We start from the raw sequence: 144,179 nt of genomic DNA on the forward strand, positions 1-144,179 counted from the left end.
TTTTCTATTCAGTTTAACACGCTCTATCTGCTCATTCGCGGTGGTTCGCGAATTATGGGACACCCTGTATATATATATATATATATATATATATATATATATATATATATATACATATATATATACAGGGTGTCCCATAATTCGCGAATCACCGCGAATGAGCAGATAGAGCGTGTTAAACTGAATAGAAAAGTCCTGTATCATTTTGCAATATTCGCAATAATTATTGAGTTATTAACTAAAATATATATATATATATATATATATATATATATATATATATATATATTACTGATATCTCGATTAATTTATAGTTTGCAAGGAAAATGCATTAAAAAAAAATGAATAATAAAAATCATTTAAATGTGAATATAAAATAGTTTCTGAAAACATATTTTAAATTCAAAATACAAAATAGGCATTTTGCATTTTATATTTCCATTTTAAGTGCATCTTCGTCCTGTTTTGCTGTAATCAATTTTATTAATAAATTTCTTTATATAATTTTGCATATAAATTCTGCAATAGTCGGAAATATTTCACGTGGAAGGAGTTACTTGTTCAATAAGTAATATTATTAGATCTTTAACATATAATGCTATTATTAAAATAAAACATATAATAGTTATTGTAATTATTTAATTTTTTCATTTTGTATAGAGGAGGAATTAGTATTTTCCTTAAAATTAATTAAAATTTTATTATTTGATTCTTTATATTAATTAATACGATTGAATATTATTAATTATATTTTGATAATCATTGATACTCGATTGTATAATTGATTATGAAAAATTTTTATATTTTTGCATTGATTAATTGAATTTTTTAACATTGCTTATCAACATATAAAAATAACTTGCACGTAATACTTTAAAAGTTATAAAGAGTATTAAATATTTTTAAATATTTTAAACAAAATATATTTATATGTATATGTGACATAAATGGTTTCTAAAATAAGTTTTCCTTTTTTGGCAGTGGAAAGACATTTCGTCGTCGAAGGATCTCTCACAAATAATCTATTTTTATGTGTGAGACCTTCGAGTTTCAAAGAAGTATTATTGTAAGAAAGACAAATGCATTCTTGTCTGTTTACTATACATCCGGTATCCCTAATAGAACAGCTTGATAGAATAGCAGAAAGAGAAGTAAAATGTAACCTTAAAATTTATCAATTTCTCTTATTTCTTACAATATATATAAATAATGATCTCTTCTTTTAGCTCTATCAAAATTTTGCTATTAAAACAAAAACAATTATGGCTTCCGGTTCCGGTGAGAGTGTGAGTGACAGGTGTGTGAAAGCGTGGCAGGTATTTGTGAGGAAAGAGTGAGAAAAGGGGTGAGGAGAATAGGAGATAGGAGGTGAGAGGGCGTAGGAAAAAGAGGAGGATAGATTGAAAGGATAGGAGAAGGAAAAGGGGTAAGGAGTTAGGAAATAGAAAGCAGGAAAAGGGGAGACACGTGGACACGTAGACACGTGGAAGAAAGAGAGGAGGTGTAGAGAGAAGGTGCAGATAGAAAGATAGGGAATTCAATAGGGAATTCACTAGGGAATTCACTAGCGAGTTGGAGCGAATTAGAACAGAGAGTAAGTGAATCAAAGAAAGAAAGCGATAAGAGAAAAATGAATAAGGAGGAAAAGAATGTTAGTGAAGAGAATAGTAGAGATAGGAGGATAGAGACTACTAGAGATAGGATGGTTGAAGAAGGGGGAAAGAGGGGAGATGAGGAGGAAGTAAAGAAGAAGGCAGGGAGGCCGAGAAGAGTAGATGAGTTAGCGAAAGAGAGGAGGAGCAGTATGGGATGTATAGAGGATTTCTTGAAAAGGAAAAGGGAAGAAGGGGGAGAGGAGGATAAGGATGAAGAGGAAAGAAGTCTGAGAAGGAGCAAAAAAACAGAAAGGCTGAACAGAGAAGTAGGGGGATAGAAAAGGAGGAGTTAAAGAGGATGATGGAGGAGATAGGAGAGAAGATTACAGAGAAGTTGGGTGAGGAAATAAGAAAATTGAAGATTGAAATATGGAAAAAGGAGGGGGAATGGAGAGAGGAAAGAAAAGAAATGGGAAAAAAGATAGAAAGACTGGAGGAAAGGGTGATAGAGTTGGAGGCAAGAATAGAGAAGAGAAGTAAAAAGGAAGAAAGAGAAAGAGAGGGGGGAGAAGGAGGGAGTAAGGGGTTAGGTGAGTCAATAATGGGGAAAATGAGAGACATAGGAAAGAAGTTAGAGTGGAAAGAGAGAGAAGAAAGAAGGAATAACATCGTGATAAGAAGAATAGAAGAAGGGAAGGAAGATGTAAAAGAAAGAGTGGAGAAAATAATGAAAGAAATAGGAGCGAAAACGGAAATAGAATGGATAAGAAGGTTGAAAGGAAAGGAGGGAAAGGAAGGAGAAATGGTGGTTGTAAGACTAGGCAGCAGAGAACAAAAGAGACAGGTAATGGAAAAAAAGAGTCTGTTAAGAGGAAAGAGGGTGAGGATAGAGGACGACCTAACATGGGAGGAAAGAAAGATGAAATGGAGAATAATGGAAATTGCGGAGGAAGAAAAGAGGAAAGGGAACAAGGTGTGGACAAACTACGGTAGGATAAAAATCAATGATGTTTGGTGGAAATGGGAAGAGGAAGAAGAGAGTGCTCAAGAACTGGAAAGGAGAAATTAGAGAAGGAATGGAGAAAATAGAGGTGGAAGAGGGGGGCATGAAGACAAGAATGGAGGAAAAAAAGGGATAGAAGAGGGGAGAAGAGAAGAAGGAAGGAAAGGAGAAGGGAAGAAGAGTAGTAAGAAGAGAAAGGAGGAGGGAGAAAGGGAGACGGAGATAGAAAGAAGAAAGGAGCAAGAGAGAAAGGAAAAAGGAGAAGTAAGAGAGGAATGGAAGATAGGTTTTTGGAATGTGGCAGGGTTGAAAAACAAGGAAGAAAAATTCTGGAAGGAATAGAGGATTGGGAGGTAGTAGGTGATGATGGAAACATGGATAGAGGAAAAGGGGTGGGAGGCGATTAAAAAGAGGTTACCGAAAGGATATAGATGGGAGAAGCAAGCAGCAAAAAAGAGAAAGAAGAAAGGAAGACCGATGGGGGGAATGATCATGGGGGTAAAGGAGGAGAGGGGAAGGATAAAAGTATCAGGAATGGGAGAAAAGGCGGAGGGAATAATGATGGCGGATTTAGAGGTAGGAAGAGAGAAGTGGAGGGTAATAGGTATATACATTAACGGGGACATGGAAAGGAAAATGGAGGAAATGAAGGAATGGATGGAAGAGAAAGAAGAAGACAAATGGACGATTTTAGGAGGAGATTTCAACGCAAGGACAGGTAGAAGGGGGGGAGTGATAGGAGGAGAGGAGGAAGAGGAAAGAAGATCGAAGGACAAGAAGGTAAATGAGGATGGGAGGAAGTTGATAAAAGAGCTAGAAGAAGTGGGATGGGGAATTTTTAACGGAGGGATTAGAGGGGATAGGGAGGGGGAGTACACATATATAGGAGGAAGAGGGGAATCGGTGATAGACTATGTGGTGGGAGAGGATAGAGTAAAGGAAAAGATAAAGAGAATGGAGGTGGGAGATAACATAGAGTCGGACCATCACCCTTTGATTGTAACGTTAGAAAGAAGAGGAGGTGCTGAAAATGGGAAAAGGAAGAAAGGAAAAGGAATAAGAAAAAAGGGGAGATGGACGAAGAGGGGAGGAGAAAGAATAAGAGAGGAAATAGAATGGGGAGAGGGGTGGAAAGAGGGAATAGAAGAGGAGCTAGAGGAAAAAATAGGAAGGATAGAAGAGGAATTGAGAGAAGGAGAAAAAGAGAGTGGAGAAGGAAAAAGAAAGGGTGGTGAAATGAGGAATGTGAGGAAAAGAGGAAAGAAGTGAGGAGAAAGCTAAGGGAATGGAGGAAGAAAGGAGGAGGAGGAGAAGGATACAGAAAGAAAGGGCAGAATATAAGCTAATGTGTAAAGAAAAAGGGAGGAGGAGAGGATAAGATGGTACAAGGAAGCGATAGAGGCAAGAACGGAAGGAGAGGTATGGAAAATTATAAACAGGGAAAGGAAGAAGAGAGAAGGAGTGAATGAGGAGATAAAAGCGGAAGAGTGGAAGGAATATTTCATGGACTTATTGGGAGGGGTAGAGGTTAAAGTTGTAAGAGGAGGAAAAGAGAAAAGGGAGAGGGATGAGGAGCAGGAGATAAGCAGGGGGGAAGTAAAGAGGATATTGGGAAAATTGAAGAAAGGAAAAGCAGCGGAAAAAGATGGGATACCGAGTGAGGTATGGAAATATGGAGGAGAGAGGGTAGAAGAGTGGGTATGGGAAATGTGCAACAGAGTCTGGAGAGGGGAAGGATGGCCGGAGAGGTGGAAAGAGGGGATAATAGTACCACTGTTAAAAAAGGGAACGGGGAATAGGGTGGAAAACTACAGAGGGGTGACTTGGATGCCAACGTTATATAAGGTGTATGTGGGGATTCTAACAGAAAGGTTAAAGGAGGAAATAGCGAGGGGGAATATGTTGCCGGAAAGTCAAACAGGCTTTAGGAAGGGAATGGGGGTGATTGACAGTATATATGTGCTAAACTACCTGATCAATAAAAAAGTGAAGAAGAAGGGAGGTAAGGTAGTAGCGGCCTTCATAGATCTGAAGGCGGCGTTTGACTCAGTGGATAGGGAGGTGTTAATGGAGGCGATAAGGAAGAGGGGGGTAAGAGAAGGGTTAAGTAGTAGGATAGAAGAGGTATACAAGGAAACGAGGAGTAAAGTAAGAGCGGGGAAGGAGGAAGGAGAAAACTTCTGGACGGCAAGGGGTGTGAGGCAAGGTTGTCCAATGAGCCCACACTTGTTCAATTTGTTGATAGCGGATATAGAGGAAGTGCTGAAAAAAGGAGGCTGGGGAGGAGTAAAGTTGGGAGGGGAAAAAGTGCACTGCTTGGCATATGCTGATGACATAATGTTGTTGGCGGAGGAGGAGGAGGGGATGATACATATGTTGGGGAAAATGGAAAATTACATGGATATAAAAAGGCTAAAGGTAAATGTGGACAAGACAAAAATAATGAGGTTTAGAAAGGGGGAAGGAAGAATGAGGAAAATGGAGTGGAGATGGAAAGGGAAAAAATTAGAGGAAGTGAAAGAGTTCAAGTATCTAGGATATAAGTTACAAAGGAATGGAGGACAGGAGGCGCAGGTGAGGGGCAGAGTGAGGAAAGCAGGAGCGGTGATGAGACAAGTATGGAGTATGGGAAAGAGAAGATTTGCAGGAGACTGGATGAAAAGAGTATGGTTAATGGAAAGGTTGGTGGGAACGGTGATGGAGTATGGGGCGGAAATATGGGGGTGGAAGGAGAGGAGAGAAGTAGAGGCAATGCAGGAAAGATGGATTAGGTGGACGCTAGGAGTAGATTGGTGTACGCCGGGGTATATGGTAAGAGAAGAGATAGGAAAGGATAAATTCAGGATAAGAGCAGGAAGAAGAGCGATAGGGTATGAGAAAAAATTAGAGGAAGGAATGGGAGGAAGTTTAGCGAGGAAATGCTATGAGGAGATGAAGGAGAGGGTAAAGGAAGGAAAGGAGAAAACGGTGTGGGAGGAGGAGAGGGCAAAATTTTTTGAAGGAAGGGGGATAGAAGAGAGGGAGATGGAGGAAAAAAGAGAAAGGGGGGAGGAAGTATATGAGGGATGGGAGCAGAAGGACAGAGAAAGGCAAAAGGAGGAAAGATGGGAGAAGATAAGAGAGTCGAGATACAATAGATGGTATGGAGAATGGAAGGAGGAGGGTTTACCGGAATACTTGAGAAAGGGTTGGGGGGAAAGCAGATGGAGAAGGATAGTGAGGTATAGAATGAACAATGAAATGAGGGGGGCGAGATACTGGGAAGAGGAGGGGAAAAGAAGATGCAGACTATGTGGGATGGAAGATGAAACTTGGGAACATGTAATAGGAGAATGTGGGGGAGAGGGGAATAAGGGAAACTGGTGGGAAAAAATGAGGGAAATACTGCAAGAAGGAGGAGAGGGAGAAGGATGGATGAGGGAATTAGAGAAAAAGAGGATGGAGGGGAGGGTGGAAGGGGAAGAGGAGGAAGGAGGTATGAGGAGAATGTGTGAAAGTATGAATGAGGTGTTGGGGAATGTATGGGGAACTGGAAGCCGAGGCGAAGCGAGAAATAGGTTAGGGACAGCTCTTTCTCTCTCTTAATTAGTAAATAGGTAGATTAAGTTAGAGATAAGATAATTGTAAGATAGATGTAAGAGTAGAATGTAAGAGTAGTCTATAAGTTAAGATTGTAAGAAATTTGTAAGGTTTGGGTACGCTCCTCAAAAGCGCCTTTAATCCCTGAGGGGGCAAATAAAGTATTGATTGATAAAACAAAAACAATTATTTATAATAATACATATTTATAATACATATTTATAATATATATTTATAATAAAACATTTTTGTATATAATTGTAATAATTTACGGCCCTGCACAGCACGTAATATTGCTGCAATATTGTAGTAATATTGCAATATTGCAGTAATATTATGTAGTAATATTGCAATAATGTTGCAGTGATATTGCTGCAATATATTATGTCCGCGAAAATCCATCACATTAATATTTCAGCAATATCATAGTAATATTTCAGTGATGTCACAGTAATATTTCATTGATATCGTAGTAATATTGTAGCGAGAGTGCAATAATAGTTATAAATGTCACTGCAATATTTCAGCAATATCACAGTGGTATTTCAGTGACACCGATTACAGCACTGTAATATTGCGGAAATATTTCTACAATATTACTTCCAAGGAGACCGTCGCAATTCGCCAATTACCAATAAAAGCTTATACATGTATTCTAGATTTGACGAGCCTAATAACGAATAAGGTATAAATCTTTAGAATCGGTGATTGGCAAGTTGCAACAGTCTCCTTGTTAGTGTATAGGTTTTTATAGCCTTATGTGTAATATAGACATAAAATAAATTTATTAAAAATCGACATCTTTTTATTTTATTTTTTTATTAGATAATTATAAGTTATTATATAAAAGTTATTATATTGTATAAGTAATTATATAAAAAGTAAAGTAGTTATTATGAAATTTTTTAATTTTTAATATATTATAAAATATATTATTATATTATTAATAAAATATATTATTATATTATTATATATTATTACTCTCCTCGGCGTTCTGCTTCTCCTGCTTACATCTAAAAGAAAAAATCAAATGTATAATATAAATAATATAAAGTAAAGTAGGGCGAACATTTTACGTCAAATATGATTTATTCTTTTTATAGTTTTAATATAGTATTTTTATAGTCTTTACTTAATTGGTTGAAAATAATGAAAAAATATGATAATAAAGAAATTATTTTTAAATGCTCTTTGGAGATGATAACGAACAAAACTAATAATGGTAAATTTAATTTGAAGTGGCTCTCTTATATACAACAAATTATACAAATTTAATTAAAAATTGTATGTAATTAAATTAATTATATTACTTTTTTCGTGCTAAGCGTACAGGTCCATTAGCTAGCCACTTTCCAATTTGTTTCTCCACTGCGTCTTGTTTTGCCTCATTTTCACAGGTAGTTACTGCTTCTGAAAAATGTAATGTTCAATACGAAATAATTTTTCGTTAATGTTAAAAACAGAATTACAGATAAACATTCAAATGATGAAATAAAAACAGAGGTTTACCAATTATACATGACGATATTTTTAAATCTAAAAAGGCCTTTTTTTTCTGTTTGCCTCGCAAACTAAATTCTTTTGCCAAATCATCCGTAAACATTTTAACCATTATATTATTTGTTAATTCATAAGCGTTTTTTCCACCACGCTTCATAAGTATTTTTACCTGCAAAAAATTGTTTTGTGAAAACAATATTTTACAATCATTTTTCTGGTAAGAATTTTTAGTATGAAGTATAAAAATTATTTTTGTAAGCTCAAATCACACACATTAGATCTTATAACATTTTAATATTCAAACATATTAAAATGCGCAACTTATTTATAGAAAAAAACATATATAAAAGCAGCTTCGCAACAATTGTAAGATTCTTTAATATAATTGGTTTATACATTTAGATCCGGCAGGAACGGGTAAGAACCAATTGTATTAAAGAATCTTACAACATCAGTAGCAAAGCTACTTTTTCTGCTAAACGCAGCCATTGATTGGATAAGATCTTAAGATGATTAAATATAAAATCAGACTAAATACCAGCTATAGTATACTATATTTATTTTAAAAAGAGCCCAGAAATGTTTTTAGAAAGTTTATAACACAAATTAGTACGGAGTTATTAGAATCATAAAACCACAAGCATAAAATTCCAAGAGAAATGTGTCATATGCAATATAATAATTCAACATGCTTTTGTACCATGTCCTCTTACGTTTTTTTACATATTTACTATACCTTTTTACAATTGGATAGTCTGGTAGTACGTGAAAATTTTTTCTTTTCCGCAAGCATGTAAAAAAAGATGTTTATTATTACGAGATGTTGAACTTTTGTTCACACATATGGAATGGAAAAAGTCATTTAAAAAATAAATATTAATGTACAATCAAAATCGAATTAAGAATGTTCTCCAGTCGATATGTGTGTGTGTGTGTGTGTGTGTGTGTGTGTGTGTGTGTGTGTGCGCGTGCGCACGCGCACGTAGTATAACATGTATAAATATATATATAAATATACATATACACATTATGCACTCAAAAATTATATTGAGGAATGATATTTAACGAGGAACATCTAATATTGGAGAATAAAAAATGGACTATTTCTTAGGGCCATTCCACAATGTGTTGCAAATAAATGTCCCGTCACCAGTCCCAACACACACACAGAGAGAGAGAGAGAGAGAGAGAGAGAGAGAGAGAGGGAGAGAGGGTATTTGCTCCAATTTAATTAGAGCTAATGCTTTGTTGCGACTGGCGGCAGGGCATTGGCAACGCATTGTGGAATAGTCCTTATGAAAATATAAGTTTTCTTATCTGTTACAAATAAAAAAACGAAATCCGGAGCATAACTTTACACAGAAAATTAAAACTGAATATTTTAATTTATTTAATTCCTTTTCATAAATGTTTTTGTTAGAAATCATATCTAGAATCTAATTTTCATATAGAGAAAATAATATTAGATCTAAATGCAAAATATTCCATTTTTTTTACATGTAACACATAAATTAATACATAAGACTTTGAAAATAAAATTTTATAAATAATGAAATACTTATACCGTTGCTTTCTTAAACTCGATAGAATTCGTCAATTTCTTTTCCAGTAATTGAAGATTGTTGGAATCTTTTAATGGTATCATTTTATTGATATCGTCAATGGCTTCAGAATTGCAATTTTCATTAGCAATGGCTTCATTTACTTTTTTTTCGTCTCTTATCCCAATAAACTTCCACATTTGTGCCAACTCATGTAATATAGCATTGTTTTTTTTTTACATTTTCTTCTTGTAATCCTAAATGTATACGTATATATATGAACGTATATATGAATTAATAAATATAAGTTTCGAAGTTTCTAATAATAATAATAATAGTAACAGAAAATAGTATAACACGCACCAATGATGTAATTGAGTTTTTCGTCCGTGGTGAGAAACTTATAATGTGTGTGTTGATTCTCCGCAGCTTCAGGTTGACCGATTGAAATGCTTTTTATGTTTGCACGCTGTGTATCTGTAATATCAACTGCAGAATTCAATTTTGTATTACAAACTAAAATAAAACAAATTTTAAATTCTTACTATTTGAAAATTCCTTTGATAAGCAATAGCAAATTTGTTTAATGAGTACTTGGATTCTCACAAAATATAATGAAATAGTAAACATGAAAAATTTATTGTATCTCTGTATTATATTTAGAAAAAAACAGTGAATTTACCGGGAATGTTTTCAATATCAGCTAGAATATACGATTCTTCTTGGATCGACATTTCTGTCGAATCGGAAAGTGTTTTATTACTGCCGCGGGATATTAGTGTAGTAGATTTCTTTACATTAGGAACTTTATCCACATTTTTCTCTTTCCTATTTGGAAGTTGAGGAAATTTTGTCATATTTTTCGGCAATTTTGCTGGCAATTTCAGGCTTTTAGGTATTGCTTTTACATCAGTCTTTTTAATGATATCTTGTTCATCTTGTTCATTTTCGCTATCTGATATTAATACCTTTCGTTTTCTTTCATGTCTGCTTTTTTTTAATTTTTCATCGTCGTCAATATCTGACACCATCTGTGCATATTTTACTCTTTCCTTTGCTGTTGCTAAGTCATCTGAAATTAAGAATATTACAGTACAATCTCACATTTATAAAATTGGTTAAACTTATTTGCATATATTTATTAGTTTGTTTATGAAAACTAAATTAATTTTTGCGTTTTTTATGTATGTCTAAATAAAACTTTTTTCTTATATTTATGATCGAGTAAATCTAAAGACAACACTTTACTCTGTTTCGTACTTTGTTTACTTGCGACGAGTTTGTAATGAAAGTTTAAAATATTTTATTGCATGAAATGTATAAAATGGACACAGGCATAAGAAGGTAATGCGATATAACATATTCAGTATTAGGAATCTGCTACATATATAATATATGCATATATTCTTTTTATCTCAGGGAGAAATAACAACATCGACAAAGTCTAATAGACGTCGATTTGATTTATTTCTCTCTGGGATAAAGTGATCGCGATGTTTTTTGATCAGCAATACAGCAATTTAATTAAATCAATATTTCACTGACATACAAGTAATAAGTATGTTTATACAAAATTTAATAATAAATGCCACTTACCGACGGCTTTTCCATATTCTGCTACTATAGGCAATTCTATCCAATTATTTCCAATATCCTCAGCATCTTGAATGGCTTCCTCAATTTCATCATTTAAATAAGGTGGCCATTTACATATCTGTTTCTGTTCATCGATCCATTTAACAGGGACTGCTAATATCCCATCCTCAAACTCAACGACTTTATACATGACGAATTATTATAGGGCTCACACTCCTGTATAATTGTTCGTAAAATGTTTCATAAACAAACATAGAAATGCACATATTGTAATAGAAAATGTGCAACTATCGAATCCACTGTGATATTTAACTTGTAAAACATACGCTTTTGCCGGCGCATCACAAATCAAACCTTTGATTTTAATATCGTACACGTTGTTATTATAAATAATACCATTATTTATTAACAAAATAGCTTCGTTTATAAACATTTCTAAAAATATATTTGAATCATTAGGTTTGCCTTCTCCATAGTATATGCCAATCACGTAAATTTCTTTAGAAACGGTATCGGAACACAATATTGGCCACATGCTTTTTTCCGAAGATTTAGCTATCGTTGCCCCGTCAATATTTATAAACAAATTGATGTTCTTGTCTTCTATAAAACCTATATGTACGCGCTTTTTTATAATAGTTAAGACCACTTTTTCTAAGCCATTATGCCAATATTGTCCTTCACCCATTGGGTATAATAGTGTAAACCTAGGGGTCTTAAGAAGACATCTACAATCTTTAGGAAATATTTTAGTTAAATATTTTCTGAGAATTCGCAAAAGTGCATTGACGGAATTAGCTGATGGTTTAAATTCTTTGACCCATTCAGTGAAAGCTGATACAAATGTATCAGTAGTAACTGACTCTTCAGTTTCATTTAATTGAAAATCCAATTCGACTTCATCTTCAGATTCGTCTAACGCGTCTTCTAGTGATTCGTCATCGCTTGAAAAAGATGGATATTCGTCACTGATGATAATACTATCAATTTCATTATTAACAGAGTTTTCTACTGCCGCTAAACATTGTGTGAAATCTCTATCAGAATACATATCATCATAAAGAACAAGCTCTTGTGCATTTGGACAATTTGTGTCACTATCTTTATTTTTAGATTGCGTAAATAGTTCATCATTGGAACACAATGTTTCTTTCATAATTCTATGCAAATCGAATGCAGTTTTTTGTTGTATTAAGCGGCGATTGTGTCTATCTGAATATAAACGATCGAGTTTCCCTATTCGGTCCATATTCTATATGAAAGATAATATCTTTGTAAATAATTTATCTGAAAACGATTTTCCATTGTTATTTAAGAAGTTTCAGTACTCGCGATTCATTCGAATGTGGATAAAGACAAACAAAATTTTAATAAGCAATCTTACACAATACCTTTGATTAAATTGTATTTTATAAAAAGCAACGTTTCTTTTTCAAAAAAGTAACGGTAAATTTCGACTAAAAATACGATAATTGTTATTAACAATTCCCCAAAAACAGATTTTGCGAAATAAAAATAGTGCAAATAAAAATTGATGATTTGATTTTAATATACATACGATAGTTTATTTAATTTGCGATATTTTGCAAGTTCAGAAAAAATGAATGATCGATAATATTTATAAGTTAAGAAATGTAAAATTATTTAAATTATATAAATTTTTCAATATTCATGCATGCTTTTGTAATTAATATGGTTATCGTACATTAAAATCATTGATGACATTTTCTTAATAAAATTGGTACTATTTTTAATTCAGAAAATTGTTTTTATAAAATTGTTAATAACAATCGTATTTTTAGTTGCAATTTTCTGTTATTATTTTTTTCTGTCAGAAAGGAACATTGCTTTTTAAAATATAGAAATTAATCTATTGCATTATTTTAAGATTATTTTAAAATTTTGTTTATCTCTACATTCTATAATGAGTTGCGAATACTGAAACTCTTTGAATTATAGACATCGACGTATTTTACAGATTTATTAGGAGTGTTATTAATGATAACTTACAATTAACAACAACTAAGAATAATGAAGGAAATAGGAAGAATAAAATAGGTATTTCTCTTGCTAATAGATATAGAATCGAAGTATATTCGATATTATTGTGAAACATTTCAAAAACATCTTTCTAGTTGATTAATATTTCTCAAGTTCTAAGTATATAATTGATATAAATTTTATAAAACAAATAATATTTTATTTATTTTAAAGAATTATAATATAAAAATATTTTAAAGAATATAAAGATAATAAAGATCGACTTTTTGATTTTTATTTTATAAGCACAATTTCAACTACAATGTCAATAATTCTTCAAAAAATTATAAAAATTATTACCGTTTTAAAATACCAAAAAAATTTGACTAATCTTTTAGAAATTATTCAAAAATTGATATTACATTTTTATTTTACATGTGTATAACATATTGTCACTAATATATTTTTTACTTTTCCAGATTTTCTATACCATTACCTTGAGAGAACACAAAGGTTTCTATAATATTACATTTGCAGATACGTTATGAGACTGCAAAATTTATAATCTTGATAATTTATTTTGTTTTATTTATCTTATTACACTCTTGAAAATTATAAGTTTACAATTTTTATAACAGCTGTCTGACTCAAAAGAACTCATCATTTCAGAAAACGCGATAGGAATTCTTAACAGTTGTCAAATTTTCTATAGGTTTTACATAGGTAATTCAAAACTTAATCCTATAGTTTGAAATTTTTCTGGACGATAGTTGAAGTTGATAACATGAGAACCTACTGAAACATCAACAAAACACCGATGACGAATTATGATAATTTTTTATACAATAAAAAGTAAAATGATGCTCATGACTTTAATCATTTATAAATAACTTGTGTATCTAGTTTCTCCAATTAAAAAAATTTTTAATAGAATATATTAAAATATTTATGCATATATATTTTATTCTTTACTGCTTCAATCGATTGATGAATATTTGTTAATGTTTTTTGGATGTTTCATGCAATCGACATTAACTATATAATGTACAGAAAAGTCTGAAACAAAATAGAATTAGGTTCTGCATTATTTACTTAAAGCCTATATAAAGATTGACAATTGTAAAAAATTTTTATCCAGTTTTGTGAAATGACGAGTTCTCTTGGATGCACATCAGACATATCACAAAAATTGTAAACTTACATAATACATAATATCTTTAGTAGTGTAAAATGTGCAGTAAAAGATGAATAAAAAGAATTAATTACCAAGGTTAAAAATTTTTCAATCTTATTTTAACGTGTCTGCAATGTTGCAAATGTAACATTATAGAAAGAACCTTTCTGTAATCAGGGTGGTAATGGTGTGGAAAATCTGGAAAAGTGGAAAACATATTAATGACAATATGTTAATTATATACATGTAAAGTAAAAATGTTCCAGGCTGTCACCAAAATTTTAAACTATTACACAAGATTAAAAATTTTTCACACTTTTTTCCCGTAAGCATTAAATAAATCATTTAGAAGCTAATTCTAGTTATTAAATAAATTTTTAAGTAATACAATTATTCATAAATGATTAAAGGATGTCTTGCGCATTGTGTTCGTTAATTGTGAAATATAAATTGGCTGCAGAAAAATGTCACACATAAAAAAGACTGAGAGTTTCAATAAATGTACCTTAAAGGTACATATATTAAATAATATACGTATATAGATAATAGATCTCATAATAATTTACCAAAAACATATATAAAATAGATCATTTTTATATATTATATATAATAATCCTCACATAATTTTTGAGACTGGAAATCCATGTGTGGTATTTCTATGATATATGAGAAACCTATTCCACATTAAATTTTATTTCGTCACTCTATTATAACATTTACATATACAATATATTGTATATATCAACGCAATCTGATATGCTAATACCTGGAAAATGAGTTCATTAATTATTTCAGAAACTGCATATTCAGAATGTAAAAAAAAACGAAGAATATAAACACGACAAAACATAACAAAAATTTCGAATCTTTCCATTATTCTCATTCCTTTCATATATAATATACATCGTGACAATAAAGAGAAACATAAATATATTATAATACGTACAGGAGAGACAAAAAGATATTAGATATACATACCCAGCAAACACCGATATATAATTGTTACATTGCTATAATAAAACGGAATATAACACGCAATATAACGCAAATGTACTACGTTATATACACGTTAGGAGTAATTTCCTACTCATATAAATTACAGATATATAACGTTAATGTAACACATAAATAACATGTTATATAACTTTAAAAAGAATTATAAAATAATTCTATAACTGCAATATAAATTACAGAATTGTTATAAAGCTATTATGTATGTGTTATAAAGCTGTTATATTTATGTAATAAGACTTTTATGTTTACTTGTTACTAAATTGTTACATATTTAATTGAGAATAAAAATTTTAATTATTACATATTTATTACAAACGCGAATACTACAAATATTAAATTCTTTAATTAATTTCAAGCAAAATTAAATAAAATTTTATTTAATTTTGCTTGAAATTAATTAAAGAATTTGATATTTGTAGTATTCGCGTTTGTAATAAATATGTAATAATTAAAATTTTTATTCTCAATTAAATATTTAATTGTTGTAACAAATATGCAATTATTACAATTTTTATTTTTATTATAAGGTGTTAATATACATAAGTAATATACATAAGTTTCTATATAAAGAACTCTTTTTTATTTATAAAATTTATATTTTTCATGACATATGACGTTTTATATTTATAAAACGAAATTTATATTTTTCATTACATTCAATTCAATTCAATACTTTATTTGCCCCCTCAGGGATTAAAGGCGCTTTTGAGGAGCGTACCCAAACCTTACAATTTTCTTACAATCTTAACTTATAGACTACTCTTACATTCTACTCTTACATCTATCTTACAATTATCTTATCTCTAACTTAATCTACCTATTTACTAATTAAGAGAGAGAAAGAGCTGTCCCTAACCTATTCCTCGCTTCGCCTCGGCTTCCAGTTCCCCATACATTCCCCAACACCTCATTCATACTTTCACACATTCTCCTCATACCTCCTTCCTCCTCTTCCCCTTCCACCCTCCCCTCCATCCTCTTTTTCTCTAATTCCCTCATCCACCCTTCTCCCTCTCCTCCTTCTTGCAGTATTTCCCTCATTTTTTCCCACCAGTTTCCCTTATTCCCCTCTCCCCCACATTCTCCCATTACATGTTCCCAAGTTTCATCTTCCATCCCACATAATCTGCATCTTCTTTTCCCCTCCTCTTCCCAGTATCTCGCCCCCCTCATTTCATTGTTCATTCTATACCTCACTATCCTTCTCCATCTGCTTTCCCCCCATCCCTTTCTCAAGTATTCCGGTAAACCCTCCTCCTTCCATTCTCCATACCATCTATTGTATCTCGACTCTCTTATCTTCTCCCATCTTTCCTCCTTTTGCCTTTCTCTGTCCTTCTGCTCCCATCCCTTATATACTTCCTCCCCCCTTTCTCTTTTTTCCTCCATCTCCCTCTCTTCTATCCCCCTTCCTTCAAAAAATTTTGCCCTCTCTTCCTCCCACACCGTTTTCTCCTTTCCTTCCTTTACCCTCTCCTTCATCTCCTCATAGCATTTCCTCGCTAAACTTCCTCCCATTCCCTCCTCTAATTTTCTCTCATACCCTATCGCTCTTCTTCCTGCTCTTATCCTGAATTTATCCTTTCCTATCTCTTCTCTTACCATATACCCCGGCGTACACCAATCTACTCCTAACGTCCACCTAATCCATCTTTCCTGCATTGCCTCTACTTCTCTCCTCTCCTTCCACCCCCATATTTCCGCCCCATACTCCATCACCGTTCCCACCAACCTTTCCATTAACCATACTCTTTTCATCCAGTCTCCTGCAAATCTTCTCTTTCCCATACCCCATACTTGTCTCATCACCGCTCCTGCTTTCCTCACTCTGTCCCTCACCTGCGCCTCCTGTCCTCCATTCCTTTGTAACTTATATCCTAGATACTTGAACTCTTTCACTTCCTCTATTTTTTTCCCTTTCCATCTCCACTCCATTTTCCTCATTCTTCCTCCCCCCCTTTCTAAACCTCATTATTTTTGTCTTATCCACATTTACCTCTAGCCTTTTTTTATCCATGTAATTTTCCATTTTCCCCAACATATGTATCATCCCCTCCTCCTCCTCCGCCAACAACACCATGTCATCCGCATATGCCAAGCAGTGCACTTTTTCCCCTCCCAACTTTACTCCTCCCCAGCCTCCTTTTTTCAGCACTTCCTCTATATCCGCTATCAACAAATTGAACAAGTGTGGGCTCATTGGACAACCTTGCCTCACACCCCTTGCCGTCCAGAAGTTTTCTCCTTCCTCCTTCCCCGCTCTTACTTTACTCCTCGTTTCCTTGTATACCTCTTCTATCCTACTACTTAACCCTTCTCTTACCCCCCTCTTCCTCATCGCCTCCATTAACACCTCCCTATCCACTGAGTCAAACGCCGCCTTCAGATCTATGAAGGCCGCTACTACCTTACCTCCCTTCTTCTTCACTTTTTTATTGATCAGGTAGTTTAGCACATATATACTGTCAATCACCCCCATTCCCTTCCTAAAGCCTGTTTGACTCTCCGGCAACATATTCCCCCTCTCTATTTCCTCCTTTAACCTTTCTGTTAGAATCCCCACATACACCTTATATAACGTTGGCATCAAAGTCACCCCTCTGTAGTTTTCCACCCTATTCCCCGTTCCCTTTTTTAACAGTGGTACTATTATCCCCTCTTTCCATCTCTCCGGCCATCCTTCCCCTCTCCAGACTCTGTTGCACATTTCCCATACCCACTCTTCTACCCTCTCTCCTCCATATTTCCATACCTCACTCGGTATCCCATCCTCCCCCGCTGCTTTTCCTTTCTTCAATTTTCCCAATATCCTCTTTACTTCCCCCCTGCTTATCTCCTGCTCCTCATCCCTCTCCCTTTTCTCTTTTCCTCCTCTTACAACTTTAACCTCTACCCCTCCCAATAAGTCCATGAAATATTCCTTCCACTCCTCCGCTTTTATCTCCTCATTCACTCCTTCTCTCTTCTTCCTTTCCCTGTTTATAATTTTCCATACCTCTCCTTCCGTTCTTGCCTCTATCGCTTCCTTGTACCATCTTATCCTCTCCTCCTCCCTTTTTCCTTTACACATTAGCTTATATTCTGCCCTTTCTTTTCTGTATCCTTCTCCTCCTCCTCCTTTCTTCCTCCATTCCCTTAGCTTTCTCCTCACTTCTTTCCTCTTCTCCTCACATTCCTCATCCCACCACCCTTTCTTTTTTCCTTCTCCACTCTCTTTTTCTCCTTCTCTCAATTCCTCTTCTATCCTTCCTATTTTTTCCTCTAGCTCCTCTTCTATTCCCTCTTTCCACCCCTCTCCCCATTCTATTTCCTCTCTTATTTTTTCTCCTCCCCTCTTCGTCCATCTCCCCTTTTTTCTTATTCCTTTTCCTTCCTTCCTTTTCCCCTTTTCAGCACCTCCTCTTCTTTCTAACGTTACAATCAAAGGGTGATGGTCCGACTCTATGTTATCTCCCACCTCCATTCTCTTTATCTTTTCCTTTACTCTATCCTCTCCCACCACATAGTCTATCACCGATTCCCCTCTTCCTCCTGTATATGTGTACTCCCCCTCCCTATCCCCTCTAATCCCTCCGTTAAAAATTCCCCATCCCACTTCTTCTAGCTCTTTTATCAACTTCCTCCCATCCTCATTTACCTTCTTGTCTTTCGATCTTCTTTCCTCTTCCTCCTCTCCTCCTATCACTCCCCCCCTTCTACCTGTCCTTGCGTTGAAATCTCCTCCTAAAATCGTCCATTTGTCTTCTTCTTTCTCTTCCATCCATTCCTTCATTTCCTCCATTTTCCTTTCCATGTCCCCGTTAATGTATATACCTATTACCCTCCACTTCTCTCTTCCTACCTCTAAATCCGCCATCATTATTCCCTCCGCCTTTTCTCCCATTCCTGATACTTTTATCCTTCCCCTCTCCTCCTTTACCCCCATGATCATTCCCCCCATCGGTCTTCCTTTCTTCTTTCTCTTCTTTGCTGCTTGCTTCTCCCATCTATATCCTTTCGGTAACCTCTTTTTAATCGCCTCCCACCCCTTTTCCTCTATCCATGTTTCCATCATCACCACTACCTCCCAATCCTCTATTTCCTTCCAGAATTTTTCTTCCTTGTTTTTCAACCCTGCCACATTCCAAAAACCTATCTTCCATTCCTCTCTTACTTCTCCTTTTTCCTTTCTCTCTTGCTCCTTTCTTCTTTCTATCTCCGTCTCCCTTTCTCCCTCCTCCTTTCTCTTCTTACTACTCTTCTTCCTTTCTCCTTTCCTTTCTTCTTCTCTTCTCCCCTCTTCTATCCCTTTTTTTCCTCCATTCTTGTCTTCATGCCCCCCTCTTCCACCTCTATTTTCTCCATTCCTTCTCTAATTTCTCCTTTCCAGTTCTTGAGCACTCTTTCTTCCTCTTCCCATTTCCACCAAACATCATTAATTTTTATCCTACCGTAACTTGTCCACACCTTGTTCCCTTTCCTCTTTTCTTCCTCCGCAATTTCCATTATTCTCCATTTCATCTTTCTTTCCTCCCATGTTAGGTCGTCCTCTATCCTCACCCTCTTTCCTCTTAACAGACTCTTTTTTTCCATTACCTGTCTCTTTTGTTCTCTGCTGCCTAGTCTTACAACCACCATTTCTCCTTCCTTTCCCTCCTTTCCTTTCAACCTTCTTATCCATTCTATTTCCGTTTCCGCTCCTATTTCTTTCATTATTTTCTCCACTCTTTCTTTTATATCTTCCTTCCCTTCTTCTATTCTTCTTATCACGATGTTATTCCTTCTTTCTTCTCTCTCTTTCCACTCTAACTTCTTTCCTATGTCTCTCATTTTCCCCATTATTGACTCACCTAACCCCTTACTCCCTCCTTCTCCCCCCTCTCTTTCTCTTTCTTCCTTTTTACTTCTCTTCTCTATTCTTGCCTCCAACTCTATCACCCTTTCCTCCAGTCTTTCTATCTTTTTTCCCATTTCTTTTCTTTCCTCTCTCCATTCCCCCTCCTTTTTCCATATTTCAATCTTCAATTTTCTTATTTCCTCACCCAACTTCTCTGTAATCTTCTCTCCTATCTCCTCCATCATCCTCTTTAACTCCTCCTTTTCTATCCCCCCTACTTCTCTGTTCAGCCTTTCTGTTTTTTTGCTCCTTCTCAGACTTCTTTCCTCTTCATCCTTATCCTCCTCTCCCCCTTCTTCCCTTTTCCTTTTCAAGAAATCCTCTATACATCCCATACTGCTCCTCCTCTCTTTCGCTAACTCATCTACTCTTCTCGGCCTCCCTGCCTTCTTTTTTACTTCCTCCTCATCTCCCCTCTTTCCCCCTTCTTCAACCATCCTATCTCTAGTAGTCTCTATCCTCCTATCTCTACTATTCTCTTCACTAACATTCTTTTCCTCCTTATTCATTTTTCTCTTATCGCTTTCTTTCTTTGATTCACTTACTCTATGTTCTAATTCGCTCCAACTCGCTAGTGAATTCCCTAGTGAATTCCCTATTGAATTCCCTATCTTTCTATCTGCACCTGCTCTCTACACCTACTCTCTTTCTTCCACGTGTCTACGTGTCCACGTGTCTCACCTTTTCCTGCTTTCTATTTACTAACTCCTTACCCCTTTTCCTTCTCCTATCCTTTCAATCTATCCTCCTCTTTTTCCTACGCCCTCTCACCTCCTATCTCCTATTCTCCTCACCCCTTTTCTCACTCTTTCCTCACAAATACCTGCCACGCTTTCACACACCTGTCACTCACACTCTCACCGGAACCGGAAGCCCTATTTTTCATTACATAAGACGTATATATATATGTATACATATATTTATACAAGGATGTATAAATTATAATTAAACATAAACTCTTCCAGAGAATAAAAAAAAATTAAAAAACTTAGCACTTTTTTATATGTATACATATATACATTAAACATAGTTATATATACGTGTTGTTGCTCAGGTACGTACAGGTACACATGTGTAAGCTTATGAAATATAGCAACATATATAAATATATTAACATTTTTGGTATTCATTATCTATCACATATATATTTTTAAAAACTTAAAGCAAAAGATAATACTTAAAAAAAAAAAAATTTCCTTTAATTAAAGAACTGAAAATCTAATTATTTTCCTTATCTTGTTCCTGTGCTCCTCCTTTTTCTTCCCTCTGCTTCCTCTGCTTAGCGAAACGTAGCCATTCCGCCACAATATTATCAAATTCAGCTTCTGTTAAAGAAGAATACTGTAGAGTAATGTCTCCTAAAAAGAATAATATATAGTTAAACAAGAAATTTAGGATAATAGATACATTTTTAATAATATAGAAAACACACTTCTCATAATTTTGATAAAATATAAATCGCATATTTTAAAATTATTACGAACACCCTTCCATGAGCAATCCATCGCACATTGGTTCGTAAATATTTTGCAAAGGGCGCGATGAATGTTGTCTCTGGGATTATTTCCCCCAACTTTTAAGATAAATTCTTTCTGTAAAAAAAATAAATTTAAAAATTTTTATACAATTAATTAAATTATACAATTAATTAAATAAATTAATGTAAAACTTACAAATTGCGTAACTGCTTTCTCCGTGTCACGCAATAAAGTCTCAAAATCTTTTATAGTTTGAACCGAGCGTAACGGTAAAATTTCAGCAATCAAGCTGTCATTACCCTTTGTTGGAAGAAGAGCGCGGCTCTTCATAACATCTTCCAATCGGTTTACCAATTGTTTGATGTCTCTTAAGATTAAATTGGACGTAGTTTGGGTACGTGTTATTTGTCCTTGATTACGTATTATATCTTGCTGTGTACGTATCACTTGATTAAAGTACTCTGCAATGTGTACAATGTATTTCTTATTATACATAATTTTATATTACTATTTAACTAAAAGCCATTATATGCATATATATTAATACATACTTTTTATATTAGGGTCTGATACTTCATTAACTATTTCTTGCAATTCTTCATGGTTTTCATGTTCTTCAGATAATGGATCACAATCTACAAAAAAGAAATATTAGATATATATATATATATACATGAATATAATTTTTGTTGACTTTATATACTTATGATCATCGAAATATAAAATGAACTGAACATCAATAAATAACCCAGGTAACAGACTGACGTGATTAAACGTCAAAATAACGTTATTTTGACGTCGTGTGACGTTATTTTGACGTTTAATGACGTCAGTTTGTTACTTCTTATTCGATGCTCAGTCCATTCTGTATATCGATGCTCATGACAATATACATACTTTGAAATATTATGGGAATATCACAAATCTGACGTATATCCACTTCTTGTGTACAAGAAGTTTTCTTTTTCTCTGGAAATGTATACAATATGTAATAAAAATCAAAATATCAAAGATTATAATATCACATACTATACGTACCACAAGGTTGTGATAATGGAATCTTTTTTACTGAATCAATCACAGTTTTGATGCTTTCAATTTCCTTGTTGGTGAAATTATTCAAGGTTAAATTGTCCGGACACAGTGGGAAAGCAGATGTAATTTTATTCATACTGCTTGCTTTTTCTTTCTCTGTAAATATTTAAAAAAAAATTTTCTTATATAGCCCTTTAAAAATGAAGATTATCAAATATAATAAAACATGCTGTTTTAATACGTACTCTTAATTTTAGCAATTGGTCGATGTACATAATCGTCGTTTTCTTCTTCTTCACTGCTATATCGATTGTACAAAGTATGCTGTCTTTTGCCACGTCCCAATTTGTCTTCGTCGGTTGTTTGGTAGTTGGAGTCAGCTGCACTTTTTCTTGCAGATTCCAAAGATCCTATAATAAAAAAATAGATATATTAAATTGCGCATTAATGATAATAATAATAATATAATACTAATAATAATCACAATAAAAACATTACAATAAATATGTTCTGCGCAAACTTAAATGACTCTTAATAGTGTAATATAATATAATCATAACACACAAAAGATAAAAATGCATAAGTACTTACTACAATGTTTTATGAGTTCAATATTATATTGATCCCAAGTTTCAAAATTCGGACTTGCATAGTTTGCGATTAGAGGTGCAGCATTTGCTGTCCGTGGCCACCAGCACTTCTGTTGTTGATTGTCATCTAGTATAAGCCACGCTGTTGGTATTTCTGAGTATGAATTATCTATAACAAACTTGACAACGGAATATCTTTTTCCTATAGTACCACCAGAATCCATTTTTCTCTAAACAAAAAAACAGTATATAAATTAATTTCTTCACAAATAAAAATATGTATATACATCCAATCACATTAGTAATATCTTATTGACAAAATTATTGATCAAAATAATTGATTGCTTTAATGCAAAATTTTAAAAATCACATTTGATATCATATGTAATATAAAAGTTTTTTTGCTTTAATGCAAAAGTTTTTTTGCATTAATAAATACAAAAATAAGACAAATTTTTGTTATAAAATAATTCTTTTATAAGTTAAAATTTTATACAATATTAATATATGTATACATATATTATTTCATCAATGTAATAAATAGATTTTACAAGAATATTTTTTACTCGAACTATGCAATAATATAAATATTTTGTAAGAAAAATATACGTTTATATTTAATTTTAATAAAATTATATTGCTTATGTATACGTTTTTATGCCATATTACTGATATAATTATATTATTGAAATACAATCCTCAAATGCATTTATATTAATTTTGTTAATAATAAATAATTAATAATACATAAAGAATACTTGTTACATCTACATATATTTAAGATAAAATTAAAGATATAAAAATTATTACTAGCCTAGTAAAAATTAAAATCAAATTAATTTTAATTCACATCGTCTCTTGCAATTATATATATATGATATAAATTATATTTTTTAATAGTTCATAGTTTTAATCAATCAAAATTATAATTTTATGCATAAGATTTATGTACATAAAATATTGCAAAATTAAAAAATTAAATATTAATACAATTTGTAAATACTCAATCTTACAAATGTTTATTCAATTTGCGCCTTTCCAAATATGCAAATTAAAAGTATTTTCACAAAGACAAAGGAATACATTAAAATGACATTTATATTACGTTATTCAAAATAAATTTTTGATTCTTTACAAAAGTACGGAAAATTAAATAAAAATATTAAATTATTAACGATGAATAACATCTAATTATTAGTATGTAAAAGCGGTATTGTTATATAACAATCAGTCTCATTCATATATTTTAATATTAAACATTTTTGTTTTATTGCATTGAGTGGAACCGTTATAATTTCTGAATTAGTTGCACTTGATATTAGAAATATACCAAGTTTTTCAGAAGCACATGGCACAGTAAAAAAAGATTTCGGATTTAGAAAACGTTTTGCGCGAAAAAATAATATATCTTCCTCTTCAATAATATCCAAAATAAAAACTACAGAATTATCATTAAGCAAAGCACATTTATCATTCTCAGTTATTGCAATCTTAAAGTTTTTATATTGAAAATGAGAAATTTTTGCTTTATTTGTATATACAACAACCGGATAATTTACGATAGGGTATTGTATAATTGGTTGCTGTAATTCTTCAAATATGCGATTTGAAAGTTCTTCTAAGGGTTTCCCACATTGATGCAATTTCTTTTTAATTTTATGCATATTATTTTCGTATTTAAAGCAACTAAAATTATCAAGACAACCAAAGTTTTTTACATCATCAGCAATATGTAGAAGGTTATGAACATTATGTGATAGATATTGTTTACCATAAATAGTACTGTAATTGGATACAAAATGTAATAGTAAAGAATGTGCATAAGCAAGACCTGTCTCATTTGTACGTATTTGTGGATTAGCCATTATTCTTATTGCAACACTAAGAGAAAGAAAGTGATTATACAAAATTGGAGGAATGGTTGACTGCAAAATTACTATTCCAGTATACAACAAAAATTGACGCAATTCCGTGGCTTTCCATTTATCAATATCAACTAAAGTTCTAGGCTTTCTAGCAAATTCAGATGGAACGCTTTGTTTAAAATTTATTAAATATTGTGAAATTGAATCAATACTTTCTGCATTTAATCTATTTTCTTTATTTCCTTTAATCCATAATTGCAACAACTGTTTCATAACACCTAAGCAAACAAGGTGCATATAGTCAAGCGGAATTTGCGAAACCATTCCGATGGAAAGCTTTTCCAATACAGAATCGCCTGTGTGATGTTCTATTTGAATTCGATTCTTAAACGAGTCATCTGTACGTAAAATGTTATTAATTTCAGGAAAAATTACTTTATTATTTACGAAATCGCCTTCTTGCATACATTTGGAACACGAAAAATATCCTGTGTGGCCTTTTGTGTACGTTATAAATGATTTGGCTGGAGCATCGCAAAGTATTGCATTAATATTCACTTTATATTTCTTGTTATTAACAATTATGCCATTTTCAAAAAGAAACAAAAATTCATTAACAAAACTACCAAGAAAATCATTCGCATCGCTCGGTTTACACATACCATGATATATACCAATTACGAATGGCAATGTATGAATACCGATATCTTCAATAGATGCCATGATAGGCCATAATTGACTATTAGAACTTTTCGAAATAGGTAAGCCGTCTATATTTATATTTATTTTAATTTTATTTGTGTTAATAAACTGGGAGTAATTTTTTATAGATCGTTCTAGAGCAGAAGTAAGGCCAAAATGTGCATAACGACCATTACCCATATGTTTTATGTTTACGGATGCGTTACGTGGTGTATTAACTAAAACTCTAACATCACTAGGCAATTCAGTATGGCCATGCTTTCTTAATATTCTCAATAATTCATTAGCAGTATTGTGAGGAACGTTACGTTCTATAATTAATTTCTGTAAATCTTCTCGTAAGCTTAGCTCATGGTTGCACTTATTATTATCTATCAATGTGGGTATATTATTTGTCTCATCAAAAGTACATATATTATTGTTCTCAAGTTGAAAATCTATTAATAATTCATCAAATTGGTTTGTTTCGTCGAATAATGTACTATTCGTGCAAAAATTTTCTGAATTTGTGTTAATATTAACCGCTTCTTCTACTACATTAGGTTCTAAATTTGATAAAGTTAAATATGAAGTCGAATTTTGATTATGTAATAAATTCGAATCTTCATTACGTAAATCTCGATTAATAATCTGATTCCTTCGTCTTTGTGATAAATATCTAATATCTTTAGGCATGATAAATAAAGTTATACCTTAACAAATATTGTTAAAATATACGCGCGTTACACACCTCAATATTAAATCTGAAAAGAATCTTAAAATAAAAATATATTTTAATTAAATAAAAATATATATATATATAAAATTGAATAAAATAATAAAATAAATACTTCATAAATGTTAAAGAAATATTAATGACATTAATGTTAAATAAAACGTTTTTTAATAAAAAAAACAATCAATTATTTTATAATTTTTAAGATATTTGAAAATGAGTTTCTTCTTAAATATTTTGTTGATACTGGAGGAGTATTTTCACAAACAGTAACAATCGTATTCAAAAATATTATTTCATTGCAAAAACTATTGATGCAAACCCAAACTATGTACGAGAAGTACTTTACATTTATTAAAATTAAAAAGTAATAAGTTTGATAAAAAATCATGTGTTCTATCCAATAAGTATATGTACATAGCATGCAGAATGCATAGGTGATAAAAATAATATATACTATTAAATTATATATTATTAAATTATACTATTAAATTATATAATGTAAACATTCAAAATAATGTAAAATAGCAAAGTATTGTAATTGTAAATAAATAGCAATTAATGTATATAATATTAATATTTGAATGAAAGAAATATATAATTAAATAACTCGATTTAAAATAAAATAATATATAATAAAATAACTTATATTGATTAATATTGATAAACATTTATATCAATAAAAAAGATGCAATTGAATAAAAACTAATAACTTTTTAGGTTTATTTAACTACATATTTTCGTTACTAGATGCAAATGTTCATCGTTAGACATAACCACTTCATAAGTATAATTATTACAGATATTTGTATCAATTACTTACTATTGGAATTATGGGATTGACGTAGTGTATCAAAGATATCTTGATGAGCTTATTAGTGAAAAACAATCTTTATTTGTTTGGAACTCTGATCGCTAACTTTATAAAAGGAAAGTAACACGTGGCGATGATGATATAAAGAGCAGAGAGTATATAGTACATAGAACTGAAAAAAGACTGAAAATATAGAATATTACTAGAGTCGACACTAAACCTTTGCCCTAGTAACTTTATCACAAATAAAATAACTAATATGAATGCAAAATGCTAATACTCCTCCTCATTCAGATTTCCATTAAATCGCAATGCTTTCGTAATTTTATGATTCGACTAGCTGGTAATGGTTTTGTTAATAAATCGGCAATCATATCTTCTGTTGGACAGTAGATACATTTAACCGTCCCCTTATCCACGTGGTCCTTGACGAAATAAGCATGCACATCAATGTGTTTAGAACGATTTGACAACTTCTCTTCTTTGATCAATTTCAAGCAGCTCTGGTTGTCCTCGTAGATGACAGTTGGGTCCTTTACCGGTTGTTTGAAGTCCCTTAGTAGACGACGAATCCATAGTGCTTCGCTGCTTTCTTCAGATAGTGCTATGTACTCAGCTTCCATAGATGATTTAGCTACACAAGTTTGTCTCTTGCTACACCAGCTGATTACACTATCGAAATACTTAAAAATGTAGCCGGTAGTTGACTTGCGTTGATGTAATGCGACGTCTTCTGCCCAATTTGCATCAGCGTAACCGATGAGATCAGTTTTACCGTTGATGCCACTTAGTATTAGTGACAGGTCTGCTGTACCCTTAAGATATCGAATGACACGTTTTAGTTCATTCCAGTCTTCTTGTGTTGGTTTTGTTACCTTCTGTGCCAGGATTGTTACACTTGCTGAGATGTCTGGTCTCGTATTCACAGCGATGTAAAGTAAACAACCAACTAATTTACGATAGTTTTCATTATCCATTAACAACTCGGAATTTTCTTTGCCGTATGACACATTGATTGGAACATTCGAGGTTTTTGCTTCCATCATACCAAAATCCTTGATAATCTTCATGATGTACTGTTTCTGGTTAAGTGCAAAATTTCCGTTGAGATCGCGTTTGATTTGTAAACCGAGGTAGTTTTGAATATCTCCAAGATTCTTGATTTTAAATTCTGCACACAAGACTTGCTCGCATTCCTTCAACATATTGTCGTCTTCGCTGGCCATTATTACATCGTCGACATAGATTAATATGTAACATAGTTTGCCATCCTTTTCCAATATGTATAGGCATGGGTCATTCTTGCTTTGAACGTAACCTGCATCCGTGAGAACTTGATGAATTGTCTTGTTCCACACTCTGGCCGATTGCTTTAAGCCATATATACTCCTCCTCAAGAGACAAACTTGATGTGCATTTCCTTCTTCAGTGAAGCCGGGAGGTTGTTTCATATAAATCGTTTCGTCCAATTTTCCATTTAGAAATGCTGTTTTCGCATCGAGATGAATAACTCTCATTTGTTTTCTAGCCGCAATAGTAAGTAAGATCCTGTACGTTGCGTGTTTTACTACAGGAGCAAATACTTCATCATACTCAATTCCATATTTTTGGGAGAAGCCTTGTGCGACCAATCGTGCCTTGAATACTTTGTTCTCTCCATGGGTTTTTATTTTATATACCCACTTACAACCAATTGCACGTCGATCCTTGGGCAATTCCATGAGCTCCCACGTTTTGTTTTCTTGAAGTGACTTAATTTCGTTCTTCATTGCCTGAATCCATTCATTTTTGTATTCGGAATGAATTGCTTGATTGTATGTCTTTGGCTCGATTAATTCTTCCTTAATGATGTTGATTTTTTCAGTGTAACGAAGTGGTGGTACACCAAAATTCGATCTTGTGGATCGACGAATGTTATTCGCATCGTTAACTGGGGTATCTTCATTTATTTCACGATTGAGCTATTGGTAATTGCTGATTATTCCTTAATGCTTCATCCAATGCAGGATCTTCTTCTTCTATCCAATTTTCTTCATCATCAGCACTGTAGAATTCATCTTCAGGTGGATGCGTAATTGTGACTTCGTTCTCCTCCTTAACTTCCTCTTGATGAATCTTCCAATTGCTGTCCTTGTAGACAAATTTAACATCTCGACTTATGATTACCTTTCCATTTGATGGAACATAGCACCTATACGCTTTTGAGACTGCATCGTAGCCAACAAAAGTTGCCTCAGTTGCTTTCGAATCAAGTTTCTTCCGCTTCTCGTCAGGTATATGTACGTAACACTTCGATCCAAATCGTTTGAAAAAATCTAAGTTAGGTTTGGTGCCATACCAATTTTCAAACGGTGTTCGTACAATATCTTTAGCTGGCAAACGGTTTTGTATATAGTTCGCCATTACGACCGCTTCGCCCCAAAACTTGTTCTCAAGCTTAGCTTCCAATATCATGCATCTTGCCATCTCAATGAGCGTCCGATTTTTACGCTCGGCAACGCCATTTTGTTGTGGGCTATATGGCGCCGTCCGTTGATATCGAATGCCTTCTCGATCCAAGAACTTGATGGATTCGACACTCGTGTATTCTCCTCCTCTATCTGTGCGGATCATCTTTGGTTTGCGATTGAACATCGTCTTGCACATCTCCACGAATTCTCTAAATTTACCAAAAACTTCCGATTTCTCTTTAATTAGGTAGATGGCTGTAAACTTAGAATAGTCATCTATAAAGGTGAGAACGTACCTTTTTCCAGATGGTGTCGCTGTTTGCATCGGACCGCAGACATCCGAATGGATCAAGTCCAGTTTTTCTTTCGCTCTATTATTCGAATCCGGAAACTTCATCCTGCTCATCTTACCTTGAAGACATACTTCACAGTTTAAGATGTTGTTGCAATCCTTGCTGCATTCGTCAAAATGAACGCCATCGACGAGATCGCTTGATGGTAACGTCTTCACTACTTGGATGTCTCTATGGCCGAGAATACTATGCCATTTATGAATGCAATTCTTCATTGGTTCCGGATCTTGATTTCTTATCGCACATATCGTATTTGGTGTCTTCAGTTTGTACAGATTTCCATAGAGTTCGCCCAATGCAATTTGCATTCCATCATGTGCCCGAATGATATTGCATTCTTCATTGTCGAAAGTTACAGTATATCCCATTTTAGTCAAACGTCGTACAGAAATAAAATTTCCTTGTATTTGTGGCACGTACAGAACATTTGCAATCGAAACTGCTGTTATATCACCTAATTTATTTATGAATTTCGCATTGACTGTTCCTTTGCCTGTTGCAGTTACTTTGTGACCGTTTGCTACGTAGATACTTTCAACATGTTTCTCCATGTTGGTGAAAAACTCACGTTTACTCACCATGTGATTAGTTGCTCCACTATCGACTAACCAACCGTCGTTATGTGGTATCATTGTTGCGAATAGGTGTTGAACAGCACCGCTGGTTTCAGCCGAATTTACCTGCTGCTGAGTTTTACCTTGTTGCTCTTGACTCTTTTTCTGTTTATGCGCAAGTAACTTACGGCAATCCTTTTTCCAATGCCCTTTACGCTTACAGAAAAGACATTTCGATTTATCTACGCTGATTGCTTCTTCTTTTGCATTTAATGACCCGCTTTTGGCTGACGAGCTAGCTCTTAATACGGCTTCAGTATTATCGCGATTTCGTTCAAGACGTTTTCGATATTCCGCAATCACAGCCGAGCAAACAATACTTGATGTTAATTCATCTTTGCGATTTTCCAACGTTGTAACCAATACGTCATAGCTTTCCGGTAATGAACTGAGAATTGTGACACATAAGATAAATTCCGGCTTTAAATCATCTCCATAGGCTAAAAAACGTTGAAATAATTCTGTCATTTTGGTTACGTGTGCTTCGACGTTACCGCGTTCTTCTAATCGTGTTGTCATAAGCTGTCGCAAGATGCTTACTTTGTTGTTTGGCGTGTCCTTTTCATGGAAATCTTTCAAATTATTCCATGCACTTTTCGCTGTTTCGCAATGCCTAATGTGTTGGATTTGGTCGTCCTCTATATTTAATGCAATTGCAGTGTGTGCCTTTTCATCCTTTTGTGTCCAGCTGTCTGTAATCGGATTTGGCGGATCTGTCGTAATTGCTGTCCAAACGCCTTTCTCAATTAATAACATTTTTATCTTATATCGCCAATTGAAATAATTTCCATTGTTCAATTTCGTTATGGTATACTTCGATTCCGAACTCATTATCTTTATGCGATCGCGGGCAAATTTTTTTTTTTTTTTTTTGAGGTTAGTTTACGTTACTCACTTAAACTCCTTTAGTCTTCGAAACAATATTGTCGATGGGCCTGGGCCCATAACCTATTGGAATTATGGGATTGACGTAGTGTATCAAAGATATCTTGATGAGCTTATTAGTGAAAAACAATCTTTATTTGTTTGGAACTCTGATCGCTAACTTTATAAAAGGAAAGTAACACGTGGCGATGATGATATAAAGAGCAGAGAGTATATAGTACATAGAACTGAAAAAAGACTGAAAATATAGAATATTACTAGAGTCGACACTAAACCTTTGCCCTAGTAACTTTATCACAAATAAAATAACTAATATGAATGCAAAATGCTAATACTTACCACTTTTGATGAAACAGCAGTTTTTAATGAATTGTAACACAGGGAACAGCTTCGAAGCCAAATTAAATCAAACTCGCTAACCAACCAATTTAGGCAAGCGTTGATTTCTTTCTATCAATGTTCTGCAAAGAGCCTGGAGTATGCTGTAAAACAAGATATTTAAAATACATTAATATCGACACATATAATATCATTTCAATACATTAAATATCATGTTCATTATAAATAGCAATAAACATTACACTAATTAAATAATATGCAATTAAACAGAGTTATAAGAACCGATAACTAGCTTTTATGAATCTGTTTCACTGCATATTTTCTTTATTAAAAATTATCGAAATTTGCACATAATTATAGTTTATAATTTAAATGAATAAAAAGCTAATTCATCCACCTTAAAATGTAACAAAATAGGATATATATGAATAATTTATATTGGCACGTGGAGCATAACCTATTTTTTGGACAACAGTTTTGTAAAATTTAGTACAAATATTAATAAAAAAGAATATTATAAATCAATTTACTTTCATTGTGTAAAAAATCCATATTTAGTATATATTAGATGATTATTTATAAAGACAGAAACGATTACCTTTGATATAAATTAGCCGCCAAAATTCCGTTGATGAACAGCAAACCGGAAAGAGCTTTCTTCTCAGCAACACATACGTACACACACAGGACACGGAAATACTTGTTGCGCGGCAAAATTTAAAAGTGATGCTTATTACAAAATATGTTATATAACATTTAAATAATGCTAACGCAACGCTTGTTATATAACATGTTATATTTTTATTTTATTATTGTTATACTGTTATAACTAGAAAATACCAAAAAAATATAACAGTTTTAAAATACAGTTAAATTGTTGTTACAAAAGAAAATTATGTAACATCAACATTAATAATTTATAACTTCTGTTATATTACGTGTTACTTGTAGATTATATAATAATTATAATCTGTGTTTGCTGGGTATCTTATAGATTAGATAATAACCTCTTCTAGTTTTAATTTGTATCCATGCACCAGACCAGTTAATAAAAGGTACGCTGCTTTCTAATATAAATTCCACAATGCGGCAGCGAGCAACAACGAGAGTACCACACAAAACCACAGTATAATAAAATGGCCAGACACGTGAGAGCAACACGATGCGGTATATTAGCGCATGCGCTCCGCAGCACGATGAACTATAAAATCCGTTGAGTTCGTTTACTGTGCAGCGCATGCGTGAAAAAAACTAACTGTGAAATAACAATACTGACTGTAAATATTGCGACAATATTAAATTACAGTAATATTAAATATATCGCCTTGCAATATATTCAAAATATTCCCATAATATTTTAATGAGATATATCATGTCACAATATTTCTGAAATACCGCAATAATATTACAATAAGATATATCACCTTGCAATAGATTTAAAATATTAGCATAATATTTTAGTGAGAAAAATCATCTTGTAATATTTCCGAAATATCGCAGTAATATTATATTGAGATAAATCACTTTGCAATATTTCCGAAATATCGCAGTAAAATTACATTGAGTAATATCATGCTGCAATATTTACAAAATATCACAGTAATATTAGTGAGATATATCGTCTTTTGCAATATATCCAAAATATCGTTGTAATATTATATGGAGATATATCATGTCACAATATTTCTGAAATGTCGCAGTAATATTATATTGAGATAAATCACCTTGCAATATTTCCGAAATATCGCAGTAAAATTACATTGAGTAATATCATGCTGCAATATTTACAAAATATCACAGTAATATTAGTGAGATATATCGTCTTTTGCAATATATCCAAAATATCGTTGTAATATTATATGGAGATATATCATGTCACAATATTTCTGAAATGTCGCAGTAATATTACATTGCGATATATCAACATGTAATACTGTAGAAATATTGCAGTAATATTTTATTATGATATATTACATTGTAATATTGATGCAATATTGCTTCAATACTGCTCTGCAATATGTCGCCTTGTAATATTACTGCAATAATGTTGCAATATCACACTATCATGGTAATATTGCTGCAATATTGCGACATTACTGCAATATTGCTACAATATTACGTGCTGTGCGGGATTATACACTTTCTTCTTTTTTAATTTAATAATTACATAATACATTAAATTATAAAAAAACAGTAGATAAAAATAAAAAAATTAAAAATATATAAAATTTTAATATTTATAAAAAATTTTCATAATAATATAATTAAAGCATATAAAATACCAGAAATAGTTTTACTATAATAATTAAAGCATGAATTTAAACATTACTCATCTTTGAATCTGTATTAGCGCAAATAAAATAACATAGAAACGGTATTACGATATATGAACATCTGAACACATAGCCAAATTACGGTATGGTACAAGTAGAAAAATTGCAATTTTCTTTTTCCTAGACACGATGAATCCTTCTTAGGTGTTTTGATCACAGAGTAACAAGAGACGATGGCTCATCAACGCTATGTTTTAAAGCAACTAAAAATTTGGATAAAAACGTGCATGATATAAAGCGTAGTAACATAATACAAAGTATATAAAAAATATCAATGTCCACGAATAAAATCTGTAAACACAAAATTATAAATAAATAGAGAAACAGAAAATAAGAAAAATGGATGTTACATTTGCATTACCCGGGCAATACCAACTAAATAAATTATATATATTTTGCTAAATTTAGTTTATAATTTTAGTTTATAAATGTAAATAAGGCTCGTAAAATAACTGTTCGTTAACAAGACAATGTGGGAATTTCCTATATATTATTATGAAATATCGTACATTTTTATTTATGACACTGAAAGCAATAGAAAAGTTATTGTATATATTTGCGTATGATAAGAAAAGTAAAAAAAAAATACTGAACGGTTCAGATAATTTTTTTTGTTTTGCTCTGCGGATACATTTGGCGAAATAGTAAAATAATAAGTTGAACATTTTTATCACATAATTATCTTGATTTGTTGTATCATTCAGGATTCGATTTTTCATCTTTCTTGATAAACGGCAGCAATATCAATATTTTGTCCGTCCTCAATCGACCCAATATTTCGACGAGAAACCTGTAATAATAATAGAGGATGAAAGATATAGCTGCAAATATCTTTTGATATAACAAAATAATTTTTATCGTTCGTGTAATTTCGAAAAAGCGTGATGGCAAAAAGACCTGTTTTTTGCCCATTTATCCGAAAGGATAAGATTTGCGAAAAAAATTTATTTCACCCCGTAGAGTTCGTCAAATTTTGCAATTTTTTGAAAAAAAACACACCTTATCTTTTCAAAGGGTAAAAAAAAGGGAAGAGAATGAAATTAAAATTGAACGAAAGTTTCTTAAAGTAGAGACTTCACTCTTCAAACAAACAAAATTTTAAGAATATTTTTAAGTCGGCTCTCCAATTTTTAAATCATCATATTTATCTCGACTAAAGAGCCAAACGCGATGTTATTGCGACAGATTAAGATAAGAAAATTTGGAAACTAAGGAATTTGAATCCTATGGTTGGGATCTCAGAAATTCCTCTTGTTCCTTCTCCTAACATCCCCTGTAAAGAAATAGACGAGAAAAATATTGGTCCGAAAGTCGGCTGAATCGGTATTCCCGTCTACATCACTCTAGGGAGGTAAAGAAAACCGAGGATTTCAGTTCCCAAATTCGAGATTGTTCCTCAACAAGTCTTAGTAACGATTAAGCAAATTTCGTACTTCGTGCACATATACATGTATAAGACGGCGAAAAATTAGATTTTCGTCGTCTTCATGTGTCACATGTGATGATGTTCGTCATATGTGTGGGTCTCATATACACTAGAAACGTTTTCTATACCCTATGTCTATTCCTTTTTGCCTTTTCTTCTTTTGTCTAAATCTTTACCTGAAAATGTGAAGATCTGTTTTTTCCGTAAATGGTTATAACGTTGGAATGTTTTATATGAGCACAAAAGAAAAATAAAATATATATATTTTATAAATTAAACTTCGGCTCGTATACAATTAAAATATGTGATATAATAAAAGGCCAACTTAACGAGCTTATATGCTAATAATTGAAAAATTTTTATTTATTAATTTACGTCATATTATACAAAAGTTACGATAAACGTTTCGACTGTACGACAGTCTTTCTCAATATCCTAATAATATGTTAAAAAATTAATTTAGTCATTTTGACATCATAAATAAATACAACAATTATAAGATTATATGACGAACGCAGTACAAAATTCATGATTGTTGGCATGATATGCCAATATCATGTTATAATTGTTGTATTTATTTATGATGTCAAAATGACTAAATTAATTTTTTAACATATTATTAGGATATTGAGAAAGACTGTCGTACAGTCGAAACGTTTATCGTAACTTTTGTATAATATGACGTAAATTAATAAATAAAAATTTTTCAATTATTAGCATATAAGCTCGTTAAGTTGGCCTTTTATTATATCACATAGAAAAATAAAATTTTGAAAATGACAAAAATTTACATTTGTGTAGCTTTAAGATAAGAAAAGATAATGGATTATATAGAAGAAAAAACATTAATATCTCTCGATGTGTTAAAAAAATTTAACGACACAATCTTTTTGGCAATTATTAGATTTGTAAACTGAAAACGCAATAATACTGAAATACAAGTGTTAGCTATTGCAAAGCTAGTTTTATACTATAACAGTAGATTGAGACATTTCATTCTAAATGAATATTAAATCGGAAGTGAAATGATTGATGTTAAATATTATAACATTAGTCATTTATTAATATTTGTTTATATCAAATCTGAAATTTGATGAAGATAATAGAAATATTTACTACAATTATGTTTTTCTATATGAAAAGATAACGTAAAAATTGCATATATCTACATTTTTATCATAAAAAATTATATATATGCATATATCTATATTTCTATCGTTCATATAAAATCTGAAATTTGATGAAGATATTATAGAAAATGTTTATTATAATGTTTATTATAATTATGTCTTAAAAAATTACGTACGCACATATGTATATCTAAACATTTTTAATCATATTTTCTATTTATTTTCTATTCTCTCTCTCTCTCTCTCTCAAACTATAAGATATTATCTATTATTATTTAAATGAATGAAATCGTCTTGTTCTTCGTTACTGTCTTAGAAAAATTCATCATCAATTTATCTTTAACCCTCTTTTTCTTATAAATGTATTTATGTTACGTCCTACTGACAATAAGAGTCAGACAAAAAGACTTCAGGAGTCTTTTCTTTCGTAGAACAAAACCGAAACCTAAAGCGAAATCTAAAACAAAAATTAAAACTCTTTTAAGCAGAAACTGAAATTCTACAGACTACATAAAGGTAACTTGAGAGAGGCAAAAATGACCAGAAACAATATATGCTCAATATGACTTGAAAGAATAGAACTCATCAATTTTAAGAAAAATTGGGTTTAAGAATTAAAACTATAGACGACATTGTTTTCTCTACAATGAAACTCTGTACAAAAAAAAACTAAAGAAATCAAAGAAAAAAAGGGCGGTTGACGAAACTTAATTCCAAACACCTTTTTGACTTATTCTCATCTACATATCTCGGGAGAAAAGAGAATAATAAAAATGAGATAAAAATAAACCTCACTCAATTGTCACAAGTCATTCATCAAATCATATCAATCAATATTGGTCGAAATAGAGAGGTTTAGAGAAAAATTTAAAATAATAGTATTAATTTTTAAAGTCAAGAAAAATGCTTCTCGGATTAAAAAAGCTCATGAAAAATTTGCTAAAAATTTTAATATAATAAATCAGTGGAGAGGAGTTGCTAAGGATCTTTGCAGACGAATTTCTGTAAAAACGTAAGACGTAATCCAGTAAACACAATATGTAACTATTATGTAAATATTACGTTTTCGAAACGTTACAGGTAACGTTTATGTTAGTTGTTATTTCTCACTCGTGGATGTAACATGTAATGTTATGTTGCAATAGATATGTAATATAACTATTCCATTAATGTAATATAACTGTGAATTTTATATAAAATATTACAAATGCAATGTTACATTGTTACATAATATATCGTATCTTTTAAGTTAAACTTAATAGGTCGAATATCTCGATAACTATACATGGAATTATATTAAAAATTGTCTTATTCTGAGACGTACATAATAATGAATAGTATAAAAAAGCAAATCAGACGTATGCTCTTGACAGGAAAATGAAAATGAATAATTGCTAATAACTTTATCAATAGTCAAGTCAAATACATCAGTCAAGACATGCTTCCAAAAACAAGATTCGATATAGCAACAAAGTTAAAAATGTGCAAATTCGAATAAATGAGTTCTCCGCGAGACTTAAGATTAATCAAAGCTGACAAGGAGGATGCAGCATTACCGTTCACACTTGAGAAAAAATTTTTGCAAGTTTCACATGCATTGTAGTGCCGTAAGAGCTATACTTGCAGATATCTTGACAAATTTATATATTTCTACTGAATAAAAATTAAAAAAGAGTAATAATATCCAGTTTATTTGCTTTGCTAAACAAAATAAACAATATTTGTACAATAAATATAATGACGCGGATTTGATTTATTTATTCCAGGAATTGCATCTTTTGATTTTTTATGAACTATCTCATCATTTGGCACTTTAAATATTGATAATTTAACTTTGCAACTCTTGTAATTTGTTTTACACTGTGGAACAATGCAAGAATTCGGCATTATAATCTAATCGAGAAACTCAACATTTAAATTCAAAAATCAAACAAGACTGGCTACTTGAAAAGTTAGATTGACAGATAGTGTTTTTAAACATAAAAAATTGCTATTTGTCTTCATTTTTTCATACACTTTCCGATTGCAATAAGCCCTATCGACTGATAGAACAAAAAAAAATATAAAACTAAAAACGGTCATAATAGCTGGAACTACTCCCACCATGCAAGTTTCCAAACCTGTGTATGTAAGACTGTGTGTGTAAAGCTATTCGCACACACTTTCCGTAAAACGTAACAGTAAGGTTTTGACCATGGAAATTTCAACATGTTGAAATTCTACTAATGTTATATTTTGCGGAACGCGATTGGTTGAAACCTGACTGTTATATTTTACAAAAAGTGGATGTGAGCTTAAAGCGGGGAGAATACACTTTTGCGTAAGCGCATAAGCATATGCATAAGAAATTCGATTGATCGAATACGGAACGGCAAGTGGGGGTCGTTGCTCTGGCCTAAGGGGTATATATATAGCAGTTCGATTCTTGAGAGAACAGTTTTTTGCAATTTTTTGAACAGTTTTGTGGTTTTTTGCACACATCCTTCCTTTAAAACAGGTATGTTAAGTTGATTCTCGAATATATCGGTTTATCTTTCAAACCTCTATCATCGCAGAAAAGCGGCAACAATATTTGCGAGAATGCTATTTTTAAAAAAAGACATAATTTTAATTTCCGAGTTTCTATTATATATTACATAAATTTAGTTTGTCGAATTATTATTATGTACATAATTTTAATTCGCCAAATTAATATTATAAACATAATTTAAAAAAAGGTAAATATTGTAGGCCAACTAAACGAGGAATTAAATAAGATCTAAAGATTTATTAATAATTAAATAATTAAATTCTCATTCCGTTAGAGAAACAATATACAGCGTAAACGTTTCGACTGCACTACAGTCTTTTTCAATACGTAAAAATCAAATATTAAAATACAAAGTTAAATATTAAAATACAAAGTTGGTTAAACATTAAATTACAAAGTTAAACGATTATTCGCTGATGACCAATAGATGAGTAAGCCGATTGGTCTGAGATTTCAAGTTTTGCGACATTTAATCATGCTGTGGATATTTTGCGCGAATTAAATTAATGGCAGATAAAATTAAAATTAAAAAATCTTTCAACTTACATTATCGTTTTAACAAGTTCTTCTTCTCGACATTTCAAGTGTGTGTTGCAAAGTCTAAATAACAAATGTCGAGGTAGAGAGTGTGATGTATTTATTTATTACCAATGTTTTTTCTAAACTATGATTCAGCTAATTTTTTAAGTATGTCAAAATAGCTACTGTCTAGCAATTCGGTGTTTCTGTTTAAATTAATTTCATTTTTCTGTTCTTTAATGTAGATCATTTCAGATATTAGCCTTTTATGGTAATTCTTTTCATAATCCATAATCTTAGTGTTATCCCAGTCAAATGTATGCTGTTCATTTAAAATGTGTTCCGTGACAACCGAATGTTTAGCAGAGTCTAATTTAATATTATTTTTATGTTCTTTAAGTCTCGTTCCTAACTGTCTTTTTGTCTGTCCGACATGTGGCGTCACAATCATTGCAATTTAATCTATAAATAACATTAGAGTTCGTGGGACAATCATTTCTGTCCTTTTGAACCCTTATGAAGTCATTCAATTTTTTAATTTTGCACTAATTGAATTATCGTTATCCACATTACGATCGTCATTATTTCGTGTCTTAAGGAATTTTAACCTGTTATTCACAAACTTATTAATAATATTCGACAAAAAACAATTATTCGTCAATATCGATTTTACTTTAGAGATGTTCTTTTGATGAAACCGATCGTCCGATAATAAAATTGCATGATCAACAATTAAGATTAAAAATGGTATTCTTTTTGTATTTAAAAGGATGATTAGAATAAAAATTAATATATCTACCCGAGCAAGTGGGTTTCATTAACCAGTCAGTTAACAATATACCATTATATCTGATCACAGTAGTGTTCAAAAAATTAATCGCGTTATCATTTTCAATATTTCATGCGTAAATTTTAATCTCGGATGATAATCATTAAAAGACGACACAATTTTAATTATTATTTTAATTATTATTTTATAAGAAAGAGAGACGATTATGAAACAATTTTAATTCTGTATGATTGATTCTTTCTTTTTATACTTTGAATAAATACAATTATACAGTACAATAATATTCCTTGAAACTTTGCGACTTTTAGTTTTTTAGATTTTTTAAAAATTTCTTAACCATTAATTATTAATTTCCTCGAATTGTTTTTCTAAATCAAACAAAAAATTATCTAAAATTTGCGCTTAATCATTGAGCACTGGAATGGAATTTCCTACACATCTTTTTCCTATATAATCGAAAATAACGACGATTTAAAGTTCAAGGAAGATTCAAAAAAATATAAAATACGTTGTTGTATTGCTTGAAAAATGGATAAAAAATAGTTAACTGAATTAAAAACACCCACGACTCGTGTGGAATAGCCTATATACGATTTTTTACTATCTTTTACGAAAAATTGAATAATTTTGTTCATTACTTTTGCAGCTGACTTCATCTAAAACTGAAGTAAATTAGTATTTTATATATATTGTGGCGTGATCTTTTTGAGCCCGTCACAAAGGCGGATGCGCCCGGCCGGGAAGCGTCTGAGAGCGCTTTTGAATTATGTGTTTCGTACAGGTAAGCCGCGATCTTTTCGCTGGGTCGCCCTTACTCGGTATCGAGGGTCGAGGTGGTGGGCCAGGAGAGCCTGACTAGAGGGACGACCTCGGAGAGGAAGGAACGGAGACTGAGCGGCCGGCCCGGTGAGTAGTAAGGAGCAATAAAATGTACACAGTACCGAGTACGTAAGAGAAAGATACTGCAAGTGAACTCGTTACAGCCTCGAGTGAACGAACAGCAGCGGTCCGTAACGGGGAAGGAAAGGCGCCTGCATTCCTCCACAAGGATGACCACTCCTGAGAGGCCCGTCACCACTCGTCGAAGGAAACGCGGAGATCGTCACCCCAGCGGAAGGCTGTCACGAACACCCTCATGCAGCCGTACGAGGTGTGGATGGGACCGCCCAGAATGGACCTGCAACATCGTCACTCTCCGAGAGCGGACGTTCGAATTTGGCGACCAGACGAAGTCTGCGACCAGCCGCGATAGACGGAGATCGATATGAGGATCGATTCCGGGCCTGGTGCGGGGCGCAACGTTGCCGCAACACCTGGAAACCGGACCGGGGTGGCGCGCAGCGTCTCCTCCTCCCCTCCAGCGTACCTCCCGAGGTTCTGCCATCCCGAAGCGAAATCATTTTTCGGCGAGCCAATGACCTGAGAAGACACGAGAGGACCACAATCCTCATCCACCACCGACCGCGACGCAGTATTGTAAGGCCACCTCCTCGATCTTCCGGTAAGCGCGGATTCGTGGGATACTAGAATAATATCGCGATACCGAGCAATTATGCCAGTAATAATTTAATACCGAGAATTTGTGGAAGACTCACGGGACTCGCGTCGATATCCGTAATTACGTCTTTTCGCATCTCTTTGCCTTCTTCGCCTCTCCGAGGGGCACCGAAACGAGTCGACAGTCACTTTGTATGGTATTGTAATTGTAGCATTATATAGAGTTACTTATTACCGAGCCTTAAGAATAGATTTCGCTGGATTATTTATGGCAGTGCTCGGAATTAGTTGCTCTTTTCGAGCCGATTTCGCGAGCGACGGGGTGGATCTCTCCACTACCGTCGAGGCTCGACGGCGGAGTCGTCGTTACTCCGGGCAACGCTATATCTCAGGAGCGTCGCTAAACATGTTAAGTTGTACCTTCCGCCAAATCGTCATTATTATTACATAATTTATATTTTTGTTAAATAATAACTAAATATTAAGTTAATATTAAGTTAATATTCAGTTATTATTTAACAAAAATATAAATTATGTAATAATAATGACGATTTGGCGGAAGGTACAACTTAACATGTTTAGCGACGCTCCTGAGATATAGCGTTGCCCGGAGTAACGACGACTCCGCCGTCGAGCCTCGACGGTAGTGGGGAGATCTACCCCGTCGCTCGCGAAATCGGCTCGAAAAGAGCAACTAATTCCGAGCACTGATTTATGGCATACTCGAGCGGACTACGAAAGGAGGAGGGTAGTGATAATTAGACATTTCGAAAAAACCCAGCGACCTCCTCCATGCTCGATGATTATATTATACCAACGCCTTGTCTCTAACTACGATTAATTGAAAATATATCCACTTGATTTCTCTCGACCAATAGAGCCAAACGCGATGTTATTGCGACAATTATGAAAGAAAGAACATTTGGAAAAATAAGGAATTTGAATCCTATAGTTGGGATCTCAAAAATTCTCCTTGTTCCCTTTTTTAACATCCCCTGTAAAGAAATAGGCGAGAAAAATATTGGTCTGAAAGTCGGCTGAATCGGGAATCAAACCCGAGACCTTCCGCTTGCCGGGCGACTGCTCTTCCAACAGAAGAGTTGGAAGAGCAGTCGCCCGGCAAGCGGAAGGTCTCGGGTTTGATTCCCGATTCAGCCGACTTTCAGACCAATATTTTTCTCGCCTATTTCTTTACAGGGGATGTTAAGAAAGGGAACAAGGAGAATTTTTGAGATCCCAACCATAGGATTCAAATTCCTTATTTTTCCAAATGTTCTTTCTTTCATAATTGTCGCAATAACATCGCGTTTGGCTCTATTGGTCGAGAGGAATCAAGTGGAGATTGTGGTTTTAAAAATTAAAAGAGCTGACTTAATAAGTATTCTCATTATTGAAAATATATCATTATTATTTTATCTTATCTCTGATTGTATTTAATGTCGATATTTCCTCTTTCTCTTCGAGACTGCGATTCCGACTCTCCTTACAGAAAGAACCACGACACTCTACCCCCTGATACCGAGCTTCCGAGGCTGAGCCGTCGTGTCCGCTAATTAGTTGTCGCGATATTAATGAGTGGTGCGGCCTGACCGTACCTGGCGATCTGTGAGAAAGTTAATAAGTGTTTCCATCTTAAAAATCAGGTAAAAAAGTAAAAATTATTATGTATGAAATAATACATGTTCTTAAAATATCGTATTCCTGACTCGATTCTAAGACGATTTTACAAAAATTTGCTAAAATTTATATAAATTGTATGCAATATACAAGATGTGTTTACAGTTTTACAGTATTAAAACCTCTCAAAATGGACCACAATAATAATTTGTTGAATGCAAATCGATCCATGTCACAACAACGGGATCCAGAAGGCCAGCGAGGGATGCAAAGCTGTTGGACTCAAAATAAGACCAATCAAAACCAGCAATCAAAACTGTAAGTCAATTAAACATTTCTACATTCTATTTATTTTAGTATTACAATGCGAATTGTTTTTATTAATTTGATTAATTTGATTTTTTTTATTAATTTGATTATTTTTGATTTATTTATTATTTTGATTAATTTATTTACCCTAGAACAACTGAAAAAGCAAGAGCGAGGGAAGTCAGACTAGAATTTACAAACCAAGCAAAATCTAAATATAAATAATAATTTAATAAGTATATTTATTATATATATATATATATATATATACTTATAATATAATATAATATTATATATATTAAAATAATGTAATTAAATAAATTAATAAATAATATAGGAACAATAATAAGAATATTTTTAAGTCAGCTCCTTAATTTTTAACACCACAATCTACACTTTATTCCTCTCGACCAATAGAGCCAAACGTGATGTTATTGCGACAATTAATTTCCCGATTCAGCCGACTTTCGGACCAATATTTTTCTCGCCTATTTCTTTACAGGGGATGTTAAGAGAAGGAACAAGGGGAATTTCTGAGATCCCAACCATAGGATTCAAATTCCTTACTTTCCAAATTTTCTTTCTTTCTTAATTGTCGCAATAACATCGCGTTGGCTCTATTGGTCGAGAGGAATGAAGTGTAGATTGAGGTTTTAAATAATATATGAGTTTTTATATATATGCCGTTATGATTGGAATGAGACGTAATAACTATTGTATTTATTTATTTTCATTTTGCTTACGCATACAACAGTTGCTTCAATAAACTACTCTATTTATTCTAAATTACAAAATTTATAAATTTTACTGTCACGTAGGTGTTCTAAGTGTTAAAGAAATATTAAAGAATTATTTTAATATTAACTTTATTATAGTAGATATTTCACGAGGACGAATAAAAGAGTGCTTAATAAATATTGATATCCTGTCAAAGTAATAAACATTTTTCAGTTGAAATTGACTCTAATAAATTATTATAATACATATCTCTATTCTGAATGATTTATGACAAACTTTCAATGAGTTATGATAAGCTTTCAATAAATATTATATGTACAATACTTTTATACGTGTCTAATATTTCAGTAATAATATTTCAGTAATAATATTTCAGTAATAATAGTAGTAGAAGAATAGAGAATAAAAAAAATTATATTTTCAGTCACTTTTATCGCTTTATCATTGGTAAAAAATCTGTATTTTGATAAAGATAGTAGAAATAAATGAAGAATAAAGAAATAAAAATTGAGGGCAAGATATGATGAATATGGCAAATATGGAAAACATTCAAACGATGGGAGGCAAGTCTTAGGTCCGAAGAAGAGGAGAAACTGGTGCATCAAATAAAAGACTTCCTTTCTAGAGGTATTCGTGCACTTCCGAAGCGTTGGAATACTTAAATTGCACTCCATGGAAACTACATAAAAAATGATGTAAGTATGTGAATTTTATATCTTCAATAAATAATAAATAAAATAAATTATAAATTAAAGATAAAAGTATTTAAAATTTTCAATTAATTATTCACTCTGATATATCAATATCCATAAAAAAACTTGCCTTTCAAAAAAAAGGGCACCAAGCTTACGTGTCATGTGTAAAAATGTTATAAAAAAAATATACAACTTATGTTGTAAAATTAAAATATAATATTTCTAAAAAAAAGATATCAAAAAAGTTCCGCCAAATTAATAAAAATTTGTAAAAAAAATTGAAAATTAAAAACTTATGCAAAAATTAATACTAAATAAAAAAAAGAGAAAAAATTTTTAAAAAATTAAAAAACTTGGCGCTGCTTTTTTTTAGGAATATATTAATTTTACAACATAAGTTTTACATTTTTTTTTATAATACTTTTACACATGACACGTAAACATGGCGCCCTTTTTTTACCTTTTTTTTAAAGATAAGTTTTTTTATGGATATCATTTTTTCTAGTATATATTTATTATCATTTAAAATTAAACGATTAAGTTTTTATTATTATAAGTTTATAATTTCAATAATGTATTTTTAATGAAAAGATTCAATATAAAATTGCTTATTTGTTTTACAAATTTTATAGTTTTATATATGTTATATATATTATTTATTAGCCATTTTTTGTATTACATAATATTTTTAGCACCTCTAGACCACTGTTTTTTTTAACTAGCACATCATCAACTTTGCAATCCAAATGTTAGATACTCCTTCTCTACACATTCTTATATAAGGACCTTTATCAATAGACAAACCTTGATGGAATATAGCATTCATCGTTTTATATAACTGCCCAGCTATTAATACTTTAGTTGTTGGACCAGCACATAGATTTAATTTTTGTGTTGCTTTTATTAATTTATCATTTTATGAAAATACTCTAAAATGAATTACAACTACCTCTTTGCCAATGTTATTTCATTTTTAAATATTATATCATTTCCAGTACAATGATTCATTGTATGATTTATTCCAGTGTGAAAACGTAACATTTAATAAATCACGATTTACACTTCATTCCTCTCAGCCATAGAGTCACACGCGATGTTATTGCGATAATTTAGAAAGAAAATTTGGAAACTAAGGAATTTGTATCCTATCCCAGCAAACACCGATATATAATTGTTACATTGCTATAATAAAACGGAATATAACAGGTAATATAACGTGTACGTTACATGTAACATTCATGTTAGTTGTAATTTCCCACTCATAGATGTAACATTTTAATATAACATATATTACATTGTAGTTATATTGTAATTATATACCAAATAGCACATTGATGTATTGATAAGTCAGTGCTATCTTGGGATATAATGACAATATAACTACAATATGTAATATATGTAATATTAAAAATGTTACATCTATGAGTAGGAAATTACAACTAACATATACGTTACATGTAACATGCTTAAGTATATAACATTTACATACTGTGTTTGATGGGATGGTTGGGATCTCAGAAATTTCCCTTGTTCCTCTCTTAATTTCCCCTGTAAAGAAATAGGCGAGAAAATTAATTCGTGTTTTTAAAAATTAAAGAGCCGACTTAGTATTCGTATTATTATTTAATAAATCATTAAGATTATAACTTTTGTTTTTCAAATTATTAATTGGAATTAAAACAGTAATATTTTTATCAACAATAGTTTTAGTATTGCCACAAATTTTGCATCGTTTAGTAGAAGTAACTTGATGTTCTATCAAATTTCTAACAAAATCAATTTTTCGCAAAGAGTCGTTAAAGAATGGGATACATTTTGTTTCACGGTGTTCGAAAAATGTTCTCCTAACTATTGCCGTATTGCATATGTATTTAAATGAGATAATCCATATTCATATTGATGCATTAATATACGTAAAAGATCTGATTTATCACAATTAAATAATTGTTGCCTAATGACATTTAAATGTAATAAACATTGTAATACTGCATTTGCATAGCATAAAACTTTATCTGTATTGTGGCAACCACGTATGATCCAAGCAGTACTTCGTCGAACTGTTTTATCTGAACTTGATTTTTGAACAGTATTTATTTTTAGCAACGCTCATCTTTCACTTTACGATAGCGTTCTTTTGTCATAGTAATCATTTCTACATTTCGATTGTGTATCTGTTTTAGACGATTATATTCAATAATAGCTTTTTCGCTAGTTATTACTGCTAAAGGACCACAATTAATTAAATGTAATTCTTCTAGAGATGTTACTCGCATTACTATAATGCAACATAAATTTGACCACAACTAAATACAGAGTTACCGATGTCCATAATTGCACTTCGCAAACTCAATCCTTGGCTTTTATGAATAGTGATACCATAACTCAAAGATAATGGAAATTGTTTTCCAATAACATACACTCTATCTACCACTTCAAATTTAACACTTACTCTTTCAATTTCATATGACCTAAACTAGCATCGAAATTATGTATAATTTTAATTTGTTTCGAAAGTCCAGCTGTTTTTAAGTTATCATCATCGTTATTTTTTAAATATGAAACACAGTTAATCGTGTCTTTAGCAATTAATAATATATTTTTGGAAACAATACGACTTAACATTGCATTATTAAGAACATCACACATATTACAAGTAGGTAATAAACAAACAGTGTCTAATGATAAATTATTAATAAAATCACATAACTTATTTAATCTAAAACAAATCTAAACACGGCTTATAGAGCCAAGCGCAAGGTGTAGGAGCGCAAAAATAACACAATAACTTATACTATACACAAGTTTATTCAGTATAAACGTTTCAGTTCTTTCTTTGGACCATCACTTCAGTATAATAGAAACGTACAAGTACAAACCATAACAAAGAAACTGTCTCACCACTTACAAACTCTCAAACACATTACGTGTATCAAGTCAATTTGACCGGCCCGCTTAAACTATCCAGGCCTGGCTTGACGAACCTGCACAGCTTATCCAGGCGCAGCCTGATCGACCAGTTCAGTGAGCTCAATAAGTCGAGCCTAATCGACATAAGTTTCTTACATCATAATATATTTAGATACGTCATTTTACAAATACATCCAAATGCAATGTATGTAAAAAAATATTTATAATATATAGCAAAAAGAATGCATAAATATTTTATATATAAGCAATTTTCTTATATGCTGCTTTCTTTCATTTATTTGTAATCGAAACATTAAATTAGAATAAATCACAAAATACTATTATACTATATGTAGTTAATTAATTGTAATATATAATCTTTGATACTTTCAGAATAGAGACCAAGAAGAAGAAGAGCAGAGATCCGGGTACAAGAGAATCATTTTATGTTGTTTTTATATAAATTATCTGCAGTTAATTATCATTGGAGACCGAGAAGAAGAGGCAGGGGAAGAAATCTCTTTGTAATAAATTATTAAATTATTATTATTATATTAACCCAGCAAACACAATATATAAATGTTATATACTCAAGCATGTTACATGTAACGTATATGTTAGTTGTAATTTCCCACTCATAGATGTAACATTTTTAATATTAGATATACAGGTTTGTCCGGAAAGTAATGCGTCGCATTTTTTTAAAAAAGAATTTATTGATCGCATAGGTAAAACAACTTAAAATTGTTCGAAGTATGACCCTTCTGCGTCAATACATTTTTGCCAACGCGATTTCCATGCGTCATAAGATTTCTGGAACTCCTTGACTGGGATGCTGTTCAGGGAGGCCGTCGAAGTAGCTTGTACGTTGTCAACCGACTCGAGCTGTTGTCCTTTGAGCTCCCTTTTCAGCCGAGGAAATAAAAAAAAGTCCGCCGGGGCCAAGTCGGGACTGTAGGGCGGCTGCGGCACCGTTGCCACACCGATCCGGGTCAGGTAGGCCGTAATAACAAAGGCGGTGTGAGCCGGCGCGTTGTCGTGATGGAGTTTCCATTTTGCGCAAATCTTCCGCATGGCCAAGTCTTCCGATACAATCTCGTGAACAATCGTTTTCGGCAAGTTCAATAATTCCGACATTAAGCGAACATTCATTCGACGGTCTGAATTCAATAATTGGCGCACACGAGTCACATTGTCGTCCGTTCGCGATGTTGACGGGCGTCCTGCGCGGGCCTCGTCGGCGACCTCCTTCCGACCTTCTCTAAACATCTTGTGCCATCTGTTTGACTGCGATTTGGAAAGGCAATCGTCCCCGAAAACTTTCTTGAGCATTTCAAAAGTTTCCAGCGGCGTCTTGTCCAGCTTCACGCAAAACTTTTATTACATTGTAGTTATATTGTCATTATATTCCAAGATAGCACTGACTTATCAATACATCAATGTGCTATTTGGTATATAATTACAATATAACTACAATGTAATATATGTTATATTAAAATGTTACATCTATGAGTGGGAAATTACAACTAACATGGATGTTACATGTAACATACACGTTATATTACCTGTTATATTCCGTTTTATTATAGCAATGTAACAATTATATATCGGTGTTTGCTGGGAAAATACATTGAATGAAATTATTATAAATCAAATAATTTTTAACGACCCAACTGGCATAAAAAAATATCTCTTTGTTGTTGGTTAGATATCAAACAAAATTAAGGACGACGTTTCGACCCTTGTTTTGGGTCCTTATCAAGTCTAAAAATTACAAACGAAAAATATCACATTTACGAAATATTAAATCATAGAATGACAATTTATATAATAGTCATTTAAAATATTACATAAACCGCATAACACAAACGCTCATTAAACCGTGTATAAACATTAAAATACACCTGACATAAATTAAAATAAAATATCATTTAACCTTTTTTAGAATTTGAATCATATTAAAGCATATATAAATTAATTGTGTCAATACGACCTTGAGATGGTAAAACGTCAACCGGTTGACCTCTGAATTTCACACTCTGTCCACACATATATAATTCTGAGATCCTAATCTGAAATCCTAAGAGCAGTATTATCTAAATAGAGCGACGTTTAGAATAAAAAGATATTCTATTGTAAATCAGGTAACTTAATGTTAATCAAACGGATTCGTTCTGTTTGCTGAATGTACATATTTTTATAGCAATAGATAATTGGCTGTAATAAAATTGATAAACTCATCCAGTATGTTAAATGACTAAACAAAATTATTTATTTCTAATTATCCACTATTAATGAATTATTATATATACATTCATTGAAATATTATCGATTATAAAAGCTGAAGATAGAGAAAGATAATAATAAATGCAAAGTCGAAATATGAAAAATTTCTTTTAAGAAACGTCCCCGTCATCATTATTATTATCATCATCGACCACGCATACATAGTAGTATCGTGCTACACGTATTCACACGTATACAACACATGCGCACACATATATCACACGTACACAACACATGCAATAGATGCATAGTATTGGAAATGTCCAGTTCTCACGTTTTACAACAGACGGCGATAGTTGCCCTCCGCTATATTGACAGCGTGCGGAATTAGATATTTTCAATTTCAATTTCAATTTTCAATTTCAATTTCAATTTTCAATTTCAATTTCAATGTTATTATTTGCAAATTTATTGTCACAATACTTTATGTGCAAGTTTACAGTCTGTGATACAAAATCAGATTTTGCTATTATTTCAATAATATTTCAATTATATAAATCTTATATAAATGCCTATACGTATGAGTATGCATATATTTTTAATAATTTTCTTAATTAGCTTCTATATTTTTTTCAGTTGTACATCAAGCAGGTAGCATTATCAGCTCACTTGTGAGCATGGGTTGGGCAATGGCTAGTTATCATCGCAGTATTCGATTAGCTTAACAAGATAAATCTAATATCAGTGCTATAGGAACTATTTTACAATTTTTCTGGCATTTTCTTATTGCAGGTACATATATATCCAATAATTAATATACAAAATTAAATATTATTCATCACACACTTTGTATCAAAATAATATATTTTTTAAAATTTATTTTAAATTTATTTAATCATTTTTATCATTGTGATTGTAATGGCAAGGATCTTATCGCTCAGTGTCATTGCAAGCATCTGGCCTGTATATACCATAATATATTGCGTAATACATTGGCTAAGTATGACAATATGGATTTTGATAGATTCCCATGGAATATTGGAATTTTGTCGGACTTACAGTCATCCACCACATATGCAGCCTACAATTAAAGAACGCATTTATTCCATATTATTTGCTTCCGTTATTGGAATATTTAAAATAAAAATTTTATTAATAAATTTTGATGAAATAATTTATAAGAGGTTGAAGAAACTATGAAACGAATTCAGTCTCATAAAAGGGTAGTTGGAACAATAGTGGTGAATGCAGAAGGTATTACATGAGATCATTGACATGATTTACTCGTAGTTGTAAACAAAAATTTATAAAATTATATCTGTTTTAGGTATTCCTATAAAGTCAACATTAGATAATATGACAACAGTTCAATACGCAGATTTGATAAGCCAATTGTCAGATAAAGCTCGTTCTGTCGTACGTGACTTGAATCCAACAAATGATTTAACTTTCTTGCGCATACGTAGCAAAAAACATAAAATTATGGTGGCACCAGATAAAGAATTCATATTAATAGTAGTACAAAATCCAGTTGATTGATATTTAAAAGAAACAAAAATATATTTCAAAGTTAAGATTTATTTCTTTGGTTGTTAATTTATTCTGTATGCTACATTGGATGTTAATATCTATTCAATTAAATAAAGAAAAATAAAAAATAAAGCTTAAAAATTATACAAGATGCAGTATTTAATTACTAATTTAACAAATTATGAACTTTTAGAGTTTTTAAATAGTGTTTTCTTCTTTGGTAACAATATTATATTTTTAAGTTTGATAATTATGAAAATATGTATATATAGTAATTGTTAGCATGTTTATTTTTGTATTTAATACAATTATAAATGTACATTTCTCATCAATATAATATCACAGTATCTTTTTTATAATTTAATTTTAATATTGAGATTGTTTTTATTATTGCTAGTATATTTTGTATAAAAGTACATTAAGTACCTTACAGTAAGTATAAAAAATGAACAGAGTGAAAAAAAATTAATTAAAATCAAACATTGTGATCAGATTGTTTTCAAAATAAGTGAGAAAAAAGTATGTATTATTTTAATTATTTGATACCTGATATTGTAATAAACAATTATAGAATGCAATGTTTTAGAAGATTAGAATGTATTTTTTATTTAGTTCTATTTATTTTTATCTTAAAGGAAAAGTATTTTTATATTAATAATATATATCAAATATATATTTTTCTTTCAATTTTCCATTTATTTATATATTATTGAAAATATTATGGCAGTTTAAATTCTTGAGTATTAACATTATCAAATAATATCACATATGTCAATCTTACACATATATTCTATTAGACTATTATAGTACTCTAAATTCATACAATCTCTCTGTATAATCCTGAGAAATGTTATATCATTTTAAGTCAAAAGATTCTTATCAAAATTTCAGTGGAAAAAAAAATGTGTAGTTGGTCCCTATTAATTATACATACGTATAAGAGTGTCGCACAAATAATTCTATGCAGTCTTTTTAAGATAATATAAAAATACTTATAAGTATAATCAATTAAAATACATATAATCAAAATTGTATGTATTAAAATTCAATAGCATATAACAAAGATTTTTTAAAATTATATATATATAATAAAAATCCAACATTTTATATATATATATATATATAAATATAAATATATATTTATTTATTTATATTTACCTGTCTTTTTTTATATGTATGGTAGAAATACAATGTATGAGTTATTTTATTTTGCAAAATTTTTGAAAGTTAAACTATACAATGAAATTATTTCATATAATACCGAGATTCTTTTCATAATAAAGATTAAGAGAGAGTTAGATTTTATCATAAGATTTATAAAAGTCATAAGATAAGGTTAATTGCATATTGTATAGTTTATCTCTCATTTTTTAATGTAAATAAATATCAAAGTTACATTGCTTGAACTGGTGCGTTTGAAGTATGTTGTCTTTTTGAGGGATGAAAGACAATATAGTACAAAAGCATTGCTGTAATTCCCAAGAAAAAGGAAATGATACAAATAATAAAGATTATATTAAAGTACCAAGCCTCTTTAACTGCAGGAGGACAAGCATATTGCCATGATAAATTTGCTGCAATATTTTCAAAAAAGCAGATAACATAGAAAGATAGATGTTTCCAAAATGTTTTGCTATCTACAGCATTGAGATATATAAAAATGTGAACTATGCCAATAACGAAAGCAAATAATATAAAATAAATGCGTTCTTTAATTGTAGGCTGCATATGTGGTGGATGACTGTAAGTCCGACAAAATTCCAATATTCCATGGGAATCTATCAAAATCCATATTGTCATACTTAGCCAATGTATTACGCAATATATTATGGTATATACAGGCCAGATGCTTGCAATGACAATGAGCAATAAGATCCTTGCCACTACAATCACAATGATAAAAATGATTAAATAAATTTAAAAGAAATTTTAAAAAATATATTATTTTGATACAAATTGTGTGATAAATAATATTTAATTTTGTATATTAATTATTGGATATATATGTACCTGTAATAAGAAAATGCCAGAAAAATTGTAAAATAGTTCCTATAGCACTGATATTAGATTTATCTTGTTAAAGATAAATGTGTATAAATGCTAAAGATGTTTATATAATATTTTTACAAAAAATAGGTAATAAATAATACTAATTCGATATAAAATAAAGTAGTTATAAAATTCTTTCTAAATAGATTTTTATAATATCAAGTTTATGACTATTACTATTTAATTATTTAATATTGTAATTTGATCAGTCCTATATAAAAAAAGGTTTCGTAATATATTAGTAATTTCATGACAACGCTTTACATTCTGCATTATTTGTGAAGTGCAAAAAAATATTTTTTACTTAAAATACAAGATAGTTATTTTTATCTATAATAAGCAAAGAGGACCGTCATATTTTGAAATATGACGGGGGTGGTGGCGGGTTCTTTGCTTATTTATTTAAAGATGCTTATCATATACAAAAATGAATGATATAATCTCTAAAAACTTACCTTCAAAAAAAGGTAAAAAAAGGTGACCAGTTAGGGGCACGCCATTAACAAAAATTATCCATTGCAAACCCATGTACAATAGAATTGTATGAAAAATTATCGATTATAAACCCATGTACAATCGTAACAAAAGTAATAAAATAAAAAAAAATTGCGCCAAGTGAAAGTAGAAACTTGTACCAGTGGAAAATTAAAGTTGCAGACATATATAGAGTTGTATAATGAATCAATAAAAATTTAAATTTGCAAATGTAGAATCGTACCATAAAAAAACTTATCTTTAAAAAAAAAAGATAAACAAGATGCCAAGTCCATGCGCCATGTGAAAAAGTGTTAAACAAAAAAGTATTTTTAAATAAAAAAATCTATCAATTGACAAAAATTTATGTTCTAAAATTAATATCTCTACAAAAAGTAATGTCCAATTATTGCGCGAATAAATAAACATTTTTATAAAAAATTAAAATTTAAAAACTTATGCAAATTTAAAATTAATATAAAATAAAAAGAAATCAAAAAAATTTTAGTTAAAAAACTGGGCGCGCTGCAATGAGTTTAAAAGTAACAATTTAATTTTAATATCATTAGAATATTATTTAGCAGCGCGCCCAGTTTTTTTAACTAAAATTTTTTTATTTTTTTTTATTTTATATTAATTTTAAATTGTACATGGGTTTATAATCGATAATTTTTCATACAATTCTATTGTACATGGATTTGCAATGGATAATTTTTGTTAATGGCGTGCCCTTAACTGGTCGCCTTTTTTTACCTTTTTTTAATGGTGAGTTTTTAGATCTTATAAACTCGCATACATACATGGCAGATGTGTTGCTGATTCTTTGAATTTTGAATTAAAAGAACATAAAAATATCTTCCGATGTATCAAAAATTTATTAACTACACCATCTTTGACAATATATTAGATTTTCAAACTAAAAACATTAATAATAAGATATAGAAAAGAGAATTACTTTCAGAAGCATGTATTTAATTTCTAAACAGAATAAATTTTACTAAATTTATTTTTTTTTTAAATTAGTTGAAAAGAATAAATAAAACATCAGAAAAAAATATATTGAAAGTTACTGATGACACGTTACTTTTTGCGTTTCTTTCTAACTCTAAAGCGTTTTCTTACATGTTTTTATATTGATTATTAAAATAAAAATATAAAATGTGTTAATAAACCGATCACAATTGGCAATGTTATTCTTTAGTTATTTATTCAAAATTCAGACAACGTTTCGACCTTAGTTCAGGTCCTTATCAAGTCTGCTAAGAAATAAATTGACACACTTCTACATAATAAAATTCATACTAAAATTCGTCTTACGTTTATTGAACATTAACGTCGTGATATTAGAAAACGAACTAACATCAGTTACTAACTAAAGAATAACATTGCCAGTTGTGGTCGGTTTATTAACACATTTTATATTTTTATTTTTATTTCACTGGCGACTCATAAATTACTCGTAATTGATTATTAAAATTTTTCTTTTATTATATTATATTTTTAATATTTTTTATACTTATTTTATTTATATAAAATATATTATCTGCAAACGTGACATATATAATATACATATACATCCACTAGGGACAATAATAAACAAAAATTAATGGCAAATAAGAGTAATAATTTAAGAACAAATCTTTACAAATGCGTTGTTTTCGCTTATTTAAAATAAAATATCTTGACTCTGTATAGTTTTAGTATAATGACATTTATAAGTAATTTATTGTTAAATTTTATTAACCTCTATTTTTAATTGTATGCGCTGAAGAAAGTTGGAAAAGACAACCGAAACGTTCGAACAAATTTATTTCTGTCTGAATTTTAATATTTATGTTATACATCCTTTCACAAAATAAATTACTAATTGATAGAATTTAATTAGCTTTTATTGCCTTTTAGTTGTTGATGAACTCTAACTATTTTTCGTACGTTTCGGTCAACTTTATGACCCTCTTCAGCATAAACAAAATGATAAATACATATAAATATAATACACATCGAGTGTTTACAATAGATCGGTTAAAAAAGTATTAATATAACAACATCAAACAAATTAGTCTATAAAATGTCAAGTACATTTGATGTATCGGAAATTTAGACTTGCAAAATACATTATGTGTCAAATGGTTAAAATTCAAGTTAATACAATGAGAAACATAAAAAATAATATATAATTTAATACATGTGATAAAACCTTCCCTTGGTTGATTGGCCAGGAAAATTTGCAACATGTATTGACATGAAACGATCATCAGTCGTTTATCGAAGATGAAATAGAATTACCTTAAAAAACTTTTTTCTTCCAATTAAAAGTTGTATTAACTTGTTAAGTTGTTTTTATTAAATCTGACAGAAAGCTATGACGTTTTGGACGTCGAACGGCAATTGATTATTAAGTAAAAATTTTTTTTCTTGCAAGGAATTGATGAGTCATATTTAGATTAATTTTTAAATTCGACTTTCGCATTGATTTTTGCGACTCAAATACTTAGTGAGTATTAATGCGATTACTTCATTATTATATTGGATATGAATGCTATTGATAGTTGAAATTATTGAGAATATTATTGATTGTTGATGCTATTGATATTATTTAGAGGATATTATTAATTATTGATATTATAGATGTTCTGAATATTATTTGTGGCTGATCTTATATATGTGAGTTTATATATGTTCCACTAGGGAATTCAAACATCGATAAGGAGGGAAGGTTCTGTAAAATTATTTTATTAATATTTTTTGTTTTATGCTTAGCTGTTACACTAAGATAAACGACAAATATTTATAATTTGCGAGGGGAGTTTAATCCCCCCCCCCAGGATCCAGTGCATATGATATCTGTAAAATTTAACACAAATTCAACTGTATAACATAATAATACATAAATCTGGGCGTAAAATTTGGAAAAAATTAATTATCGCTTTAATTGCTAAAACTAGTTAAAAAATGTTGTAGAGCTATAGAATTCGGCGAAAAATATAAAATTCATTGGAATAAACTTCAAAAATGATATGCTAACTTAGCTGAAAGTTAACACATTTTTCTAAATTTAAACAATAAAATGTTATAGTTTTCGATGATTTCTATAATTCTATAGTATAGTTCTGACCATGGGCTGCCACTAAATAAATATTTAATCCAAAAAACTCGTATTTTCGAATATATGATAAGCTGGCTATATTTCGAGCATTTTATTTATTGTAAAATAATTCTCGTAGTTTTGGGCACATACATTGATTATCTAAAAAGGTCTGTCTATCAAAATATTTAGCAAATTTTTTTAGATAATTATTTAGTCTGAAAAATTCGAGGATAAAATTAATTATTGCTTTATATATAATGGATCTAATCAATACTGAATCTAATCAAAAAATGAAAGAGCGAACTTTAAAATATGTATGTGTAAAAGTCAATGAAATGATCTGCAGTTTGTAATAAGAAATTTTGAAAAAACACATGTCAATACTTCCACAATAGAAAAAATTGTTTCTTTTTTGTTAAAAATATAGTCTCTGTTAAAATATTTTTGTTAAAAAAAATATTTAACACATTTATATGATAATTTAACATATTGCATTGTTAATTAAACTTAAAGGTTAAATTATTAAAACAACTGAACATAGATGTAAAAATAACACAATGCACCCATATCTAATTTTACACAATAAATGTGTTCTGCTTTATTAGTGGCAAAGATTTAGGTGTTAAAATTTACAAAAAAAATGTTTATTTTCTATTTTATAATACAATATAAGTGGGGATGATAAAATCTAATATTAATATATTTTTACTTAATTTTTACATTAAAACAATTACATTAATAAATAATTACAATAACAAATAATTTGTACGCTGGCATGTTCTTGGTGCCAAATTAATCTGCAGACAATGAACTATCTAAATATTGAAATAAAGTATTTATGGCAGCATTAAAACTATTAAACATCGAGAATTAATCTTCTGGTATCATATATATATATATATATATATATATATATATATATTTAAATATTTATATTCTCATAAGATGCAATTATTTAAATGTTTATACAATGGTAAAAAATTACATAAATCCTGATTGCAGGGTTCTGTTAAGTAGAGTAACCGTGTAATAAGCCGACATTATTATCAAGCATGAAATCTGTTATTATAAAAAATGAAATAAACCTTCATTGTAGAGTTATGTTAAGTAGAGAAACCATATCATAAAGCCGACATTATCATCAAGCATAAAATTTTGTGTCGCATATATGTATGTATAAATATTTATATTCTCATAAAATGATTTAAAAATTTCTATATTTTCATAAAATAAACCCTCGACATTATCATCAAGCAAATAAAATCTTGTGTATATATATAAAAAAATTTATATTCTCTTAAAATGTATTTAAAATTTTTATAATATATTCAAAAATGAAATAAACCCTTATTACAGAGTCATGTTAAGTAGAGAAACCATATCATAAAGCCGACATTATCATTAAGAATAAAATCTTGTATCATATATGTAAGTATGTATAAATATATATATATATATATATATATATATATATATATGTATGTATTTATATGCTCATAAAATGTCTTTTAAATTTTTATATTATTTAAAAAAATGAAATAAATTCTCATTGCAGAGTCATGTTAAGTAGAGAAACCATATCATAAAGCCGACATTATCATCAAGCATAAAATCTTGTGTCGCATATATGTATGTATAAATATTTATATTCTCATAAAATGATTTAAAAATTTTTATAGTTTTAAAATGAAATAAACCTTCGATATTATCATCAAGCAAATAAAATCTTGTGTCGCATATATATATAAATATTTATATTCTCTTAAAATGTAATTAAAATTTTTATAATATTTTCAAAAATGAAATAAACCCTCATTACAGAGTCATGTTAAGTATAAAACCATATCATAAAGCCGCCATTATCATCAAGAATAAAATCTTGTATCATATATGTAAGTATGTATAAATATATATATATATATATATATATATGGCAATTAGCAGAAGCATTACATGTATCACAAGAAACAATCAGCAGACGTTTACGAGCAATGGGAAAGATCGAAAGACGACCGGAATGGGCCAGAAGACATGGCAAAGTGATTATGTTACACGGCAATGCGCCGTCTCACACAGAAAAACCAGTGAAAGACACCTTGAAATCGCTTGGATAGGACATCCTTCCGCACCCACCGTACTCCTCAGTCTTGGTGCCATCTGACTATCACCTTTTCACATCAATGGGACACGCGCTCGCAGAGCAGCACTTCAGCAATTTCGAGGAAGTTAAAAAATGGCTCGACAAATGGTTTGCCGCAAAAGACAAGCAGTTTTTCTGGCATGGTATTCATAAATTACCTGAAAGATGGGCAAAATGTGTAGAAGCCGATGGCCAATATTTTGAAAAAAAAAAAATTAATTTCCCTTGAAAATTACGTGTTTTTTTTACCAAAAAACCGGAAAAGACTTATGCATACACCTGGAATATATATATATATATATATATATATATATATATATATGATACCAGAAGATTAATTCTCGATGTTTAATGGGTTAAATGCTGCCATAAATACTTTATTTTAATATTTAGATAGTTTATTATTTGCAGATTAATTTGGCACCAAGAACATGCTAGCGTACAAATTACTTATTATTGTAATTATTTATTATTGTAATTGTTTTAATGTAAAAATTAAATAAAAATATATTAATATTAGATTTTATCATTTTTACTTATATTATAAAATAGAAAATCAACATTTTTTTCTGTAAATTTTAACACCTAAATCTTTGTCACTAATAAAGCAGAACATATTTATTGTGTAAAATTAATATGAGTGCACATTGTGTTATTTTTACATCTATGTTCAGTTGTTTTAATAATTTAACATTTAAATTTAATTAACACAATACAATATGTTAAATTATCATATAAATGTGTTAAATATTTTTTTTAACAAAAATATTCAAAACAATATACTAATTAAATGCTCTTTAATTCAAATAAAGTATTACACATATAAAAGGCTAATAAGAGCAGAAGTAATATTCCGGTTATAAAAACTAATTTATTACATTTAATCAATATGTACTGATATAAACAATAAAGTTTAAATTAATCTAAAATTATAAAAATACACTCGAAAGTTAAAACAAATGAAAAAGCGAACGTTTCGATCCAATTTTTCGGATCTTCTTCAGCGCAGTACAAAAAGCAAAATTAAAATCACCAAAGTCTAAATGTTTTTAACGTATAAACGTCTAATAAACATATTTAAACGCAGTTACATCAGTAAACGAAATAAAACGTCGTAAGATTAACATTAATATGACTCTCACTGAGCCATCACATTTACGTTACTGTGGGAAGCGATCCTCTCTAGTTTTCTGACTACGAGGTTGGCAGGTGTTAAAATATAAAATATTAATCGCATTCTATAAATTAAAATAATTTTCTCATTACACCTCACTAATTATAAGAACCAAAATCAAGTGCGTTATAAAACAATAATCTAACACATGGTATAAAAAAATGCTAATAAAAACTTACATATATTTATGATGTGACAATATTTTAATTGTAACAGTAACAAAAGTGACGCTAGTGTAATCCTCATGTCAGTAGAACGGCTCAGAGGAAACTGAAGCTCAGTTGGAAACGAAAAGTGACAAACAATTATAATCATTTTGTATTTGTTATTTAACCTTAGAGTTTAGGTAGTCTCTCTATATAAATATCAGATATAAATCGATATAAATATCAGATAGATTTTCAACATCAGTCTGTAGATTGAGACTATTATTTTGTCTTTTTATGTATATCATTTCTGATACTGATCTTTTTCCGTAATATATTTCTTTATCTAAAATATTAATGTTCTAAAATTAAAAAAAATTAATGTATAGTACAAAAAAGAGTGATATCCCTAAAAAAATTACCTTTTTAAAAAAAGGTAAAAAAAGGTGCTAAGTCCGCGTAATGCCCCTGTAAAAACCTATCCTACAAAATTTAATAATATAAAAAAATTATGCTAAGTAAAAATAAATACTTTAAAATATTTTAATTTTATTTAATTAACCAAAAAGATTATATAAAATAATTTTTTAATTTCCTACATCCTACAAAAAATAATATTAAAAATTTGCAATAATTAAAAAAATTAAAAATAAAAAAAATAAAAATTAAAGAATAAAAAAAATATATAGAAATTAAAAATTTTTTAAAAATTAAAAAATAATTTTTTTTAAATTAAAAAACTAAAAAATTTAGCACTGCTAAACTTTAATTGAAGGACATTCAAGCAAAGAAATACATTAATTTTAACATATTGCTTGTTTAATTACGCAGTGCTAAGTTTTTTAATTTTTTAATTAAAAAATAATTTTTATTTTTTAATTTTTTATTTTAATTTTAATTTCTATATATTTTTTTTTATTTTTTAATTTTTATTTTTTTTATTTTTTATTTTTTTTATTATTATAAATTTTTAATACAATATTATTTTTTGTAGGATATAAGAAATTAAAAAAATTATTTTATGTAACCTTTTTGGTTAATTAAATAAATATCTTTCCTCAATGGTAAAAGTCGATCAAACTGGCAATCATTTATTATAAATAATTAAATTACACGGGATTTTAAATAGATGGAAAATGAAGAATTACATTTCTTCAACAACATATAAATCCCTGAACTGCACGGACGGAGTTTTACCGAGAGCGTATGGTCTGCCGAAGGTGCATAAACCGAATTGCCCTTTACGTGTCATCGTGTCATCTAGGAATACACCTCTTTATTACTTGGCAAAATTTTTACATAAGATAATATATAAGGCAATTCCGAAACCTGATTCGGCTATTTCTGATAGTTTCCAATTAGTGAACAAATTAAATGGTTTATGTGTGGATAGGGATGTGAAGTTAGTTTCACTAGATGTTACATCATTGTTCACCAACGTACCATTGGATATGGCTATCGATAGTTTAATTAACAGATGGGGGTATATTGAAAAAGAGTGTATTATTCCACGGAATGAATTTTTATTGGCAATTCGTTTTATTATGAATTCGACTTATTTTATGTTTAATAATGTATGTTATCAACAGACCTTTGGCACGCCTATGGGTTCCCCCCTCTCACCGATCATTGCGGATATCACGTTGCAAGATTTGGAGTATAGAGCGATTGCTGCGATTCCAATGTCATTTCCATTTTATTTTAGATATGTTGACGATATCGCGTTGGCGGCCCCTCCCTCCATGCTTAAAATTGTTTTAAACACTTTCAATTCTTTCCATCCTAGATTGCAGTTCACCATGGAGGAGGGGGTTGACAACCGATTGAATTTTTTAGACGTCACTATTATTATAAATAATGGAAGCATTGAGTTTGATTTATTTCATAAGCCGACGTATTCAGGTAGATATTTAAATTTTGAGTCGCAGCATCCTCTCTGCCATAAAAAAGGCACCATTATCAGCCTCATAGATAGAGTTTTTTGGCTATCTCATCCGAAATTCCATAAAGATAATTTTGAGTCTATGATTGGAGTTCTTTTGTCTAATAATTATCCTCTCAAATTGATATTTCAAACATTACAAGCGCGGTTAAAAAAGTTGTTCTTCCGGTACAATAATAAGTTGCATAACAATAGAACAAATATATGCAATGACAAGATTCCAACGCAGAAAAAAGTTTCGTACTTTAATATTCCGTATATTAATAATGTATCAAAGAGAATCAAGGACATTACACGTGATTTGGATGTCATTCCATCCTATACAGCAATTAACAGTCTCCGTAAATTCATCAAAGTACACAAGGATAAGTTACCAAGGGAACTCCATAACAATGTAGTTTATAAAATTGATTGTATGGATTGTGATGCGTCGTATGTAGGGCAGACGGGTAGATTGTTGAAAACTAGGATGAAAGAACATCGCAGCAACATAAAAAGAAACGCGTCACAATTATCAGTCATATCGGAACATATATTGAACCATGAATTTAATTGGGAGGATGTAAAAATCTTGGATGAGGAGCCTTTTTTAGGTAAACGTTTGATATCCGAAATGATCCACATAAAGCGTCAGAAGAATAGTTTAAATTTACATAGCGACACCGACAAATTAAACGAGAATTTTGATCTGTTAATTGAAAAATTTACCAAAATCTAGCTTTGTGATTATACATAACCGGATTTTTTCGTTAGACCTTTGACATGAGTGCCGATAAGTATTGGTTGTTTTTATTTTTATTTTCATATTTTATTTTTATATTTGTTTTTTTTTGCGTATATATGTATCGACTGTGTCGAGGTAGAATACCGCACAGTCGTTAGAGTGATGTGTCACGTGTAGCATCGTCTTCTCTCTGTTTTTGCTGTCGGGGTGAGTGTTCTTCCCGGTTTTTAATTTATAATTCTTGGGGATCTTACACGTTTAATTTATACTATGTTGATTAGTGTTGGTAAGGGAGTCACTGCTCTGCTTCCTTCCTGACGATGGTCACCGTTAGGGAGACACTCCGACGGCCGGACGGTTCGAATAGGGAGGAGAATGATATTTAATTTATTTGCGGATTGTATGTATACGAGTTTTATAATTTTCTGATTGTACCGATTATCTTTTATTTTATTTTTTTGTTTCTTTGTATTTTGCAGCTACTGAAGAAGACCCGAAATGGGTCGAAACGTTTAGAATTTAATAAATGAGTTTGACTTGAGATCTCATTTTAATTTATTAATTTTGTGCATGTCATCCGCACAGGCTCCGATTGCCGTCGAGATTTTATTTTTATTGTAACACAATAATTTGAGCCGAGATTAACAGTTTGTTTTATATAAATAATTAGTTAAAATACAACGTTTCGGCTGTCATTGCAGCCCTTTTCAAGTAAATCTATAAAAAGTTACATATAAATAATTATAATTTTAATACATTTTATCGCAACAAATAATTATAAATTCATATACAAAATATGTTACATACCAAACGTAAATGCATAATAAATTAATACAGTAAATCAAATTCACTGCATACCACCGACAATATTCACCATTGTTTTAATGAACAATGTAGAATTGACAGAAGTAATCAAGAAATAAATAGATGTTAACAGTTAGCAAAAATCTTAGTCACTACGCGTTAAGAAAATCGAGACAAAACTAATGTGTCTTTCACAATCTAAAACCTCATAACAAAGTCAAATAAATAAATAAATAGGTAAAAATAAAAATAATTTAAATAGCGTCAAGAACGTTGTATTTTAACTAATTATTTATAATAAATGAATGCCAGTTTGGTCGACTTTTACCATTGAGAAAAGATTTTTATTAATTATTACTGGCGAACCTTAAGGATTATTATCTGTCTAATTAAATAAAATTAAAATATTTTAAAGTTTTTATTTTTACTTAGCATAATTTCTTTATATTATTAATGTATTTGTAGGATAAGTTTTTACAGGTATTGATTTACGTGATTTTTTTCTATACATATGATGATATTTAAATGTTCCCTGCATTTCCAGAAAAAACCATTATAATTTTTGTTATTCTAGATGTATGAGACCTAAAACAACTCGAATTTTATTTTACACTCGAAGTCAAAAAATCGCATTTTTTGGACATCTTCCTTTAATTTCTTGTCTTTCTCAAAGTGGTAGCATATCTTTTGAGAAGGAAATAAACAATGCGACATTTGAATGAGGCTACCTGCGATACAACAACGTTAACACTTTGAATATTTTAACTCTATTCATAAAATACAGTAGAAATACAATTTTAACGATTTTGCATACTTTCTCCTAGTCAATAAGAGTTAAAATAATATTATTGACATATAACTTTGTTACTTTATATTAATTTTCAAAAAAGAGATATAAAAAAGTCTCGTGTAAAACAAGCAATACCCATACGAAAACGATCGAAGCAAAGAATTCTTACGAAATCTACTTATACCGTGATATCACATTTACTTTGATATATGATATGTCAGAATATTATTTTAAAATTTATATTTTAAATATAAAACATTTACGTGAAATTTCCAATCAAAATTATATAATTGCATGGAAATTGCAGAAAAATCATATTACGAGAATGAAAGAGTTATTTGTAAGCAACACGTTTAATAATTTTTTTTAATAACCACAATTTAATGGAGAAGAATTTGAATAGCATAACGAAAAGATTCTGGAAAGAATATGATGAGACGTTAAAAAATTTGACAACAGATATTATAATTTAGTTTTTGCAACGCCGAAGTCAAATTCTAAAACAAGAATCTTTAAACGAAATTTCCAGAAAGAGCAAATCAAGGTTCAATAAGAAAGAGAAAAACAATGATACTCAAAGTCGTTCGAATCGAGATTTCAAAGCAAAACGACAATGATTCAAAAATTTTTGTAATTAATTTTTAATATCATTTGTTGAAGATAGAATCCAATCGGTCAAACGATTAAAATTGTGTATTAATTGTCTTTCTACAACAATTATTATTATTAATAAGAATATTTGTGAGTCAGCTCTCCTATTTTTTTTTAAAAAACTCCATCTTCATCTCGACTAAGAGCCAAACGCGATGTTATTGCGACAAATTAAGAATTATTATTATTATTTTTATTATTACTATTTTTATTATTATTTTGTTTTATAATATCTTATTACTATAAAATTATTCCTTTCAACACAACGCGCGCGGAGCGACTGACTGAATTTCTTCGTCGCTGCTTGCTTCTATTCCGTCGTTTCGGCCGTTTCCGTAAGCGCTCGGCCGCGCTCGACTGCGTTCGATCTATCGATATTATGACTTGCTTAAAGCCCCGGAAGGGAAGCCACGCGGGCGAGAGACAAACGATAAGGTTGGAAAGTAACTACTTAAATAGTTAAAAGTTAATAACTTATAAAAAATTAATAACTTCTAAGTAATGGTAATGATTTAATCGACCAACTCTGGCAAATAAGTATAATTTTATTGAATTTCACAACGTTTCGGCCGTGGGTTTCGGCCCTTATCAAGTGCTATGTTCTTAAAACAAAATAAATCACAACTTTTTTAAAAAATAAAAATTCGATCTTAGAATATGACATGATATGGAACATAGTTATTTCGTTTTCATACTATCATGTTATTATATCAGGGCCGAAACGTTGTGAAATTTAATAAAATTACTTATTTATCAGAGTTGATCGATTAAATATAAATTTAACGTATAAGACGGGCAACAAGAGCCAAATCGCGGATGACAATGCGTTATCCTAACGAAACTAAATAATTTTTCGTTAGAATTAAATACCGGTGCACAAGGCACCAAATTTTTACTTGGACACGGCCAAGATTTTAAATATGAAATAATCTCATATTTTGAGATTTAATTTCAATACCCCTTTAACCCCCCTACGGAAAATAAATAAATGAATGCAAGAGAAAAATATAGATCCGAAAATCGCTGAATCGGGAATCGAACCCGAGACCTTTCACTTGCCGGGCGACTGCTCTTCCAGCTGAGCTATTCAGATCCTTTCGATTCTATACTTTTCTCTGTTATATATATTAATGTTGGTAAACAAACGCATTTTTTAAGCCAGCGTGTATCAAATATAAGAGTTTTAACAAGGCTCTGTAATATAAATATAAATTTAACGTATAAGACGGGCAACAAGAGCCAAATCGCGGATGACAATGCGTTATCCTAACGAAACTAAATAATTTTTCGTTAGAATTAAATACCGGTGCACAAGGCACCAAATTTTTACTTGGACACGGCCAAGATTTTAAATATGAAATAATCTCATATTTTGAGATTTAATTTCAATACCCCTTTAACCCCCCTACGGAAAATAAATAAATGAATGCAAGAGAAAAATATAGATCCGAAAATCGCTGAATCGGGAATCGAACCCGAGACCTTTCACTTGCCGGGCGACTGCTCTTCCAGCTGAGCTATTCAGATCCTTTCGATTCTATACTTTTCTCTGTTATATATATTAATGTTGGTAAACAAACGCATTTTTTAAGCCAGCGTGTATCAAATATAAGAGTTTTAACAAGGCTCTGTAATATAAATATAAATTTAACGTATAAGACGGGCAACAAGAGCCAAATCGCGGATGACAATGCGTTATCCTAACGAAACTAAATAATTTTTCGTTAGAATTAAATACCGGTGCACAAGGCACCAAATTTTTACTTGGACACGGCCAAGATTTTAAATATGAAATAATCTCATATTTTGAGATTTAATTTCAATACCCCTTTAACCCCCCTACGGAAAATAAATAAATGAATGCAAGAGAAAAATATAGATCCGAAAATCGCTGAATCGGGAATCGAACCCGAGACCTTTCAGCTTGCCGGGCGACTGCTCTTCCAGCTGAGCTATTCAGATCCTTTCGATTCTATACTTTTCTCTGTTATATATATTAATGTTGGTAAACAAACGCATTTTTTAAGCCAGCGTGTATCAAATATAAGAGTTTTAACAAGGCTCTGTAATATAAATATAAATTTAACGTATAAGACGGGCAACAAGAGCCAAATCGCGGATGACAATGCGTTATCCTAACGAAACTAAATAATTTTTCGTTAGAATTAAATACCGGTGCACAAGGCACCAAATTTTTACTTGGACACGGCCAAGATTTTAAATATGAAATAATCTCATATTTTGAGATTTAATTTCAATACCCCTTTAACCCCCCTACGGAAAATAAATAAATGAATGCAAGAGAAAAATATAGATCCGAAAATCGCTGAATCGGGAATCGAACCCGAGACCTTTCGCTTGCCGGGCGACTGCTCTTCCAGCTGAGCTATTCAGATCCTTTCGATTCTATACTTTTCTCTGTTATATATATTAATGTTGGTAAACAAACGCATTTTTTAAGCCAGCGTGTATCAAATATAAGAGTTTTAACAAGGCTCTGTAATATAAATATAAATTTAACGTATAAGACGGGCAACAAGAGCCAAATCGCGGATGACAATGCGTTATCCTAACGAAACTAAATAATTTTTCGTTAGAATTAAATACCGGTGCACAAGGCACCAAATTTTTACTTGGACACGGCCAAGATTTTAAATATGAAATAATCTCATATTTTGAGATTTAATTTCAATACCCCTTTAACCCCCCTACGGAAAATAAATAAATGAATGCAAGAGAAAAATATAGATCCGAAAATCGCTGAATCGGGAATCGAACCCGAGACCTTTCACTTGCCGGGCGACTGCTCTTCCAGCTGAGCTATTCAGATCTGAATAGCTCAGCTGGAAGAGCAGTCGCCCGGCAAGTGAAAGGTCTCGGGTTCGATTCCCGATTCAGCGATTTTCGGATCTATATTTTTCTCTTGCATTCATTTATTTATTTTCCGTAGGGGGGTTAAAGGGGTATTGAAATTAAATCTCAAAATATGAGATTATTTCATATTTAAAATCTTGGCCGTGTCCAAGTAAAAATTTGGTGCCTTGTGCACCGGTATTTAATTCTAACGAAAAATTATTTAGTTTCGTTAGGATAACGCATTGTCATCCGCGATTTGGCTCTTGTTGCCCGTCTTATACGTTAAATTTATATTTATATTACAGAGCCTTGTTAAAACTCTTATATTTGATACACGCTGGCTTAAAAAATGCGTTTGTTTACCAACATTAATATATATAACAGAGAAAAGTATAGAATCGAAAGGATCTGAATAGCTCAGCTGGAAGAGCAGTCGCCCGGCAAGCTGAAAGGTCTCGGGTTCGATTCCCGATTCAGCGATTTTCGGATCTATATTTTTCTCTTGCATTCATTTATTTATTTTCCGTAGGGGGGTTAAAGGGGTATTGAAATTAAATCTCAAAATATGAGATTATTTCATATTTAAAATCTTGGCCGTGTCCAAGTAAAAATTTGGTGCCTTGTGCACCGGTATTTAATTCTAACGAAAAATTATTTAGTTTCGTTAGGATAACGCATTGTCATCCGCGATTTGGCTCTTGTTGCCCGTCTTATACGTTAAATTTATATTTATATTACAGAGCCTTGTTAAAACTCTTATATTTGATACACGCTGGCTTAAAAAATGCGTTTGTTTACCAACATTAATATATATAACAGAGAAAAGTATAGAATCGAAAGGATCTGAATAGCTCAGCTGGAAGAGCAGTCGCCCGGCAAGTGAAAGGTCTCGGGTTCGATTCCCGATTCAGCGATTTTCGGATCTATATTTTTCTCTTGCATTCATTTATTTATTTTCCGTAGGGGGGTTAAAGGGGTATTGAAATTAAATCTCAAAATATGAGATTATTTCATATTTAAAATCTTGGCCGTGTCCAAGTAAAAATTTGGTGCCTTGTGCACCGGTATTTAATTCTAACGAAAAATTATTTAGTTTCGTTAGGATAACGCATTGTCATCCGCGATTTGGCTCTTGTTGCCCGTCTTATACGTTAAATTTATATTTATATTACAGAGCCTTGTTAAAACTCTTATATTTGATACACGCTGGCTTAAAAAATGCGTTTGTTTACCAACATTAATATATATAACAGAGAAAAGTATAGAATCGAAAGGATCTGAATAGCTCAGCTGTAAGAGCAGTCACCCGGCAAGTGAAAGGTCTCGGGTTCGATTCCCGATTCAGCGATTTTCGGATCTATATTTTTCTCTTGCATTCATTTATTTATTTTCCGTAGGGGGGTTAAAGGGGTATTGAAATTAAATCTCAAAATATGAGATTATTTCATATTTAAAATCTTGGCCGTGTCCAAGTAAAAATTTGGTGCCTTGTGCACCGGTATTTAATTCTAACGAAAAATTATTTAGTTTCGTTAGGATAACGCATTGTCATCCGCGATTTGGCTCTTGTTGCCCGTCTTATACGTTAAATTTATATTTATATTACAGAGCCTTGTTAAAACTCTTATATTTGATACACGCTGGCTTAAAAAATGCGTTTGTTTACCAACATTAATATATATAACAGAGAAAAGTATAGAATCGAAAGGATCTGAATAGCTCAGCTGGAAGAGCAGTCGCCCGGCAAGTGAAAGGTCTCGGGTTCGATTCCCGATTCAGCGATTTTCGGATCTATATTTTTCTCTTGCATTCATTTATTTATTTTCCGTAGGGGGGTTAAAGGGGTATTGAAATTAAATCTCAAAATATGAGATTATTTCATATTTAAAATCTTGGCCGTGTCCAAGTAAAAATTTGGTGCCTTGTGCACCGGTATTTAATTCTAACGAAAAATTATTTAGTTTCGTTAGGATAACGCATTGTCATCCGCGATTTGGCTCTTGTTGCCCGTCTTATACGTTAAATTTATATTTATATTACAGAGCCTTGTTAAAACTCTTATATTTGATCGATTAAATATATAATTATCATTTTTTAATTATCGTCTGGTAACTTTATAGTTTTATATCGTTAATAACTTTTAACTTAGCTTAATTAATTCAACATTAATTAATTTTTAAAAACAGATTATTTTTAAACTTAAATTTATTAACACTTTTTACTAGGTTAAAAAAAGTTTTCATCTCTGAATGTCATTACTTTTTTTCTGTAAAATCTTAAAAATTGGACGATTACATTTTTAATAACGATTAAATTAAAAATAACTAAAATAGAGTCGACCACACTGGCAGTAATTTATTCTGATTTATACTAAACATTGGAATAAATTACTGCCAGTATGGGGTCGACTCTATTTTAGTTATTTTTTTTTGTTTTATTTTTATTGGCGACCTTTTATTTTATTATGTATTTATTAATTGTAAGCATTTTTATATATTTTAACTTTATTGCCGTAAAAGGAAAGGAAAGCGAGAGAGATGTTAATCTATTTTATTTATATTTTCGTTTACTTGCCCTTAGACGGTTTAGTTTTATTATGCGTTATATTTTTATTTATTTGTGTGACCGTCAACCTAATCTCTCTCGTTCGTAAGAATTATTGTTTTCGCGAGCACTGAACGATTTTGTGTAAAATTACTCCGATTGGTCCGGTACTTTGGGGTGGGAAAATTTTAGACAAGCGAGTATAAAGGTGAGGATATTTGAGCGCGCGACACAGTTTGACACAGTCTGACAATCTGAGAAAGTACTTATTCTGGCGGCGTTACCAGCGGCTCCGGCGTCTGTATCGACTCTACAGTATATATATATATATATATACACATCGGATCGCAAATAAATACATTTTACTGGAACATAATATACATATATATATCCTCAAACACATCCTGACTAAATTATAATAAATTGAACGAGATCCATCCATCTGGCATAAATCTGAGGACCGCGAATCCAGTCAGCGACGAGGTAAAAAGGTTAGTGCTAATGCTTATCGCGCGCTAACAGCGTCAGAAGTGGGATTCGGAGCTCGCCCTGACATTGCGAGAATCCGGAAATCTTGACGAGGCGCGTTTCGGGAAGCGTGACGCGAGTGTTAGGTTTTCGCGAGCGCGTCGACGGGCAATTAACTATTCGATTCCGGAAAGACAGTCGCGATGGAAATCGGGAGTGAGATGACGGTGACCGAATTGAAGACCGCTCTTCGTCAACGCGGACTGACCACGGGCGGGTTAAAGGTCGAACTGATAAAACGGTTGAACGAATACGATCCGAATGTGTGGGGAGAGTTGGCGGAGACGCTGGGGGCCGCGCAGGGTGAGGACGGGGATCCGGGTTGTTCGCGTCGGTCGGATGGGGACGACGAGACACCGGCGGAGGACGAGGAGACTCGGGCACCGACGGCGAGCGTGGAGGTTCGAGCGTCGGCGACGAGGATGGAGACTAGGGCGCCTGCGGCGAGCGTGAGGTCTCGGGCATCGGTGGCGAGCGAAGAGGCTCGTGCACCGAGAGACAGGAGCTTCGCGGAGCAGGGCCTGGAGGACCATAGCCTGATGAGACGAGAGCTGGAGATACTCCGCCGAGAGAGAGAGTGCTGGCGGAGAGAGCAACAGTTGCTGCAGCGAGAGCTGGAGATTGTGAGAGGCTCTCCTACGGCGAGAAGCGTGGCATCGGAGGGCAGCGCGGTATCGGCGACGAGCGGCGTGCGAGAAATTCGAGAGCTGCTTCCCGAGTTTGACGGGGACAATACTTTTTGGAGGTGGAAGCAACAACTGCTGTTATTAAAGACTACCTACAATCTGAACGAAAATGCTACTCGCATTTTAATTAGTTCGCGGTTGAAAGGACGCGCGCTGTCGTGGTTCTACTCGAGGGCAGAATACTTGGTGTTGAGCGTCGAAGGTCTGCTCAAGGAGATGGATCAGATGTTTAATCTGCGTCCGGGCAGGCTTACCATGAGAAGGGAGTTTGAGTCCCGGACTTGGAAGTCAGGCGAATCGTTTTGCGACTAATATCATGACAAAATGATCCTGGCGAATCGAGTGCCGATAGCTCAGGACGAAATCCTGGACTATGTGATCGAGGGAGTGTCGGACCAGAGGCTGCGGAACCAGGCACGGATGCTGAATCTGGAGAAGGGAGCCGATTTACTGAAGGCATTCGAAAAGGTTCGAATCGATGGGGAGAGGACGAACGACAAAACCAGGAGGGACGGACAGAGGACTACCAACAGCAAAAGGACAGAGGCGACGACGGCTGAGGGAGTGCGAAGGTGTCATCGTTGTCGCGAGACGGGGCACATTGCGGCGTATTGTAGGCGGACGTTACCGACTAGGAAAACGTGTTTCGTGTGCGGATCAGAGGGTCATTTCGCGCGGGAGTGTCCGAGACGTAATCAAGCCTCAACGTCGGGGGCATCGAGGGACGTGGCGCGGACCACCACGACAAGTATGTTGCATCCGGTCGATCTTCCTAAGCCGTACATGATCCGTGTAAAGATTTTGCCCGGTGACGCGAAAGAGAAATGTACATATGTGGTGGACGCAATGATAGACTCCGGTTCGCCTATTAGTCTGGTGCGCGACGACGTAGTTCCGTGCGAGGCGAGATGCGACACGGCAAACGAACAGCCGTTCTGCGGGATTAATGGGTCGCGGCTGGAGATCGAAGGTGCTTTCTTCGGTCAGTTGGAGGTCGGCGGAGTACGGGTCGGGATGAAGTTCTATGTGGTTCCTCGAAAGACAATGGCTTTCGATGTCTTGCTGGGGAGGGATTTTTTAAACTGTCCGCGACTTCACGTTACGATTGGCGATACGTTTGAGATCGCGGGGACCGAAGAGAAGAGCGCTATAAACTCTTTAATGCACGTCGATTGCGGCGGCGATTCCATTGATCCGTGCGACGAATTGAAAATAAATCCGGCGGTCGGCGGCGAGGTGGCCGCGCGGATTTGCGGGGCGTACAAGGCGCATTATATTAACAAGATGCGAATTGAGGGAAATGCGCCCGATTATAAAATGATAATTGCTCTAAAAAACGAACAACCAATAAGTTCGCGGCCGCGACGATTGTCCTTCGCGGATAAGGAACTTCTACGCGAAATTTTGGACGATTTATTAAAAAGATCTATTATACAACCGAGTAGTTCTCCGTATGCGAGTCCTATAGTCTTGGTGCGGAAAAAGGACGGAGGGTGCCGTTTGTGCGTGGATTATCGAGAATTGAATAAAATCACGATACGTGACAATTTTCCGACGGAACTGATAGACGATAACATCGATCGTCTACAGGGAAAGGTGTATTTTTCCATCTTGAACATGAAGGACGGATTCCATCATGTCAGGATGCATGAATCGTCCGTGAAATACACGTCATTCGTTACGCCTCTCGGGCAGTTCGAGTATCTGCGCATGCCATTCGGGTTGGCGAACGCTCCACGAGTTTTTCAGCGATTCGTGCATATGGTGTTCGAGGCATTGATCCGCGAAAATAAGATTCTAATTTATTTAGATGATTTGCTGATCGCTACGAAAGATCTAGACGAGCACATCGAAATCTTATCGAGAGTGTTCGAGGTAGCAGGTGAGAATCGATTAGGATTTCGACTCAATAAGTGTCACTTCGCCCGGACGGAAATAAAATACTTGGGTTACTGCGTGAGTAGACACGGTATCCGGCCGAGCGACGAGAATGTTGCGTCCGTCGTTGACTATCCGGTGCCGCGTAGCGCAAAGAACATGCAGCGTTTTCTGGGGCTGGCGAGTTATTTTCGCCGATTTATTCCTGGGTTTTTCCTATTGGCGAAACCACTATACGACTTGATAAGAAAGAACGCGACATTTAAATATGAGTCCTCTGAAAGTGCGGCTTTCGAGACACTGAAACGCCATTTGTCGAATGGACCGGTACTCGCGATTTATTTACCGCAGGCGGAGACTGAGCTGCATTGTGACGCGAGTGCTAGCGGGTTCGGCGGTATATTGCTTCAAAAGCAAAGCGATGGTTCGTGGCGTCCGATCTCGTTTTGGAGCCAACGGACTACGCCGACGGAATCTAAATATCACAGTTTCGAGCTCGAGTGTCTCGCCGCTGTTTACGCCTTAAAACGTTTTCATATATATTTCGCGGGGCGAAAGTTTCGAATAATCACGGATTGCGACAGTTTTCGGCTGACATTAAATAAAAAGGATATCAATCCGCGAATTTCACGATGGGCGCTATTTTTACAAAATTACGATTACGAAATCGTCCATCGCCCGGGAAAACGAATGGGACACGTCGATGCACTCAGTCGATGCCATAGCATTCTTGTACTTGAGGGTAGCACGTTCGAAAGAACTCTATCCGTGTGTCAGGATCGCGACGAAGAAATTCGCGAAATACAAAAGAGACTCGAGAAAGGCGACGTGAAATATTACGAATTAAGAGATGGACTGGTGTATCGTAAAAACCGTAACAAAAAATTGCTTTTTTATGTGCCGCGGAGTATGGAGTCTAATGTGATTAGGACGTGCCACGATGATCTCGGTCGTGTGGGGATCGACAAGGTCATTGGAAACATCGCGCAGATTTATTGGTTTCCGCGAATGCGCGAGAAGGTACGGGAATATATTGACAATTGTCTGCGTTGTATAGAATTTTCTCCGCCCGGCGGGAAAGCAGAGGGATTTTTACATAATTTGACAAAGGAGAAGATACCGTTCGATACCATACATGTTGATCATATGGGACCTTTAGAAAAAACCGGGAGGGGCTATCGTCATTTGTTCGTCGTGATAGACGCCTTTACGAAGTTTATTAAACTTTACCCCTGCCGAACCACCGGAACGGAGGAAGTATTAAAACATCTTAGCGAATATTTTCGCGTATACAGTCGACCGAAGCGAGTGATATCGGACCGTGGGACATGTTTTACGTCCGAGGTGTTTAAGGAATTTGTAGAGCGTGAATCAATTGAACACACGTTAACGGCCGTGAGTACGCCGAGAGCGAACGGTCAAGTCGAGCGATTCAATCGACTAATAACGCCAATGGTGGCAAAACTAAGCGAAACACCAGATAAATGGGATCGCGTACTCGATCAGGCGGAATTCGCTATTAATAATACGATCTGTCAAGCTACCGGCGAAACCCCTGCCCGCTTGTTATTCGGTTTGGGGCAGCGGGGTAAGTTAAACGATTGTCTCCGCGACATACTTGAAAAAGATGCCGAAATCGAACGAAATTTGGATTCCCTCCGAGATAAAGCGAGCGACAGGATAAATGAGACGCAGCAAAAAAGCGCTGAGCGATACAATTTGCGAAGAAGAGCGGCTCGTAAATATAACGTCGGCGATTATGTCGAAATTCGAAACATAGAAACTGTAGCTGGTATAAATAAAAAACTAATTCCAAAATATAAAGGCCCGTACGTTGTGAAGAAGGTGTTAGATCGCGACCGTTACGTCATCGCCGATGTAGACGGATTCCAATTGACGCAGCGACCGTATACGGGTATTTTTGCGCCAGATCATATGCGTCCATATATTTGTAATTAAGTGACGACATTATTTTATTTGTAATATTTATTTTGAATATGAGATTGTGATATAAATTGTCGTGAATCACGGGGATAACGATTGACCGGGTCGGTCAAGAGTCAGGAATGGCCGAGCTGTAAGCATTTTTATATATTTTAACTTTATTGCCGTATGTATAAGGGAAAGGAAAGCGAGAGAGATGTTAATCTATTTTATTTATATTTTCGTTTACTTGTCCTTAGACGGTTTAGTTTTATTATGCGTTATATTTTTATTTATTTGTGCGACCGTCAACCTAATCTCTCTCGTTCGTAAGAATTATTGTTTTCGCGAGCACCGAACAATTTTATGTAAAATTACTCCGATTGGTCCGGTACTTTGGGGTGGGAATATTTTAGACAAGCGAGTATAAAGGTGAGGATATTTGAGCGAGCGAGACAGTTTTGACACAGTTTTGACACAGTCATAAATCTGAGAAAGTACTTATTCTGGCGGCGTTACCAGCAGCTCCGGCGTCTGTATCGACTCTACAGTATATACATATATACACATCGGATCGCAAATAAATACATTTACTGGAACATAATATACATATATATATCCTCACACACATCCTGACTAAATTATAATAAATTGAACGAGATCCATCCATCTGACGAGGTAAAAAAGGTTAGTGCTAACACTTATAACGCGCTAACAAAACTTATAATAATAAAAACTTAATCATTTAATTTTAAATGATAATAAATGTATACTAGAAAAAAAAATGATATTTATAAGAAAACTTATCTTTAAAAAAAAGTAAAAAAAGAGCGCCATGTTTACGTGTCATGTGAAAAAGTGTTATAGAAAAAAATATAAAACTTATGTTGTAAAATTAATATATTCCTAAAAAGAAACAACGCCAAATTTTTCAACTTTTTTAAAATTTTTTCTCTTTTTTTTTATTTTGTATTAATTTTTAATTTTTGCATAAGTTTTTAATTTTTAATTTTTTTACAAATTTTTATTTATTTGGCACAACTTTTTTGATATCTTTTTTTTAGAAATATTATATTTTAATTTTACAACATATATTTTATATTTTTTCTATAACACTTTTACACATGACACGTAAACTTGGTGCCCTTTTTTTATCTTTTTTTAATAGGCATGTTTTTTTATAGATATTGATATACTAGAGTGAATAATTAATTGAAAATTTTAAATACTTTTATCTCTAATTTATAATTTATTTTATTTATTATTTATTGAAGATATAAAATTCACATACTTACATCATTTTTTATGTAGTTTCCATGGAGTGCAATTTAAGTATTCCAACGCTTCGGAAGTGCACGAATACCTCTAGAAAGGAAGTCTTTTATTTGATGCACCAGTTTCTCCTCTTCTTCGGACCTAAGACTTGTCTCCCATTGTTTGAATGTTTTCCATATTTGCCATATTCATCATATCTTGCCCTCAATTTTTATTTCTTTATTCTTTATTTATTTCTACTATCTTTATCAAAATACAGATTTTTTACCAATGATAAAGCGATAAAAGTGACTGAAGATATAATTTTTTTCATTCTCTATTCTTCTACTACTATTATTACTGAAACATTATTATTGAAACATTATTACTGAAATATTAGACACGTATAAAAGTATTGTACATATAATATTTATTGAAAGCTTATCATAACTCATTGAAAGTTTGTCATAAATCATTCAGAATAGAGATATATATTATCATAATTTATTAGAGTCAATTTCAACTGAAAAAAAGTTTATTACTTTGACAGGGTATCAATATTTATTAAGCACTCTTTTATTCGTCCTCGTGAAATAATTACTATAATAAAGTCAATATTAAAATAATTCTTTAATATTTCTTTAACACTTAGAACACCTACGTGACAGCAAATGTACAAATTTTGTAATTTAGAATAAATAGATTAGTTTATTGAAGCAATTGTTGTATGCGTAAGCAAAATGAAAATAAATAAATACAATAGTTATTACGTCTCATTTCAATCATAACGGCATATATGTAAAAACTCCTATATTATTTATTTATTTATTTACAATTTTTTTCATGAGCGGCATTTAACTTTCTTATCGATTGCAATAAAATATGTGTATAGTGCATAATAATAAATATATATAATATTATATTATAAGTATATATATATATATATATATATATATATATGTAATAAATATACTTATTAAATTTATATTTACATTCAGATTTTGCTTGATATGTAGACTCTAGTTTGATTTTCCTCGCTCTTGCCAGCTTTTTCAGTTGTTCTAGGGTAAATAAATGAATCAAAATAATAAATAAATCAAAAATAATCAAACCAATAAAAAAAAATCAAATTAATCAAACTAATAAAAACAATTCGCATTGTAATACTAAAATAAATAGAATGTAGAAATGTTTAATTGACTTACAGTTTTGATTGCTGGTTTTGATTGGTCTTATTTTGAGTCCAAGAGCTTTGCATCCCTCGCTGGCCTCCTGGATCCCGTTGTTGTGAAATGGATTGATTTGCATTCAACAAATTATTATTGCAGTCCATTTTGAGAGGTTTTAATACTGTAAAACTGTAAACACATCTTGTATATTGCATACAATTTATATAAATTTTAGCAAATTTTTGTAAAATTGTCTTAGAATCGAGTCAGGAATACGATATATTAAGGATATGTATTATTATATATACATAATAATTTTTACTTTTTTTACCTGATTTATAAGATGGAAACACTTATTAACTTTCTCACTGTTTCAATTCAGAAACAATCTTTATTATGATATTAAAGATGATACATGGGTTGAAAGATCCGACAGATTCACGAATGTTGACCTGTAATTAAGATAAATTAACCTGTATAATTATATATAACAGGACAATAAAACTGATAATAATATTTTTAATTTATTTATATTTTATAATATATTCTATATAATGTATGTATATAAATAATTATAACAATATATATAAATAAAAATAGTAATATATATATATATATATATATATATATATATATTATATATATATATTAAAGAAGTCATTATATAAGTAAATGTTTGTAGACAATAATAAACATTATTTTTGTAATTCCATATATATATATATATATATATATATATACAAAATACTTATGTAAATTCTTGTTTTTTGTATTAAAAAATGTTTTTAACATTATACAAATATATAAAGTTTATAAAAGTTTAAAGAGTTTATAAAAAAAAATTTATAAAGAAATCTTATAAAGAAGTTTACAAAAACTTAATAAAGAAATAAGAATTTGAAAAATAAGATATAATTATAAAACGTAAATAAAATAAAAATTTAAATATATATGTGGAACAACTATTTTTATTTCAAAAAATAATTTTTCAAATGTCTATTTTCTATTTCCTATTTTAAATGGATGTTTAAAAAGCATTTTGCATCCCGGTAAAAATTTTTTTATATATAACAATATAAAATTATATATAGAAATATATAAAATTATACATATAATCGCAAAATTATATATGTCCATACATAATTAAACAAAAATGCTTTTTATATATAATTATATAAATTTATATATATATATATATATATATATATATATAATAAATAAGTATTTCTTTATATATATATAAATATATATGTTTCATATATATAACATCATATATTAACATGATTATACGTATATGAATTCATAGTTACATCGTTATCGTATATATTATGCAACTGTTAGAATTAATTTTAACTATCACATTTTGTATATATGACTAAAATAGTTTTGTTTAATAAATTAATTTATAATAAAAATAAAATAATTAATAATATAAATTTTAAAAAAGACATTTAAAAAAATTATATTAATTAAATAAAAATTAAAATTTACTAATAATTTATAATATATTATTTTTTTTTATAACATAAAAATAGATAAAAAAAAACTAATCAATTCGAAGGTGTGGAATAAACTTTGATAATATGTCATGTTCAAATTTAAGACATATAAGACATTTTTATAAAGTTTTTTTGACTGCTTGAAAATGACTTATGATATGATATTTGAAAGGCACATTAGAAATATTTTAAAGAAATCTTATGTATGTCCCAATTTTAAACTTGTTTTGATTTTAGTGTTACCTAGAAAGAGTGCAAGCAGTTTGATTTATACAATTTTTAACAATAATCAACTTCTTTTATTTTAATTATTTAAAATAAAACATTTTATTCAATTTTGTTTTTTCAATTATTCAAAAAGAATTGAATAATTGACAAATTGAATAAATGAAAGAAATATTTTAAAGATACCCTTGCACTTTTCTGCGTCTTGTCTGTCATTATTTCGTTTTTGAATAATTTTTATCCATTATTATTAGTGATTATCATGATTTTAGATGTTATTTCTATTTGTTTAATTACGTTATATATTTTGTACTTTTTATTTATTTATTTTTAGTATAATATATCGTTTTTGCATAAATACTAGATTATGTGATTATTATAAAATATTTACGCACAAAATATTACCTGCGCAGAATTATTCTTTCCCAAGCTGGACTCGAAAGCTGGATAAAATTTCTTCCTCCATAATCGGACGCCACAAATATCGTAAATGCTGATATCAACGCGGTCGAGAATGTTCTCTATTACAAGGTCTGGTAAACAATTTAACCAATTATCCGATTTTGTATCCATTGCAAAAGAAAAACTAAAAAAACAAAGAAAATAATATAAATTAGAATAATTTAAACAATAAAATAATCTCAACTAACTATTTGCATAATTAATTTTCAGCTATAAAAGCATATCACTTAAATGCAATACGGTTCTTATATGCTGCGTGGATTGAAGACACACAAGCGCATGTATTTTATTAGTACAGAAAAAGTTACAGAATAACGGAATGTAAATATGTTGTTACAAATTTTAAAATAAAAACATTTTATTATAATCCAGCCAATAATAAACAAGTTTGTCCTTTTGGCTGTACACAATAATATAAATATAGTATATCAGTATATTAATTAACAAGTGCGGGGGATCGTAAATCTGCCGAGAGTGCGAAAGTTTGGCGCACGAGGCGAAGCCAAGTGTGACAATACGCACGATCGGCCGATTTATGACCCGCACATGTTGGCTACGATATTATGTGTGACCGATGCGTGGAAAGAGAATCCTTTCTAAAATCCCATCATGTGCGTAAAGAGCGACTTTTCGCGCGCCGTGTTGCACAAAATTCTATTAAATTTTACTTAAAATTAAGTAAAAGATGTAGTTTTGTTAATAATTTGTTATTACAAGATTTACAAAAAAGCTTTTATTTTCAATCGTTTATAACTCAAAAATTATTAGTGCCTGGACATTTTTGCTGAAAATATATCGTGTTCTAATCACCTCAAAAATCTCTCATTAACGTGTACAACGCGAGTCACCGGACACCCTGTATATCATTAATTGTAAGACACAATGTGTTTCATAATTTGGGTTCATAAATTATATAGCGTTATTATCTTAAAGAAAAATTTAAAAAAAATGAAAAGTAGTGAACTATTGTTTCTAAATGCTCAACAATGAAAAAATTATTAAATAGAAGTAATTCCGCCAGCTGAGTTTTTTTACATAAACAGATATCCTCAAGATATGCTTCGAATAATATATACAGGATGATTCAAAACACGAAACATATTAATTATAAAACTGTTCAGTTTCCAGCAGATAATTATGTAATACAGAAAATCTTGTCAACGTAGCAAGGCTAAAAATATAATATGTGCTAAAATAATATCACTGTTAACCAAAAATTAAAAAAAAACCTGTATTCATTGTAAGCTTGATCGATACTGGGACATTTGTCGTTAACGATATTAATAATACCATTAAGTTTATCATATATATCTTTTGTTATATTGTGTAATCTATTTATGAAATATATGAAATTGTAAAGTCCAGATTGCAAATTTGTCATTTCTTGCGCTCGTTCTTCCTTATCTTGATGAGTATTCGATGCAACTATTAAAACCTTTATTTCTGCGTTTTTTATTTGAGATTTATAACATTTCGAGAAAAAATTCTATAAGTTGGAATATTCTTATTCGGTTGAGTACGCAAATTTGGGCAAAATTAATGGGATTTTATCAAATTTGAGAAAGACTAGTAATAATATTAATAATATTATTACTAATATTATTATAGATTTTTCTCGTGTTAATTTAAAAGAAAGATATACGAAATGTTGAACACTATTTTTTTAATACAAATCTCTCTGAAATCCGATCAAATCCAATCCATTCTGCTCGACACGTGTTCCGTAACGCAAATTTTTCCATAATTTTCTTACAGAATTCAGTATAAATATATCGTTTTTTATATAAACACGAGGAAAATCTATAATCATAATATTAATAATATTATATTGAATATCTAAAACGTCGCTAGTGATATTTAAAATAGGAACGATATATTAAATTCGACTGAAACTAGCCAAGAAAAATTTTTTATTTTATTTTCACATTGTGGAAATAAAATAAAAAGATTTTTTTTGACTAGTTTTAGTCGAATTTAATCACAATGTGGAAATAAAATAAAAAGTTATTCTTGGATAGTTAGTCCACAATGTGGAAATAAAATAAAAAGTTTTTTTTTGGCTAGTTTGGGTCGAATTTAATATATCGTTTTAATTATTAATAATATTGTTATAAATTTTTCACGTGTTCATTTAACAAAACTATACTGACTCTAAATGCTGTAAAAATATTATGCAAAAAAGAGCGTTGCGTAACACGTATCGAAGAAAATGTTTGGATTTGATTGAATTTGAGATATATGTATTAAAAAAAAGGCTCTCAACACTTCATATATCTTTTTATAGAATAATACGATGAGGGATATTTATAATATTTTTAATATATTAGTAATAATATTATTAATTTCTCTCAAATTTGGTAAAATCCAATTTATTTTGTCCAAATTTGCGTAACTTATAAATTATAGAAATCAATTTGACGATCCGACGTCGATTCGACTATCATTTCTCGCTGGGAAATGCATAGATGTTTTTGGAGAAAATTATGTAATTTGTAACTAACAGCTATTAAATTTCTTTTTGTGATTCTTATAAGAATCACAAAATATTATAATATTTTGTCTGTTAGCTGAGAAGATTAAAAGGTATTATTCTATATAATATATATTACTATATTATATATATTTTGTAGCTTAAAATTCGCGCTCTCTTAATAATGATGTAGTATTATAAATTATAAAATCAAAGGTGAGAAATTATCGAACATTTTTCTTCTATAAAATATCAAAGAATATTAGTGTTTCTTAAATTCATAGCATCTTTTTAAACTTAAAAATATAAAAGATGTTACGTCGGAATTATACACTGTAATAAACTATATAGTATATAAAGAAGACTTTCTCGAACTATTAATTATCTGATGAATAGGAAACTTTGTAATTTATATTCTATTCTATTATATATATATATATATATATATATATATATATATTTAGTTTATATTTATATTATTTATCACAATTTGTGAGTGAAAAATCAAACAGTTTTGAATTATAATTTTTCCGCGAAGTTTAAGAAGAAAAATTATAAAATTAAATTTATTTAATCTACATTGTTCATCATTAAATGGACATGATATACTTATACTGAATCATGTTAGGAAATTGTGCAAAACTATGCGTTGCATAATACGTATCAAAGAAAATGAATTCGATTTGATTGAAATTGAGAAATATGTATTAAAAAAAGCTTTCAAAATTTCATGTATTTTTCTTTAGATAAATACGAGAAAAATTTAAAGTAAAATATTAGTAATAATAAAATATTGATATAATATTATTATTGATCTCTCTCAAATTTGATTAAATCTAATCAGTTTCTTTTGATATGTTATTTACTTTTGTCACATATATTCTGACACAGATATTTGGAAGAATTCGAGATTGATACGAATATTTAGACCGGCCACAATAACATTTTTTCCATACGTCGCCGATGCCATACGTCGTCCGTATTTCTCGGAAAAGACGATTCTGCACCGTGCAAAAATTTTAAATATAATCAACTGTTATTCATTCATGTGTATAAAAATATAGAAAGTTGATAATTAAATTTGAGTAGCTCTTACTGACCCCATTTATTAGGATTAATATATGAAAAATGTTTTCGTAACGCGAGGAAGGTTTTGTTGTCTTTATTCTGTATGTGTGAGAAGTGCGGAATGTATCGCAGTTATATGTGACAAAAATGTATGGTCGGTTAAATATTACAAAACACATGTGTACAAAGTAAGTACTTAAACCAACATACTTACTTTCTCGTGATATGCGCTTGTTTGATTTTTTATTAATTAATAGATAAACGCGTTGAACTTTTTCTGCAACATCGCACGTATGGCTGTACATATTATTAACTATCATAAATCTTTAAAATTTAGGCACGATAAATAAAGGCCACTGGAAATAAGAATTTGAAACGTTCGTTGTCGCGCACAAGACAATGTTTACATTTCTTATATGCTTGCGTGTCTCAATCGTGACTGATTTCGTTTTGAAACATGTAATGAAATATAAACCTAAAAGCATGATATATCCCGAGACCCGACGCATGTCGATCGTATCCGAATTAAAGATCGGGTCTCCTCGAGAAATTTCGGTATCTCGCGAAGCTTCGTGCACGACCAGAGAAATCGCGTCAAAATCCGAGCCTTAGACTCATGACTTCAAATGTTTCCTTATATTTATTTTAATTTTAACACAAAAATATTTGGAAGTACTTAGATTTAAAAAAAAAAAAAATGTGACAGTTAAAAATTGATTTTCGAATGGACATTATTGTGAAATCGAATTGTTCTTGGGCCGTTTGTACGGTCGTTTGAAAAGTTAATTTTTTAAACTCAATTATTGTTTAATTATTAATATCACTTTTAAGAAACGCGTATGCACAGCGCACGCTACTCGATGCAAACGACTACGACAAACGTTTTACTTTTTAATAATGTAAAATATATTTGATTCAATATAAAAATTTTAATAATTAATTGTCTTATAAAATATTAATGAAATAAATTTTTGTTAACATCTAATAATAATTCCATGAATTAAAATTATATCGCGACATAATAATAATTCCAATATTTTATTTATGACAACTTATTGCAGCTCATATTTAAATGTTGGCAATATAAAAATAAAAAAAACATTGCAGTATTAAGCATTATCAAAATGAGATGTGTTCGGATAACAAAATGACACAAAAGAATCAACAACCAAAAAATATATAAATTGGTTTACCGTATGTGAAGGAGCTTTTATCACACGTTGAAATGCGCTCAAATCAACTGTTTGTAAATTCGCTCCATACAAATGCATTAATAAATTAAACAGATTTATTAAACTTCATAAAGACATAATACATTCCACATTGAACAGAATTGTGAATTTTTATTTTGTAATCAAAAAATATGAAACTATATAGATTGATAAATTTTTGTCCTGTACAAATTAATGTATTAATATTAGCAAAGAGCGAAGCGTTCTAATTTCAGGTAAAATCAGTTTGTATAGTCATTAAATAGATTTATAATTTATCTAAACTCACATTTTATCGATACGAGACAACACAAGCGCGCGCTCCGCGCGACAATGATTTTATGTGCTTTGATTTGATATATATTATTTTTAGCAACTGTCAAACTATTAACCTTTGCAATAACAGCTGTTAGATATGAATATAACACACAATGAGAATCGAAACAACCAATCAGCAACGCGGAAAAGCGGCAACAATACATGCGAAAATCGACTTAACATGCATTTTTTACAAAAATGAAAAAAAAGAAAGAAACAAAAGACTTCTCAAGGCATCTGTCGGAGTTCGGTCAACTGTTTAAGATTCTCTTAAGTATCTTACAAGTAGTTTCGAATTTGTTTCGAAATTTCTATAATTATTTCGAAAAATGAACAGTATTTTCAAGTAAACTAGAATCCGTAAAGGATCATCTTCAGCGGATTGAACTATGAAATGTTTATGGTAATTAAAAATAAGGAATTTAAAAGAAATTAGCGCCTGACTATTATTAGTCCTTTTTATGAGTTGGTATTTGAAGCTTATTGATTAATTAAATGAATTATTAATACAGCATTAATAGCCAGATGCGAATAATACTACGTCAGATTTTAGGAAAAAGTATGTTTCCTTTAAACTAATTATTTGCGCACTAAACATAAATTTTTTTGATACAATACTAGAAAATGAAATAAAAACAAGATTTTTATTGAACTCTTTTCGTTACTCATAAATCGATGTTATATATAAATACTTTCTACGAAATTAATCCTATCTTGAAATTGACACACACTATCATCTACGTCAAATTCTTACTTGGCTATTAAAATTTATACATATGATTCACATTAAGAGTTTTATTAAAGACTCAGTTGTTAGTAATTTATAAAAAAAGTAAGTGGCAGTGATATGCCATTAATTACAATGTTAATAAATTGAGAATATTTTAATAAAATTAAATTTTTCTTATTAGATTGGTAAGTATATATAATGTATTATTTATCTTTAACTAATTACAAATAGAATATTACATACATTACAAATAGAATATTACACTCCTTTTACACATATATGCAACGCATGTTATTTCGTGTTTGTTTATTTCTGTATTAAAAATCTATTTTTTTTGATATTTTAATGAGTTATAACTCATTAAAATATCAAAAAACGATATTTAAATGCAGAGAATAGTTAAAGAATTTAAAGATTAATTAACTGAATGTTGCTTCAAAATGTTATAATCAATTATAGTATACTATATTGTGAAGATAATCAATATTTACACAATTAATATTTTGTACGCTTTAGGTAATTTTTTTTAACAAAATTAATTATAACATCTTGAAGCAACATTCAGTAAAAATTAATTTTATATTAACTCAATTATTGTTTAATTATTAATATCACTTTTAAGAAACGCGTATGCACAGCGCACGCTACTCGATGCAAACGACTACGACAAACGTTTTACTTTTTAATAATGTAAAATATATTTGATTTAATATAAAAATTTTAATAATTAATTGTCTTATGAAATAAATTTTTGTTAATACCTAATAATAATTCCATGAATTAAAATTATATCGCGACATAATAATAATTCCAATATTTTATTTATGACAACTCATTGCAGCTCATGTTCAAATGTTGGCAATATAAAAATAAAAAAAACATTGCAGTATTAAGCATTATCAAAATGAGATGTGTTCGGATAACGAAATGACACAAAAGAATCAGAGTTTAAAGAAAAAAAAGCAACATTCAGTTAAAATTAATTTTTACTGAATGTTGCTTCACGATGTTATAAATGCACCGGCGTTATACTCGCATGGCACCGATGTGAGGATGGACATCTAATCTCCAGAGGCTTTTATGATTATAATTGTGTATTGCGGTTAAATCATAATGTATTGCATAGTTTGAATAGAGGACACATAAATTACGTGATTCTTGGCGAACATAATGAAATGTGTTACGTGCATATATATAATATAATATACTATATTGTGAAGATATTTAATTAATATTTTGTACGCTTCATGTAATTCTTTTTAACAAAATTTATTATAACATCTTGAAGCAACATTCAGTAAATTAAACTTTAAATTCTTTAACTATCCTCTTCATTTAAATATCGTTTTCTTACAGCAGCATCATCCGGAAACAAATTAGCCAACATTTCATTTGGTTTGTAATGCGTGTTTTTAAATTTACAAAAATAGCGACCTATTTCATCATTAGCGATCCATCTCGGCTTGGTTAAAACTATGTAATCTGAAATAAAAATACATTTAAAAATAAATATGAGATAATTAACAATATAATAAAATAATATAAATGTCATAAAAATAAATATAATGATAACTAAAATAAATAAAAGCAATAAAAAATATAATATTATAAAATGTATAGAAAACAGATTATAAATTAAACAAAATTAAAAGAACTTACAATTTAAAAAAAAATAATATTGTGTAAAAACAAGACCTGCAAATTAATAAATACAATTTTAAATAAAGATCTATCTATTCATACCTTCTTGCACGTAACACATTTTATTATGTTCGCCAAGAACCACGTAAATTATAAGATTATCCATTGCAAACCCATGTAGAATCCTATCCTATTGCAAACCCATGTAGAATCCTATGAAAAATTAATCATTGCAAACCCATGTAGAATCCTAGGCAAAATTAACCATTGCAAACCCATGTAGAATCGTACCCATTGCAAACCTATGTAGAATCCTATGAAAAATTAACCATTGCAAACTCATGTAGAATCCTATGAAAAATTAACCATTGCAAACCCATGTAGAATTGTATTAAAAATTATCCATTGCAAACTTATGTAGAATCCTACATTGCAAACCCATGTACAATAGAATTGTATGAAAAATTATCGATTATAAACCCATGTACAATCGTAACAAAAGTAATGAAATAAAAAAAAAATTGCGCCAAGTGAAAGTAGAAACTTGTACCAGTGGAAAATTAAAGTTGCAGACATATATAGAGTCGTATAATGAATCAGTAAAAATTTAAATTTGCAAATGTAGAATCGTACCATAAAAAAACTTATCTTTTAAAAAAAAAGATAAACAAGATGCCAAGTCCATGCGCCATGTGAAAAAGAAATAAAAAAATTTTAGTTAAAAAAACTGGGCGCGCTGCTAAGTTTCAAAATTACAATGCACCTTAAAGTAACATTAATTAATTTAAACACAAAACATATTTTAACTGTAATGAGTTTAAAAGTAACAATTTAATTTTAATATTGTTAGAATATTATTTAGCAGCGCTCCCAGTTTTTTTAACTAAAATTTTTTTATTTCTTTTTCACATGGCGCATGGACTTGGCATCTTGTTTATCTTTTTTTTTAAAAGATAAGTTTTTTTATGGTACGATTCTACATTTGCAAATTTAAATTTTTACTGATTCATTATACGACTCTATATATGTCTGCAACTTTAATTTTCCACTGGTACAAGTTTCTACTTTCACTTGGCGCAATTTTTTTTTTATTTCATTACTTTTGTTACGATTGTACATGGGTTTATAATCGATAATTTTTCATACAATTCTATTGTACATGGGTTTGCAATGTAGGATTCTACATAAGTTTGCAATGGATAATTTTTAATACAATTCTACATAGGTTTGCAATGGTTAATTTTTCATAAGATTCTACATGAGTTTGCAATGGTTAATTTTTCATAGGATTCTACATAGGTTTGCAATGGGTACGATTTTACATGAGTTTGCAATGGTTAATTTTGTCTAGGATTCTACATGGGTTTGCAATGATTAATTTTTCATAGGATTCTACATGGGTTTGTAATAGGATAGGATTCTACATGGGTTTGCAATGGATAATTTTTGTTAATGGCGTGCCCTTAACTGGTCGCCTTTTTTTACCTTTTTTTAAAGGTGAGTTTTTAGAGATTATATCATTCATTTTTGTATATTTTTAAGACCGGAATAGAACAATTATTAACCATGTTTATCTAAACTTCTTTGCTTAAAATGATGTGTACAATCATATCCTAGAATCCTGATCATTCCTCCTAAAGCACCCTATTTATATAAATTTACCCATATGTGTGTGTGTGTGTGTGTGTGTGTGTGTACTAATGTCGAGCATTTTTTATACATTTTCTATTAAATTTAGATAAAAGTTGCAGGATTTCGAAAAAGAAAAAGTTGACACAGACTTTTTCCTAAACGGCGATTTTCAAGGTTATTTAAAGGTCACTTATATTTTCAAAATAGAATTACCTTAATTTTTCTCATATAAATCGATTCCTCGCAATATTTACTATAAAAAGTTGTAAAGGTATAATTTTTACATAATCTTACATAAACTTCGAAATATTACAAATATTTTATTTTATGAAATATTTCAGTTTATGTAAAATTATGTTAACTATCTTTTAAATTATTCACTTTTAGCCATCTTACCCTTACAACCTTTTATAGTGAATATTGCAACAAATTGGTTTATATATATAATATATATATAACATCAGTTATTATTAATTGATGTTTACATTTATTTTTAGACTTACTAGAGCTCAAATGCTCCACATTTTTTGCAAAAACTGTTTATTCTACAGATTTCAAATATGCTTTTAAATGATGATTGAATATTTCCTTTTTTTAATTATTTTTATTATTATTTTTCAATCTCAATCAACTTTTATAACTTTATGCCAGCACGATACAAATACATGTGTCTTTATTTTTTTTATTATTTTCATTATTATTTTTCAATCTCAATCAACTTCTATAACCTTATGCCAGCAGGATACAAATACATGTATGTCTTTATTATTGTATCAACTCTTGTCTTTTCCATGTAACCATGTCTTCATAGTTTGAATTATCCCTTCATCTTCTCAATCTTTCGCAGAGATTTAATTAATTAAATACACTTTACACGAAATAAAGTTTGCTGGAAGATATACAGCAAACGATAACTGTAAAAACATGATTACGTGGAAAGTACAAGAGTTGGTACAGTAAAGGCAAGTAAGTAAGTACATGTAATGTATCGTATTGGCATAACGCTATATCCGCGGAGCAGATAATGTGGCTGTAGAGGTAGTCTGCAGTGCAGCTAATGTGGACGTAGATGTTGATTGAGATAATTGTCTAATATAAAATAGAATTTAAAAATTTAGTTTAAAAAGCTGTTGCATATATAAATAAAGTTTATTTTTTCTAAATTTGGAATATGTTTAATTAATTAATTTTTTAAGTCTATGTTTAATAAATTTTTTAAGTCTGTATTCAATAATTTTATTCATTTGATAAATACATGTATGTCTTTATTTTGATATGTTTAATATAATTAGAAATTCATTATTAATTAGATATGTAAACTATAAATTCATATATAATATTTGAAAATATATGTGAATATTTAAATTTTTATCTTCTCCTTCCTCTCCTTCAATCTCTTTAATATCAATAGGTGTATGTGTGTACACGCGCGCACATTTGTACGTATTTATTTAATTATTGGATAGTTGAGAGTACTTAATTGATAAAAAATTATGACAATAATAATCCTTGTTTTTTTTTCTTATTATTTACTCAGATTTTTTTGTTTATCTTATAAGATAAACACTTTAGAGATTGAATATTTCAAGTAAACTAATTGTAAGTAAATTTCACATTAATGCATATAGATGTTTAATCATGAATGTACTAAATAAGTACACAAGACGAACAGTGAGTGAGTGAGTGAGAATGAGAGAGAGTGTGTGTGTGTGCGTGTGTGTGTGAGAAAGAGAGAGAGAGAGAGAGAGAGAGAGAGAGAGAGAGAGAGAGAGAGAGAGAGAGTTAGCCAACATAACCCCGCACGCTGCCGATCATGAATGTACTAAATAAGTACACAAGACGAACAGTGAGTGAGTGAGTGAGAATGAGAGAGTGTGTGTGTGTGTGCGTGTGTGTGTGAGAAAGAGAGAGAGAGAGAGAGAGAGAGAGAGAGAGAGAGAGAGAGAGAGAGAGAGAGAGTTAGCCAACATAACCCCGCACCCTGCCGATATGGCGGAGCGCCACTATCGCCATCTGTTGTAAAACGTGCGAGATGGACAAAATTACCACTACATGCATCTTGCATGTGTTGTGTACGTGTGATATATGTGTGCGCATGTGTTGTATACGTGTGAATACGTGTAGCACGATACTACTATGTATGCGTGGTCGATGATGATAATGATGATGATAATGATGATAATGATGACGGGGACGTTTCTTAATAGAAATTTTTCATATTTCGACTTTGCATTTATATATCTCTGCTTACAAATCACGTAGAGCAGAAATAAAGACACTTTTATTATATAATTCGAACTCAATCTATCGATTAAGTCTAGTATAAACTCGATTGCTTCAGCCATTATTGAGGATTCGAAATATTATAAAGACTCAAATGTCCGACTCGCGTTAAGATACACGGTGTCTCCGCTACGCCCTTAACTGGTCGCGAGACACTACCGTGTCTCTTGAAAGACCTCTATTCAAACTATGCGATTCATTATGATTTAACCGCAATACACAATTAAAATCATCATAGCCTTTAGAGATTAGATGTCCATCCTCACATCGGTGCCATGCAAGTATAACGCCGGTGCATTTATTCCCATATAATGCACGATGTTCTATGATCATTCCTACTGATATCATATTCTGCGTCTTTTAGTCCTGTATTTCTGCATATTGATTTAGCAAAATGCAGTTTAAACTGTAAAATATAAAATCAAGTTTTTATTGATTTGTTCTTGTTTTCCTTTCCAACATGACTCTAATAACAAGATATTTTACAGCTGTTTAAATTATAATTTGTATATAATTGGACATCGTAAGTATAATCGAAAAAAAGCTTCATAAAGATTATTTTTTATTATTATGTTACTTTATATAGAATATATATGGCATATATGTATTAAAATATCTTACGTCTTACCATGCGAATTTCATAAGCATTTGACTCCAACTTGAATATTGCATTAGCCAAACCAACATTTCTTTGAAATTTATTTTTTAAGTAGTTCCATACCTGATAAAAAGAATAAACATGAACAAAAACTAATTTGACTATACATATATATATATATATATATATATATATATATAAAGCGTATTTTATAAACTTATGTCGAATTACCAGTATATTCATTAGTGTTAAAATTAATAGAAATTAAATATTAGTAATTGACCAACCTTATTAACATACATCTTATAGAATTCATGAAAGTCTGACAATAATGGTGTGGGCCATGATAAATCATCCTGCCGTTCAACTAGCAAATATCGCACATTTTCTAATCCGTCATTAGTACTGTAAACAATATAAAATTATAATATAGTATACGTGTATGTATATAAGAGTAAGAATTCCGAATAATTCAAATAATTTTACGTATAATATTATACATACTATTTTGGTTTCCAAAATATATAATAAGGGCAATTATCTATTACATTGCAACGTAAACCAAGTCTTCTGGCCACGCTATGATATATTATTAATACGATTAAGCCATCGCCCGATTTTTTTCTTAAGACCTATACCAGAAATTACAACAAAAAAATTATTTACAGCAAAAGTATTTTGAATATATATAATGCGTCTATAACTCTCTTATTCGGGAATAGTCAAAATAAGATATCGAATAGTTTCTCTGAAAAACAAAGTTTGTAAATTTTTTTATTAATTCAAACTCAAAAGACTATTTACAACCCTCACCTGAAAAACAAAGAAACAACATTCAATGTTTCTTATTCACTGATTCTATTATAATAACACTTTGTCAAATTAAATTTTATTCACCGTATTTTCTCTCCACGTGGGTTTCTCTTTTCTAACCTCTATTAATTTTTCTTTGCACATCTAGATGCCCGTATTACCGACCGTTTTACCGGGAGATTTTAAATTAATCCGAGGAAATGTAATGGAATTTCCTTACATCTCCCCCCCTAAGAGAGAAAATATGTTTACAATTTTTTTTTTTTTTTTTTTTTTTTTTTTTTTATGACGTGTACATGTCTTCTTCTGTGTAAGCGGACTCTGAGACTGGAAACAGTTTAGTGATATGAAATAAATTTGACTCTGTTTTCTTATGACCTGTGTCTACTTTATATATTGAGTGTGATATTTTTTGTAAGATTTTGTATGGTCCTATTTTTAACTCGTCTAATTTCTTTCTGTTTAAGCGGTTCCCGTTCTCGACGTATACTGATTCTCCTACATTAAATTTGTAATCTCTTCGGTTTTTGTCAATTATCTTTTTATTATAAACGTGATATTTTATACTATTTTCTAAAGCAGTTTTCCTGTCTAGTTTTAGATCTTCGTTTGATCTTTCTTGTTTTAATTCGATTGGTAACATTGAGGTATCCGTGCCTTCTAATAGATATTTTGGGGTGAATTTAGTGACTGTGTGTTCTATTTCATTGTATTTTCTTATACATTCGTGTGCTATAGTTGTCCATGCTGCTTTCTTGTTCTTTTTCTCGTTTACTTTGCATCTAATTTTATTAACCAACGTTTGGTTCAATCTTTCATTCAGGCCATTGGAGAAAGGTGCGTTTACTGCCGTAAATATAATTGGGATATTTTTGTCGTCCAAAAATTTCTTAAAAACCTTGGAGTTTATTCCCGGATATTGATCCGTTAAGATCATACCGATGTCGTTGTTTTCCGTTACTTTTTTTATTAATTTTATAAAATCCGTGGAATTTTGGGTTTTGGATGTTAAAATATATCCAAATCTCGTGAAATGGTCTACCAAGAGATGTAAGTATTTTTTTGTGGATCGTGAGCCCCCGAAGCCGCTGATTGTGTCGATGGAAACTATTTCAAACGGTTCTTTTGCGGGACCTAATTGAGACATTAGGCCAAATTTCTTCTGTCCTCTTGATTTATTTTTTATGCAGATCTCACAGGCTCTACAAATTTCTTTTATATTCTTTGTTAAATTTTGTGCTGTGTAATAATTTCTGATTTTGTTTTGTGTTTGTTTTATACCTATATGGCAGAAATTCTGATGTGTTCTTCTTATTACTTCTTTACTGAATTTTTCTGATAGTATAATTTTTTCTTTTTCTTTGATCTTCTTATAGTATATTTTATTTTTCAGTTTTAGTCTATTTTTGTCAGTCTGTAAATCTTTGTTTTGTTTTTGATCTTTCAGAATTTCTTCTAGGTTTATTAAATTCACGATTTTTAAGTCTTCCTCTTGATTCTCATGTGCCTCCAGCACAGGATTTCTACTTAAACAGTCTGCCTCCAAGTTATTCTTACCCGGGTGGTATATTATTTCCATATCATATTGTGCTAAGTAATACGTTAGATCGCCTAATTCTTCGTCTGGTCTTGCTTTGATGTTAAGTTTTTCTAGTGGTTTATGATCTGAAAAGACTTTGAATGATCTGCCCATGAGCCAGTGTTGCCAGTATTTTACTGCTTCTTTTATTCCTAGGCATTCTAGGTATATAGCCTTCTTTTTTTTTGGGCTTCGTTTAGCTTCTTCGAGAAATACGCCACCGGTTTTTCTATTTCTTTTCCTATTTCTTCATCCAGTTGTGGTTGTTTTAGTATAGCTCCTACACCTTTCAAGCATGCATCCGTGTAAATATGTATTGGTAGATCTGGATCGAAGATAGTTAAAACCGGTTGAGTGCAAAGAATGTTTTTTATTTTTTTAAAGGCTTCTTGGCAATCTTCCGACCAGACGAATCTTTGTCCTTTTCTTAATAGTTTGTGCAGTGGGTCCAGTATTATGGAATTATGTGGCACGTATTCATTGTAAAAGTTAATTTTTCCTAAGAACTGGCGAATGTGTTTTTGTGATTGTGGCACAGGAAAATTTTGTATTGATATTAGATTATCTTTTATTGGGGAGACTGAGTTATTTTTTATCTTGTGACCTAAGTACTTGACTGAATTTGATGCGAAAGTGCATTTAGAAAATTTCAATCTAAAGCCCTCCTTCATTATTGCGTCTAGCAATTGTGTTAAATGGTCAATATGTTCATCGAATGATTTTGAGAAAATCAAGATATCGTCTATGTAGTTTACTGTAAAGTTTGAGAGATTGTGTTTTCTCATTATGTTGTTCAGGATTCTTTGAAAAATAGCTGGCGACGTCTTTAGGCCAAATGGCAAGCAGGTCCACTGAAAGTGTCCTTCTTGGGTTATAAATCCTGTTTTTCTTCTATCTTCCACCCGTAGTGGGATTGACCAGAATGCCGAGTTTATGTCGAGTTTGGAAAAATATTTGCAGTTTCTTGTTTTTGTCACTAGGTCCTCAATCAATGGGAATGGTTGTGATTGAGGGATAATTATTTTGTTCAGATCTCTAAAGTCGATGCATAATCTTGATCTTCTATCTTCGTCCTTTTTATATGCTAGCGTCACTGGGGCAGCAGAAGGACTGTATGATTCTTCTATCAAGTTTCTTTTTAACAGCTCCGCAATTTGTTGTTCTATTTCTTTTTTATCTTTGATTGTACATCTATATGGTCTCTTGCTGCAATACTTATCTATCATTAAATCTATTCTTGCTTCATAATCTTTTACTGTGCCAATGTCGTATTTGTCCTTGGCAAATAATGTTTTGTATTTTTCTATAAGATTTTCTATTTTTAATTTTTCGTAGTGATTTAGGTGGTTTATTGAGATTTGTAAATTATCTGTATCTACATGTTCATTAAAGTTTATTTGTTGTAGCTTGTCATCTTGAAATTTACAAGCTTCTTTATGGTTTCTATCCTCTTTCTTTGGATTTTTGTTTGTGGTATTAAGAGCATTTGTATTTCTTTTGTCTGTTATGTCAGGAATTTTTTGTTCTATTTTTAAATTCTCATTCTGTATTAATCCAAATTTTTTTATACAATCCAGTCCGATTAGAAATTCATAATTGAAATTTTTGTTATTTATTACAAAAACGTCTATTTCTTTTTCTATATTAAGAATTTTTGCTTTTATTGTTATCATGCCTTCGGTTTGGTTCACACCATTAATCGTTCTTAAGTTTACTTTTCTTATATTGTTATTTTTATCTTTTCTTAGATTCAGTATTCTAGAGTTTATTAATGAAACATTCGAGCCTGAATCATATATCCCAGTTGCTTCCAATGTCTCATTTAGTAATATCTTGAGTTCGATCAATGGTGGAATTATTAGTTTTTTTGCTCATTGCAATTTAGTTCCATTTCTAGGACGGCGTTATTGACATTTTTTATTTTGTTTTCTTTATCTTTGAACCAACATGCTGATTCCGGGTGATAACGTGTGCCTTTGTTATTGTCTTTACAAATTTTACATGGTGTTTTTTCTTTTATGTTATCAGTCTTGTTCTTCTTGATTTCAAATCTGTTTTTATTAACCAGGTGTTCCAGTTTGCCTAGTTCGTTGTAAAGGTCTTCAGTTTCGTTCAGAGTTTCTCTGTCAATCCTATCAGATATAAAGTTTGGTAGACCGGCTGCGATGAGATCTATCAAAGTTCCTGTGTCTATTGATTTTCTTACTTCTAATAATAATTTTTCTTTTTTTATGGCATAATCCAACAGAGGACCTGATTGGAATTTGAATGAGAGTGCATATCTTATTGGGATCCACCCTTTGTTTGCAAATGTTTCACAAAAGTTTTTTTTCCATTCTTTCCATTCTGATTGTACTGTAAATTTTATCAGCATGCAGCTGTACCAATCTACACACGCTTTTTCTAGAAAAAATTTTAAAGTTTCGATCTTCTTTCTATCTTCATTTATCTCAAAACGTTCGCACTCTCTTTCAAATTCATTTATCCATTGGTGGGCATTGGAGGTTTTTCCAGTGAATTTTTCAAGCATAAAATCCTGTGCTATTTTTCCTAGATTTTTTATTTCGGATTTTTGTTGTTTCTCTTCCATTAATTTCTCCAATATTTTTCTCATTATTTCCTCTGAAGAACTAGGTTCAGATGCCGTAGTAGTTTTTTTCTCTGTGATTTCTTCTAAATCATAATCGCCAAATTGTAAGTTTTCTTCTTCATCCAAATACACTTTAGTTAAGGTTTCTGATAAACCAATCCATACTTTTCTTGATTGGTGTCTTTTTTTAAATGAATTCTTCACTTTAGCAAATATTTGTGTTTTTGTCAGCTCTGTGTGTAAATGTGCTGGCTGATATTCCTCTGGGAAGCCGAAAGAACGATCATCGGGTGTTCCTATTGAGGTTAAGCACAATATGTTCGATTTTCCGTCTGTTGATCCTCTTACCATAAAGTCGAATCTTAACTTCTCCATTTTGTATAAATTTTCAACAAGAATGTTGTTTTATAATGCGTCTATAACTCTCTTATTCGGGAATAGTCAAAATAAGATATCGAATAGTTTCTCTGAAAAACAAAGTTTGTAAATTTTTTTATTAATTCAAACTCAAAAGACTATTTACAACCCTCACCTGAAAAACAAAGAAACAACATTCAATGTTTCTTATTCACTGATTCTATTATAATAACACTTTGTCAAATTAAATTTTATTCACCGTATTTTCTCTCCACGTGGGTTTCTCTTTTCTAACCTCTATTAATTTTTCTTTGCACATCTAGATGCCCGTATTACCGACCGTTTTACCGGGAGATTTTAAATTAATCCGAGGAAATGTAATGGAATTTCCTTACATATATATTAACAGTTATGATACAACACATATGATCATGTTCATAATATAAAGAGATCGTAATTATAATATATTATTATCTATAATAACTTCTTAAATTCATAGCATCTTTTTAAACTTAAAAATATAAAAGATGTTACGTCGGAATTATACACTGTAATAAACTATATAGTATATAAAGAAGACTTTCTCGAACTATTAATTATCTGATGAATAGGAAACTTTGTAATTTATATTCTATTCTATTATATATATTTATATAAGAGTTTTAACAAGGCTCTGTAATATAAATATAAATTTAACGTATAAGACGGGCAACAAGAGCCAAATCGCGGATGACAATGCGTTATCCTAACGAAACTAAATAATTTTTCGTTAGAATTAAATACCGGTGCACAAGGCACCAAATTTTTACTTGGACACGGCCAAGATTTTAAATATGAAATAATCTCATATTTTGAGATTTAATTTCAATACCCCTTTTAACCCCCCTACGGAAAATAAATAAATGAATGCAAGAGGAAAATATAGATCCGAAAATCGCTGAATCGGGAATCGAACCCGAGACCTTTCGCTTGCCGGGCGACTGCTCTTCCAGCTGAGCTATTCAGATCCTTTCGATTCTATACTTTTCTCTGTTATATATATATTAATGTTGGTAAACAAACGCATTTTTTAAGCCAGCGTGTATCAAATATAAGAGTTTTAACAAGGCTCTGTAATATAAATATAAATTTAACGTATAAGACGGGCAACAAGAGCCAAATCGCGGATGACAATGCGTTATCCTAACAAAACTAAATAATTTTTCGTTAGAATTAAATACCGGTGCACAAGGCACCAAATTTTTACTTGGACACGGAGTATTTAATTCTAACAAAAAATTATTTAGTTTCGTTAGGATAACGCATTGTCATCCGCGATTTGGCTCTTGTTGCCCGTCTTATACGTTAAATTTATATTTATATATATTTAGTTTATATTTATATTATTTATCACAATTTGTGAGTGAAAAATCAAACAGTTTTGAATTATAATTTTTCCGCGAAGTTTAAGAAGAAAAATTATAAAATTAAATTTATTTAATCTACATTGTTCAACATTAAATGGACATGATATACTTATACTGAATCATGTTAGGAAATTGTGCAAAACTATGCGTTGCATAATACGTATCGAAGAAAATGGATTCGATTTGATCGAAATTGAGAGATGTGTATTAAAAAAAGCTTTCAAAATTTCATGTATTTTTCTTTAGATAAATACGAGAAAAATTTAAAGTAAAATATTAGTAATAAAATATTGATAAATTATTATTGATCCCTCTTAAATTTTATTAAATCTAATTAGTTTCTTTCGATATGTTAATTACTTTTGTCACATATATTCTGACACAGATAGTTGGAAGAATTCGAGATTGGTACGAATATTTAGACCGGCCACAATAACATTTTTTCCATACGTCGCCGATGCCATACGTCGTCCGTATTTCTCGGACAAGACGATTCTGCACCGTGCAAAAATTTTAAATATAATCAACTATTATTCATTTATGTGTATAAAAATATTTTATCTTCTTAGAAATAATATAGCGCTGATTGGTAAAAAGTTGATAATTAAATTTGAGTAGCTCTTACTGACCCCATTTATTAGGATCAATATATGAAAAATGTTTTTGTAACGCGAGGAAGGTTTTGTCGTCTTTGTTTTGTATGTGTGAGAAGTGCGGAATGTATCGCAGTTATATGTGACAAAAATATATGGTCGGTTAAATATTACAAAACACATGTGTACAAAGTAAGTACTAAAACCAACGTACTTACTTTCTCGTGATATGCGCTTAAATTGTTTGATTTTCTATTAATTAATAGATAAACGCGTTGAACTTTTTCTGCAACATCGCACGTATGGCTTTACATATTTTTAACTATTATAAATCTTTAAAATGTAGACACGATAAATAAAGGCCACTGGAAATAAGAATTTGAAACATTCGTTGTCGCGCACAAGACAATGTTTACATTTCTTATATACTTGCGTGTCTCAATCGTGACTGATTTCGTTTTGAAACATAATAAAATATAAACCCAAAAGCATGATTTATCCCGAGACCCGACGCATGTCGATCGTATCCGAATTAACGATCGGGTCTCCTCGAGAAATTTCGGTATCTCGCGAAGCTTCGTGCGCGACCAGAGAAATCACTTAAAAATCCGAGCCTTAGACTCATGACTTTAAATGTTTCCTTAAATTTATTTTAATCTTAACACAAAAATATTTGGAAGTACTTAGATTTTAGAAAAAAATGTGACAGTTAAAAATTGATTTTCGAATGGACATTATCGTGAAATCGAATTGTTCTTGGGCCGTTTGTACGGTTGTTTAAAAAGTTAATTTTAAAAATAAAGCAACTCTAATTTTTTATGTAAATCTTTTTTATGTAAATTTCTTGTAATACTCGGTAAAAAATTCTAAGAATAGAATAGCTACAAAGTGAATTGTTCGCGAGATATTTCGTTTAATTTATTTATATATTTTAATTATACCGGGTGATTCAAAACAACCGTTTGTCCTTACAATGTCGTATGCCTAATTGATTTCTAAGACACTTTTTCTTTTGTCCGCATCAATAATTGTCCGCCAAAATTTTATCCAAAGCTTAATTTTCAAATTGTTGAAAGAAATAGCGAATTACGGCACGTGTACGGGCGGTAGACAGGAACGGCGCAACCACTATCCGACGCGGGTGATAACGTGAGGCGCCCACTGCGATCAGCTGTTTGCTTTGCGCAATGTGTGTGTGTGCGACACGCACGCACGCACGCACCCACGCACACACACATACTTTCTCACTTTTTCACACACACTCATTAACTTATTTTTACCTTGTAGAGATATTCGATGTCATCTATTGATGAATACCTGTTGCATAATCGTGGATAGCAATAAGACGTATTCCGACACTAAATAATAAACGAATTTTTTTCTCTTGTAAATTATATGGACACTTTAATTGACGCACTTGATTCAATGTAAACAATTTATGAGACAATTAACACGATTAATAACACTCAATTACTATTTATTTATTAATATCACTTTTAAGAAACGCGTATGCACAGCGAACGTTACTCGATGTGGACGACTATATGGCACGCCGTTTCACTTTTTAATAACAAAAAATATTCCATTTAATATAAAAGTTTCAATAATTAATTGTTTTATAAAATATTTATGAAATACATTTAAGTTAATACATAACAATAATTCCATGGGTATAATTTTTATTTTGTCAGGACGTAATAATAATTCAAGAATTAAAATTATGTCGTGTTATGATAAAAATTCAAGGAATTGAAATTATGTCGAGACATAATATTAATTGAAAATTATTTTAATACCCGACAAAATTCGATGAATAAAAATTTTATCTAGGTATAAAAATAATTCCAAATTTTTATTATGTGTTGACGTAATTTTAATTCATTGAATTTTTATTATGTGACATAATAATAATATTGTATAAAATATCCATATACTTTTATTAAATATATTATTATTATTATTATATATTATATATATTAAATAATAAAAGTTATAGTTAATTTAAAAATTACATTAAATTTTCAGTTTTTATAAATAACAAACAAGATTTTAATAAGAGTCGAAGAAGACAGATACTTCTTTTTATATTACCGTAAAAGAAGAAGAGAATTTGACAAATCTAAGGTCATATATTTATTTTTTCCGTTTCATAACTCTATACCAAAGACAAAATATATGATCAAACGGCTGAAATGCATTTTTGCTTTCTTACAATACATTTTTTAAAATTGCGGGAAATTTGGAGACATCCGATACAAAAGAAATTGCCTGAGAGACCTTTCAGCATCAAAGGAATGTTATTGTTTCGGAAGAAAAGTTCCTAAGGGAAATTTATTTTCAAATACATTTATGTTACATGTATGGTATATACAAAGTATTCTAAAATTTCAAACGAAACTTCTCATATTGTAATATATTTGAATAGGCATAAAAGGACATAAAGAAAGAAAAATGCTATTTTCTTTTTTTTAACAATTCTTGCTTCATTTTCACATAAATTTTTTTTAATAATATTGCCGATTGCTATAAAATATGTACAGGCAAAATTATAAAAACATTTATAAATGCTGCCTTGCATAGCAACAATAAAAAACTCTGCACTAAACCACGTAAAATTGGGCCCGGCGAAAATAGCTGAATTTGAAATATGTTGTATCTTTTAAATCACTAAACACATATTTCCTCAGATAAAATGTCAAAACGTGGACAGTTTCGTTGTTTCAACCCTTAAAAAGCCTGAGATCAGACCAGTAAAGATGTCACTTTCGGATCAATGCGGTTATTATTATAAGGGAACGATGTAAATTTTTAGTGAACAAAATAGTTAAAGAATAATTTGGTTATTACAGTATATTGTTTAAACAATTCAAAATGTCTTGGTTTACAAGAACTAATTATAGCTGATTTAAATTCCGTGGGAAAAATTATAATGCATAATGTTTTCCAATATAACGCATTATTTGTTTTAAAATAAGCAGTAAACAAATGGTTAATAGTGCAATCTATTCCATTAACTTTAGTTATGAAGAAATAAGTAATGTTAAACAGAAACAATGATATTGAGTATTTTTATTACACCTGCGATTAGCCTATGTTATAGTTACCGGAGTTAACAATATTTAATATTGTACTTTCATATTATTCTTCAACTATTTTATCCACTAAAAATTCATATTGTTCTCTTATAATGGTTCAGTGCGGAGTTCTTTATCGTTTGTCTAGCATTACTGTCCATGGATTATAATAGAATATCTTTTTATTTTAGAATATAAGATCGTATATTATACTTTGCTAGTTTGTAATCCTCTTTTTTTCTGTTTTAAAGGTGCAGATGTAGAGTAAATTTTTTAAATATAGATCAATAAGATAATATAAATTACCATTGTTTTTAAAAATTAACTGCTAACTAACAAAGTCAAACTAGTCACATATGATATTTAATAATAAATAGCGGTCATTTTATGATTTCGTTCGCATTCGATGTAAATTTTCGCTAAGTTTGCAAGCTTTTAATACAAAAAATTATTATTTAATTGTGTTGTTTAATAACGTTACATACTATAATTTAAGTACCTGTTAGTTCGTATTAAAAATTGTTCTAATTAAGATTATTGTCCGTCAATTGCACTCTTATCAGTATTAAACCAAGTGATCTATATTTTTTAATACGTATTTTCTTACATTTGAAAAATAGTATATTAACTAACAAGTACGGGGGATCGTAAATCGGCCGAGAGTGCGGCACGAGGCGAAGCCGAGGGTGACAATCTGCACGATATAATAAATTAATAAATTAAAATAAAAAACACGTTTAGTTGTGTGGTATTAAATGTTGCTTATTAAAAATAATTTAAAAAACAACTATTTTAATTCTGATTAAATTATAGTATAATAAGGTCTCAAAACTATAAATTTGAGAACATTCCGATTTTTTATTTTATATGTATTTCTTAATGCGTTTGCATTATTTTAAATGTGAATTTACTAAAATAAAGATTATTCTTATTTATCTCAGACACACTTTATATTAAAAATTAGAAATTTTACATATGTATTTTATTAATTTAAATATTTTATTTTATCATTTTATTAATTAATTTTTAAATTGTACTATTATATAGAATGTAAAAATTAATTATATAATTAAATATAATTTATATATATAAAAATTTATATATATAAATTATATAATTTATATATATAAAACTTACATGTAATTTATTTTATTTAACTAATATAAGGCTGTACCGTAAATATATAATTTTCTCTTATTCTTTTTCTTATTATTTTAGTGTAAAATTTAATTATTTTTAGTGTAAAATTTAATTACAATTTAAAATTTTAAATTATATATTTCATATTTTCTATTCTACAACAAAAAGATTTATATTTCAACTAATATTTGAAATATTATGCATTTTACATAATTTATTCTTCTGAAAATTTATTAGATATAATAACACTGTTATTAGTGTAATTTTTAAAAGAGTAATAAAATATATTTTGTTTGTCTAACAGATGGCCTTCTGCGAAGAGACTTTATGATAAACAACTTAATGAAAATAAATGTAAGGAAAAAAAACAAAAAGAATTTGCAAAACCTACACAGAAAAATGAAAAAAACTTATATAAAGAATTTATAAAAACAGGCATAAATGCTGCGAGACAATTATACAATTTTAAATCTGAAACACTTCGACAATATTATATCGACAAGAATTCAATCGATAATATATAATCAAATTTGATTGCATATTTAATTTCAATTTAAATCCCATTGATAATATAATTAATGAAAATTTTTTAACGTATTATTGTTAGAGATAGTTCTAAGAGTGCTTCATATAATTAAATATTCGCGCGCGATTAGATGTCGCGCGTGTGACTCTTCCACGTTTCGCTTGTGTAGCTATGAGCCTTCCTTCCTTCCCCCTCTTTTTCCCTTCTCTCTCTGTCTGTTCGCTTTTTATACGCACGCAGCACGAGCTCTCTATTATATTAAGTCTGATACCTGTGTATACCAAAGTGTTCTTATTAAATATTCATATATGTATGTTTAACTGAGTCTTCTAAACACCATACACGCCTAATCCCAGCCAAACAGGTTATGGGCCCAGTGATTACTTCGACATTGTGCATAAAAAAAAAAAGGGAAATAAAACGAACGAGTCCAGATCAAGATGGCCGGAGCACATGGAATCCAAAACATCGAAAAACTGACTGAGGAAAATTATGAATCATGGAAAATCCAAATGAGGAGCATATTGGTATGTAACGATTTATGGGGTTACGTAAACGATACCGTGATAAAGACTGAGGAAAATGCAGCGGCGTGGACAGAAAAGGATCAGAAAGCGCTGGCATTAATAGTATTGAGCGTATCGCGTGGACAATTAAACCATGTAAAGAGAGCCGAGACATCGAAGGCCGCGTGGGACGATCTAAAGCATGTTCACGAATCGACAGGGCCGGTTAGAAAAGCTACGCTTTATAAGCAATTATATCGAATGAAAAAGGAATCGGGAATTACTATGAACGCGTACATAAACGATTTTACCAGCAAAGCCGAACAATTGACCAAAGCAGGGATTAGAATACCGGACGATCTTCTGTCGATAATGTTGCTATCTTCGCTACCGAACGATTTCGAAAATTTCAGTGTAGCGATAGAGTCTCGCGACGAAATCCCGAGTATCAACAATCTAAAAGTCAAGCTGTTGGAAGAAGAAGCGCGTCAAAACGACCGAGCGGGAAGAAACGGTTCGGAAAATGGACAGAATAATGACGCGCTACTCTCACATGCATACGCTCGCGATAAACAAAAACGCGTGAATTCATCGGATAAATTTATGAAACAAAATCAAAGAAAATTTACTGGAAAATGTTTCAATTGCAGCAAAATCGGACATAAGAGCGCAGATTGCCGAATAAAAATAAAACGCGGTGAATCGAATAACAAAAATGACGCTATGACAGCTGTAGTATGTAATACCGAAGTGTCAAAATCGAATGAATGGTTCCTCGACAGTGGAGCGACGCGTCACATGTGTAATGACCATCGAAAATTCTCTATGTTGAAAGACACAGAACGATCGAAAGTATTTACAGCTGCGGAGCATTATCTAGATTCTTCAAGCACAGGCGAAATCAATTTAAAAGTAAAAAATCGCGGCTCAAGAAATAACATAAAACTAGAAAATACAATGTTTGTTCCAGCCTTACGAAATAATCTAATGTCAATATCTACGATCACAGACAAAGGATATAAGGTGATATTCGACAAGGAACGCGCAATAGTAAAACGCAAGGATGGATCCACAGCACTGACAGCGGAAAAGAAGAATCAGCTCTACGTAATAAATGAACCGAACGATCTCGTGATGGCTGCAAGCGAAATCAACGACGATAAAATGGCTCGTTGGCACCAAAGGTATGGACATTTAAATATCGCGGATTTAAAAAGTTTAAAAACTAAAGAAATAGTCAAAGGCGTCGAATTTACAATAAGAACGAACGAATTTCAATGCGAAATATGCGATAAAAACAAAATACATACTCTACCGTTTAAGCCGTCGAAAAGCAGAGAAACTGAAGTATTGAATTTAATACATTCTGACATATGTGGCCCAATGAATATTGAATCCATAGGAGGATCAAGATATTTCGTTACGTTTATAGATGACTGCTCAAGATACACCGAAATTACCATGCTTCGACAACGGTCTGACGTTTTGAAAGCTTTTAGAAATTATAAAAGAAGAGTGGAAAAACTCACTGGACGATACATCAAGAAGTTACGCACGGACAACGGAAAAGAATATTTATCCAATGACTTCAAGAAGTTATTCGAAGATGAAGGCATCTCTAGGCAACTATCGGTTGAATATACACCGCAACAGAACGGTGTTGCAGAACGTGCAAACAGGACAATCGTCGAGATGGCAAGATGTATGTTGCAACAATCGGGGTTACCGCAATCTCTATGGGCGGAGGCGGTTAACACTGCAGCATATATAAGAAACAGATGCCCCACAAAATGCCTAAACAATAAAACTCCACTTGAAGCCTGGACTAACAAGAAACCTTACGTAGGTTTCTTTCGCATTTTTGGAAGCAAGGTCATCGCGTTAAATAAAGGTCCTAAACCCGGAAAATTCCTCCAAAAGGGACAGGAATATGCATTGGTTGGATATTCGGACGAAGCTAAAGCGTATAGACTATGGAAGCCAGGAACGAGAACCGTAATAAAGTCACGCGATGTTAGATTTCATGAAAAAATTCACTCAACTATTAACGACTGGAATAGTCCGACCAAAGTCCCGAATGAATCAAATAACGATGTTAACGAAAGAGAAACACTTAAATATGAAATGATACCGTCGTTAACAAAGATTGAAGAATTGGAAACAAATAAGCAGATGGAAGATGGACATAACGAGCAACTTGAGGATAATGATTCAGAAAACGAAGACGACGAAGTCCCAGAAGAAAATGAAGAAAATAAAAACAACGAATTAAGGCGAGGTCGTGGACGACCCAAATTATTGAAGACCGGTCAGCGAGGAAGACCTAAAAAAATTTATCAACATCATACTTATTCAAACAACGATCCTGTGAATGCAATTGAAGCTACGAATGGAAGTAATCGATCAGCATGACTAGAAGCAATGAAGACTGAATTCAAAATTCTGCAAGAAAATAATACCTGGAGTTTGGTACCGAGACCTGAAGGAAAGAAAATACTCACATGTCGATGGGTTTTCAAAATGAAACGAAGTCAAGACGGAGAAATTGAAAAATATAAGGCGAGATTAGTTGCTCGCGGCCATACCCAACAAAAAGGAATAGATTACGAAGAAGTCTTCGCACCCGTCGCACGATATGAATCCATTAGAGCATTGTTGGCCGCATCCGTAAACGAGGAAATGTACATAGATCAAATGGATGTAGTTTCCGCTTACGTGCAAGGAGACCTCAACGACGAGATTTTCATGGAACAGCCTGAAATGTTCATTGAAGAAAGACCAGCCGATTTAGTATGCAAATTAAATAAACCTCTTTACGGTCTAAAACAATCAGGACGAGAATGGTACCAAAAACTCGACAATTTTCTACTAAGTATCGGAGGCAGAAGAACTGAAGCAGATCCATGTATCTACACATTTATAGGAAACGAATCTCGAGTAATTCTCATAATATATGTCGACGATTTAATTATAGCTTCCAGAAGATACGACGAACTTGCGAAGATTAAGAAGATTTTACAAAGTAACTTCAAGATGGTTGACCTCGGACCAATTAATCACATTCTTGGCATAGACATCAAAAGAGAAGGTTTAACTGGAAAACTTCACTTATCTCAAACGAAATATATAAAGGACTTAATAAATAAATTCAATTTAAATGACGCAAAAGGAGTATCGACACCACTGGAGACAGGCATAAAAATCTCAAAAGACTTGAGCCCACAAAATAATGAAGAACGTCTAGAAATGCAAAAGAAGCCTTATAGGGAACTTATCGGTGGGCTGATATACTTAGCGAATGCAACTCGGCCCGATATAGCGTTTGCCGCCAATGTATTAAGTCGTTTTTGCTCAGACCCAGGAGTACAACATTGGCTATTTGCAAAAAGAATATTAAGATATTTGAAAAACACTTCACATTACGGAATTACTTATGTCAAAAATAAAAACAAACTTCAAGCATACACTGACTCTGACTGGGCTGGTGACATCGACGACAGAAAATCATGCACTGGAAATGTAATAATGCTAGCAGGAGGTCCCATAAGCTGGCGATCTAAAAAAACAAACTTCTGTGGCTCTATCAACCATGGAAGCCGAATATGCAGCATTGGCCGAAGTTTCCAAGGAAGTTGTCTATTTAAAGAGACTGTTAAATTACATTGGTTTTGAAAAATACGTAGAATCCCCAATACAAATATTTTGTGATAACCAAAGTACAATAGAATTATCAAAGAACGCGGTTTTACATAAGAAAAGTAAACATATAGACATAAAGTTTCATTTTACGAGAGAATTAGTAGCAAAAAAGGAAATTGAAATAACGTACTTAAATACAGATCAAATGTTAGCAGACATCTTAACAAAATCCTTGCCAAAGATTAAACACCAAAGATGTGTAGTTATGTTAAATATAACCTAATACAGGTTTTAGAACATTTCCTTTACTATTTAAGTTGTACGCACTCATAGATAGGCGGAGTGTTAGAGATAGTTCTAAGAGTGCTTCATATAATTAAATATTCGCGCGCGATTAGATATCGCGCGTGTGACTCTTCCACGTTTCGCTTGTGTCGCTATGAGCCTTCCTTCCTTCCCCCTCTTTTTCCCTTCTCTCTCTGTCTGTTCGCTCTTTATACGCACGCAGCACGAGCTCTCTATTATATTAAGTCTGATACCTGTGTATACCAAAGTGTTCTTATTAAATATTCATATATGTATGTTTAACTGAGTCTTCTAAACACCATACACGCCTAATCCCAGCCAAACAATTATTTTATTATTAATGAGATTAAAAACTTGCTTATACAATCTCCACAGTAAGATATATATCATAACTCCATTAATTTTATAGATTATAATATAATTGTTGCACAGTTATTATATAATTGTTGCATAAACATTTGTTACAGAAATCTTGATTGGAATCTAAGCGAACGATATTGGATTATAAAAATGCTTCATTATATTAGGCATCTTTTGGTGAAGAAGAAGTACAGTAAATTTATAGAAAAATCTAACAATAAACAACTTTTAGAACAAATTGCTACTTTTTTGGCACAATGGTTACAACCTGAAAAGCATGTATCTTACTGTAAGATATTTTTATAATATTTGTCTGGATGTGATGCCCAGAGGCGCAACGTGGAAGACGGTGAAAAGGTGAAAACAGGATTGTTCCAATGTTCGATTAATCATGCAATAATAATAGGTTTATTATAGAATGTGTAAATTATTAGATATAAATCACAGTTTATCCGCGACGCGTGTATATATATATATATATATATATATATATATATATATGTGTGTATGTATATAGTATTCCTTTGTCGTGCGATCTTATCTAATGATGCTTTTATGTATGAGTAATGTAAGAAAAATAGGAAACAACGCCGAAAAGGATAAGACGTCGCGTACACAACGTGTCTCACCCTAAGGAGAAGGGAAGGGGAACAAGATTAAGCATGGGCGAGCACGAAATTCGGCAGTGAATAACAAGCGATACTGAGCGATTATCGAGTATCAATATATTATCGGAGCGCTCGAGACTTAGAATTATTTCGGAACTCAGAATTGTTCACTCTGATACAGCAAGGCATATATATATATATGTATGCGTGATAGGACGTCTTGTCCTTTTCCGAAGGTATATATATATATATATATGCCTTGCTGTATCAGAGTGAACAATTCTGAGTTCCGATATAATTCTAAGTCTCGAGCGCTCCGATAATATATTGATACTCGATAATCGCTCAGTATCGCTTGTTATTCACTGCCGAATTTCATGCTCGCCCATGCTTAATCTTGTTCCCCTTCCCTTCTCCTTAGGGTGAGACACGTTGTGTACGCGACGTCTTATCCTTTTCGGCGTTGTTTCCTATTTTTCTTACATTACTCATACATAAAAGCATCATTAGAGAAGATCGCATGACAAAAGAATACTAGGCGGGTTCTGGACCAGGTCCTCTGAGGGGGGGGGGGGGGCGGGGGGGTTTTCGAGGGCGAGGGGGTATGACGTCACGCGGACGAGGGATCTTATCAGCAGATAAGATAAGGTATATTTCTAAGAAATATAATTATAAATTCTAAGAAGGGCTGCCGCTAAATCCATGCTTGACATGCGCCGACAATCAAGAGGGTTGATACCATGATCTATACGTTATCTGTATATTTCTAAGAAATATCAGCAGGTAAAGTTTCGGAGCGAACAAGTTGCTGCCTGCAACCTCGCAGCTTGCGGCCTCGCTGCCAAGATTACAAGGTGAGTACAGTCCGTATGTTTGTTTTATATCTTATTCCAATTTATTTTTATTTATCACAGGTTTTAGAAAAGAAACGTGGCCACGAAATAATTATATTCATAATATATCACAGCGTAGCCAGGAGACATGGTCTATATTGCAATCTGATAAATGTATGAATGTGCGAGGTCTCTCATTACTGTTTATTTTGGAAACCTAACTAGTAAGTACACAGTTTGAAAATTTGTGTTCTTTTTTTGTTAAAAACGGCCCTTGTTAAAATTTTTTATATTTAACTTTATATACTTAATATTTATTTAATATTTATTGTGTAAATATTTACACATGTCATGTGTGTTAATTTAATATATTGCTGCTGTGATATTAAGTGTACTCACATATTAAATTATTAAAACAACGGAAAAGAAGTGTAAAAATAACATAATAAGCATCTATTTTTTGTTAAATTAACTCAATTAACTTAAAAATTTCTGCAGACTGTTTATGAGACACGTGATAATTGTTAAATTTAACACAAATTTTTCAATTATGTATATAATAATAATTGGAATTATCTGAACTTTTCGGCATTTTTATTCTTATACAAACACATATACATATATATAATTTTATATTGTTCACAGTTCCACGAAGAGTTTGGAAAATGCAAGATGTTTTAATATAATTTCAGAACAATTCCCAAATTGTCTCCTCGATCAACTGAAGATGCTTGAAACAATGTATTTTAAGAGAAATGTTAATATTCCAATAACAAAACAACCTAACAAAGTTGGTAATTATTTATATATGGTCTCATCTATATATTAATTTTAACTAATTAATATACTTCTACCTTAACAAAGATATAAATTAATGAAATATACTTTATATTTTACTAGCAGATTAAATTACATATTATCTCTTATTTTTTCATTTACTTTCAGAACTCTGTTCATTTAGTCCTTGCTCATGTTTAATTGTTTTTTTTCAGATTTTATTTGGAATAATGGAACTATTTGCGTTTTTGACTAATGTACGTTTCGGAGTTAATCCTCATGAACATGGCATGCACGTGGTAAATCTCGGAAGGTATGCTAGTACTGTTAATAATTAAATAATAAAAATAAAAATATAAAAATATCTTTATGAAATTTATCTCCGATATTATTTACAATTATAAATTTTATAATAATCTATAATAAATAAGCTGTTATCTCTTATTTTAATCAGCTGTAATTCAACGTGCTACAAAAGTTTAATATTTTAGGACTTGCTTTGCAAGATGAAATAACAATTCAAATATAATCTTGCACTTTCCAGCTCAGCCTTAATTTTAAAAGTACAAAGCAGTTAAATAGACCAGAGGAAATAAGATTTGCGGTTGGAATGATAGTTACACATACCAATAGTGATCAATTTACAGATAGTTGTACCGGCGTGATAATCGGATGGCATCGATATAAAGATAGACACGTTACATATTTGTCCGCAAGCGATGTAATAAATATGGATATATGTGTATTGCCGTTGAACCACTGTTGTAATTGTCATGCTATAAAACAAGAAACTAATTATTATATAATTCTTACCCAAAATAATAAAATGTGTTGCGTGGAGGAAGGTATGAATATCATTAGACGAGTCTTTTTATAATTATTATATAAAATATATTTTATTTTGATTTTGATTTTTTTTTTAATATAGTTATTTTATTTATTTTATTGATCAAGATGAAGGTGTATATTGTGTTTTTATTTTATTTATTTTATTTATTTTATTTATCTTATTTATTTTATTTAATTATTTAATTTTATTTATATAATTTATTTTTATATTTATTTTGTTTTTATTTTATTTTATTTATCTTAATTGATATATTTCTTATTTATATATTATATGATATATTTGATATATTTCTTATTTCATTTATTTATTTGGTTTAAATTCGTAATTATAATCTTTTTTTTTTGTATTTACATTTTTTATTTTAGATCATATAACTTTAACAACGCCGCAATGGATCAATAATAGCGAAATTGGTCGCTATTTTTCTAAATTCGAAGGCACGCATTACGTGGCAAATAAAATGCTAAAAAGACTTTATCCGTATGATGCCGCTATAATTGCTCGAAATATTAGAGAATAGATTAGAGAAAGAAATTTCAAAAAAGAATATGTGAAAATTAGTAGTATAAATTAATAGTTTAAGTAGTCATAAATTAATAAATCACATAAATTTATACAATATTTAGAATGTACAAATGTTTTTAAAAACTTTTATATATAATTATTATATTAATTATATTAGACAACACACACACACATACGCTATTTAAAATGAAAAGATAACAAGGGAAGCCGGAAATACTGATTTTAATGAACTATTTGTATATTATTATCTGAATCAAAATTAGAGTCATATATTTTTTTCATTTTATTAATGATTTCTGTTGAAAAGAAAAAATCTAAGATGTTTGAGATTAATCCAAAGGAATTATAATTTTAATTATAATTAGTGTACTAAACCATAAAGTATATGCCAGAGAACTATATGTATAGATTGTATATTAATAAATAACAATAATAAAGAAGAATCTCTAGAGGGTTTTCTTTCTGATAACACATACAATTCTATATAAATTATAATTACCAATAATAATTTAACCAGCTCTAATTAGTTTGATATAAAATTTCAAAAGTTAATAATGTATTTAAAAATAAATTAACAAGACATAGCAATTAAAATCTGGTATTATTCTTACACTTTCCAGTTCATTTTTCGTTGTATAAAAACAGAGCACTTAAATACAAGATCAGAGAATATAAAATATGCAGTAAGAAGAAGGGTTACATATAATGTCAAACTTACAGATAGTTTAGTATAAATACAACAATGATAATCAGATATTATCAACATGTATAGTATATTGCGTTCATTATATCAAACCCTTATGTTCTACATCTGTTAAACTTTGTAGTGAAATGTGAATTTAATTACTATATATTAATTATTAGTAATTTCTTAATTCAACGCATATATTACATAATTCTTGAAAATAATAAAATATGTTACTTGGAAGAAAGTAACAAATGATATATTGCTATTTTGTGCTTCTATTTGCCTTCGTATATTTTAAGAAAATGCACATCAGTATAGGTAAAAAGGTAAAATATTCGTTAATTTCGAACTTCTTTCCTGCGTACGCACGATGTGACGGTTAACAAAAGGATATATTTCCTTCTTTTTCTAGACAAGGAGAAAGTTTCATTTTTCAGTTCTTCAGAATAAAAATAGACGTGGTGTAGACAGTATAGTGTTCATGAAACACGTGTTTGTGTTCTCTGCAATCGCGGTAAAACAACAGATAGAGATATGTTATTGATGTGCTTCTAAAAACAGAGAGTTAATGAAGGATTTTTATCTTAGGGCGAGGTTGCGTGGAGGAAATCACGAAAAACTTTTGTTTCAGTGAACAAACAAATATATGTATTCAGCTAACAGTGTACAGCGTTTCTGCGCTCTCTTCTCGATTTGACCAACACTTCCGCTGAGACTATCTTTTCTTTAAGAAACGTTCGCCAGGACCATTGCCACGAGACTGATTCGCACGTACGATCGCCGCTTCCGCGTTGCTGGATAACGCGCGCGCTCTCAGTCCTCGAAAATCGCGAGCGCTTTCTCCTTCTGATCGGGCGTTTCGCGCCAAGTTCGAATCGGGATTATTTCGTTTCCAACAGTTAATTACGCGAATAATTTATTTTCTTTTACTTTAATAATTTTCTTGAATAATTTTTATAATGCGGCTACATTAACGCGCTTATCCAACGAGGTTATCGCCATCATTCTTGTGTTTTATTGAAATTTTTTCATAATGACTACGATAACGTGCTTATCTAACGAGGTGATACGGATTATTCTTACGTTCAAAGATATCACTATTGAAGATACTATTAATTTTAGATGTGCCTGTAAGCAATTTCGGTATGCAGCTCAAACTAAGAAGTTTCGAGAACAAAAGTTTTATCAGAGGTATTTTTTTTATCTGTAAATTTTTTGTCATTTTATTTCATTAACAGCAGGGAGTATTACTTGTAAAAAAAATATATTTTAGAAAAATAAAATTAATATATGTAGAATATTAAAAATAAAATGTAATAAAATAAACATATAAAACTTTCAATAATTAATATTAAAACACGTAGGAAAACAGGCTAATAATGAAAGACAAGATGTAGAAAGCAGTGCGAACAATGATCTTTAAATAATTTTCTTCATTATTTAATTTATTCCGTTTAAAACTAAAACTAGATTTTAATAAAATATATTTTTTAAGAGTTATTTTTTGTAATAACTATTTTTTCTACATCTTTGCTTTCAATTTATTTTCCTATTTATTTTGATAATATGTATAATAAAATAAAATATATTAAAAATTAGAAATTCTGCACTTTTATTTTATTAATTAAATTATATAATTTTATTATTTTTATTAGATTAATTTAGTTATTAAATAATATTATTAATTAATTAGATAAATTATATCTTATAAATATTTCATATAATAAAAAATTAAATAATTTTTTATATAGTTATATAATAAGAATGTAACGTAAGTATGAGTTTGCCTATTTGCATTTATTATATTGTATATTGTAATGTAAAATTTATTTAATTAATTTAATTATAATTTAAAATTAATTATATTATATATTTTTCGTATTAAAATAGAAATAATTGTTATTGTGATTTATGCTTTAAATATACATATATTTAAAAAAAATTATTGCTTTGAAAATTCATTATACTGGTGCAATAACATTGTTTAATATAATTTTCAAAAATTTATTAAAATAGGAGTTGTGGAAATAATCGACCAAACTAGCAAGTAATAATTGTTTATTAAATTTCACGAAGGTAAAGATGTGCTATCTAGTAATTGTGCGAAAACTAATGTCGTTTATAAAATTGACTGCAATGATTGTACCGCATCATATATAGAATAAACGAAGAGACATCTTCCCAGCAAACACCAAGTAACAATTATATAACTGTTAGTTATAATTTCCCACTCAACAATATAAATGCAATATAACACACGTGTTATATATATATATATATCCTACAAAAAAGACATCACAAATGTAAAAAAGCGCTGAATTATATCTTTCGTCAGCAAAAATTGTTCTTTACAAAAAGTCGTAATCAGAAATATTATCTTCTCAAAAATTATGGTTATAGCCAAAATAATTCTTTGCAAAAATTAATCACCATCAAAAATATTTTCTCAAAAATTATATTTATAATTTATAAATATATCAAAAAAAGAATACAATTTTTAAAAAATAAGAACACCAATAATAATAGCAGGAAAAACAGTAATATTAATAACTTAAATGATCGTACATATATTGTGTTACCATACATGGGAAATTTCAGCGACAACATCTCTAAATTGCTTAGAAAAAAAGGACTAAGAGTGGTATATAAATTACAGAAAAAACTAAGTAGCCTTATCAAAAGAGATAAGGATACCACTCTTAAATTAATTAAAACAAATGTCGTTTATAGATTGGAATGCATTGATTGCAATGTTTCTTATATATATATATAATACAAATTATGATAATTAACTTTTAACAATAATTGACTATATATTATACAGGGTGTTTCATTTTAATTAACGCATTGAAATAGTGGAGAAAGGCACGTGGAATTGAAAAAAGTCTCAGACAAAAGTTATAGGGCTCGGATGGAGGAAAGATAGCTATACCAGATTTTACATTCAAGGTGATTCGAAGGTCACAGGAATGCCATATAGAAAATTCTTCTAGATGAGATCATGGCATTTTCAAAACATTAATTATCAAACTTGATAAAATTAGAACATTCCAAGATATGGCATATCGAAACAGTGCTCACAAATCGTCAATTGCGCGGTATTGTGGATATTGACCCCAAGTTGTACTAACAATAATAGAATGTATGGCATGTTCGAGGCTTCTTAGCTTGCACGCGCGCGCTCGTGTGTGTACGATATGTATGTATATTATATATATATATATATATATATATATATATATGTATATATTTGTATATTATATATGTACATATTAATTATCATAATTCATTAGTATCATTTATTAACTTTTATGGAAATAACGTTTAGAACATACGCATAAATCATCGAAAAAACCATTCTTCGAACTGCTTAGCAAACATGTTTTTAATTATAGTAGAGAATATATATTTCACTAAATTAAATTGAGTTAATTAAAATGAATTAATTAAATAAAATAGAGTTAACTGAATAAATATTTTAGAAGTTATTGCTAGCACTCATATTTTGTCTACTTTTAATTTGTTTTTTATCTGTTTTTATTGTTTTTATATTGATTATAAGAGTATTTTGTGTTTTATTATATTACATTTTTAATATTTAAAAAAATTTATTTTTATTAAATAAAATTTTTGCAGAATTGATATTGTTTGATGGAATAATGTAATAAAAATACAAAAAAATTTACCAAAAAAAGAAAAATTATTTCTGAAGAAATTTTTTGTCTCGAAACTTTTTATAGTTAGCTGTAAATTGGAAATTCTTGCACGTACATTTAAAGTTAATGATATTTTTAATAGTGATATCTTTGTAGCTAAGAATGATGGCTATTATTTCGTCAGGTAAGCACGTGATTTTAGCCATTAAAAACAAAGAATTTAATAATACACAAGAAAATAATATAAATTAAAACTATCACAATAAACTATATAAATGTAATTAATTCTCTGTGTAATTAATTCGCTGCTTTTAAAACTAATCTACTGCTTGTAAGTATTCGCCGACTGAAGAGAGCATAAGTCCGAGTTTTATGGACACTATAAATGCTTGTCTGCACACTCTGTCCATTTTTGTATTGTGCTTGTAAAATGCTTACCTGAATATCTGAAGGTCTGGTGTGCTTCTTCCCACCACAAGATTGTCACGTGACGTGTTATATGCGTTCAAAAGAAAAATTGAGAAGAATCTATAGAAATTGAGAACAATAGTAAGTACTACGGTCTCAGATTCTAAAATAAAAAGATATTCTAACAAATATTTAACGAATATAATAGAATATGTAGGTATATATGCAAATCTATAAAAGGATTTATTTTTGCAATTACATCAAGAGACACGGTAATTTCTTGTGCTAAAATATTTTAAAATGATAAAATAGTTTTAAATAACCAGCTATAAATAACTAACCAGAAATAACAGTTTTAAATAACTAACCAGAAATAATTTTCAATTAATCGGCAATTTTTATTGAGTAAAAACTTGATACGTTTATTAGTAAAAGATATGCTCATGATATTAATAATACGGAGCTGAAGTCGAATTTCATCTCCCGCAGTGGCGTTGCTATAAAGTTGTTGATCAACAAATCTTTGTTTTACTGCAGAGTAAAATTTTTTTTCATTAACTCGTATTAACATCGTAGTAGAGTATCGTTTTCTAACTTTTCTTTGCAATTCTTTTGAAAGCAATCTAATAAATAATTATATTATATATTAAAGTTATAAAGTTATAAAATATGAAAAACTTTCTGATTATTGAATTCATCAATGATTCGATGAATGATGAAGTAAAATCAGTTGACTGCATTCCACATAAGTGGGTTATATTCGATGTGATTATATTCTATTGATTTTATATATTTGTATATATTTTCTTTTTCTTTCACGTGTTTTTATTAATCTTTGATCCATATTATAATAAAAATTTTGTCTCGTTAAGAAGTTGACGACAAACGGATATGAGACTTAAACTCTTTTTTATGTTAACATTTTAAATATTCATACCCAATAAGTAAAAAATGTTGTCAAGTATGTAGTTTTAAACATTTCTTAACAAGACAAAAATTTTTATTATAATATAAATTTTGATTCATTAATCTTTGATTTATTAATGAAAACACGTGAAAGAAAAAGAAAATACTATATAGTATATAAAATCAATAGTTAAAAAAGATCTAGAAATGCTGTATCAAACATGTAAGTTATTTATATTAAGTTATTTATTTTAGAATATCTGGCTAAATTTTTGAATTAAAAAAATTTTTTGTCAGTTATTGTCTAAAATTTAGCTAAAAATTAGTCAGTTATTGTCTAAAATTTAGCTAAAATTTTTATCTAGTAACTCTAAAAGTAAGCGTCGACCAAACTGATTAGAATTTAGTTAAATTTATTAACTAAATACTGGTTAATACCTAGAATTTATAATCATTAAGTGACCAAATTTTGGAATCTTTTTTACTCAGGTAATTTATTATACTTACTAGTTTGGTATCCAAAATAAAGAGTAATAAAAGACTTTCGACTTGCTCATTTTCAGATTTATCACATCACAACGTAGACCAAGTCTTTTTGCTACGCTGTGATATATTATTAATAAAATTATTTTTTGGCCATATTTCTTTTCCAAGACCTGTAATAGATAATATCAAGAAATTAATTATAGTGGCAGTATCTTCAATATTAATTAGGCCGTGTAATTATTCCATATTAAAAACAACGATAACAGATCAATACATTATCTATACATAAATATTCCAAATCTTCGTCTTCCGAATTACATGGTCGAAAGTTTAAATTGTAAAAAATATATTCCTCGAGTGTATCCATAATCTGAATTCTTTCTGCTTTGTCCCAATAATTTTCGTCAATATTGTTATCTCTCCAATAGAAGAAAGTTTTATAATCCATCGAAAATATTGAGTGTTTCGGATATTTATCTTTGAGACAAATCAGTACTCCTTGTTTGATCGTATCTAATGATGCTTTTATGTACGAGTAACATACATTTTTTTCGGATTGAAGTGATTGTGCCACAAAAATAGCAATCCGTTCCATAACTCGATTTTTGAGTGGTTCTTCAAGCATTCTATTAAACTGTAAATTTATTCAATTACAATTCACTTCTTTTAACGTTTTTGAATAGTAATATCTTTCGGTTAGATTGCCAGTTTTTCTGAAAAGTTTATACGTTATCTGTGTAATAAATACTTTAGTCTGTGAAGTTAATAACACTATAAAAGGTATATTGAGATTCTTACCGTGGAGAGCGTGTAAGAAAGTATCTAGCTTCATCAATAAGGAAAAAATAATTTATATGACTATCGACCTTATGATTTTCTATAGGGTAGTAAGATTCGAATGCTGAGTCATCTTTTGAATTAAACAAATTTATCAAATTATTTATTGACCCGTCGCCATTATTATTGCCATAATCAATTGAAGTAATTTGAGAATAATATTTATGAATTATTTGAGACACATATTTTCGTAATTTTTTCGCACAATTTATGCCTGTTTTAATAAAAATTTCGCTTTCTTTCTTCTCCGGTACGTTTTCCTTAGACTCTTTCTGTTTAGTTTTTATGGACTTATCATGAAATTTTTTCGCACAGAAGACTATTTAAAATTGAAACAAAAAATATTTTAATTCGAATTTTGTAAAATTACATTATACAATTCTATTGTACTAGTGATAAATTATAAAATTAATAATTTTTTAATGTATATATAATGCAAAATATTAGTTAAAATATCAATTTTGTTTGTTTTAATTCCTAATATATGAACTTATAATCTTTATTTTTTAAATATAATATAATTTATATGAATAAACAATAAAATAAATTTAATTAATGAAAGGCTCGTATAAATTAACAAAATTAAACAAATCAAATATAGTAGGCCAACTAAACGAGCAAATAAATAAGGTGTAAAAATTTTTTTATAAATAGTTAAATAATTAAAATAACATTCCGTTACAGAATCGATATAAATTGTAAACGTTTCGACTGCACTACAGTCTTTATCAATACATAAAAGTTAAATATTAAAATACAAAGTTAAATGTTAAAAATACAAAGTTAGTTAAATATTAAAATATAAAATTAAAACGATTCTTCGCTGTTGACCAATAGATATGCAAGGCGATTGGTCTGAGATGCCAAGTTATGCGATATTTAAACATGCTGCGGATATAATGCGCCAATTAAATCAATGTTAGAGAAAATTAAAAAATCTTTCAACTTACATTATCGTTTTAACAAGTCCTTTTTCCCGATATTTCAAGTGTGTGTTGCGAAGTCTGAATACCAAATGTCAAAATAGAGAGCGTGATGTATTTATTTATTACCAATGTTTTTTCTAAATTATGATTCAGCAAATTTTTTAAGTATGTCAAAATAACTACTGTCTAACAATTCGGTGTCTTTATTTAAATTAATTCCATTTTTCTGTTCTTTAATGTGGATCATTTCAGATATTAGTCTTTTTTGGTAATTCTTTTCATGATCCATAATTTTAATATTGTCCCAGTCAAATGTATGTTGTTCGTTTAAAATGTGTTCAGTGACAACCGAATGTCTAGCAGAGTCTAATTTAATATTATTTTTATGTTCTTTAAGTCTCGTTCCTAACTGTCTTTTTGTCTGTCCGACATATGTGGCATCACAATCGTTGCAATTCAATTTATAAATAACGTTAGAATTCGTGGGGCAATTATTTTTGTCCTTTTGAACTTTTATGAAGTCATTCAATTTTTTAATGCAACGATATCCTACCACTACGTCAGGTCTCTTATTGCTGAAGCAACTTTCTCAGATATTGATTCTATATATGGTATGACAAAATATTTAATGTTAGTATTAGTATTATTAGTATCTGTTATATTGTTATTATTAGGCTTGTTAATTTTCTTAGTTGAGAGATTTTTTAATCTGCGTTTTATTTCTGTGAAAATTAGATCAAGAGGATAACCATTGGAACCGCGAAATGACTTTTTATTTCCGTTATGTAGACGACATTATTTTATGCACTTCCGCACTTATTTAATGTTTACGTTTTCTATTTATAAAACATTAGTTTACCAATTTAATTATTAAGCAATAGAAAAAATAATTAAAAAAAAAATAAAAAGAATATAAAACAAGATATTTAAATTTAAGTTAATAAAACAAAATTTTTAATTCTGCTTCTTCCCAGAGAAAGCGTTTTCATAAAAAAAATTTTTTTCAGATTTCTATGCCGATGTGTTCAGAATGTTCCAAAATGTCAAAAAATCACTCACCAATTTGTCATACAAAGCAATACAAAAATTCTTTTTAAATTTTCAAATTTTGAATTATTATGAACACATTAGCATAAAAATATTAAAAATTATTTTTACGAAAAAATTGTGCAAATTGGAAATTTGCACATTGCTTCCTCGCATCATTTCATTTTGCTTATTAAGATGGTTTTTCAATTATAGCTTTCTCATAGAGGAAGCTTAACTTGTACAAAATAAAATGACGTGAAAGCAGTGTGCAAGTTAAACTTTTGTATTGATTTTGTATTTAATTTTATCCGAACATGAAAAAAATAAAAACGTGGCGCGATCGAGTACACGTTTCTACGTAAAAATAACGGTAAAAATTAATTCAATATATACTTTTTTGGCAACAAAGTATTGGAGTAAATAATTTTCTGCTTGTAAAAACGCGAAATTTATTGCGATACGACGTATATATCTACTGATATGCAGAAAGTACGTGTTTCTCTACAGACAGTTTCTATGGATACATTCTGTCCATTATTATTTTAACACTTTTACCTGACCTGGTCTGGTTCTTTTTTCCCCACTACAGATATTTGTCATACGTTGTCATTACAACAATTTCGGTAAAACACAAATAAAATAAAATAAATTAAAATAATCTTAACAAATTATTTACAAAATTCATTTTTTGCTTTCAAAAATACAGCAGTTTACTGTATTGCGCTTATGTGATATGTGGAGATTAAAAAGAATACGTGCGATATAAGTGCATGATTTTTGTTTTCTGCAGATTTTGTCCAGTCTTCTGAAATTGTTACCTGAAAGTGCGGTTTCCTTTTTTGGGGAAAAACTCCGCTCATGTAGTACCGGAAGATTGCAGAAATATTGCGTAGATCTAATAACATTGCGCAATATTGTAATATTGCGTTGGGAGTTGTGAAATGTTACTACAAATTTGTAGCAACGTCAAAATGTCAGTCTTTATAATATTGCGTTGATTTTAACGTGGATTGCCACGTGGTTTCGGGATATGTCATCATGTGCCATGCGCACAAAAGCATGGAGGTAAGAAATAACAGGGACTGCCAACTTTTGAAGAAACTGCTACCCTTGAAGCAGATAAAAAAAGAAAGGATCGGCAGATTCTAGCCTGTTCTCTAGAATAGGCAGGCAGGCTTTAGTTTGTTCTCTAGAACAAGGAATAAAATTTTGTTACGCAATGATGATGAAAAGGATTTGATTCATATATTACTGCCAGCAAGGATAAAAAGTGGATAGTAAAGAAACGTGTGCGATAATTTTAAGTAATTGTATTGTTATAGTGAATATGAAATGGAAAGTAAAGTCGAGTAAAGTAAAATTTTTATGAATGGTAATGAAGTATGTTTTCCAATCGATATTTCGAACGCAACCATGCAATTGTAAAAATGCAGTTTTTATATGATGTGCAAGATGTGGTGTAAATTATTATTACTTTGTTTGTTTTTATAAAAATATCCCGCAACATGTAATATTTCTTCCATCGGTGAATAAAACATATTTTACATTTATTTATATTGTGTGACAATTATTCTACAGTATAACTATTTTTTACAAGAATAGGTTGACGAGAGAGAGGGAGAAAGAAAGAGAGGGAGAGAACGTAAATGAAAAAATGGCATTTTCATAAATAAAATAACTAGATGTATTAATCTATAAAGCATATTGATTCATGTAATGTACATTTATTGTATGACATAATAACTATTTATTGTAAAAAAAATTACTTAAGGATTCAAGTCATTGAACCAGGATTCAATATTATTAATATTTTGATTAATTTTTTAATTTGCAAGAAACATGCATTTGAAATAAAATATTTAAATGTAAATATAAAATATAGTTTTTGAAAACTATTCAATATTTTCAATATTATTAATATTTCGATTAATTTTTTAATTTGCAAGAAACATACATTTGAAATAAAACATTTAAATGTAAATATAAAATATAGTTTTTGAAAACTATTCAATATTTTCAATATTATTAATATTTCGATTAATTTTTTAATTTGCAAGAAACATACATTTGAAATAAAACATTTAAATGTAAATATAAAATATAGTTTTTTAAATTCCAAATACAAAATAAGCATTTTATATTTCATATTTCCATTTTAAATGCATCTATCTTCGGGCGGTTTTAACCGCCCCCATCAAGGACGGCAGGGAGAGGATGGGGGCTCCAATCTCATTGCACGTCGTCCCTGGGATGAAGAGAAGTGAGCTACCCAGATAGAAATGCCTGATGATCAGATTTCATCATATCATGATCTTTTGATATGATTGAAATGTGTTGTACGTCTTGTAATCATATGTATATTATGATGATAGGTATCATGAGCACAAGTTACATACATAGCAAGACCTTTATGATTACAACACAGAAATTAATTGAAGCAAGAGATTTTTAAGATATAACAAATAATTGTAATATATTACAATTTATAACGTCTTACATTATCTATACAGAAGTATTTCAAATTTAGGTTTCTCGAATTACATGGTCGAAAGTTTAATTTGCCAAAAAAAGAGAATAAATGAAACATTAGAAGAAAATATATTGAAAGTTACTGATGACACGTTACTTTTTGCGTTTCTTTCTAACTGGCGTTTTCTTACATGTTTTTATATCGATTATTAAAATTCTTCTTTTATTATTTTATATTTTCAATATTCTTTATACTTATTTTATTTTGGCTAAATTTTATCCTCTAACTGAGCTGGCTATATATTTTTGACAACACGTCCGAGAGAATAAAATTTAGCGTTCCGACAGTTAGCTTTATTGAGAGACGGTGCGGCTGCCGCACCTGGCGTCAAACTCAGTAGATAATTTTGCGGATCAGACAGAGAGATCGTGCCGAAAGGAAATCGGCATTCAGAAAAAGAAAATTCCTCCTTACTGTAGGAATTTTTTCATTAGGACACGTTGTTACACAGATCAGAACGGCAGAGAGAGACTAACGATAAGTGCGTGCTTTTTGGCGCGTACGCATACTAAGCAAACTAAAAACATAGAAAATAACTAGTGACGCAGTGACGAGAGTGCACATTAGCGCGTAGTTCCGCGGAGACTTTTTTACACTAGAGGACAGAGCCAATTACCACTTCAAAATTAAATTTAAAATAAAATTAACGCAAGTCTTATAAATAAAATCCTACAACTCGGCCATTCTGAAATCTCATCTGACCCAGATGATTACAATGCGGAAGACCATGATTGATGATGATGCTTCATATATTCGATGCATGTACTTGTTTTCATGGGGCCTTTACCTAGTACTTCGCGTTTAACATCATAAGAATTATTCGATTTAACTTTTATAACTTTATAAGGGCCGAGAAATTTGGCACAAAGTTTTTTACCAGGTCCCATTTGTACTCTCTTAATCGCGACTAGATCATCAATTTTGTACTCAGTGGCTTTACGTCTCCTTAAATTATAAGTTTTTCGATTTTCAATTCGCACTTTTAGAATTTGATCCTTCGCATGTACTCGCAGTTGGTCACGATCCTGCTCGAAGAGTAATTGGAATTCTTCCTCGAGTGCATTTTTAATTATTATATCATATTTCCGTTTCATTTTAACGCCAATTAACAATTCAAACGGGGTCATGCCAATACTTCTCTGAAAAGTGCTATTTAATGCTTGTTGAACTTTAGGTACATATTTATACCACTTTGCTGTTATCGGATCAGTCATCGAAAGTTTTGTTAATATTGGAATAATCGTTCTATTAATTCTCTCGATCTGACCATTCGATCTTGGTAAACCGGTAGTAATCATAGAATGTTTAATTCCTTTGCTCTGACAATAATCTTGAAATTCTGAAGAAGAAAACGCAGTACCTTTATCAGTAATAATGCAAGAGGAATTTTCTTTTTCTGAATGCCGATTTCCTTTCGGCACGATCTCTCTGTCTGATGCACAAAATTATCTACTGAGTTTGACGCCAGGTGCGGCAGCCGCACCGTCTCTCAATAAAGCTAACTGTCGGAACGCTAAATTTTATCCTGTCGGACGTATTGTCAAAAATGCTATCGCAAACGTCGTTCACGGAAGAGAGAGATCGCGACGGTAAAATTTCCCCACTCGGCTTGGGAACTCCTCGAAAAGGTAAGGGTTCGGGTGCGTGGTGGCGAGATATCTTACCGTCGCGATCTCTCTCTCCCGTAAACGACGTTTGCGATAGCACTTTTGACGATACGTCCGAGAGGATAAAATTTAGCCAAAATAAAATAAGTATAAAGAATATTGAAAATATAATATAATAAAAGAAGAATTTTAATAATCAATATAAAAACATGTAAGAAAACGCCAGTTAGAAAGAAACGCAAAAAGTAACGTGTCATCAGTAACTTTTAATATATTTTCTTCTGATGTTTCATTTATTCTCTTCAAAATTTTAAAAAAATTAAAAAAAAAATAAAATTAAAAAATAATTAAATTTAGTAAAATTTATTCTGTTTAGAAATTAAATACATGCTTCTGAAAGTAATTCTCTTTTCTATATCTTATTATTAATGTTTTTAGTTTGAAAATCTAATATATTGTCAAAGATGGTGTAGTTAATAAATTTTTGATACATCGGAAGATATTTTTATGTTCTTTTAATTCAAAATTCAAAGAGTCAGCAACACATCTGCCATGTACGCGAGTATAATTTATAAGATATCTTTCGAAATGTGAAATTTTTTTATATAATTAAACGCTAGTATCAGTTGACATATCTTATTATTATCTTTATCTATCTTATCTATCTTCAGCTATTATAATCAATAATACAACTCCTATTTAAACACTAGTGACTGCTATTAATAATTCGGACAGAGAGATCGTGCCGAAGGGAAACCGGTATTCAGAAGGAGAAAATTCCTCCTTACGTTACGGTTAACATTTTCGCTGCGAATTTCACGCAGTCGGTTACAAATTGGACAGACAAAGAGACATTTAGAAACGCGCATCAAAGAACATCGAAACAATATCAAAAAAGACACTACATTGCATTCAGTTGTTAGTTTGCATCGGACTTGCAACGATCATGAGTTCCGTTGGGATTCTCCGGTGATCTTGCATCAAGAAAAACAAACAAGAAAAAGAGAAATTGCAGAAATGTTTTATATAAAAAAACAAAGTAAAAGCATTAATTTACAGAAAGATACGGAGAATTTTAGTGGGATTTATGATCGTGTTCTTGACGCTATTTAAATGATTTTTATTTTTACCTATTTATTTATTTATTTGACTTTGTTATGTTTTAGATTGCGAAAGACACATTAGTTTTGTCTCGATTTTTTAACGCGTAGTGACTATGATTCTTGCTAACTGTTAACATCTTTTTATTTCTTGCTTACTTCTGTCAATTTTACATTGTTCATTAAAACAATGGTGAATGTTGTCGGAGGTATGCAGTGAATTTGATTTACTGTATTAATTTATTTTGCATTTACTTTTGGTATGTAATATTTTTTTGTTTATGAATTTATAATTAATTGTTGCGATGAAATGTATTAAAATTATAAGTATTTTTATGTAATTTTTTATAGATTTACTTGAAAAGGGCTGCAATGACAGCCGAAACGTTGTATTTTAACTAATTATCTACAATAAATGATTGCCAGTTTGGTCGACTTTTACCATTGAGGAAAGATTTTTCTTATTTTATTTATATAAAATATATTATCTGCAGAAGTGATATATATAACATACATATACATCCACTAGGGAATTCAGACATCGATAATGGGGTGGAAGGAGGGGGAGGGGGTTCTGTAAAATTATTTATTAATATTTTTTGTTTTATACTTAGCTGTTACTCTAGGATGAACGACAAATATTTATAATTTGCAAGGGGGGTTTAATCCCCTTGCAAATTATAAATATTCCCCCCCAGAATCCAGTGCATATGATATCTGTAAAATTTAACACAAATTCAACTGTATAACATAATGATACATAAATCTGGGCGTAAAATTTTGAAAAAAATTAATTATCGCTTTAATTGCTGAAACTAATTAAAAAATGTTGTAGAGCTATAAAATTCGGTGAAAACTATAAAATTCATTGGAATTAACTTGAAAAATGATATGCTAACTTAGCTGAAAGTTAACACATCTTTCTAAATTTAAACAATAAAATGTTATCGAGTTTTCGACGATTTCTATTGTTATATAGCATAGTTCCGATCATGGATTGTTACTAAATAAATATTTAACCCAAAAAACTCGTATTTTCGAATATATGATAAGCTGACCATATTTCGAGCATCTTATTTATTGTAAAATAATTCTCGTATAGTCTTGGGCACGTACATTGATTATCTAAAGAGGTCTATTCATAAAAATATTTAGCACATTTTTTAGATAATTATTTAGTCTGAAAAATTCAAGGATAAAATTAATTATTGCTTTATATAATGGATCTAATCAATACTGAATCTAATCAAAAAATGAAAGAGCGAACTTTAAAATATGTATGTGCAAAAGTTAATAAAATGATTCGCAGTTTGTAATAAGAAATTTTGAAAAAACACATGTCAATACTTACACAGTAGAAAAACTTGTTTTTTTTTTGTTAAAAATATAATCTCTGTTAGAATATTTTTGTTAAAAGAAATATTTAACACATTTATATGCTGATTTAACATATTGCATTGTGTTAATTGAACTTAAATGTTAAATTATTAAAACAACTAAACATAGATGTAAAAATAACACAATGTGCATCCATATTTAATTTTACACAATAAATGTGTTCTGCTTTATTAATGACAAAGATTTAGGTGTTAAAATTTACAGAAAAATTGTTGATTTTTTATTTTATAATATAAGCGGGGATGATAAAATCTAATATTAATATATTTTTACTTAACTTTTACATTAAAACAATTACAATAATAAATAATTTGTACGCTGGCATGTTCTTGGTGCCAAATTAATCTGCAGATAATGAACTATCTAAATATTGAAATAAAGTATTTATGGCAGCATTTTTTAATCTATTAAACGTCGAGAATTAATCTTCTGGTATTTTATATATATATATATATATATATATATAGATATATATATTCAAATATTTATATTCTTATAAGATGCAATATAAATGTTTATACAATGTTAAAAAATTAGATAAATCCTGATTGCAGTGTCCTGTTAAATAGAGAAACCGTGTGATAAAGCCGATACGTTATCATCAAGCATGAAATCTGTTATTATATATGCTCAAATATATGTATTTATATTCTCATAAAATGTACAGTCTTTTAAATTTTTATATTATTTAAAAAAATGAAATAAACCCTGATTGCAGAGTCATGTTAAGTAGAGAAATCATATCATAAAGCCGACATTATCGTCAAACATAAAATCTTGTGTCGCATATATGTATGTATAAATATTTATATTTTATAAAAATGATTCATAAAAATTTTTATATTTTTAAAATGAAATAAACTCTCGACATTATCATCAAGCAAATAAAATCTTGTGTCGCATATATGTATAAATATTTATATTCTCATAAAATGTATTAAAAATTTTTATAATATTTTCAAAAATGAAATAAATCCTCATTGCAGTCATGTTAAGTAGAGAAACCATATCATAAAGCCGACATTATCATCAAGCATAAAATCTTGTGTCGCATATATGTATGTATAAATATTTATATTTTCATAAAATGATTCATAAAAATTTTTATATTTTTAAAATAAAATAAACCCTCGACATTATATCATCAAACAAATAAAATCTTGTGTCGCATATATGTATAAATATTTATATTCTCATAAAATGTATTTTAAATTTTTATATAATTTTAAAAATTGAGGTAAACTCTCATTGCAGAGTCCTGTTAAGTAGAAAACCATATTATATAAGGCCGCCATTATCACTAATCATGAAATTTGGTATCATATTATGTTTTTAAATATTTATAATATCTCTTATTTGCGATATAATTTATTATATTTCAATATTTATATTTAATTATAAATAAATATTTATATATACTAGCTTTTTCGGCCCGCACAAAGCGCGGGCCTCAAAGTCTGGTTTCCCAACACTGACCCCGCTATTATTAGTTTTCACACAATTTTTTATTTTACAAAATCTCTTTGTATACAACATTTGTCGTAAAAGATTTTGGATTTCTTTAATGTTGCAAATTTTTTGGGATGTGCGACGATGTGATTTTTAAGTGCTCCTTAAATTGTTTAAGTCTGTCTGTATGTCTGTCTGTCTGATCGCGAACTACTTACTGATTTTCGTGAAACAGGTACTAAAATTTTTTTTTATCTTTTATTATTAATTTTTTTTTATTTTTTAGTGATGTTCCCACCGCTGATCGTTGAATATTGCGCCGTTTGTTAACAACCCCCTTAACGATGATCTCTCTGAAACCGATTTTGAGAAATTTGATGAATAAATGTATGAAGGCGTAGAAAAATTCGCATAAATATGCGATTGCGTGGGTAGGTGCGTGGGTTTAAAAATTTTGAAAGTTTTAATACTAATTTTGAAAACATGCATCGATCAATAAATTTGTAAATACGTGGGTGGGTAGAAACTTAAAAAAACCACATCGTCACACTGCCCGAAAAATTTGCAACATTTTAGTACCAATTTTGAAAATATCAGTCCATAAATATGCAATTGCGTGGGTGGGGGTGTAAAACTTAAAAAAACCATATAACATCCATCCCCGAAAAATTTGCAACATTTTGATACTTGTGAAATGTGAAAGTAGTTCGCGGTCAGACAGACATACAGACAGACGATGCTTATATATATAGATTTTTCTCGTCTACATCACTCTAGGGGGGTAAAGGAAACCGAGGATTTCAGATTTCAAATTCGAGATTGTTCCTCAACAAGTCTTAGTAACGGCTAAGCATATTTCATACTTCGTGCACATATATAAGACGGCAAAAAATTAAATTTTCGTCGTCTTCATGTGTCACATGTGATGATGTTCGTCATATGTGTGGGTCTCATGTACACTAGAAACGTTTTCTATATCTTATGTCTATTCGTATCCTTTTTGCCTTTTCTTCTTTTGTCTAAATCTTTACCTGAAAATATGAAAATCTGTTTTTTCCGTAAATGGTTATAACGTTGGAATGTTTTATATGAACACAAAAGAAAAATAAAATTTTGAAAATGACAAAAATTTACATTTGTGTATCTTTAAGATAAGAAAAGATAATGGATTATATAGAAGAAAAAATATTAATATCTCTCGATGTGTTAAAAAAATTTTAACGACACAATCTTTTTCGCAATTATTAGATTTATAAACTAAAAACGCAATAATACTGAAATACAAGTGTTAGCTCTTGCAAAGCTATTTTTATACTATAATAGTGGATTGAGACATTTCATCCTAAATAAATATTAAATCGGAAGTGAAATGATTGATATTAAATATTATAACATTAGTCATTTATTGATATTTGTTTATATCCAATCTGAAATTTGATGAAGATAATAGAAATATTTACTACAATTATGTTTTTCTATATGAAAAGAGAAGAACGCAAAAATTACATATATGCATATATCTACATTTTTATCATAAAAAATTACGTATATGCATTTATCTATATTTTTATCGTTCATACAAAATCTGAAATTTGATAAAGGTATTATAGAAATGTTTATTATAATTATGTCTTTTTTTATGAAAAAAACCAATGTAAAAAATTACGTACGCATATATGTATATCTAAACATTTTTAATCATATTTTCTATTTATTTTCTATTCTCTCTCTCTCTCAAACTATAAGATATCTATTATTATTTAAATGAATGAAATCGTCTTGTTCTTTGTTACTGTCTTACAATTAGAAAAATTCATCATCAATTTATCTTCAACCCTCTTTTTCTTATAAATGTATTTATTTTACGTCCTACTGACAATAAGAGTCAGACAAAAAGACTTTAGGAGTCTTTTCTTTCACAGAACAAAACCGAAACGGACACAGGATTTCGAATGAATGTATCCTCCATGAGACTTAAGATTAATGAAAGTTGACAAGGAGGATGCAGCATTACCGTTCACACTTGAGAAACATTTTTTGCAAGTTTCACATGCATTGTAGTGCCATAAGAGCTATACTTGCAGATATTCTGAAAAATTTACATATTTCTACTGAATTAGAAAAATTAAAAAAAAGAGTAAGAATATCCAGTCTATTTGCTTTGCTAAACAAAATAAACAATAATTGTACAATAAATATAGTGACGCGGATTTAATTTATTTATTCCAGGAATTGCATCTTTTCATTTTTTATGAACTATCTCATCATTTGGCACTTTAAATATTGATAATTTAAGAACTAACTAAAAAATGTAAACACAAACTGACAACTAAACTTCTAAAAATTATAATCGCTTGTATCAAAATAAAAATTCAAACATGTATAACACTAAGCCAACTAACGAGCATTAAAATTAAAATAATCTAATTTTTATTAATTTAAAAGATCACTTAAAAAGAAAGAAATAATTAACTATTAGGAGTACAGATAAGTTTCCGCCGTTTTAAGGAAGGTGTCGCGGCGCGCGGTTTTCGTTAGAATTTGCAGATGATAACCGGCTTAAAAATTAGTCTGTTCGTTCTAAAATAACATAACCTAACTATATTAGTGACTCCGTGTTAGTAAAATATAATTTTCTTGAGCTGAAAATGTCTAAATTTGAGCCAAATAAACGTCATTTGCGGGAACTTTTAATTTATTTCTTTAATTTAAAAAAATCTGCAGCTGAGGCGCATCGATTGCTCGTAGAAGCATATAATGAAGCTGCTTTGAGTGAGAGAACGTGTCGTGAGTGGTTTCAAAAGTTTAAAAACGGTGATTTTGATGTAGAAGACAAAGACCGCAGTGGAAGGCCTAAAATTTACGAAGAATTGGAAGAATTATTGGAGGAAGATTCGTCTCAAACACAAAAGGAACTTGCTCTCACATTAGAAGTCACTCAGCAAGCAGTTTCACATCGTTTAAAATCATTAGGAATGATTCATAAACAAGGAAATTGGGTTCCATAGGAATTCTACTCCATGATAATGCTCGTCCGCATGTAGCGGTTTCGGTGAAAAACTATTTGAAAACACTTGATTGGGAAGTGTTACCCCACCCGCTGTATTCACCAGACATAGCGCCATCCGACTATGATGGGAAAAAGTGGTTGCTAGTGATGGACAATACTTTGAATAAACTTAAACTACCGTTCTGTTACAATAAATATTCAACTTTTTATAAAAAAACGGCGGAAACTTATTTGTATTATTGTCCTAATACATAATCAAAACTAATTAATTTACATATCTTAATAAAACTTATAATTAAAATACACCATATTTGACATATATATTCTTGAAATTGACATATAAAATATAATGACAATCGAATAAAATTACAAACGTTTCGGCTGTACACAGCCTTCTTAAGTGTAATGAAATTAATTGAAATTACAATTACTCCGAGAATATCCAATACAATGCGAATAACACAATAAGAACCATAACGATGCGTGGTCGATTAACCAAACAGATAAACTTTTTAAATCAATCAGAATTTTTTGATAATCTAACTAAATGAATTTAGCTATCTATCAGAATTTCTTGATAACTTTACTAAATAGCTTTGGTTTTTTTTACCAGAATTTCTAGTTGATTTAACTAAAGGAAATTGACCATATTTGCTTAGTTGTTTCTACAAGAATTCTGATTCGTCCATTTCTGAACAGAAGTAATGATTGGATCTACCAGAATTCCGTATAATATAACAAATCTTTTTTCTCAGTGTAGAGTATTAGATTTTTTTTCAAGAAAAATCTTCTTGCTTTCTTTCTCTCTCTCTCTCTCTCTCTCTCTCTCTCTCTCTCTCTCTTTACTACTACTACTACTACTATACATGCAGAAGAATATAATATCTTTCTTTTAAAAAGTGAGATATATATTTTTTTTCATACGTATACCACTTATGTAGAAAACTTGCGTGAAACATTAGTCAACTAAATCTATATGAGATAAATCGATGTCACAGATGAAATAAGATCTATGAGATATATAAACCGTAGTCGCAGAATAAATATATTTAAGTAATAATATTTACTTTCAAATGCGGGCCACAGTAGTCGCCTAAATATGCTTCAATCAAAAACTATTGTACGTCGTTCATTCTTTACACGCTAATCACGCATAACGCACGACATGCACGGACTCGCACAAAGCTCGTTATTGTTCGCCGCCAAGATGGCGCGTATATAGTTCGGAAGTAAATGACAATAATTTTCTAACAAATATATATATATTCCGCAAGAATCTTGCATATTCTCTTACTTTAAGAGGATATTCATGTTACTATAGTGAAATTTCTTATAGAGGAATTTATTCTTAATCAACCTATCGCTTATCTCGCAAGAGGAATGCCAGCTAGAAAAGTCGGAGGAAACATTCTCTCGTTCAAAACAAACCGGCGAGAAGTTATGTCGGTTAGGGGAAGAGTCAGAGAGACCCTAGGACCCCGGCCATTATTATGATTGATTTTATCATGATCACCCCAAAAAAAATATTCTACTCGCAAGCGGGAAATCTGTAAGCAGTTCCTTTAAGTAGATAATATTACAGAAAGCAATTACAGAATGCCCCTCTTAACCTTTAGACCGCCGGCATTTGACCTATAGTAATTCCCTTAGAAAATTCCCGAAATATTGTACTTATATCTTGGATATAACCTATATAATAGGGGATCTTCCGTAGTGTCTATATTTAGACTTTCCGGCGGTCTAAAGGTACACAGGTATACATAGATATTTATCTGTAAATAAAAGGATGTGTGACTAAGACCCAGACATTAAGACTCCAGACCGTCGCGTCCTACTCGATCGGGTTTTCCGTCCTTGTGACGGCGCTCCAAAGGCGTCACGTCACAATAGATGGGAATTTATAGATGGGGATTAAAAATGAAATTGAATGATGATTATCATAGCTTATCTGTTTGATTAATCGACCACGCATCGTTATGATTCTTATTGTGTTATTCGCTTTGGATACTTTCGGAGTAATTGTAATTTCAATTTATTTCATTACACTGAAGAAGGCTGTGTACAGCCGAAACGTTTGTGATTTTATTCGATTGTCATTATATTTTATATGTCAATTTCAAGAATATATATGTCAAATATGGTGTATTTTAATTATAAGTTTTATTAAGATTAATTAAATAATTTTGATTAAGTAGTTAATTATTTCTTTTTTTTATGTGATATTTTAAATTAATAAAAATTAAGTTATTTTAATTTTAATGCTCGTCAGTTGGCCTAGTGTTACACATATTTGAATTGATAATTTAACTTTGCAACTCTTGTAATTTGTTTTACACTGTAAAACGATGCAAGAATGCAGCATTATAATCTAATCAAGAATTTCAACATTTAAATTCAAAAATCAAACAAGACTGGCTGCTTGAAAAGTTAGATTGACAGATAGTGTTTTTAAACCTAAAAAATCTCTATCTGTCTTCATTTTTTCATACACTCTCCGATTGCAATGAGCCCTATCAACTGATAGAACAAAAAAAATATAAAACTAAAAACGGTCATAATAGCTGAAACTACTCCCACCATGCAAGTTTCCAAATCTATGTAAGACTGTGTGTGTAAAGCTGGAAAACGGGAAGTGGGGATTGTTGCTCTGGCCTAAAAGGTATATAAAGCAGTTCGATTTTTGAGAGAATAGTTTTATGCACGCAGAGGTTTTTTTGCACACATCCTTTCTTTAAAACAGGTATGTTAAGTCAATTCTCGAATATATTGGTTTACCTCTCAAATCTCTAAGTGTATTGTTGCCTTTTTTTCGTCGCTCTGATTGGTTTTATATATATATATATAAAGTAGCGTCCTACGAATAATTTTTGCTATTATTTCGATATTTTCGCTATCTTTTCGATATCTTTCGATATTTTTTTTTGTTTTTTGTAGATTGTATTTTAATTTGACGAATGAAAGATATAACTTAGCGAGACGCTACCGCGTCTCCTGATATAAATATATATATATATATATATATATATTTATATATACTAGACAACACAGCGATTCGCCATTTGTATTGTTTTTCTTTATAGTTTATAACAATCAAATTGTTAGTCTTCGCGATGACAGGTGCTTGATACTTTTAGTTTAACTATAAAGCGACTCAAGATATACAATCAGCATCGCAGAAAAGCGGCAACAATATTTGTGAGAATATATATATCTCGTTCTCTCTTGCTCTCTTCCGCTCTCTCACTCTCTCGCTTTCGTTCTCTCTCGCTCTCTTCCGCTCTTTCTCTCTCTCGCGTTCTCTCGCTCTCTCTCGTCTTCTCTCGCTCTCTCTTGGTTTTTTTTTTGCTCTCTCTCGCTTTCTCTCACTGTTTCTCGCCTTCTCTCGTTCTCTCCCGCTCTCTATCGTTTTCTCTCGCTCTCTTTCGCCCTCTCTCGCTCTCTCTCGCTCTCTCTTGCTCTCTCCCGCTCTCTCTCTCGCGTTCTCTCGCTCTCTCTTCCTTTCTCTTGTTGTTTCTCGCCTTCTCTCGTTCTCTCACGCTCTCTTTCGCTCTCTCTCGCTCTCTTCCGCTCTTTCTCTCTCTCTCTCTCTCGCCCTTTCTCGCTCTCTCTCACTCTCTCTTGCTCTCTCCCGCTCTCTCTCGCGTTCTCTCGCTCTCTCTCGGTTTTTTTCGCTTTCTCTCGCCTTCTCTCGTTCTCTCACGCTCTCTATCACTCTCTTTTACTCTCTCTCGTTCTCTCGCTCTCTCTCTCGCTCTCTCCCGCTCTCTATCGCTCTCTCTCGCTCTCTTTGCTCTCTCTCTCTCTCTTTCCCACATCTGTCTTTCTCTCTTATATTTAATAATATTACAGTTACTTTAGAGTTTAACCTCGGACAAAAACTGAATTTTGGCAAATCTTCGTTTTTGCATAAGATTAAAGAGGAAAAAAATTACCATTATTATATAGTGGTCTTTAAGAAAAAAAAGTAAACAATTAGGCCTTAAATTTTGTTCTTTGCAAATGTCTAGTTGAATATCGATTTTACAGAAAAAACAAAAAAAATACAAAAATACAAAATTAAAGAATGGATAATTTTGCATAAAAATGTTATCTATAAGTCTTTCATACAAGTAATACTTTTTATGTAAATAATTTTACAAGACATACGCTGCACGGTATATTCACGGAGCGTGCTGACAGACGTTATGTGGATTGAAGCGTTACACGCGCGCACAAAATGTCATAACTTTTGAACGAATTATTGTACAAAAATGAGTGAAGAGTCGAGGGTTGAGAGTCTGAGTTGAGAAGTCAGAGATTTCAACTTTTTAATGCAACCTTTTGTTATTCTACGCTAATACTTTAAAAAATTACGATAATTTAAGCAAAATGTCACATGTAATGTTTGTCTTCTCTTATTAAATTAGTAACAGATAGTCTTAGAATTTTTAGAAAATTTATCATAAAATAACAAAACAAATTACATTAAAAAGCTGAAATCTCCAGATTTTCAACGGTTCATTTTTCATTTTTGTTCGATAATTTATTCAAAAGTTATGACATTTTTGTGCGCGCATGCAATACTTTAATCTACATAACGTCTGTTGGCACGTTCCACCACGTTTTGTCAATACACCGCAATAAACAACTTGTAAATTTTTGAAGTAAAAAGTTTAGCTTATACAAAAACAGTTATAGAATACTTCATGCAAATAACAGAATTTGGCCACTGTACAATGATAAACTTTTTTCTTTAATTTCATGCAAAAACAAAAGTCTTTACCAAACTTCAGTTTGCTAACATTTTTTCTGAGGTATCGCTCAATTTTTATCTAAAGTAACTGTAGTATAAAATATATTGAGAGTCACTATAAAAGCTACACGCATGCACATACATATGTAAGTACACAAGCATGTGCGTACGTAAGCATAGATATATGTGTACATATACATATTTTTTATTATATCTTTTAATGAACTTTGCAAAAATATGTGAAATCCCACTAAAAGACATTACAGATGTAAAAAAAGTGCTAAGTTATATCTTTCGCAAGCAACAATAATTCTTTACAAAAAGTCGTAATCAAATATATTATCTTCTCAAAAATTATGTTTATAGCCAAAATAATTTTTTGCAAAAATTAATCATTATCAAAAATATTTTCTCAAAAATTATATTTAAAAATTATATTTTATTTTTGTTAATAATACTAGAAAAAAATTAAAATATTAGCATCAAAAAGTAGTGAAATCAAAAAATTGCGCTAAATAATTATATTGATAATACAAGAAAAAAGGTTCAAATATTAGCATCAAAAAGTAGTGAAATCAAAAAGTTGCACTAACAAGTAGGTAGTTGTAAGTAAGTGACAACATACAGGGTTTGTCCGGAAAGTAATGCGTCGCATTTTTTTAAAAAAGAATTTATTGATCGCATAGGTAAAACAACTTAAAATTGTTCGAAGTATGACCCTTCTGCGTCAATACATTTTTGCCAACGCGATTTCCATGCGTCATAAGATTTCTGGAACTCCTTGACTGGGATGCTGTTCAGGGAGGCCGTCGAAGTAGCTTGTACGTTGTCAACCGACTCGAGCTGTTGTCCTTTGAGCTCCCTTTTCAGCCGAGGAAATAAAAAAAAGTCCGCCGGGGCCAAACTTTCTTGAGCATTTCAAAAGTTTCCAGCGGCGTCTTGTCCAGCTTCACGCAAAACTTTATCGCATAGCGTTGCTCTATCGTTCTCTCCATCACAAGTTCGACGCGACCACTAAGCAGAGGTTCACAGAATAAGCCGTCCTAACCCTCCAAGCGCATGGAAACAATTGAGCGACCTACCGTTGGAAAGCTAAGGGTACCCCCCTTCCTCCCCAACCGGTCCCATCGCTCTGCGATGTATAGTCGCGTCACAAAAAAATGCGACGCATTACTTTCCGGACAAACCCTGTAATATATAATATTTAGATAAATTTCTTATAATGATACAAATGTATAATTATTGCTTTATTTTAAAATTATTATATTTATATTATTAACAAAAATAAAATATAATTTTTGAGAAAATATTTTTGATAATGATTAATTTTTGCAAAGAATTATTCCTATACTATTATTATCCTTATATACTTAATATTTAGATGAAACTAAACGACCTTTATTAGTTTTGAGTAAACATTATTTAGATTATCCGTGTCCTTTTGTAAATTAATTGTGGTGTCAAATGTTTTGATAAAAAACATCTCCGATATTTCTCGTTTACTAACGTATTTCTCATGATGTAAAATTTCTTGAGCAGACCAATCAAAATCATGACCATTATCCAATTTATGATTACTTATGACTGAGTAATTACTATTGTGTACTTTAAAATTATTAAAATGTTCTTTTATACGTGTGCCTAATTGTCGTTTAGTTTGACCAATATATGATGAGGAACAATTTGCGCAATTAATTTTATATACTACTCCTGTTTTTTCTTCTAAAGGTAAAGGATCTTTAACGCGTCTAATTAATGTATTTAATTTGTTCGGTATGCAGTAAACGCTTTGCATGCCAGTAAATTGTAATAATCTCGAAACATCCTCACTAAGTTCTTTGACATACGGTAATTGTATAATACGGTCAAATTTTGTACTAATTAAATTATCGTTATCCACATTACGATCGTCATTATTTCGTGTCTTAAGCAATTTTAACCTGTTATTCACAAACTTATTAATAATATTTGACAAAAAACAATTATTCGTCAATATCGATTTTACTTTAGAGATGTTCTTTAGATGAAACCGGTCGTCCGATAATAAAATTGCATGATCAACAATTAAGATTAAAAATGGTATTCTTTTTGTATTTTAAAGGATGATTAGAATAAAAATTAATATATCTACCCGAGCAAGTGGGTTTCATTAACCAATCAGTTAACAACATACCATTATATCTGATCACAGTAGTGTTCAAAAAATTAATCGCGTTATCATTTTCAATATTTCATGCGTAAATTTTAATCTCGGATGATAATCATTAAAAGACGACACAATTTTAATTATTATTTTAATTATTATTTTATAAGAAAGAGAGACGATTATGAAACAATTTTAATTCTGTATAATTGATTCTTTCTTTTTATACTTTGAATAAATACAATTATACAGTACAATAATATTCCTTGAAACTTTGCGACTTTTAGTTTTTCAGATTTTTTAAAAACTTTTTAACCATTTTTTATTAATTTCCTCGAATTGTTTTTCTAAAACAAACAAAAAGTTATCTAAAATTTGCGCTTAATCATTGAGCACTGGAATGGAATTTCCTACACATCTTTTTCCTATATAATCGAAAATAACGACGATTTAAAGTTCAAGGAAGATTCAAAAAAATATAAAATACGTTGTTGTATTGCTTGAAAAATGGATAAAAAATAGTTAACTGAATTAAAACCACCCACGACTCGTGTGGAATAGCCTATTTACGATTTTTTACTATCTTTTACAAAAAATTGAATAATTTTGTTCATTACTTTTGCAGCTGACTTCATCTAAAACTGAAGTAAATTAGTATTTTATATATATATATATATATATATATATATTACTATTTTTATTTATATATATTGTTATAATTATTTATATACATACATTATATAAAATATATTATAAAATATAAATAAATTAAAAATTTTATTATCAGTTTTATTGTCCTGTTATATATAATTATACAGGTTAATTTAATTATCTTAATTACAGGTCAACATTCGTGAATCTTTCAGATCTTTCAACCCATATATCATCTTTGATATCAAGATTGTTTCTGAATTGAATCTGTGAGAAAGTTAATAAGTGTTTCCATCTTAAAAATCAGGTAAAAAAAGTAAAAATTATTATGTATGAAATAATACATGTTCTTAAAATAACGTATTCCTGACTCGATTCTAAGACAATTTTACAAAAATTTGCTAAAATTTATATAAATTGTATGCAATATACAAGATGTGTTTACAGTTTTACAGTATTAAAACCTCTCAAAATGGACTGCAATAATAATTTGTTGAATGCAAATCAATCCATTTCACAACAACGGGATCCAGGAGGCCAGCGAGGGATGCAAAGCTCTTGGACTCAAAATAAGACCAATCAAAACCAGCAATCAAAACTGTAAGTCAATTAAACATTTCTACATTCTATTTATTTTAGTATTACAATGCGAATTATTTTTATTAGTTTGATTAATTTGATTTTTTTTTATTGGTTTGATTATTTTTGATTTATTTATTATTTTGATTAATTTATTTACCCTAGAACAACTGAAAAAGCAAGAGTGAGGGAAGTCAGCAATTCTAAATATAAATAATAATTTAATAAGTATATTTATTATATATATATATATATACTTATAATATAATATAATATTATATATATTTAAATAATGTAATTAAATAAATAAATAAATAATATAGGAACAATAATAAGAATATTTTTAAGTCAGCTCCTTAATTTTTAACACCACAATCTACACTTCATTCCTCTCGACCAATAGAGCCAAACGCGATATTATTGAGACAATTAATTTCCCGATTCAGCCGACTTTCGGATCAATATTTTTCTCGCCTATTTCTTTACAGGGGATGTTAAGAGAAGGAACAAGGGGAATTTCTGAGATCCCAACCATAGGATTCAAATTCCTTACTTTCCAAATTTTCTTTCTTTCTTAATTGTCGCAATAACATCGCGTTTGGCTCTATTGGTGGAGAGGAATGAAGTGTAGATTGTGGTTTTAAATAATATATGAGTTTTTACATATATGCCGTTATGATTGAAATGAGACGTAATAACTATTGTATTTATTTATTTTCATTTTGCTTACGCATACAACAGTTGCTTCAATAAACTACTCTATTTATTCTAAATTACAAAATTTAGAAATTTTACTGTCATGTAAGTGTTCTAAGTGTTAAAGAAATATTAAAGAATTATTTTAATATTAACTTTATTATAGTAGATATTTCACGAGGACGAATAAAAGAGTGCTTAATAAATATTGATACCCTGTCAAAGTAATAAACATTTTTCAGTTGAAATTGACTCTAATAAATTATTATAATACATACCTCTATTCTGAATGATTTATGACAACTTTCAATAAGTTATGATAAGCTTTCAATAAATATTATATGTACAATACTTTTATACGTGTCTAATATTTCAGTAATAATATTTCAGTAATAATATTTCAGTAATAATAGTAGTAGAAGAATAGAGAATGAAAAAAATTATATTTTCAGTCACTTTTATCGCTTTATCATTAGTAAAAAATCTGTATTTTGATAAAGATAGTAGAAATAAATGAAGAATAAAGAAATAAAAATTGAGGGCAAGATATGATGAATATGGCAAATATGGAAAACATTGAAACGATGGGAGGCAAGTCTTAGGTCCGAAGAAGAGAAGAAACTGGTGCATTTTAAATAAAAGACTTCCTTTCTAGAGGTATTCGTGCACTTCCGAAGCGTTGGAATACTTAAATTGCACTCCATGGAAACTACATAAAAAATGATGTAAGTATGTGAATTTTATATCTTCAATAAATAATAAATAAAATAAATTATAAATTAAAGATAAAAGTATTTAAAATTTTCAATTAATTATTCACTCTAGTATATCAATATCCATAAAAAAAACTTGCCTTTCAAAAAAAAGGGCACCAAGCTTACGTGTCATGTGTAAAAATGTTATAGAAAAAATATAAAACTTATGTTGTAAAATTAAAATATAATATTTCTAAAAAAAAGATATCAAAAAATTTGCGCCAAATAAATAAAAATTTGTAAAAAAAATTGAAAATTAAAAACTTATGCAAAAATTAAAAAATTATACTAAATAAAAAAAAGAGAAAAAATTTTTAAAAAGTTAAAAAACTTGGCGCTGCTTTTTTTTAGAAATATATTAATTTTATAACATAAGTTTTACATTTTTTTCTATAATACTTTTACACATGACACATAAACATAGCGCCCTTTTTTTCCCTTTTTTTTAAAGATAAGTTTTTTTATGGATATCATTTTTTTCTAGTATATATTTATTATCATTTAAAATTAAACAATTAAGTTTTTATTATTATAAGTTTATAATTCCAATAATGTATTTTTAATGAAAAGATTCAATATAAAATTGCTTATTTGTTTTACAAATTTTATAGTTTATATATGTTATTTCATATATGTTATATATATTATTTATTAGCCATTTTTTGTATTACATAATATTTTTAGCACCTCTAGGCCACTGTTTTTTTTTAACTAGCACATCATCAACTTTGCAATCCAAATGTTAGATACTCCTTCTCTACACATTCTTATATAATGACTTTTATCAATAGACGAACCTTGATGGAATATAGCATTCATCGTCTTATATAACTGCCCAGCTATTAATACTTTAGTTGTTGGACCAGCACATAGATTTAATTTTTGTGTTGCTTTTATTAATTTATCATTTTGTGAAAATACTGTGAAATGAATTACACAACTACCTCTTTGCCAATGTTATTTCATTTTTAAATATTATATCATTTCCAGTACAATGATTCATTGTATGATTTATTCCAGTGTGAAAACGTAACATTTAATAAATCACGATTTACACTTCATTCCTCTCAGCCATAGAGCCACACGCGATGTTATTGCGATAATTTAGAAAGAAAATTTGGAAACTAAGGAATTTGTATCCTATCCCAGCAAACACCGATATATAATTGTTACATTGCTATAATAAAACGGAATATAACAGGTAATATA

At 30.5% G+C, this 144,179-nt stretch overlaps 8 protein-coding genes, 2 long non-coding RNA genes and 3 pseudogenes across 16 annotated transcripts; 4 read left to right on the top strand and 9 right to left on the bottom strand.

Annotated features, from left to right (window-relative positions):
- The first annotated feature begins 4,497 nt into the window (after nt 1–4,497).
- Nucleotides 4,498–6,868, top strand: LOC146723375 (uncharacterized). Its single transcript, XM_085482419.1, has 3 exons — nt 4,498–4,889; nt 5,010–5,221; nt 6,705–6,868. Exons 1-3 carry the CDS (start codon nt 4,498–4,500, stop codon nt 6,866–6,868), a joined length of 768 nt encoding a protein of 255 aa, XP_085338545.1.
- A 276-nt stretch (nt 6,869–7,144) lies between these two features.
- On the bottom strand, nt 7,145–8,166 carry LOC146723376 (uncharacterized). The gene is made up of 4 exons (XM_085482420.1): nt 8,125–8,166; nt 7,687–7,846; nt 7,488–7,587; nt 7,145–7,190 (listed from the first exon to the last, which is right to left on the bottom strand). Exons 1-4 carry the CDS (start codon nt 8,164–8,166, stop codon nt 7,145–7,147), a joined length of 348 nt encoding a protein of 115 aa, XP_085338546.1.
- A 1,069-nt stretch (nt 8,167–9,235) lies between these two features.
- On the bottom strand, nt 9,236–11,085 carry LOC146723377 (uncharacterized; annotated as a pseudogene). Its single transcript, XR_014924616.1, has 4 exons — nt 10,815–11,085; nt 9,901–10,290; nt 9,582–9,734; nt 9,236–9,475 (listed from the first exon to the last, which is right to left on the bottom strand). The product of XR_014924616.1 is annotated as an uncharacterized LOC146723377 (transcript).
- A 9,537-nt stretch (nt 11,086–20,622) lies between these two features.
- LOC114946119 (uncharacterized) lies at nt 20,623–32,493 on the bottom strand. 2 transcript variants are annotated; one of them, XM_085482413.1, is made up of 10 exons: nt 32,297–32,493; nt 31,699–31,841; nt 22,963–23,191; nt 22,617–22,781; nt 22,375–22,527; nt 22,234–22,305; nt 21,888–21,971; nt 21,532–21,797; nt 21,291–21,450; nt 20,623–21,216 (listed from the first exon to the last, which is right to left on the bottom strand). In XM_085482413.1, the coding sequence occupies exons 3-10, from the start codon at nt 23,183–23,185 to the stop codon at nt 21,077–21,079; spliced, it is 1,263 nt and encodes a 420-aa protein (XP_085338539.1). In that variant the 5' UTR covers nt 23,186–23,191; nt 31,699–31,841; nt 32,297–32,493; the 3' UTR covers nt 20,623–21,076. The 2 variants fall into 2 exon arrangements, with proteins under 2 accessions (XP_085338539.1, XP_029178386.2); XM_029322553.2 differs by lacking the exons at nt 31,699–31,841; nt 32,297–32,493 and adding an exon at nt 27,067–27,195.
- LOC146723378 (uncharacterized) lies at nt 23,999–26,246 on the bottom strand. The gene has a single exon (XM_085482412.1). It carries the CDS (start codon nt 26,201–26,203, stop codon nt 24,149–24,151), a length of 2,055 nt encoding a protein of 684 aa, XP_085338538.1. The 5' UTR covers nt 26,204–26,246; the 3' UTR covers nt 23,999–24,148.
- A 2,067-nt stretch (nt 32,494–34,560) lies between the features above and the next one.
- On the bottom strand, nt 34,561–85,000 carry LOC114928595 (uncharacterized). Of its 3 annotated transcripts, none has more exons than XR_003819086.2 (6): nt 84,704–85,000; nt 80,895–81,075; nt 79,097–79,217; nt 78,802–78,954; nt 78,589–78,657; nt 34,561–34,821 (listed from the first exon to the last, which is right to left on the bottom strand). It is a non-coding gene; the product is annotated as an uncharacterized LOC114928595 (long non-coding RNA). The 3 variants fall into 2 exon arrangements; XR_014924615.1 differs by lacking the exon at nt 80,895–81,075.
- Nucleotides 43,452–44,055, top strand: LOC114928596 (uncharacterized). The gene is made up of 3 exons (XR_003819087.1): nt 43,452–43,566; nt 43,706–43,858; nt 44,002–44,055. It is a non-coding gene; the product is annotated as an uncharacterized LOC114928596 (long non-coding RNA).
- LOC146723379 (uncharacterized) lies at nt 46,001–48,334 on the bottom strand (annotated as a pseudogene).
- Nucleotides 51,324–52,067, top strand: LOC146723380 (dynein light chain roadblock-type 2-like). The gene is made up of 2 exons (XM_085482414.1): nt 51,324–51,669; nt 51,743–52,067. The coding sequence occupies exons 1-2, from the start codon at nt 51,612–51,614 to the stop codon at nt 51,952–51,954; spliced, it is 270 nt and encodes an 89-aa protein (XP_085338540.1). The 5' UTR covers nt 51,324–51,611; the 3' UTR covers nt 51,955–52,067.
- A 2,230-nt stretch (nt 85,001–87,230) lies between the features above and the next one.
- LOC146723381 (F-box only protein 21-like) lies at nt 87,231–88,993 on the bottom strand. Its single transcript, XM_085482418.1, has 2 exons — nt 88,492–88,993; nt 87,231–88,230 (listed from the first exon to the last, which is right to left on the bottom strand). Exons 1-2 carry the CDS (start codon nt 88,553–88,555, stop codon nt 88,067–88,069), a joined length of 228 nt encoding a protein of 75 aa, XP_085338544.1. The 5' UTR covers nt 88,556–88,993; the 3' UTR covers nt 87,231–88,066.
- A 2,373-nt stretch (nt 88,994–91,366) lies between these two features.
- Nucleotides 91,367–98,626, bottom strand: LOC114935137 (uncharacterized). 3 transcript variants are annotated; one of them, XM_085482416.1, is made up of 6 exons: nt 98,417–98,626; nt 98,233–98,351; nt 93,407–93,534; nt 93,190–93,307; nt 92,933–93,025; nt 91,367–92,710 (listed from the first exon to the last, which is right to left on the bottom strand). In XM_085482416.1, exons 2-6 carry the CDS (start codon nt 98,257–98,259, stop codon nt 92,603–92,605), a joined length of 474 nt encoding a protein of 157 aa, XP_085338542.1. In that variant the 5' UTR covers nt 98,260–98,351; nt 98,417–98,626; the 3' UTR covers nt 91,367–92,602. The 3 variants fall into 3 exon arrangements, with proteins under 3 accessions (XP_085338542.1, XP_085338541.1, XP_029173709.2); XM_085482415.1 differs by lacking the exons at nt 98,233–98,351; nt 98,417–98,626 and adding an exon at nt 93,800–93,959; XM_029317876.2 differs by lacking the exons at nt 91,367–92,710; nt 92,933–93,025; nt 93,190–93,307; nt 93,407–93,534 and having other exon boundaries at nt 97,151–98,351.
- Nucleotides 98,627–111,020: 12,394 nt separating this feature from the next.
- Nucleotides 111,021–113,770, top strand: LOC114942497 (F-box only protein 21-like). The gene is made up of 6 exons (XM_085482417.1): nt 111,021–111,253; nt 111,314–111,456; nt 111,878–112,022; nt 112,225–112,308; nt 112,554–112,854; nt 113,225–113,770. The coding sequence occupies exons 2-6, from the start codon at nt 111,413–111,415 to the stop codon at nt 113,377–113,379; spliced, it is 729 nt and encodes a 242-aa protein (XP_085338543.1). The 5' UTR covers nt 111,021–111,253; nt 111,314–111,412; the 3' UTR covers nt 113,380–113,770.
- A 29,867-nt stretch (nt 113,771–143,637) lies between these two features.
- LOC146723382 (uncharacterized) overlaps nt 143,638–144,179 on the bottom strand; it is a 2,488-nt pseudogene continuing 1,946 nt past the window's right edge.

This window comes from Nylanderia fulva, unplaced genomic scaffold, assembly GCF_048542155.1.
Source record: "Nylanderia fulva isolate GAGA-0341 unplaced genomic scaffold, ASM4854215v1 Scaffold200, whole genome shotgun sequence".
NCBI classification, from domain to species: Eukaryota; Metazoa; Arthropoda; class Insecta; order Hymenoptera; family Formicidae; genus Nylanderia; species Nylanderia fulva.

What these genes read in the sequence shown, in the direction of transcription:
- LOC114946119 (XM_085482413.1), bottom strand. Translation starts at nt 23,185, where the DNA reads ATGGATTCTGGTGGTACTATAGGAAAAAGATATTCCGTTGTCAAGTTT. An exon ending in TCCATTATCACAACCTTGTG is followed by an intron (nt 22,306 to 22,374) that starts GTACGTATAGTA and finishes ATACATTTCCAG; the next exon opens with AGAAAAAGAAAACTTCTTGT. An exon ending in ATCAGACCCTAATATAAAAA is followed by an intron (nt 21,798 to 21,887) that starts GTATGTATTAAT and finishes TACACATTGCAG; the next exon opens with AGTACTTTAATCAAGTGATA.
- LOC114942497 (XM_085482417.1), top strand. Translation starts at nt 111,413, where the DNA reads ATGTGCGAGGTCTCTCATTACTGTTTATTTTGGAAACCTAACTA. An exon ending in TAACAAAACAACCTAACAAA is followed by an intron (nt 112,023 to 112,224) that starts GTTGGTAATTAT and finishes GTTTTTTTTCAG; the next exon opens with ATTTTATTTGGAATAATGGA. An exon ending in ATGAACATGGCATGCACGTG is followed by an intron (nt 112,309 to 112,553) that starts GTAAATCTCGGA and finishes TGCACTTTCCAG; the next exon opens with CTCAGCCTTAATTTTAAAAG.
- LOC146723381 (XM_085482418.1), bottom strand. Translation starts at nt 88,555, where the DNA reads ATGGATAATCTTATAATTTACGTGGTTCTTGGCGAACATAATAAAATG. An exon ending in AATGTGTTACGTGCAAGAAG is followed by an intron (nt 88,231 to 88,491) that starts GTATGAATAGAT and finishes TTTTTATTTCAG; the next exon opens with ATTACATAGTTTTAACCAAG.
- LOC146723376 (XM_085482420.1), bottom strand. Translation starts at nt 8,166, where the DNA reads ATGGCTGCGTTTAGCAGAAAAAGTAGCTTTGCTACTGATGTT. An exon ending in GTAGCTTTGCTACTGATGTT is followed by an intron (nt 7,847 to 8,124) that starts GTAAGATTCTTT and finishes AATTTTTTGCAG; the next exon opens with GTAAAAATACTTATGAAGCG. An exon ending in GTACGCTTAGCACGAAAAAA is followed by an intron (nt 7,191 to 7,487) that starts GTAATATAATTA and finishes TTTTTCTTTTAG; the next exon opens with ATGTAAGCAGGAGAAGCAGA.
- LOC146723378 (XM_085482412.1), bottom strand. Translation starts at nt 26,203, where the DNA reads ATGCCTAAAGATATTAGATATTTATCACAAAGACGAAGGAATCAGATT.
- LOC146723375 (XM_085482419.1), top strand. Translation starts at nt 4,498, where the DNA reads ATGTTGCCGGAAAGTCAAACAGGCTTTAGGAAGGGAATGGGGGTGATT. An exon ending in GGAGGCTGGGGAGGAGTAAA is followed by an intron (nt 4,890 to 5,009) that starts GTTGGGAGGGGA and finishes GGATATAAAAAG; the next exon opens with GCTAAAGGTAAATGTGGACA. An exon ending in GGTGATGAGACAAGTATGGA is followed by an intron (nt 5,222 to 6,704) that starts GTATGGGAAAGA and finishes GCAATATTTCAG; the next exon opens with CAATATCACAGTGGTATTTC.
- LOC146723380 (XM_085482414.1), top strand. Translation starts at nt 51,612, where the DNA reads ATGAAACGAATTCAGTCTCATAAAAGGGTAGTTGGAACAATAGTGGTG. An exon ending in AATAGTGGTGAATGCAGAAG is followed by an intron (nt 51,670 to 51,742) that starts GTATTACATGAG and finishes TATCTGTTTTAG; the next exon opens with GTATTCCTATAAAGTCAACA.
- LOC114935137 (XM_029317876.2), bottom strand. Translation starts at nt 98,259, where the DNA reads ATGGAGAAGTTAAGATTCGACTTTATGGTAAGAGGATCAACAGACGGA.